At 44.1% G+C, this 140,502-nt stretch overlaps 2 protein-coding genes and 1 long non-coding RNA gene across 6 annotated transcripts; 2 read left to right on the forward strand and 1 right to left on the reverse strand.

Annotated features, from left to right (window-relative positions):
- Positions 1-2,308: 2,308 nt before the first annotated feature.
- CCDC9B (coiled-coil domain containing 9B) lies at positions 2,309-108,553 on the forward strand. 4 transcript variants are annotated; one of them, XM_067558000.1, is made up of 13 exons: positions 2,309-2,419; positions 21,419-21,532; positions 25,251-25,355; positions 26,707-26,868; positions 48,284-48,436; positions 64,999-65,073; positions 79,178-79,362; positions 82,735-82,796; positions 83,438-83,491; positions 84,539-84,644; positions 94,605-94,662; positions 94,992-95,800; positions 105,701-108,553. In XM_067558000.1, the coding sequence occupies exons 1-12, from the start codon at positions 2,399-2,401 to the stop codon at positions 95,796-95,798; spliced, it is 1,902 nt and encodes a 633-aa protein (XP_067414101.1). In that variant the 5' UTR covers positions 2,309-2,398; the 3' UTR covers positions 95,799-95,800; positions 105,701-108,553. The 4 variants fall into 4 exon arrangements, with proteins under 4 accessions (XP_067414101.1, XP_067414102.1, XP_067414100.1 ...); XM_067558001.1 differs by lacking the exon at positions 105,701-108,553 and adding an exon at positions 99,043-99,138; XM_067557999.1 differs by lacking the exon at positions 105,701-108,553 and adding an exon at positions 98,903-99,088.
- Positions 108,554-115,610: 7,057 nt separating this feature from the next.
- On the reverse strand, positions 115,611-117,422 carry INAFM2 (InaF motif containing 2). The gene has a single exon (XM_067558164.1). The coding sequence runs from the start codon at positions 117,022-117,024 to the stop codon at positions 116,599-116,601; it is 426 nt and encodes a 141-aa protein (XP_067414265.1). The 5' UTR covers positions 117,025-117,422; the 3' UTR covers positions 115,611-116,598.
- A 13,148-nt stretch (positions 117,423-130,570) lies between these two features.
- LOC137159697 (uncharacterized) lies at positions 130,571-132,218 on the forward strand. The gene is made up of 2 exons (XR_010921697.1): positions 130,571-130,681; positions 131,943-132,218. It is a non-coding gene; the product is annotated as an uncharacterized lncRNA (long non-coding RNA).
- The last annotated feature ends 8,284 nt before the right edge of the window (positions 132,219-140,502 follow it).

Here is a 140,502-nt window from a genome sequence, read left to right on the forward strand (position 1 = left end):
ACACCACCTCACTCAATCACTGCCCACCGACAGAAGATGAGCCAATCGGCAGTAAAGGGGGTTGGGCCCTTGTCCTCAGGCAGGGCAGGGCAAAAACAGGTCTCTTGACTCCAGGCCCTTAGGCAGGGACAGAGCCAAGCAATGGTCTATAGCCCCAAGGCAGGGTGGGGCAGGCAAACAATCCATAGCCCACGGCAGGGTTTTGAGCACCTCTGCAGTGTGGGGCTCAGGTAGGGGGGTGCTGCCATCCCAGAGGGGGGGCAGGGGGTGGGGATCCTTTGAGCTGAAAGGTTCCTATCAAAATGTCAGTAATCATTCAGGCAGTTCTTTGTGTAAACACAAGAGTTTGAGTTATCTTTAGTTTCTCTCCTTCAGCCATCTCAGTGTCTTCAGACAGATGGCTCACAGGGCACCCATGGCTTCCTGCCTCCTTTCTCCCAGCAGCGTCTTGTGCAACCCTAGCAGATCCTGCAGTTTGCTCTCCTGCTTCATGAGGCCTGATTTTACAGGCACCATCCTCTCTGCTGAGGACTGCAGGGGATTCCATTTATCATGCATATGGTTTGCTGCTGGGCACTATGAGGCAATCCTTCCCCCAAAGCACTGTCACTCTGCCAGCTCCACTCTGGTCTTCGCTCTGATCCAAGACAGTTATGACTCTGCACAGACTATGAGCCTCATCCAAGGCCCACTGAAATCAATGGGAGTTTTCCCATTGATTTCAGTGAGTTTTGGACCACACTCCAGGTGAGCATAAGACAATGACACACTCTCACCTAGTCATATCTGTGTCTTTGTGATGCAGTGAACCACTCCACAAAATGTGTGTGAGGAAGTTGTTGGAGAGGAATAGGATGTTAGTGCAGGGTCTCTCTATCAAGGACACAAGCACCTTTTGGCTGTAACATGTCAGGTGGACACCAAAATAATCCCTAACTATGTTTCTTTCTCCTGTCAGCCTGCAAGGACTTCAGCCAGGTCAAGATCATTCAGGGGGTGAAAGAGAGGACAGGCTGGCTACACCAAAGGAGAGGAGAGCAGAGCAGGACCAGGACAAGAAGCTGAAATAATATTTTCAGTGTAGGCACATGTGAATGGGGAGGGGAGATCTCCTAAGTATTGACACAAGGGTGTCTGTAATGGAAGAGCTGGGTCAGAGCACAAATGCACTGCATCCATCCACCTGCTTGTGCCAATATTAGAGTTGGGAAGCGGCATTTTCTATCATTATCACAATGCCTCTGAACTTTTCTCCCTGTCTCTCAGGGAGGTCACTTTGAGGATGTTAATAAACTAAAAGAACTATTCCCATCAAGGGAAAATGTGATCAGGAAAGATTCATGCCTTCCCTCCGCTCAATCTCTTCTATCGTCTTAGTAGTTTATCTTTAGAGGCGGTCAAATTATTCATTGCCAAGAGTATGCCTAGCAAATGTAGGCCTTTTTGCTGCTTGCAAATCATTTAGGAACCAATCCTGATTTCATGAAATGTATTAGTTATTTCTCACTATTCGCTGGATTGTTTGGATGAATAGTTTTCAACCTGTGGTTTGCTCGAGAATCATTCATTTTGGTTGTTTCCTATTCATTATTCATGCTGTATGCTTGGCCACGTACACCACATGGTAATGTCTCTGCTACCTGATTAGATGAATGAAACATTTTAAACAGGAAAATATCAAAAAGCAAATACAGAATAAGGTGCATCTGATACAAATCTTCAGGTGAAGGATCATTTATGCTATAACCGATGAAACAATCAGGCTCCAAGAACATTTTCATGAATTTTCATGAATGCCAGTCGTCCAAATAGCCATGTATACCAAATAACATGACCCCTGTGAACAGCCATGGAGCGAAGTCAGGCTGTTTGTTTGCAAATCTATTTTTCACTGTTCGTCACAGTTTACACTTTCCCACGTGGGGTTCTGGCATCGGTGAATTAAAAGAAGTCATGGGGGGAAGGGGAGTGTCTCTTTCAAAAAAGATAGTGAATTTGAGAGGAGGACACAAGCTCCCAAATACCCTGTCTGTGCTTGGACGGGGTGGCTGAACTTACTGACCCCCCGAGACCGCTCTCTCTGCTCTGCAGAAGCCTCTAAACCCACTAACCTGCCGCCGGGCAGAAGCTCTGAGCTCCCCACCCCGGGTATGCGGAGAATGGGGGGGCACAGGGGGCTCCGTGAGCCGCACTTTAACTGTAAAAGAGCCGCATGCAGCTCACGAGCCACGGTTTGGCCACCCCTGGATTAGGCAGCCAGTGTTCTTGGCTGGGAGCCCAGACGAGGCTTTTGTAATCAAAACATGATCTTGTATGCTGTGCAGCCAGTGCTGAGAAAGGCCGTCTGATGGCTCTCCTCTTTTAGCTCTGCTTTGGAATCCACCAGGCTTCAACGCTGATGTCCAAAATGCAGCGATCTGTGAGTGCTGCCTTTGTTGTTCCTGGGAGGGGAGTGGGGGATTCATTTCGCTTTTAAAAAAGCCAAGAAATGACTTGACACTCGCTTGCTTTTTGTTCTTGTTGTTGTTGTTGTTTTGGAGGGTTGTTTGTTGCCGGCAGCCCTGTCTCTAAAATGATCTGAGACGCGTGGGAGGGCGGGGAGTGGATAAGCTGGGATTCATGTGCTGATCACTGGGACAGTTTACAGTTGCTGGATTAGGATGATGTGCTTATCCAGAAGGGTGGGGCCACTGGAAGGAAAAAGCCATAAAGCCAGGTAATGCTGGACATTACTCATCCTGGTATTGGCAATTGGGGGGCTTTCAGCTACAGCTGTCAGGTCAGAGGCAGTGAATATTTCTTAGAGAGCTTGTACATTGGTTTGCATAGAGAAATGCTAGTTCAGGGGCCTGTACCTCTCTCCTTTTCCCTTCCCCCGCCTTCTCTCTCTCTCTCCCTCTGTCCCTCACTCCCTTCTGAGATCTCTCACTTCAGAAACAGCTGATTGTGAAAGTCCGCAGGGAACTGCTGCACACAGAAAGATGATTCCTGGGGAAAGAGGTGCTCTCAAGCACTGATGGGTTGCACAATGGGTGTGTGTGTTAGGCATGGGGGGACAGAACCAGACATTACCGTTCATTGAAACACATTGCCTCTTGCTTTCCTTGCCTCCTTTTGTTACATTTTAATTTTTAATAGAAAGAGGTCTTTCTTTACATTGCTCGATCCCTATCTCTGAGGCAGCAGGCTCTGCTTTCTGATTCATAGCACACTGCACATTTGTTCTGCCAAAGCCATTTATAACTGCCTGCTCTAGTCACTGGGACATACGGGTGCCTTGGTTCCCCGGAAGAGCTTTATTCCGGGTAGGGTGAAGTGTAGCCACTTTTCATCTTAAGTGGCAGCGCAGCTAGCATTCTTTCCAGCAGCTCAGGAATGGGCACATACCCTTGTTATTGACCAGATCAGAGCAGCAGCTAGTAGAGAAAATGCTGACCATGGTTGAACATACAGTCAGTGCTCCCCAGAGAATCAATGTCAGGGCTCAAAATGCTGCTCTGCGTTTCTGTGGACAAGTTGTTTTTGTTTTGTTGCTATGTTTTTCTGAGTAGGGCGGGAGTGGATTTCCATTTGCTTTCCCCAAGTACTTTGATGAAACTGATCACCCCTCCCCACCACCCAAAAATAGGCTGAATATCAGCAAAAGTTCTCTAGCAATGACATCTATCAGACTGGAATAATCTCCCTAGGGAAACGGTGGAAGCCCCATTGCTAGATTCATTTAAAATTGGACAAATAACTGACAAAATATACAATAGGGAACAATCTTGCACAAACGGGAGGAACTAGATGACCTAACAGGTCTTTTGCATTTCTGATTTGCCTTTAAAAAATCTGGGATTGTAATGGCTTTCCTGGAATGCATATCTGCCATTCTCCATTTGTGAATTTAAAAGTTCAAAGTGTATATTTCAAGGCACACAATACTTTGATCCAACCCTGAAAAAGGCAACTCCCCCACCACTCTCCAAACACATAACCTGCCAACCCAGCAAGCTCAGAACAGAGTCTTTTCAGGGCGACGCTGAATTCAGATTCAACCCGTCTTGCAAAATAGTCATAAAACATACCTTCCTAGGTACAAATTCTACTCACCTGCCACTGGATGATTGATGATAATGAAGAAAGAATATTTCACTCACCTGCAAATATTAAAAACAAAAAAACCATCCCATTAGGAGAATTTCACAAGACTGGCTTGAAAACTGTGAGCCTTTATGAAGGACTGTTACAGCACCATTGAAAAAGTATGACCCTGTTACTGATGGACTTCATGGTCAATCATGACATGAATGAAAATATATTGAAACAGAATGGGAGGGACATTTTAGCAAACCAGTTTAGCTATCTTTCCCCCCATTGGTTGCTGACTAGGTCCCCATTCACTCCACCTGTTCCTTGATCCCATCATATCTTACTGCCTAGGTCCTGAGCATGCAATGAGATCTATGCAGTCAGATCTCTGTGCCCACAGGGGACCCCATTAATGTCAATGAGGTTCTGCATGGGGTCAGGGATCTGCCTGCATGCAGGGGTGCGGGAACTATGGGTTTGGCAGCACCCTTATGGCTTGAAGCGGTTGCCATCATATATAGGGTTTACAGTTTCAGTCAATGGCTTTCAGCACCCCCCACTATAAAAACTGTTCCAACGCCACTGCCTGCATGGAGCTCATTGCAGTATCAGGGCCTAAGCATGATTCTGTCAGTACCAGGGTGGAAGACCCCCAAGGAACAGTTAGGTGCTGTAGGAAGTGGTACTGGTGACTCAGTAGTTGGCATCCTTCTCCAGACTGGTGTTATAAAAAACACAACTGTGGTCCTGGCCACCTCTAGTTACTAAAGATCCCATGGCACTTTTTAAAGAGCCGTGATATTAAATTCTGACCAAATTCTAGTTTGGTAATTATTATCACTTGTTATTTTGTATTGCCACAGAATGTAGGCTCCCTAGCGCTAGGTGCTGCACAAACACAAAACAAAAAGACCTGCACCAGGGAGCTTACAACCTAAACATCCTATTTGATCTAATCTATCTTGGTGCTTATATAGTGCCCTTCTCCTTGGTATCTGAATACCACTCCAAATTATGTGTACCTATGATTTAATTCTCTCTGCTTACCTAAGATTCTCCCTGCACTTTTACATGAGGATGGTGTTCCTCTTCACTTTTGTGATGCTTTGGAGGCTCACCTAGACCAGTAAGGGGTTGTGTCACTGCTTGCCCTGTAACCCTGGGTACTTCTGTGCTGTGCTGCTTTGGCTCAAAGCCCTGACACCAGCAGCCTGCTCCCAGTATGATGGCCTCACCCTGGTTCCTACCAGCCTGGTTACTCTGCCTCTCCAGTCCTGAGACTCCCCAAAATCAATTCCCCTGCAGTGTCCTGTCCCGCTCACTGGACCTCCACAGATGTTATCAAGTTCACTGCTCCTTGAAAGAGAAAGTACACAGTGGGCTGTTAGCTTAACTGGGGTCAACATGCCCTCCACTTCAATGCACAGCACTGAGCTGGTTTATAGTACAAGTAAAACAAGTTTATTAACAGAAGGACACAGGTTTAAGTGATATCAGGTAAAAGGAATAGGGACAGAAATGGTTACAAACAAAGAGAAGTTAAAATATGCTTCTAAGACTACAGTCCAACTTAACAAACTAGAGTCTTTGTTCAAAGTTGTTTTCTCACCACCATCATTCTTCCAGCATGGTGACCAGTCTTTAGCCGAGAGCCAACACAGAGCCCAAAGCACTCAATTTCTTTGTCTCCTCGGGTAAAGGATAACCCGAAGTCCTTTTCCAGTTCCATATATTTCATTGTCTTGGTGTCAAGAGCCAGGTGGGTCCTCTGGGGAATTCAATGTCCTGTCTCCTCTGGGGGGAGGAGGGGGATGATGCTATCTTGATCAAAGTGTCCCCTCCTGGTGCGTTCCCATGTAATGTTTCCTGCTGCAATTTTACAATGCAGATGAAGTCTTCCCCACTGCTTGCGAGTGGATTGCATTGTTTACTGCTGATGTAGCCCATTGGTCCATGGCTTCCAAGGTAGAGAGAGGGAATTCACAGCCCCATATCTCAGGGCATATCTACCCTATAAACTTTTGTTGACACGACTTATTCCAGCGTAAAGCTGCTGCAATTAGTGGTATCGCTTGTGTGCATGCATAATTGGTCCCTTGCATCAGCGCCGTGCGCACTCTTCAGGAGTGTTTGTTTTGGTGCACTATGGGTAGCTATCCCACTGTGCAACTTGCCACCATCCAGTGCACTGACTTTTGGGAAGTTTTGGCAATGCATGATGGGGCAGAAATGAGTCATGCAGAGGTGACTGGCACTGTGGGCTCAAGTTCCCATCATGCAACTTTCTTTACCTCATAACACAATCGCTGTCCCAGAATTTTCACACCTATTTTGAAAAATCCCATGAACTCGTGTGGGACTTGTTGCTGTCTGCCATCTCTGACAGAAACATGGAGCCTGCACCGCTCTGCACAACTGTCATGAGCGTTACACGCACAGAACACACAATCCTCTGGTATTTGCAGAGCCAGAAATGATGATTTCTCTGGATTTCCTGGAGGTCAGATTGCTGTGGAACATGGCGAGAATCAATTCAAGGTTGTTGTTGGCATTCACAGAGCAACTGCAGATGGTGGAGTGCCACTTTTGGGCCTGAGAAATGAGCACTGACTGCTGGGATCACATCGCAATGCTTGGCATGATGAGCAGTGGCTGCAGAACTTTAGAATGCTCAAGGCCACATTCCTGGATCTGTGTGCCAAGCTCACCCTAGCCCTCCAGCACAGGGACATCAAAATGAGAGCTGCACTGGCAGCGGAGAAGTGAGAGGCGATCGCACTGTGGAAACTTGCAACGCTGGATTGCTACAAGTCAGTGGGAAATCATTTTGGAGTTGGAAAAGCCACTGTAGGCGTCATTGTCATGCAAATGTGCAGGACCATTAATCATCTGCTACCCAGGACTGTGACGCTTGGCAATGTGCAGGACATCATGGCTGGATTTGCAGCAATGGGGTTCCTGAACTGTGAAGTGATAGATGGTACGCATATGCCTATTTTGGCAAGAGACCACCTTGTCACAGAGTACATCAAACAGAAAGGGCTATTTTTCTATGGTTATGCAAGCAGTGGGCTGGTCAGGGAAGGTGCATGATGCTCACATATTTAAGAACACAGACTGTTCAGAAAGCTACAAGCAGGGAATTTCTTTCCCAACTGGCAGATAATCATTGGTAATGTTGAAATGCCAGTAGTGATCCTGGAAGACCCAGCCTACTCCTTATTCCCCTGGCTCATGAAGCTGTACACCTCGACAGCACCAAGGAAGGATTCACCTATTGGCTCAGCAAATGCAGAATGACAGTTGAATGTGCAGTTGAATGATAGATTGAAGGGACACTGACACTGTCTACTCACAAGATTGGACCTCACTGAGAAAAATATCTCAATGGTTGTAGCTGCCTGGTATCCTGAATAATATCTGTGAGGGGGGATCTCGGATGGAGGCGGAGCAGCTGTCTGCTGCGTTTGAACAGCCAGATACAAGGGCTATCAGAAGAGCTCATTGTGGAGCTATATGGCTCAGGGAGGCTTTGAAAGAGCACTTTACCAGCTTGTACTGTTTTTTACTGTTACACTTTTACTTGCACTGTGCTCTGCCTGGCCCTGCAGTTGGAGGGCCTGTTAGGAATTGTGTGGTGCTTGCTGTACATCTATGAATATAACACTGCAGGAACATTGCAGGAACTAACTGAACATACCATCCTGAGTACTCTTCTTTTTCCTCCTTATCTGGCTCAGGTGTTCCATGGTTGTAGAGGGGGAAACCTCAAGGCCACAACGACAGCAGATGCAGATAAAACACACCAAGGCACCATTGTCAGTATAGTCACGATGGAAAGTGCAAGTTACAGTTCAGAACTCCTTCCTTTGTTCCCCTAAAGTTTCAAACACAACATACTCATTGAAACATCTGATTTGGCTCACCAGGGGTCAGAGAAATGAGGAAGGAATTACTTGGCTGCATGAAAATATGCTAGGGCAATGGCCCTGAATGCTGCACCATTTTCCACAGGTGGTGGTGATTTTAGTTGATGTCTCACTCCTGAGTTTAACAAAAGCACAGACAGCACAGCTACTGCTGCTGTCCTGAAACCAGTAGGGCCCAAATACTGCTAGCCTGTTTACAACAATGGTGACTGCCAAAATTATCACCGACTGGCAAGGGAAAGTGTCCTACCACAGAGGGAGAAATAAGGTAGCCTTCACTGGAAACCTTTGGCAGAGGATTGCAGAGTAGCTCCATGGAAGTTTCATCAAGATCCCACAGGAGGATTCAAGAGACATCCCTATGTACAAAAGCTGCTATGCATCCCATCTCTCTCTCCCCACCTAACTCTACAGGGCAATGACAAGCAGATAACAATTCTACCTCTCCTTGTTGTACTGCTACCTCTTCTAGTACGAATATGTTAATGAGAAGTCGATAGCTGTGTCCTGTTAAGTTGTGGGTGCCATCAATACATCATTGTAATGGGAAATAAATTTACATATTTACCCAAGGTTCCTTCCTTGGCATCGGGATCGCCCATACTCGACTGCCAGGACTGACTGGACTGCAGTGGAGTCTGAAACAACTTCTAGCTCACAGCATAGCTTGACCCTCCATTGCATGTCCCCCATCCTCCTCCTCCTCCTCGTCCACCTCCTTCTTGTCAATGCTGAGGCCTGTGACTCAGGCCTCACAGAGGTATCCATGGTGGTGTGCTGAATGGTGGTGGGGGTCTCTGCCAAGTATGGCATGCAGCTCTTTGTAAGAGCAGCAGGGCTGTGACTCAGCACTAGATCGACTTTTGGCCTCCCTGGCCTTCTGGTATGCCTGCCGCAGTTCTTTCACTTTCACACAGCACTGATGCTGATCTGTGTCATACCTCTTCTCCTGCAACCCCAGGCTATCTGCTCATAGATGTCCATGTTTCTATGGTACGTAGCTCTGAAGCATCTGGCATTGGCCACTGCCAGAAGACAGGATACTGGACTAGATGGACCATTGGTCTGACCCAGTATGGCCGTTCTTATGTTCTCATTTTGATTTCCATCAGCTTCACTGTTGAAACTGGGAGCATGTTAATGAATTTAGTGTCCTGCTCTCCTTCCCCTTACTTGCTAATAGTAGGTATCTATGCCTTACTCAGGGTGCCAGCTAACACCAATAATTGTCCTGGACAATATCTGATCTCTACCTGGTAGCCCTGGAGGTGCAGCAACATGTGCCTCAGTCAATTCTGGAGTACTAAGAAGTGGCTTTGGCATAGAATCATAGACGTGTAGGGCTGGAAGAGACCTTGAGACCCCCATGCTGAGTCAGGACCAAATATACCTAGTTCATCCCTGATGGGTGTTGGTCTCTAGGGGTTTGTGGTCTGACTACACTATTACTGGGTGGTAATTACTGGGAAAGAAAATTTATCATTCTTATGAAGCACTGTCCATATCCACTGGAGCTCACACATCTCTGACTGCTCTGATCTTGTTGGGATCTGCTTTCAGTCCCATTGCTGTGAGCAGATGTCCGAGGTATGTCACCTCACACTGTTTGAGTCACATTTTTTCAGGGTTGAGTTTTGTGTTCTTGTCCCTCTATTGCTGTAGAAAAATGTGTAGTTTTCTGTCAGGATCTTGTTCAGTTAGGAGGGTGGTGAAGAAATGGAATGGTTACCTAGGGAGGTGGTGAAATCTCCATCCTTGGAGGTTTTTAAGGCCTGGCTTGACAAAGCCCTGGCTGGGATGATTTAGTTGGGGTTAGTCCTGCTTTGAGCAGGAGGTTGGGCTAGATGACCTCCTGAGGTCCTTCCAATCCTAATATTATATGATTCTGTATCATTGCTCACTTCTCCACAAAGAGGATAACATCTGCGATTATTTGCACCCCAGACAATCCTTCCAGTGCCTGGGGAGTCATCTCTGGAACATGTCTGGGACTGGGATCTCACCCATCATCACATGCAGCCATCTGTAGCAACCAAATGCTGTTGCAAAGGCTGCCAGCATACTGGATTCTTTGTCCAAGCATATGTGCCAAAACATGTTCCTCACATCATGGACCATGATTCTGTGACAAAGATTCTGGCTTTGAAAAGTTCTAGCAAGATGTCATCAACTGTGGGCAGTGGATAGTGGCGTCTTTTCAATGCTTGGTTGAGTGGCTTTTGGTCTATGGAGATGTTTAATTTATCTGATTGCTTCTTTACCACAACCATGCTGCTTACCCAGGTGTACTGGGCTCTACAGGTGCTATGATACCATTGCTCTGCAGACTTTTGAACTCCTTGCACACTGGATTACGTAGTGCCACTGGAACTTTCTTTGTGCTAAGCACACAGGTTCCACTGTCGGGTCTGCTTCCAGTCCCCGATCATAGATTTAAGTGCTTCCAAGCAAGAGTGGAAGAGATATTAAAAGGTTAAAAACAAAACAAAAATAACCCAAATTTTAGTGTCTATAACTTAATTCCAGCAAGATATAGTTTGCCTAACCTAGTTTCTTACTCACACCAAGATGTCCACACTCTCCAGACTTTTTGAGTGGGAGGACCCATCTTTCATAGCTACAATGTGCTGGCTTCTTTGTTCCTCTAATTTTTCCAGCAGTTCCTTACATCTTCAAAATTTATCTTTGCCTTCAAAGTCAGGAAGCCCTCCTGGGGGCTCAGCTTTCTGTATCCAACAGGGAGCTGATGCCATGTTAATTTTGCAGTTTCCTGTGATTTACAGTGTAAATGATCTTCCTGAAATATCTGTTGCAAATAAATAGCCCATTGTCCCTGTCCCTGGTTACACCTGGCTTGATTTGGAACTGAGCCAAAGCAGTGTTTGCCTTCCTCCTTTGGCTGGAAAAAGCCTGTTTTGTCTCCTTTGTCCGCTCATAGACTCCAAACCATAATATCAGAGAGCATCCATAATTTCACATAAAGTATTGTTACACACATTTCACAGTGATATTAATGACCAGCATGTTATTAGTTTTCAAATGATATATTACATGACACCTTTCACATGAATATCATGACACCAGTGTGTGACGTGTATTGAGCTGGTCAGACCAGCTGAGATTCACTGCCACATTTTCCTACAGGCTTCATTATGAGCTCATTGTACATGATTAGCGTCTGCTTGCTCTTTGTAATGGGTGTGCTTTGAGTCCAATTCACGCTGAGGAATCACATTGCAGGAGGCCCTGCTAAGCAGCTGAACTCACACAGGCCGTTTCCCTGTTAACACTGTTGCTTGCAGGGAGGTTGGTGTTGTCCCTTGTTGATTTCCTTCTCCAAAGCCTGAAACTGATACGCTCTTGGACGCAAGGACAGAGTCAAGATGTCATCACTGTCTGATGTGTCATCCACCTCTCGTACAAGTCTGACTGAATCTTTCTGGGACCTTCCTCTGCTCGTGCACACATTGCTAAAATGGTTCGACTTGCCACATTCCTTGCCGTGCTGTCATAGTGTGGGGCGTGCGGCCTTTACCTGCTCCTGCCGTCTCCTACAGTAAATGCATCTCACTATGGGTATGGAACGCTGGCCACCTGCTCCCCTTTGCTGTTGTCTGACTGCATGTACTCCTGGGGGTGTTGTACCACCTAAGGCTTTTATCCTTTCTCTTGAAGCTTTCGCTGCATGCCCTATGTCTAAGCATCTGTCTAATGTGAGACTGCCTTCTTGAAGCAGCCACTCCCACAGGTGGTGATCCCAAGTGCCACGGACTATCCTGTCCTGAATTAGGAAGTCTGTTAAATTCCCAAAATTGCATGTAGCAGCCAGTGTCTATTCGGCAGTAACATAAGGGACCTTTCCCCTCCCCTTTGGATTGCTCTCTAGTGAAAAACTTGTGTTGCTCCCCAGTTTCATTCTGCTTTGGGGAGTGATACCCCGCCAGGGCTCCTAGGACTGGGCAGCTGTGAGGCTTGAGGCAGGGCTGAGTTTCAGAGTGCTGCAGACTTCTCTGCTTGGCTCCCCAATGAGGTCAAATAACACTTTTACTTTCCTGCTGTGTGGCCCTGCATGGCCAGGCCTGTGAACAGCTCAAACTCCTCCTTCCATCAGGTCCATTGCTAGGCTAGGTTTGTGTCTGCAAAACCCAGGGCTCCAGGGGGCTTCATACAGAGTTCTGTGGCTCATGCTGACAGGTGATGCACTGCAGAGAACTCACTGTTCAGATGCTGCCACCGTGTACCATTCCCAAAGAGCGCAGCTGAATGCAGGCTACATTGAACAAGTGCAGCTGTATTAAACCCGGAGCACTGCCCTGTCCATGTGGCTGAGTTGTTTCTAGCCTAATCCCCACATGTGGTTTCCCTGGTGTCCAGTTAATAACAGTCCATACAGGGAACATAGGCCCTCTGACTCCAGTTCCACTGATCATGATACACCCTGAAGGGTCTCTAGACAGCTTATTGCCCAGCAGGGGAACAGCCAAAGCCATTCTTGGCTTCCACCAGCCTCCCAGCAGGTGGAGGTGCAGGTGATCAGACAGCAAATGTGAAAAATCGGGACGGGGGTGGTAATAGGCACCTATATAAGACAAAGCCCCGAATATTGGGACTGTCCCTATAAAATCAGGACATCTGGTCACTCTAGTGTGCTCAGTGCACTCCCTGCTCAGACACGTAGCTTCTGAGTGCTCTGGGAGCTGCAGAGGAGACAGTAAGGAGTGAAGGGGGAGGTAGTACCCACCTTCCCACCTCTCTGCAGCAGTGGACCAGCACTTCACTCACCATTGCAATGCAGCCACCTCTAGAGTGGTACACAGCAGTGGTTTAACACCCCACAGAGACTATACAAGTTTTAAGATTGGAAGCTGTGCCCATAAGAGCACCTCAATGGCAGCGGGCAAGGGACTCCCTGGTATCTAGCAGTAAGTCTCAGGTGGAACCCCATACACTGCTGTCATGATAGTTACTGTAAAGGGGTCTTGTATTATATCATCAGAAAACTAGGAATTCACAGATCATTAATATTCTTGCATGATGTATGTATGGTTAACATGCAAATAGCTATACAGATATGCTGGAAATATGTGATTAAATCTTGTTTAAACCAGGTGTGTCAGGAAAAGTTGATAAACAGGTTTTTCTTAGATCCAATCTACACTACAAAGTTAGGTTGACGTAAGCCACTTTGTGTTGACCTATTCATACAGGTGTCTAACACTTAAATTTGTATGACACTGATCTAAACTCTCCATTACACCCACATACTAACATCACCTTCCCAAGCGACATTGAGCCATGGTCGATGTACTGAGGTCGACACAGCGCAAATATAGATACTGAGTTACCTATGTCGACCCTAACAGTCTCCAGCAGTTGTCCCCCAACGCCTGCTACTGATGGCTTGGAATATAATTGTGAACTCCACAGCCCAGGGGTCACAGAGCCTGGAAGCCCCCCCACCTTTTAAAGTCCTGTGAAATACCTTTTCCTGACTGTCCAGCTTGATGAGCACATCTAGCAGCTCTCCATTGTGGCGTGACTCTGCCCAGCTGACCATGCCAACCACATGCTCCAGATGCACTCTGGCATAGAGTAGACAGGGGATATTGGATGTTTCAGAGTGCTTCAGAGGGAATGAACAGAACAAGTAAATCATCAAGTGATCCATCCCCTGTTGTCCACTCCCAGCTTCTGGCAAACAGGCTAGGGACACTTCAAAGCATGGTTTTGCATCCCTGCTCATCCTGGCAAATAGCCATTGATAGACCTATCCTCCATGAACTTATTTAGTTCTTTTTTGAACTCTTGTGACAGGGTCCCCAGGGCTGCAACCTGAAAACTGTGAGAGCACCATGGTGCTTCATTCTCCAGCCTAGGCTGTCCCTCACAATGCCAAGTTGCTAGTGACAAGCAGCAAGCCCCTCCAGGCACTGTAATCACCTAGCCCAAAGGCATGCAGAGCACCACGCTCAGCTAGGTCGCATGAATGTTAACCTGGGTTGCCTCTCACGCTGTGATGCTGTCAGCAAGCTACACTTACACAGCCATCTACAGGCAGAGACACACCAAAATGAGTTATAGGAGTGCCTTGCCTAGCCACTCACAAACAAATAATAGAGAGGCACCAGCCAATTATTCCCCTCCTCCACAGTTTGTAAGAACTATCTCCAACATTATATTAATAAGCCCACTCCCCCCTCGTTGTGGGAAAGACATGCAACAGCTTTTGTACTGAGCTAAGATTTCTAGACACTTCAATTCGAGACCACACTGGTTGAGATAAAACATTAAACAAGTTTATTAACTACAGGAAAATAGATTTTAAGTTATTATAAGTGGCAAATGTAAAGAGATTAAAAGTAGTTACCAAATTAAATAAACATAAGATTGCAGTCTACGTTCCACACACTAATTGGATTTGAATCTAAAAACTAGCTCACCCTGAGAGATGGTGCAACCCAATCCTCAGTTCACAGGCAGAGTCTGCTTTCCCCACCTGGAACTCCCCACCCCTTTTTTTGTCTTTCAGCTGTTTCTTCAGGTGTTGAGTTGTGGGGGAGTGAAGACAAGCGGTAATGTCACACTCCCCCTTTTATCGTCTGTTTCAGCTTGCTAGAACAAGCAGGGCTCATGACCTGTGGGGTCGTTCTCATTGGCCGGTCAAGTCCCATTGCAAAGGTGCTTCCTGCAGTGAAAGCCTTCACTGTAAACCAAGGGGGTAGCCATAGCCCACCCACTTTGAAAGCAGGCCCACCCAATCAGATTTTAAGCACTTCATCCCACGTTTTTTATCAGCCTGTTTCGCTTGTGACACAAGGCTTGTGCCTACCCTTGTCAATCACAGGACCTGCCAAAAAATCAGTTCTGGCTACACCTGTGCTGTAAACAATCCCTGTTAGTGGAATCTATTCTTGAATGGGTCAGAGAGAGCCATCAACGCTGTCTGGCCACTCCATTGTTGTGCCTGAAAGGCTGTTTGTGGGAGTTTCCCACCTTGCAACATGTTCTAATAAGAGCATGTTCAACAATGTGTCATAACTTCACATACTATCGCAGCACATACAATCTGACAAGCTATTAACGTTCAGAAGATCAAGACTTTTAAAATAATACCAAACGAGCTATACCTTGTACAGAACATATCATAATTGCATGACATTGGTGAATATGGAGTTTCTGGGCTGTTGTTCCCAGACACAGAGTGTCACACAACCCTGTTATATAGTCTTGGCCTTCAACGTAAAAAAACATCCAACTACAGGCAGTCAAGAGAAAGTAGGGTGACCAGAAGACAAAAGCCAACTATCAATAGGAGCAAAAAGCATATTTTCAAATTAAAGATGAGCTGAGTTTGTAGGATGGAATCATATTTCAAGGACAGTGACCTGTTGTCCCCACATTACATAAGGACCTCATGCAAAAATACATGCCTCACACCTGGGCATTGACAGCTCCCTTAGATGAGCTTGAGAGTGTGTTTATTGACTGGGAACGAATACACAACTCCACTCCTTGCTAGAGGAGTGTAACACCTGCCGGTCACGTGATAACCAGCAGCAGAAAGAGACTGTTACCACATGAGCTGCTCCCATAACCTGGGAAACATGAAAGTGGACTTACTTACCTTAAATGAAAAGCAGTACTTATTACAGTGGATTACTGTTCAAAGTTTTGGGAGGTCAATGCCCTGTCTGATACAAGAAGCAAGTTAGTGGCTGATAAACTGAAGGTCCACTTTGTGAGATATGGCATATGACAATGGATTCCAATTTGCCTTGGAAGAATTCAAGAAATTTGCACACAAATGGGAGTTTGACCACCAGACCTCCTCCCCAGCATGCCCACAGAGTAATGGGAAGGTGGAATCAGCTGTGAAAGCTGCTATGAGACTCTTACATAAAGCTGCTTCTTTGGGTTCAGAAGCATTGTTGTTAGCATTTTTGGCACACAGGAATACCCCATCACAGGGGTGCCAAAACAGTCCAGAGCAGGCACTGATGGGATGAAGGACCAAAACCTTGCTACCAGTGAGGGGAGACCTGTTGCAGACAGAAGGCTGGAGACACTGCTGAGAGATGGCCAACAATCAGAGAAAGCAGGCAGTATGGCAGGTCAGGCAAGGACCTACCAGCCTTGGAGACAGGCAGTCATGTGAGGATCCAGCCATTAGGGAGACACCAGAGGGAGTGGACTAAAGGTATCATGAGGGATGTACTGGTGTCCAGGTCATACACAGTGACTGTGCAAGAAGAACAAGTAATCCAAAGGAGCAGGAGGCACTTACAAGCCAGCAGACACAACATCCAGAGGGAGCCCACAGAGACACAGAGATCATCGCAGAACGGAGAGACAGAGAACCATCAGGAGGCCAACATCACAGGCAAGGAGGAGACTCCACAGAGAGAGAGAGAGTTTGCAAGACTCTGAGACAGGTGACAGAGAGACAAAGATAGGTCACTCCTGGTGTGGTTGTCTGTTGAGGAGACCAAACTATCTCAGACTACGTAACCAGCTGTGTCTGTTGATGAGACTTCAACTCAACTATATGCTAACAACTGCTGGCCAAAGGGATACAGGGTGGGGATCTGGGCGTCAATTATTTCTTTTTAAATGTTATATTACAAGGTTTGTAAAATCAGGAAGATGTATCATGATCAGTGGAACTAGAGTCAGAGGGCCCATGTTCTTGGAGGGACTGTTATTGACAGTACACTAGTGGAAACAGGGATTGTGAGAAGTTGGGCTGAAAGCAATTCAGTCACATGGACAGAGCAGTGCTCAGGGTTTAATAAAGTTCCTCTTGTTCATCTTGACTTGCATTCAGCTTCAGTCTTTTCAAACGAAACACAAGGGAGCAGAACACGTTTTCCATTGACTCTGCCTGTGCCTACGCAGGGAAGTGCTCATCATTGGCCCCCTCCTAACACACAACTAAGAGCCCAGCTTTTGGGAGGAAGGAGGCAATGGCTGAGCCCAAGACCCACCTGTGGGACAGAGAGAAATGAGCTCTCTGTGTAAATAGGAGGGGCTATGGGATGAGCTTGGCTGAAGGATGAGAGCAGAGCGTCAATAGGCTGGGGTGAGGTGGGTGCTGAATGGTGGGTTCAGCTGACAGAATCTTGTTGCCTAGGATGGACTGAACGGTGGTGCAGAGGGTGGACTGATGGGCTCAGTGGGGCAAGGGATGGTCTGGAGGGCAGATAATTGACTAGAGAATCTCAGGGGAGAATGGCAGTGGTTGGAGAGAGCCGGGTTTGATTGAAGGACCTGGGGCGAGCAGTGAATTGAATGATTAGGGACAGTAGATGTATTGATTAGGTGGGGGCCCAATATGTGGATTGGGGGTACCAGTTGGCAGAGGATGGACTGCTCTTGGGAAAGACAGACTGATGGGCCTGAGGCAAAGCACAAAATACACAAAAACAGAAGGGAGGGCAGAAGATGGGATGGGAGTAGATCATAGACAGTGTTACCAATTTGCATGATTTTATCATGAGTCTTGTGATATTTGATTTTTTTCATAAAGCCCCATCTGTAGGAATCAAGAGATTCCAGGAGAATCTCAGCTTTCATTTAAAAAAAAATGTTTCTAGCCCTCCAGGTTGTGCAGAAAAGCTTGGACATATAACGTAAGCACACCCTATAGAAACTGGAAGGCAAAGAAAGAGAGCCCCAACATTATTATATTTTAAAAATCTCGTAATTTTTAGGCCATTTCATGATTTTTGGGACCTGATTCCAGATTTTTGAACTCTTGGGATTGTCAACACTGCATTGATTAGATGTTCTGGATGGCCAGACAGTGTATTTGGGATGGGGGAGAGGGAGCACAGGGTGGATTGAGGCAGAGAATTTCTTGGAGAAGTTTTGGACCTGTGAGAAAGAGGATGAATGGGGGACAGGAAATATATGGACTGTTGGAGTTGGGGGACAGAAAGAGAAAGAAATGAAGAGAGCAGACAAAAGAGATATGGGAGCTCTGGTAAGAAGAGTGGGAAAAGAGAAGAATATTAGGGAAGACTTGGGAAAGAAAGCAGGATATGGGGTCTGGTGGGGAATACAGAACATGGAGGACACACATGGGTCTGCGGTGAACAGAAGAAGGGAGCCAGGGATGAGAGGAAATCTAAGCTGAAAGGTGTGAGGAAAGAGAGCTGGGTGGAGGTGAGGTTGATAATAAGTGAGATTGAAAGGTAAAAGCAGGGGGAAGGAAAACTGATAAAGAAAAGGTTTAGCAACATAGGGTGGGGAAAGCCTGTTCTTAGGAAAAACAGAAAATAGAAGAGAGACCTAGAAGGAAAGAAAGTCAAATAGAGAAAGAACAAGAACTAAAGGAGACGCAATCAGTGTGAAACATTTACATTGTTCAACGGCAGGTCTGGTGACAAATTGTTATATAAAATCAAGCATTTGTGTGTCTGGTGCCTTTCTGTATGGGGCTTTGATAGGCCTGACTGCGGCTGGAAGGTGGGTGTGGGAGTATAGCATTCCTGATGTACATAGACAAGAGGATAACCTGGCCTCACTTAAAAACCAAATCAACCAGTGTTGACATTTAACAACAAAGTGTTAATGTCTGTGTGTATATGTACGTGAGGAGATTGACATGAGGGATTTTCGACCCCAGGCTGTTGCTGTATATTTGTTCCTGCTTTACTCACCTGGAATTGGCAAGCTATTTTAGAATTTTCAGTAAATACTGTAGGGGTCTCTGCTTTTGTCTTTTTGGGGCTAATCTTTGTCTAAAATTTTCTAAGGTATTAGAAACTGCACCTTCTATGTCACAAGTTGTCAAATATATTTGTATTTCCCTGTTACCTCCAGCTTTTATCTGTGTAGCTAAAGACCTGGCAAAGAGATTCTTGTTTACTGTTCATGTAGCTTTGGGATGCAAGGTGCCATAGAAATCTAAGAGACCACATAGAGGAGAACGTCGTTTTATATTTATATATGGCCTAGCGTACTCTGAGTCTCTCACAGCACTTTACACAGCCAATGTCAGTTAGAAACTGGCAGTCTGTGACTGTGTAGGAAGGACACATAGCAACCAATGCGCTCTCAACAGTTACTCAGACACAGCCATAGATATCAAAAAAGATTTAACGACCAACCTAAGCTTTACCTATTCCAGATCTGAATCCAACCCGTTTTTCTGTCTGAGATCAATTCAGTATGTTACAGCTTTCTCCTCCCCTCCACCTCCTCCCACTGCATCGCCTTTCCTGACTCCCTGTGTGGCCCCTAGCACCTTTCCTACAACTTTCCAACGTCATCTGGTTTTATCCCTCTTTGTAACCTGTTCCGGCAGGTTCTGGCTCCCTGTGACACCTCCTTTGATAGGTAAAATTCTGTCCAGACATTGAAATCAGTGGAGTTGGACAGAGTGTACATCAGGGCATCTACAAGATGCTACTGCAGGGCCCTGCAGCTATGGCAACTTCAGAATTGAGCCCAGTTACCCTTATATTCAAATCTTCTGTGTTTAGGAGGGCAGCAACCAGCTGGTGCATGCTCTACTGCACAACGGTGAGGGGTGAGAGGAGAGGCCATTTTTGCCAAGATAAATCCTGACTCTTACAAAAACTGTCACAGGACTGGCAATATTGATTTAGAACAGACAGGACCTGAGGTTTGAAGCTCTTTTTTTGAAAGACTCCCACACAATAAAGCGTAGAGAGTTCATCTGCTTGACTTCTGAAGGATACAGGGCTGAGTCAGCCTGGCTGAGAGATGAATCTGTGTTTCCAAGGGGCCTTGGTATTTCAAGCCTGAGACTGTTTCTGTGGCCATTGGTCCGATAGGTGCCACTAGTGTAATTCTATTCCTGTAGATATAAAGCAAACCAGCTTTATATTTGATCCCTGCTGTTTACTTTTTCTGCTGAGAGATTTTGTGAGGAGGTCCACATGCATCTAGCTTTTGGAGAGTCCCTCATGGAGACGTACATAGAAGTGACCCACAGAAAGCACTGTCCACACGGACGTAAATTAGTGTGATTCTCGCATTGCCAGAACTAACCCCAAATGCTCTAGTGTTAATGTAGGAGGTGCTGCACAGCCTGGTAATGACTGTTCTCGTTCTATAGGGCACTCTAAACTGAGGGCTAATAGTGAACCAGGCAGTGATTTGCATCTTATTGGCTGGGAAAACCAACCACATTGCGGCCTGTAGTTCTCAGGACCCTTTCCAGGACATAGGGAACGGAGAGGCTGTGACTACAGGAAGTAGGAGTTTATTTCTACACCTTCTCTTCAGTGAATATGTTAAATGTGAAACCTTCATCAGCTCCAGGCCTAAGGAATCGTGAATGTTGGTCTGTGCTACAACCTGGCTTTCTTTTATTATAGAACTGCAGGTGTGAAATGCTGCCCCTAAACTAACACTTGCTTATTGGGAGGTTGGTGACAGTTTCATTAAATGAATTTCTAACTCTATTGCACTTTTCTTATGCTATAAGTTATTTATTCGTGTTACCGGTGAGAGAATTCAGATAATGCATTTGAAGATTTATAAGGCAGTTCTACAGAATATGAGCAAAGGGCATCGAGTCCAGCCTTTAAAAAGTGTGTTGGTGCTAAAGCAGTAAAGTGGCAGCATTGTACTCAAGCTTGCAGTGCTCACAAACCCAACAGAGTCAACATGCTATGCCCACAAACCTAGTATTCACTCCCCTCCCCTTTGCCTCCCAGCCTTGTTATTTGGTTGTATGTGTGAGCAGAGCAGAACCATGAATTTGACATGATCTTTGAAGCATTCAGATACTGTGGTGATAAGCAATATAAAAAAAAAACCTTTTTAAAAGCAAATAAATATTAGCAATTTCATCTTGCTGCTTCACTCAAACACAGACTAGAGCAGTCTAGAAAAATGTGCCAATGTGCTGTACTGATGTGTACCCATAACACTCAAATTGGACTAGCTGTTGCTGACTCACGGAGTCAGCACTTTGTTCCGGCAGTTGCTGTCTTGTACTCCAGAATTTTAAAAATGTACATCTCTAAGCCCTGTGGTTGCCAAGATAACCATCAAAATGTGAACGAGATGGAAACTGATGCTGGGGAGCTTGCCTGAGAAAGATTGATACAATAATTCAGAGATCTGTGAACTACCCAATTCAGCTGAATAAGGTGTTAGCTCTGAAACCTAATGATGACGATTTAGATGTCAACATAGTTAACTACTTCATTGCTGATCAAAGCATATAAGAAAAGAGAGGGCCAATTCTGTTATGATGAATTCAGCCTACCGTGAGTAGCATCTCGTTTTGGTGTTCACGTAGACAGAGCTTGGTAAAGTACCACTCCTATTTTCTCCTAAGCGTGACTCCCGGCTTTTAGTTGTTACAAACAGAGTCAAGGAACGTGTACTATGGGTTGTAGGTGGATTCAGAAAAACTCCGGTTCTTGTATCATCAGGTTGCCACAGTGGATGATGCCATGCTGCGGAAAAAAGAGCAGAAAGATGTTGAACTGGATAAGAAAATCCTGGCTTTACGGAAAAAGAATGAAGCTCTCATACGAAGATACCAGGTAAATTTGCCCCACTGCCTGCCTGGATTTTATCTTCTTCAGTCCCATTTCAGAGCCACTAACAGTTGAAGAGCACCAATGTTTCTGTTGAATTTTGCCCATTTTCATAAAACCTGTTATTCTGTCAGGGGTTGGGAACTTAGCTAGATAAAATACATCACATAGGAAAGTGTTCAGGTTTTGCTCTTGGGTATGGCTGCTGAATGGCAATTGACTTCAGAGGGACTTGTACATGAGCATCCAATGGCCATGTGTTTAGGAAGCCAACATTTAGAAATATGCATGAGCTCATTGGATCAGATCCTCAGTTGACATGAATGAGCCTAGCTCCATTGACTGCAGAGGAGCTTTGCCAATGTATAGCAATTGAGGATCTGGCCTCTTATTGGAACTGGGTTTACATAACCAGCCAGACCTTTTGCCCCTCTACCTTAATCTCTCTCTCACCCTTCTCCCTCATATCTTTCTTGCCATTTCTTTCCTATCCTTCTCTGTCCCTTTCTGGCTTTACCCCTTCACACACCATGTCCACCTATATATAACTTGCTTTTGTCACTCCTTCCCACATGGGGCTTCTCCATGGCTTTCTAGTCTCCCTCCTTCTCCATTTATCTTGGCTTCTGCCCTTTTGCCCCCTATTTTTCCTGGTGCCCCAGTCTCATTGTCTTGTGTATCTAAGAGAGTCTAGACTCTTTTGAGTCCCCTACCACCAAAAACTAATCTTTTCCAATCTTCCCTGCCCTGGATCACAGGGGATCCCTAGCCCTTTCCATTGCTGCTGCCTGGGCCAATAGGCTAACTTCATATTTTGTTGCCTCCTTGAATTCTTGCTCTCCATTACCATGCCCTGCATTAGATGATCCAAGTATTCATGCAGAGCACTGACACATTAAGCAGAATTTCCAGGAGGCAAAATAGGAAAGATATGGCTTTGTCAAAGTTGGCTTTGTCAAAGAGTACAGCTGGGATAGGGTCTGTCTGTGTGTGCTGTCTCACGAACTGAGCTAGACCTTTAAAAATCAGCTCTGTCTGTGGTGCAGACAGCATCTGCTAATGTTACTGAGGACTGGTTGGGGTCCTGTGCTAGGCCATGTATTAAACATAGGCTTCAGTAGCCTGTTGGTTAATTCAGCCCTAGTCACCTAGGCAGGAGAAAGAACTTTCAAACACGTGTCTTATTTTTCTCTCTGAATAAGAACATAAGAACAGTCATACTGGATCAGACCAATGGCCCATCTAACCCAGTATCTTGTATTACAAAAGTGGTCCATACCAGGTGCTTCAGAGGGAATGAACAGAACAGATGATCATCAAGTCATCCATCCTGTCGCCCATTCCCAGCTTCTGGCAAACAGCAATCCCTGCCCATCCTGGCTAATAGCCATCGATGGTCTTATCCTCCATGAACTTATCTAATTCTTTTTTGAACCCCGTTATAGTCTTGGCCTTCTCAACATCCTCTGGCAAGGAGTTCCACAGGTTAACTGTGCTTTGTGCGAAGAAATACTTCCCTTTGTTTGTTTTAAACCTGCTGCCTATTAATTTCATTTGGTGCCCCCTAGCTTTTGTGTTACAAGAAGGAGTAAATAACACTTCCTTATTTACTTTCTCCACACCAGTCATAATTTTATAGACCTCTATCATATTGCCCCTTAGTCGCCTCTTTTGCAAGCTGAAAACTCTTTCCTCATATGGTAGCTTTTCCATATCCTAATCATTTTGGTTGCCCTTTTCTGTACCTTTTCCAATTCCAATATATCTTTTTTGAGATGGGTTGACCAGATCTGCCCACAGAATTCAAGATGTGGGCATACCGTGGATTTATATAGAGGCAATATATTTTCTGTCTTATTATCTATCCCTTTTCTAATGATTCCCAACTATCTACAATGATCCAAAATCTGTTTCTTGAGTGGTAACAGCTAATTTAGACCCCATTATTTTATATGTATGGTTGGGATTATGTTTTCAAATGTGCATTACCTTGCATTTATCAACACTGAATTTCATCTGCCATTTTGTTGCCCAGTCACCCAGTTTTGTGAGATCCCTTTGTAACTCTTCGCAGGCTGCTTTGGACTTAACTATCTTGAGTAGTTTTGTATCACCTGCAAATTTTGCCACCTCACTTTTTAACCCCCTTTTCCAGATCATTTATGAATATGTTGAACAGCACTGGTCCCAGTACAGATCCCTGGGGGACACCACTATTTACATATCTCCATTCTGAAAACTGACCATTTATTCCTAACCTTTGTTTCCTACCTTTTAACCAGTTACTGATCCAGGAGAGGACCTTCTCTCTTATCCCATGACAGCTCACTTTGCTTAAGAGCCTTTGGTAAGGGATCATATCAAAGGCTTTCTGAAAACCTAAGTACACTGTATCCACTGGATCAGCCTTGTCCACATGCTTGTTGACCATCTCAAAGAATTCTAGTAGATTGGTGAGGCATGATTTCCTTTTACAAAAACCACATTGACTCTTCCCCAACAGATCATGTTCATCTATGTGTCTGATAATTCTGTTCTTTACTATAGTTTCAACCAATTTGCCTGGTACTGAAGTTAGGCTTACCGGCCTGTAATTGCCTCTGGAGCCCTTTTTAAAAATTGGCATCACATTAGCTATCCTCCAGTCATGTGGTACAGAAGCTGATTTAAATTATAGGTTACAAACCACAGTTAATAGTTCTGCAATTTCACATTTGAGTTCATTCAGAATTCTTGAGTGGATACCATCTGGTCCTGGCTGACTTATTACTGTTTAATTGATCAATTTGTTCCAAAGCCTCCTCTAATGACACCTCAATCTGGGACAGCTCCTCAGATTTGTCACCTAAAAAGATTGGCTCAGGTTTGGGAATCTTCCTCACATCCTCAACTGTGAAGGCCAATGCAAAGAATTCATTTCCACAGGCCCAGGTCTCTTTCCCAGGCTATCTACCTTGTCCATGGGGTAAGCCCCTGCCAGGTCATTCCCCAACCCTGGAACTTTCCTCTCTGTTCCGGGGGAACGCTAGCTCTGCTCAACCTAGTGAACTAAAAATAGCAGTGTAGGCAGGGGGTAGTATGGGTGGCAGCTCGGGCCAGTTGCCTGAGTACAAAACTGCTTGGACCCTCTGGGTATGTGCCCTGGCAGCTAGCACAAACCACTGCCTGTGCTACCCCCTGCTACACTGCTGTTTTTAGTGATCTAACTCATCTGCCTACCTGAGCTGAGAAGCATGTTCACAGGTGCAGAGTAGATATGCCTGGAGAGGCAGGAAGCCTTGTATCCTATAGATCACATGCTTGTTCCTTGTTATGTACCCTGGGCCTACAGTTCCCAGCTCTAATGGGCTGATAACAAATGACTAGGGAACATACGCACTCAAGGAAAACATTCTGGTACAGCTTTCTCGGAGAACAAGCTGTGCTCAGAACGCATGGACGAGAGACACACAGCAAGTCAACTTTCTTTCCAAATGTTGAGTTGGGCCCATGTGTTCTCCAGTAGGAATGCAAATAGGATGATGGGCTATGCCTCTAAATCGCGTGAGGTCCTGGCGAGCACAGAAATCACCTGGCCTTTGCTTTTGTGGTTCATTATGATGGCTCTGGACCCCAATGTTGTACATGCAGAGCTCATGGTCCTTTCCTCTCACTGGCTGAGTGGGCTTGATTTGTCACAGGCCTTTGGAAGATCTGATGTTGGATGTGGACTTGACTGTTTCAGGAAATAGAAGAGGACAGAAAGCGAGCAGAGCAGGAGGGAATGGCTGTCACCTCGAGGAGACCCAAGCAGGATGGTCTGACTATTACTATCACCAAAGCCCATAATGTAAGTCTTGCTTCTCCTTTAGGACAAGTGAATGTCTCACTAAAGAAGTCCCTCGTTACTAACCTCAGAGCTCCTATCTCTGGAATAGGCAGCATGCACAACAGTCAAAGTATCAGGAATCAGAAACTAACCACTCCCCAAAAGACTTAAATGTTCTGAATAGATTCATGCAGAGAGGTACGTTAGCCGGCACACACAAACCTGTTCCCACAGATGCAAGTATATATACAAATATAAGCAAGCAGGTATGTGAGCATGTATATATCACACTCACACATGCACAAACTCCCAGACATGGATATAAACATGGTCGCAGATAAACATCCAAAATAGATATATACTGTAGGGTGAAAATCAGGAGTTCCAGATGTGCACCAAGGGGTAGATTTAACTGCAGAACACACACGTAAGAAGAAAATATCATAGGTCCAAACAGGGCATTTTCCCTCCTTTCTTTAAACAAGGGTCAGCCTTAAGAACAAACAGAACAAGTGGCCGTTAGGGATTCCCACATCCCATGCAAACTTTGTAACTCATGGGCTGAGTTATATATCTGTGGATCTAGAGAGGGCTTAAACAAATCACCAACAGACAGTCTGCCCATTCACCAGAAGCTGGATTAGAGAGGAGGTAATTCAAGGCCTGATGCACTCCTTCTAGCAGTTTAAGACCCAGTACATCACAAGGCAAGACCTCCTGGAAACTCTGTGTGCAGCTCTGTGTTAAAGTGAATACAATGACAGCAGAGCTAATGGAGTAAAAAGGCCAAACGTGCCCTTGTCTTTTTTCTCTGGTGTTGGATTGTTGTAGAATGTCTTCCCCTCTTTCCAGCAAAACACTGGCCCTTACTTTACTGTAGACTTGCACTGTTGCATACAGGAGATGAAAGATGTTATTAACCAGCCTGAACATTCTGCGGACTAGATTGTCCAGCCCTTATGATGGTGAGCATTTACTCACACCAATAGTCTGCTGGTGTCAACAATAAGTGGTCACCACCAGGATTTAGGGTTGCACAATCTAGCTGAAAGCATTAAACAGAAAATGATGACAGCTGTTTCCTAAACCTTTGACATTCTAGTCTGAAATGTCAGATTTGTAAGTGCAATGGGTTTTCCAGACCCACTCAGATTTGTCGATTTCACTGCTAAATCAGACAAAGTGCCTGTTGTTTCGCTCTTTGGAAGAATGTCATGGTATTGTAATGTGAGTGAAAAGCATTCTGTGGTGCAAAACCTGATTTTTCCATAGCTGCCCTCTCCCAACTGTTGAGGCAGAGGAGTTCCTAAAATGGAAACACACTGTCAACCCCAAAGGGCCTGTTTTCTAACCAGACGGATTGGATTTTCAGGAGAAAAGGGTGGTGAGTGAGAAATGGGAAAGCAGCTGCCTCACCAGCCCAGGGTTTGGAGTCGGCAGTGAGGAGGAAGATGAGGAGGAAGCAGATCATATGTTTACATTCAGGATGGGGAAGAGGATGCAGCTGGCTGTTACTATGGACAACAAAGCCAAGGTGGGTCTTTAAAATGATGCATCACTAGACACTTAACACATTGCTTTCTCTGTGTTAGAAGGGGTCCCTGTTCTCATTCTCTCAACTTGGTGCTTTGTTCAATGTCTTCCTGTTCCTTACTTAGCTGATGCTTGCAATTACTTCCTCGATGTGTGCATTGCTGCCAAGTCCAGGATTAACACAAGAGGACTTCCTTTTTAAATACCCTCCTGTGATCTGTGTGTGCATGATGACACTCTGGATTCCTGCTGCCAAAGGCATCCCATTTCCAAGCCTAGTAAAGCTGAATTAATTTCCGTATCTTTCCCCATCTTACACTCATTGCTTACTCTCAGAGATAAGATATCATCAGTAGTCAGTCACAGCTAAGAGAGACTTGAAAAACCTCTGGATGCTAACTTGAAGCTGAAGTTGGTGCCTTAAAGAGGGAAACTTTAAAAGTTTGCCAGACTTAGACTTTTGCTTCTAGGTCAGTGGCTTGAACTAGAAATGGATCTGAACTGAACCTCACACTTCAGGGAAGTTGCAATTTGAATGTGGATCTGAAATTCACAGCTTGGGACCAATTTCTAGTTAGAATCCAACCCAGGTTGGCAGAACCAGACACTGTTGCATTTGATGACTCTTTCTGGCCTATCCGAAATGAGTTTATTATTTATATGTATATTCTATTTATAAAATGCACTCACTGCATCCTCTAGGCATACACTCAAACCATAACAACATCAGCTGGCAATCTCAATCCAGTTCCCAATGGACAGCTGACCACATCACTAGCCACCATCACCATCACAAGTGGCACTAATTGGCACCCTGGCTAGCAGTCTCTGCAGATTGATCATTTGTTTCAGTTTTAGGTGTGGTCCCTCCAAATCATGGTTGAGACACATGAGGAGGGTTCCACCCTCCCAATCCTTTCTGTTCCTAGGTCTGTCAATTCAACACCTTCTCCTATCACTCAAATATATTTAAAAGCAAGAGAAACAATTTATATTAGAGTTGAATCACATTCGCCATTCATGTGTTTTTCATAGTATGTCTTCTCACCATTGCTAATTATTGAAGATATTTGTGTTTTAAAGAGAATTGGCCCCTTCCCAATCTACCGTCTCGTTGCTTGACCTTGCAGTGAATGCTTATTCTGTGTTACAGGTTGCCGCCAAGCCAGACACTATGGGTTTTCCTTTCCATGTCTGATTAACAGGCAGAAGTCACCATTCCTGAACTTTCTGTGCCCTCAGGAGGTCCAACAGCTGCCTCAAGCTGCATAGAATCAGTCCCTGTTCTCTGCCTCTGAACTAATCAGTCACAGCAGTGCCCCTTCTGCTGAGAAGAGTCAAAGACAGAGTTGCTAAATTCAATACATTTGCTATGGAAATGAAAAAGAAACACAGTATGTAAAATGAGGACACAAGTGCACCCTCTGTGATGAAACTATGCTGTGCTCTCCAGGCAGACAGCTGTGTCCAGTATATGAAAGTAGTACCACTTCTCATTCTGATATGGTACTAGACCTAATTCAGTTCCACAAAGATCTAAACACAAAGAGAAAACTAGATACCTGGATGTCCATTGCATACCATGCACTTGAAAGTGCAACAGCCACCCAGGGTCAAAGTTGACAAAGTGGGACCCTCTTCTTTTCCACAACTTCCTTCATATTATAGTGTTGCTAGTAGCACATTACAGTTAAGATTGAGATGGGGTTTCTCTACAAGCCCCTGATCATCAATCCCTCATAACTGTGTCAAACGCAGAGAACGAGTCATCTGGGTGTACTACTGACCACAAAGGTAGTGAACTTCTTTTCTTCAGATGAAAATGAGCTAAACCTCAATGAAGTGCTATAGATATACAATCACAAGGAAAGATATCAACTGATGGGCTGGTCACATCCTGCCTGCCACTGATTCCTTGCGGCCATCTCCATTCAAGACTTGTTTATGGACTGACATTGGACTCACAAAAAGTATTCTAGGCCAGAAATGTCACCTTCCAGTGAATGCTGAGTTCATTTTATCATGGTGGCTGAAAGAGGAGACCAATGAAGGTACACTGCTTTGGGACTCTGGAAGGGTAAACCTGATGGCAGATGCCAAATGTTCAGGATGATGGGACTTGCAAGGAAACTTTTTTACCCTACCCAAGTCAAATGGTCCTATGGTGAGAGAAGCGATCCTATCTCTGAGAGGAAATCCCCATGTCCTTCCTCAGATTTTACTAGTTTCTTACTCATGCAAACTCGCACAGAAATAAAACATTGGAGTGGTTACAGTTCCCACCGAAATCAGCAAGAGTCTGCCTGAGTAAAGACTGAATAAAAACAGAGCAAGGGCCTGAGGTTTTGGCCCTTTATTCTGGAATTAACTGGTTTATTTTGGTAGTTCTCAAAACAAAACTTCTGAGTGTTTATAGGATGATATAGATGGACAATACAGCTGCTCTAGCATACTGTGTATATCAGTGATCAAGATGCTTTCCAGGAATGAAGGTGATGCTAAGTCTAGTCATGTGGGCAGCACGAATGCTAGAATGGTGTTTCATGTCCCAGGGATACATATTGTTAAAGATGATAAGTTAAGAAGAACCAGAATTCTTCTGGGGAATTGGTCTCCTCATCAACAAGCGTGCCAGGTGACTGTAAGAAGATGGAGATTTCAATTCATCTGCTTGTTTGTATCAGTAGCCAACTTCCAGAGAAGTAAATTCATAACAGATGGACATTTCATATAGCCAAACCCTCCTCTGGGTAAAGAACAATTATAACAAAAATATGAAGCTGGGGGGGTCATCGTGGGGGCTCCCACCTGGCCCAGAAGAACTGGGTATACAAAACTAATCAGCTACTCCCAGACACAGAGCTCTGAAATTCCCTCTTCTTCCCCAAACACTGTGTCTGAGATTTCCACTGTGGAAAGTATTATGTCTTCAAGCTTGATCAGAGACGGATAGAAAAGGCAGAAGGCACCCAAAAAGTTCTCTCTTCACTTTTGAACGCACATGAAGTGTTTGTGTCCATGTGCAAAGACAAAAAAGAATCCCACCTATGTCTTCTGCTCTGACAGAAGTTATTTGCCAAGAAGTGCCTGATAAAGACCTGGCAGTTAGTAGTGTAAGGATACAGGCTGTGGTGCTTAGTTGCGTAAGGGGCTGATGTAGTCTGTGGGTCTGATCCTGTTGTCAATGAAGTCAGTGATTTTGCCATTGACTTCAGTGGGAACAAGAGTAAACCACCCGTAGGGACTCACTGAATAATAACTGGAATTGAGTTCTTTAAAAGCTGCCTTTTCCCCATGAGAACCTTTAGAACAAAGAGATGTTACGTTTTTCCAGTGAAGATTGGCATTTAATTCATTCAAGGTGGTGAGTGACATAGGATTTATTCCAGAGGGGTAGCCATGTTAGTTTGTTTTCAGCAAAACAATGAGAGTTCGGTGGCACCTTGAAGACTAACAAAGTGGGTTTCTGCCCACGAAAGCTTATGCCCAAAGACATTTGTTGGTCTTTAAGGTGCCACCAAACTCTCGTGGATTTATTATTAATAATAATGACATTTTTATTACACACCTAGTACATACGCCTGATTCACAGGTGATTGACACAGCCTTTACACTGACTCTGCTAGCATAAAAGAGTCCTAAAGCTGCCCTAATAGTCCCCAGGAAATGCCCTGCACAACGGAGGAGTCACTGGATGGCATAGGATTGACAACGCGAATGCTGTGCCAAGCTCCTGCAGAGTCCCTGTTGTGTAGGGGCATGCTAGAACAAGGGAGGGATGGCATTCCTGTGGTATTACTGCCTGACAGAATGGCCCGTCATGGTTAAGAGAAGCTGGGTGTAGGTTAGTGAAGCCCTGCTGCCTGTTCCAACCTGCATCAGGCAACCCAGTATGGTGGAGGTGCAGAGGTAACAAAATTTTGCCCAATTAGAACTTCCTGGTTCCTGCCCCAAGCTCTGATATAGAGATGAATTTGTTTCATGGTATCTGGGTTCACTGACATGGCTTAGATTAAAACCAAGAACATTTCCCAGGTATATGAAGCTAATACCCCACAACTCCCACTACACAAAGAGGAAGAAAACCTGGCCAGTAGCCTAAATGCAGGCAGAGTCACTACTCCTTTATGAGTTGGTTTGGAAAAGTTCTCCTGATTTTGTCCCTCTGATGCCCTTTGAATTCATTTCTCCGTTTGTTCACCCATCTCCACAAAGGAGATGGGGCTGCAATCACTATGCAATTGTAGAGCCATTAAACGTTACCTTAAAGGAACTGAATCATTTAGGAAATAAGATTCCTTTCAAAATCATTTTTCAGGAGCATAGGAAAGGATTCAGGCCCCTTATTTCATTCTTTCCAAATAGATTGCCAATTGTATTAAATATGATCCTCCCCTTCCAATGAAATCACATTCCACCACAACCAAAGCCCCTCGTGAGATGGAAGAAGAGATGCTTCTGCTCTGGGACTATGTAGTGTCTACATAGAAATCGCTACATCCATTATTATTCACTGAACATTACAAATGAAAGAGTTAATTATCTTCCAATGTCTCTTTTAGCTACATAGTTCTGCTTGTGGTCTTAGAGGTGGACTAATTACGTTTTCTTCACATGTGGCTCTCCCAAATAGGCTCTAACTCCTGGAGCCCAGAGCATGATCTACAGCATAAAATCTAAGTTCTCATCCTGGTCTCCCACATGTTCGTGTAAAGCAGTGTCCATTAGCCTGGATTGGTGTTGGAGGAAAATCAGTTCATTGTTTTAAGTGTTTCAGTGCCGTCACTGCAGAACCCTCATTTAGTTACATTCAATTTCATTATTAAAATAGGAATAGGAGGAGTGTGTGTGTAAATGAGGGAGCATGTGTAGTGGAGGAGGGGAAATCAATTTTGTAGAATCTTGGACTAAGTTGTATTTTATTTCAGATCAGCTTTGGACTTATCTACTACTGCTGTCCTATTAAGGCATTCACGGGACCTCTGAAGGCATAAGAAGCTGCTAGTTGGCAATTAGGCTCCTCTGCCTGGCAATCAAACGTGGACTGGAAAACCCTATTGTGTTTTGGTTGGTGGCACTGAGATATAAACCACAGTTATTAAATCACTTTATTTGTGATATCACCTTTCTTTCCATGGCAAATGCCAGGGTCAAGAAGAGGAGAAGCTGGGTTGCAAGGGAGAATATTTTCTTTCAAACGTAAATATCTAATGTAACTGAAAAGAGAGAGCACAAGGCTTAGCAAAGTGCATAAACTGGAGAGTGTTCGGTTTGTGTTTCTCCAAGCTTGCTTCACTTTGAAACTTCCTCCTGAACTGGCAGGTTTTTAACCTTACATTTTTGTTGACGTTAAAATACACAGGTTGCCGTGCAAATGTGTACATCACAAGTTACAATATAGCAGTTAATCAGTATACATGAGACAATCGCAGCTTCTCTGACTTCATCTAAATATCTAATATCAGAGCCTCTAATCACAAGTTGTCCGTTTTAGGTCAGTGGCACAGAGAAAGATGTGAAGCCAGGCAAAGGCATGTAGGGCCAATAGAAGAACTCTGCAAAGGCATAACCGGCATGTATTATTTGTTTGTTATTCCAGCTGGAGCTCCAGATGGTTTTCTTCTAGCTGTGACAACCTCTTTACTTTGCGACTCCATGCAGGGTCTGCTCCTGCAAGCTTTCCATGTGTGGGACTCCCACTGAAGTCAACGAGAATTCTGCACATGGAGGGCTTGCAGGTGTGAGGTCTTGGACCACAGACTTTCAAGAGCCTCAGTTATGGCTCGATACATGATACCCTGATTCCTGCTCATTTGTTTAGTGATTTGTCACTGCAGATGCTACATTTACAACAAAACCTGGTTCATCGCCCACTGACATCAACAGGAGCCTTTCCATTGACTTCAATGGGCTTTGGATCAGGCCCTGTTTCACCGACATTTGTGATATAGTGAAGGTGTTGCCAAAATTGGTGACTAACTCCTGTGAAGCTCAAAGCAGCTGGAGCGCAGCAGACCCCAACTGGCTCTCCACAGCCTACAGAGATTTACTGAGAGAGTTGAAGCTCTGCCAGGGCAATACTATATTTAAGCAGGAAAAGACAGCAGGGGGCGTGTCATGCCAGAGTGCATATCAGCTCCTGGGTGTGTTGGAGGGACAGAAACCCCTGGGAAGTGAAAACAACGAGAGTCCTGTAGCACCTTAAAGACTAACAAATTCCTGCAGGCATACGCTTTCGTGGGCTGCAACCCACTTCGTCAGATGCATCTGATGAAGTGGGTTGCAGCTCACGAAAGCTTATGCCCGCAGGAATTTGTTAGTGTTATAGGTGCTACATGACTCGTTGTTTTTGCTGCATACAGACTAACACGGCTACCCCTCTGGAACTTTTCACCCTGGGAAGTGATCACTCCAGGCACTCGAGATTAGAAACAAGAGATTAATGAAGTAACCAATATTGTTATGCGAGCAAAAAGAGTTAAAGAAAACATGTGTACATTAAATCAAGTGGCTGGAATGAGGATTTTGTGAATTAGTTTGCTGGAAAGGATCCAAGGAGGGAAAAATGTCCAGAAAATCCAGTCAGCTTTCCATAATCTCCACATTTGACTTCCCCCCCCCCCACCCAACTAGTCATTATCCTACGAAATAGATCTGACTCCTGTATTCTTCCTTAAGAAAAGCATCACTCCCCCTAATCCCAGATAATCTGTGCTGTGCTTAATTGCCTCACTTGTGCTCTATTCCTTCCTAATGGTACATTTAATTCTAATGACACATTATCTAGATGTGCTGTATCTGCTGAAAACCCAATAAACACTTTTAAGCACTAACCCCTAACCTGTTAGCTTTATTTAAATATTGGTTTCTCTTTGATTTTCAGGTTTCACTAGGTTTCTGCAGACAGCAGCTTTGCATAATTCCTCTCCCATAGCCTCTCGTCACCACTTCTGACCTTCCTAACTCTTTTGGTATTAAAGGGACTAGGTTAGAGTTTCCCAAATTTGTGCTGATCCATCTGGGCCCCCTTCTCCCCTTAGGGAGGGATTCTCTGTGGTGCAGAGAAGTTGCTCAATTGACAGGCCTGCAGGGCTCTGCTACATACCCAGGGAAAGTCAGCTTGCATTGACTTTACTGGGAGCAGGATCAGCACAACTATAATCCAGGCACCAGTAGCGCAAAGTTTTAAATTTACAGTTCTCTCCAACGCGTCTCATCCTTATTCTGGAAAGGACCACTTCTAATGGTGGGAGATTAATTAATTCTCCATGCCCATCCTTGGCCTCTTGCTGAGTGCCATTTGTGACGGTGTTATCTGTGTAACAGAAACTGGACTGAAACAATCACCTCATTTGCATAGACCTCCGAATGGCCCCAGGTATCAACTACTGACAGAGACTGGATTTGAGTTGTTGATGTAGAGGTTATAGATTAGTATCTCATTATTAGTACTCTGAGCCATGCAAAAGTACTTCCATTCCCCTGCCCCCTCAAACTGGCCTTATTTATAAAATGCCACCCAGAGTACTGAGCAGCTCACATGAGGGAGGGAACTCCAGCGCATTAATTAACCTCTTCAGCACAGCTCAGTGTACCAGATGTGTTTGTTTGGAATCAAGGGTGGCGAAGTGTACTTCCAGTGGTGTCCCTAGCGCTAGGTTAATCACCAGTGGGGCACAGATGTTCCATGGCAATGTTGATACTTGAGAGAATGCTGAGAACATCAGCATGACATCAGATTCAAGCAATATACAGTGGTTAGTAAAGCTGAGGTAGAACTTCTGAGTCACGCTAGAAATGGGAAAAGGATACTCAGCCACAGGTAGCATTTTAAAGATCCAATCCTGAAAAGTGTTGAGCAACCCACTAACTTCAGTAGACACCATGGGTACTCAGAGATATATTATGACCTTGCAGGATCTGGCCCTATAGGACAAATGGGCCCATTTTGAAAAAGAAATAGTCACTGCTGTAGTTCCCAGGAGCTCTTTACTGGTGTTGGGAGCAAGTTATCCTCCATTTCCATTACAATGGTGATAAAGAAGTGATCTAGTATTTTGGATGCAGTGTTCTTGACATGTAACCCATTCAGGTAGAGTGTTCTCATAGATTCAGACTATAAGGTCAGAAGGGAACATTATGATCATCTAGTTTGACCTCCTGCACAATGCAGGCCATAGAACTTCACCCACCCACTCCTGTAATAGACCCCTAACCTATGACTGAGTTATTGAAGTTCTCAAATAATGATTTAAAAACTTCAAGGTACAGAGAATCCACCAGCAAGTGAGCCATGCCCCATTCTGCAGAGGAAGGCGAAAAACCCCCAGGGCCTATCCCAATCTGCCTTGCGGGAAAATTCTTTCCCAACCCAAAAAATTTGACAATCAGTTAAATCCTGAGCATGTGGGCAAGACTCACCAGCCAGAACCCAAGAAAGAATTCTCTATAGTAAATCAGAACCCAGCCCATTTACCATCCCATCACAGGCCATTGGGCATATTTACCGCTAGTAGTCAAAGATCAGTCAATTGCCAAATTAGGCTGTCCCATCATACCATCCCTTCCATAAAAACGTATCAAGGTCAGTCTAGAAGCCAGCTAGGTTTCTTGCCCCACTGCTCCCCTTGGAAGGCTGTTCCAGAACTTCACTCCCCTGATGGTTAGAAACCTTCATCTAATTTCAAGTCTAAACTTCCTAATGGCCAGTTTATATCCATTAGTTCTTGTGTCCACATTGGTGATGAACTTAAATAACTCTCTCCTTCTCTGGTATTTATCCCTCTAATGTATTTATAGAGAGCAATCATATCTCCCCTCAACCTTCTTTTGGTTATGCTAAACAAGCCAAGCTCTTTGAGTCTCCTCTCAAAAGGCAGGTTTTCCATTCTGCAGATTATCCTAGTAGCCCTTTTCTGCACCTGTTCCTGTTTGAATTCATCTTTCTTAAAATGGGGGACCAGAACTGCACACAGTATTCCAGATGAGGTCCGATCAACATCTTGTATAATGGTACTAACACCTCTCTATCTCTACTTGAAATACTTCGCCTGATGCATACTAGGACCGCATTAGCTTTTTTCACAGACACAGTTCATAGTCATCCTGTGATAAACCAATACACCCAGGTCCTTCTCTTCCTCTGTCACTTCCAACTGATGCGTCACAGTTTATAGCAAAAGTTCTTGTTATTAGTCCCTAAGTGCATGACCTTGCATTTTCCACTATTAAATTTCATCTTATTTTTATTACTCCAGTTTACAAGGTCATCCACATCTTGTTGTATGAGATCCCGGTCTTTCTCTGTATTAGCAATACCACCCAATTTTGAATCATCCACAAACTTTATTAGCACACTCCCACTTTTTGTGCCAAGGTCAGTAATAAAATGGTTAAATAAGATTGGTCCCAAGACTGATCCCTGAGGAACTCCACTTGTAATCTCCCTCCAGTTTGACAGTTCACCTTTCAGTATGAGTCGTTGTAGTCTCCCCTTTAACCAGTTCCTTATCCACCTTCCAATTTTCATATTAATCCCCATCTTTTCCAATTCAACTAATAAGTCTCCATGTGGAACCATATCAAATGCTTACTAAAATCTAGGTAAATTAGATCCACTGCATTTCCTTTGTCTAAAAAATCTGTTATCTTCTCAAAAAAGATCAAGTTGGTCTGGCACAATCTACCTTTTGTAAAGCTTATACTGTTGTATTTTATCCCAATTACCTTTAACCTCGATGTCCTTAACTACTTTCTCTTTCAAAAATTTTTCCAACGCCTTGCATACTACTGAGGTCAAACTAACAGGCCTGTAATTACCCGGTTAGCTTTTTTTCCCTTTCTTAAAAATAGGAACTTTGTTAGCAATTCTCCAGTCATACAGTACAACCCCTGAGTTTACAGATTCATTAAAAATCCTTGCTAATGGGCTTGCAATTTCATGTGCCAGTACCTTTAATATCCTTGGATGGAGATTATCTGGGTCCCCCAATTTAGTCCCACTAAGCTGTTTGAGTGTGGCTTCTTCCTTGGATGCGGTAATTTCTACCTCCATATCCTCAATCCTATTAGCCGCCCTGCCACGATCCCTAAACTCTTCATTAGCCTCTCTAAGAACTGAGGCAATGTATCTGTTTGGATATTGGGCCATGCCTAGATTATCCTTAACCTCTACCTCATCCTCAGTGATTAGCAGTCCCACTTCATGGTTGATGATTGGGATGCAAGAGATGGATAAATGAAGGAGGTACTGATAAGTTTCTGCCTCCAGAAAAGCAGCTGGAGACCCAAAAAAGAAAAGAGAATTCAGAATAGTTTATAAAAGGGGAAAAATTGGGGAAATTAGGGAAGTAGGGGGACAGAAAGGAAAAGGGCAAAACCTTGCACTTCCTTTACTCTAAACAGAGCTGTCATTTGTGGTGGTGCAAGGGGGCAGTCCTCTAGCAGCTTTTCATAGGTCTATGTGCTCCATTACGTCTTCCGCTCCACCTTACCTCCAGCTTTGCAGGATATAATCACACAATGTTCTATATGCTGACACAACTTTGCCTCCTACCCCCCCAAATTTTTCTGAAATGTTGCCCCTCATTACAAAGCATGTGAGCCATATTTATCTCTAATTTAATTCCACTCACTTCAATGGTGTTATGCCACGGCTGCATCTGCTCCCTAATTAATGTATATGTGCCTCAAGATTATGATGAGCACATTTTTTTAAGCAGCAAAAACCAAATTAGAATATTAAGGCACTTTATAAAGGGAGCATCATGAGGCATATTGGGGCTTACTACGTAGGTTTTGGCTTGAAAAAATGTATTTTAGAAAATGTAATAAGAATGTAAAGCTAAGATTTTCAAAGCTACCAACAGAATTTGGAGTCCTATTTTCCAGTAATATTTATGAGAATTGGGCATCCAAATTCCTTAGGTGACTTAGAAAATCTCACTATACATGTGTTTATGACACCTTTTCCAGAAAAATCAAATATAGGGGTGTTTTTGGCTATACAAACACTGTCCTACAATAGTCTGAACCCAAAGATGATGGAGGTTGGATTTTCAAAATTGCCTGTGTGACTTAACTATTCTACTCAGTATTGCATTCTGGTGCAAGAACACAAGACAAGCTATTCAGAGGCTTAATTCTGCTCTTACCACATTCAGCTAACGGCGATGGAGTTACTTTTGATTTGCACTGGTGTAAGTGTGAGAAGAATCAGTCCCACTGACTATAAACTGGTAGGCTCACTTCACTCTACAATTGTAGAATCTAATTGCCCAATTTGAGTGATTACAATTTGAGTAAAATTCAGAAAATACTTAAATAGTGAAAAGTAAGCCAGATTTTAAAGATTTGTTTAGTTATAAAATCCAAGGAATAACAAGTATATATCACATTATAAGAACATGATTAGAATAGAAAAAAGGAACTAAACATAAATACATGGGTTTTTAGCTTGACAGTATCCTTTTAAAACATTCTGTTGATTACAATTCATAACATCCCATTCAAACATCCTGTGTTTTGGCTGACCAACAGAGTGGGTTAATGGAGTTTTATTGGTATTACTCATGACATGATCCAGTAAATGAGAGATGGGGTGCTAATCAAAGCCGAGGATCTAATAACCCCTAAACTTTGTAGATGTTTGACTCTCAAAGAGATATGGGGTCCTGGAGAATAGTCAGCTGAACATGAGTTCCCAGTGCAATGCTGTTGCCAAAAGGGCTAATGTTATCTGTGGATGCATAAAAAGAAGAAACCTCAAACATGAGTAGAGAGATTACTTTACCTCTGTAATGTGGTGCAGCCACTGCTGGAATACTGTGTCCAGTTCTGGTATTCACAATCCAAGAAGGATGTTGATAAATTAGAGAGTTCAGAGAAGAGCCACAAGAATAATGAAAGGATTGGAAAACGTGCTTTATAGTCATAGACTCAAGGAACTCAATCTATTTCACTTAACAAAGAGACAGATCAGAAGTGACTTGATTACAGTTTATAAATAGAGCCCTGCAAATCCGTGGATATCTGTGGACCATTTCTTCAGATCAGATCAGATCAGATGGCCACGGAGGTCGAGACCTCTGTGACTTCTGGGGCAGGGTTGGAACAGCTGCCAGCCAGGGGCGCAGTCGGAACAGGTGATCAGCTGTTACATGAGTGGGAGGGGCTGATCAATTGTTAGGCGGCGGGCAGGGCTCAACAGCTGATCAGCTACTAGGTGGGCTGGAGAGGCTGATCAGTTGTTAGGCGGTGGGCAAGGCTCAACAGCTGATCAACTGTTACGTGGGGGGAGCTCATTAGCTGTTTGGGATTGCAGGGGCTCAACTGCTGATGGGGGGCTGCTGGCTCTAAAACAGCTGATGGGCTGATGCGGTTAAATCTAAAAGAGGGAGGGCAGATTGCGGGTCGGGTAAGAGTTTATTCCAGCAGATGCAGATCCACATATTTGTATCAGCACAGGACTCTATTTATAAATACCTACCTTGGGAATAAATATTTGATAATTGGCTCTTCAGTCTAGCAGAGAAAGGTACAACACAATCCAATGGCTGAAAGTTGAAGATAGACAAATTAAGATTGGAAATAAGGCATACATTTTTAACTGTGAGGGTAATTAACCATTGGAATATTTTACCAAGGGTTGTGTTGGATTCTCCATTGCTGGCAATTTTAAAATCAAGGTTGCATGTTTTTCTAAAAGCTGTGCCGTAGGAATTATTTTGAGGGAAGTTCTTTAGCCTGTGTTGTACAGGAGGTCAGACTGGATGATCACAGTGGTCCCTTCTGACCTTGGGGTGTATGAATCTGGATCCCAATCTGCACTACCTGGTGGGTTGTTATTCTAAAAAAACCATGTGCCGCAGAGAACTGGCAAAATTATTAATCGCATGCACAGAGCTAGGTCTAGACCTCTGTTCCTTCTGCTCCAATAGCCAGGCTTCTCACCCTTTAACCAAAGGAGAATTTCCTTACTTTGCCCTTGTAATAGTTGTAGTCAGCCAAACCTCGGCCTGGGTTCAGCTATAGTCTCTTTGAATTTGTTACCCCTGGGTCACCTACAGGAACACCCACTGCTGGACAATCTGTCTGTTCCCAGCAGGAGGTCAGTTCACACTCAGGGTCCTCTGGTTACAGTTCACTTGCCTCCAGTCCCAGGCAGCACTTCCTAGGCCACTCCACAACTCATTGGATGCAAGGACCCTTCATCCATATCAGGCTGATAGTGTCAGTCTGCCCCAAACAAGAAGGGGGAGAAGGATGGGCTAGCAACTGCCTCAGACTGAGCTCTCCTTGCTGGCAGAGATCGCAAGTAGTCCCTGATGGTCTCCCTGCTCCTAGGAAGAAAACAAACCCCGTCCCTCCAGTTTATATGGAACAGTCTCAACCTTTTAAGCTCCCCTTCTCCAGGTGGAGCATGTTCTGCAGGTGCATTCAGCTGGCACTGCCTGAGTGCAGCAATGTTCGTTAGCTTATCAGTAAGATTGGAGGCATGCCCCACCACATAGCCCCTGTGGGCCAGCCACTAGAAGGCAACATTTCCCATACACTGAAAACCAATACATTGCACTATACCAGTCTTTCTCAACCTTTTTGATACCAGGGACCGGCTTCCTATACTGTGTCAGGGAGATCTCCGGGTCCGGGGCCGGTCCATGGACCAGTCATTGAGAAACATCGCACTATACAACTGATGGAATGCAAATCTTGGCTCTGACAACTGGAACTTTTGAGAAGTTTGGATCCAGATTCGAACTTTATGGCTCAGGCCCAACTCTGATAAACTAAAGTCGTTCCTGTCTGTGGAGCTCTGCCAAAGTATCAGAATGGCCATCAACCAGCCAGGACGCAGGACTTACTCATGCCTTTAACACAGCTTATATAGTTTGTGAGGATGGCGCCCTCTACAGCAAGCAATTTCCCTAGGCTCAATAGTTAAACTGACCATGGATATCTTACTGCAGTGGCATCCAAGACAGTTTGCACTGCTCATTAAAATGACTGCTTATTCTTTTGGCTGTCAAACTGGATTCTGAATTAATTCTAACCTCTCAGGAGAAAGATCTAGACATCACTGGGGGTGGCTCACTGAAGACATCCACTCATTTCACAGCGGCAGCCAAACTAGCACATCAAATGGTAAACCGTGTTGACAGGGGGATAGAGAACAATACTGAAACTATAAGAATGACATTCAACTGACTGATGGCAGATCCTCATCTTGTATACCATATTTGCTTTCAGTGAGCTTATCTCAAAAAGGACACAGCAGAAATGGGAAAAGTCCCAAAAAAGGCAACAAAAATTATTAGAGATTACAACTATGCAAATGTTTGCAATGAAACTTGAAACTAGAGCTGTGTCAGCACTAGGGAATTTTACAAAAAATTCCCACGTTTGTTAGCACAGGCTCTGTATGTTAGAGTCAATGGGAACCCTGGGCCCTGATTCTCTTCTCATTTATATCAGTGTCAAGCAAGAGTAACTCCTGTGAAGTTAATGGAGTTATGCAGAGTTAAACCAGTGTAATCAACAGGAGAATAAGCTCTGATAGCTTCCATTGTTTTTACCACATATACTCTAAGGCCAGAAGGGACCAATATTATCATCTAGTCTGACCTCCTGCACAATGTAGGCCACAGAACCTCACCCACCCACTCCTGTAATAAACCTCTAACCTATGACTGAGTTATTAAAGTCCTCAAATCATGGTAAAAGACTTTAAGGTACAGAGAATCCACCAGCAAGTGAGCCGTGCCCCATGCTACAGAGGAAGGCAAAAAATCCTCAGAGCCTTTGCCAATCTGCCCTGGGGGAAAATTCCTTCCAACCCCAAATATGGCAATCAGTTAAACCCTGAGCATGTGGGCAAGACTCACCAGCCAGAGACCCAAGAAAAATTCTCTGTAATAACTCAGAACCCACACCATCAAACATCCCATCACAGGCCATTGGCATATCTACCACTATATCAGTCAAATATCAGTCAATTGCCAAATTAGGCTGTCCCATCATACCATCCCCTCCATAAATTTATCAAGCTCAGTTTTGAAGCCAGCTAGGTTTCTTGCCCCATTGCTCCCCTTGGAAGGATGTTCCAGAGCTTCACTCCCCTGGTGGTTAGAAACCTTGACTTTAGCAAAGCTTCTGATACGGTCTCTCACAGTATTCTTATCAGCAAGTTAAAAAGTATGGATTGGATGAATGGACTATAAAATGGATCGACAACTGGCTACAGCGTAGGGCTCAATGAGTAGTGATCAATGGCTCCATGTCTAGCTGGCAGCCGGTCACAAGCGGAGTGCCCCAGGGGTCGGTCCTGGGGCCGGTTTTGTTCAATATCTTCATTAATGATCTGGAGGATGGGGTAGATTGCACCCTCAGCAAGTTTGCAGATGACACTAAGATGGGGGGAGTGGTAGATACCCTGGAAGGTAGGGATAGGATACAGAAGGATCTAAACAAACTGGAGGATTGGGCCAAAAGAAATCTGATGAGGATCAACAAGGACAAGTGCAGAGTCCTGCACTTAGGACGGAAGAATCCGATGCACAGCTACAGACTGGGGACCGACGAGATAGGCAGCAGTTCTGCAGAAAAGGACCTGGGGTAACAGTGGATAAGAAGCTAGTTATGAGCCAGCAGTGTTCCCTGGTTGCCAAGAAGGCTAATAGCAAATTGGGCTGCATTAGTAGGAGCATTGCCAGCAGATCGCGGGAAGTGATTATTCCCCTCTATTCGGCATTGGTGAGGCCGCATTTGGAGTATTATGTCCAGTTTTGGACCACCACTACAAAAAGGATGTAGAGAAGTTGGAGAGAGTCCAGCGGAGGGTAACAAAAATGATTAGGGGGCTGGAGCACAAGACTTATGAGGAGAGGCTGAGGAAACTAGGCTTGTTTAGCCTGCAGAAGAGAAGAATTAGGGGAGATTTGATAGCAGCCTTTAACTACCTGAAAGGGGGTTCCAGGGAGGATGGAGATAGGCTGTTCTCAGTGGTGGCAGATGACAGAACAAGGAGCAACTGTCTCAAGTTGCAGGGGGGGAGGTCTAGGTTGGACAATAGGAAAAAGCTTTTCACTAGGAGGGTGGTGAAGCACTATGGGTTACCTATGGAATGGGTTACCTAGGGAGGTGGTGGAATCTCCATCTTTAGAGGTTTTTAAACTGCGGCTTGACAAAACCCTCGCTGGGATTATTTAGCTGAGGTTAGTCCTGCTTTGAGCAGGGGGTTGGACTAGATGACCTCCTGAGGTCCCTTCCAACTCTATGATTCTATGATTCTAAACCTTCATCTAATTTCAAGTCTAAACTTCCTGATGGCCAGTTTATATCCATTAGTTCTTAGGTCCACATCGGGGCTGAACTTCAATAATTCCTCTCCCTCCCTGATATTTATCCCTCTGATGTATTTATAGAGAACAATCATATCTCCCCTCAACCTTCTTTTTGTTAGGCTAAACAAGCCAAGCTCTTTGAGTCTCCTCTCATAAGGCAGGTTTTCCCTTCCACGGATCATCCTAGTAGCCCTTTTCTGCACCTGTTCCAGTTTAAATTAATCTTTCTTAAACATGGGGGACCAGAACTGCACACAGTATTCCAGATGAGGTCTCACCAGCACCTTATATAACGGTACTAACACCTCCCTATCTCTACTGGAAATACCTCGTCTGATGCACCCTAGGATCACATTAGCTTTTTTCATGGCCACATCACATTGGCGGCTCATAGTCATCCTGTGATCAACCAATATGCCCACGTCCTTCTCCTCCACTATCACTTCCAACTGATGCATCCCCAGCTTATAGCAGAAATTCTTGTTATTGGTCCCTAAGTGCATGACCTTGCACTTTCCACTATTAAATTTCATTCTATTTTGATTACTCCAATTTACAAGGTCATCCAGATCTTCCGGTATGATATCCCGGTTCTTCTCTGTATTGGCAATACCTCCCAACTTTGTGTCATCTGCAAAATGTATTAGCACATTCCCACTTTTTGTGTCAAGGTCAGTAATAAAAAGGTTAAATAAGACTGACCCTGAGGAACTCCACTAGTAACCTCCCTCCAGTCTGACTGTTCACCTTTCAGTATGACCCATTGTAGTCTCCCCGTTATCCAGTTCCTTATCCACCTTTCAATTTTCATATTAATCCCCATCTTTTCCAATTTAACTAATAATTCTCCATGTGTAACTGTATCAAATGCCTTACTGAAATCTAGATAAATTAGATCCACTGCATTCCCTTTGTCTAATAATCTGTTATCTTCTCAAAAAAGGAGATCCGGTTGGTCTGACACAATCTACCTTTTGTAAAGCCATGTTGTATTTTATCCCAATTACCGTTAACCTCAATGTCCTTAACTACTTTCTCTTTCAAAATTTTTTCCAAGACTTTGCATACTGTTGAGGTCAAACTGCATACTTCACCTTGCATACTATTGAGGTCAAACTGTTGAGGTCAAACCTGGATCATTTTCTTTCCCTTTCTTAAAAATAGGAAATATGTTATCAATTCTCCAGTCATACAGTACAGCTCCTGAGTTTACAGATTCATCAAAAAACCTTGCTAATGGGCTTGCAATTTCATGTGCTAGTTCCTTTAATACTCTTGGATGGAGATTATCTGCCCCCCCTTCTCCATCCCAATTTAGTCCCATTAAGATGTTCGAGTTTGGCTTCTACCTCGGATATGGTAATTTCTACCTCCATATCCTCATTCCCATTAGCCACCCTACCACTATCCCCATGCTCATCATTAGCCTCATTAAAAACGGAGCTTGTTTAGATATTCAGCCATGCCTAGATTATCTTTAACCTCCTTAGTGGGCCCACTTCTTCTTTCTTGGTTTTCTTCCTATTTATATGGCTATAGAACCTTTTACTATTGATTTTAATTCCCTTTGCAAGGTCCAACTCTACTCGGCTTTTGTCCTTTCTCACTTTATCTCTACATGTTCTGACCTCCAAGAAGTAGTTTTCCTTGCTGATCCCTCCCATCTTCCACTCCTTGTATGCTTTCTGCTTTCTCTTAATCACCTGTCTGAGATGCTTACTCCTCCGGCTTAGTCTACAACTCTTTCCTATGAATTTTTTCCCCTTCCTTGGGATGCAGGCTTCAGATAGTTCCTGCAGCTTTGACTTGAATTAATTTCAAACCTCCTCCACCTTTAGATTCATGAGTTCTTCAGTCCAGTCCACTTCCCCAACTAATTCCCTTAATTTTTTAAATTCCCTTTAGAAGTCAAAGACTAGTCTCTAGTCACGGATCTATTTTTGTTTATCCTTCTATTTAGTTTGAACTGAATTAGGTCATGGTTGCTTGAACCAAAGTTGTCCACTACCAACCAGTTCTTCTTTGATGTCCTCACTGCTCACCAATACCAAATTTAAAATAGCATCCCCTGTTGTTGGTTTAGTAACTATTTGGTGAAGGAATCTATCAGCTATCACATCCAGGAAAATCTGGGCCCTATTATTACTACTAGCACTTGTTCTCCAGTCTATATCTGGGAAATTAAAGTCTCCCATAATCATACAGTTCCCAGGAGTATTTACTTCATTAAAAGCCTTAAAGAGGTCTCTATCCATGTCCAAATCAGATCCCGGGGCTCTGTAGCACACCCCAAGCACTATCCCAGGGGAAACTAGTAGTTTTCTTCCCCAATGTGATTTTTACCCAGACAGAGTCTGTCTTATCAATTACATCACTTCTAATTTCTTTACAGTCTACCTCATCATTGTTATACAACATTACTCCACCACCTTTGCCTTTTTTATATGTCTTTCCTAAACAGCACATACCCTTCAATACTTGTATACCAGTTGTGACTACTATTCCACCAGGTTTCTGTTATTCCTATAATATCTGGTTTCACTTCCTCTACCAGTAGCTCTAGTTCCTCCATTTTGTTACCCAGGCTTCTCGCATCGGTATACAAACATCTTAATTTTTGCTGTTTGGCTTCGCTCACATTCCTTACCTGATTTGGCACAGTCATTCTACTGCCAATATCGCCTATTGGACTGGTATCTACACTACCCTTCCTCTTAATGTCCATTCTGCTCTCTACTGCTGTGTCCTTTCTTACTTCATTTTCCTCCCTCTCAATGCTAAAATCAGGTGTGGAGATTACCTGGGCATCTCCCAACCATCTCCCCCAACTCCCTAGTTAAAAGCTCTCAATCAGTTGTGCCAGCCTCCATACAAGAAGTGCATTTCCCTCCCTACTCAGGTGAAGTCCAGCCCAAGAGAACAGTCCTCTGTCCATGAAAGCCCCCCTAGTGACCATACATCCCAAAGCCCTCCTGATGGCACCACTGCCAGAGCCATCTGTTGATGATCAGAATCTTGTCACACCTTTGTTGTCCTTCTCTAGGGACAGGCAGAATCCCACTGAAGATCACCTGAACCTCCATTTCCTTGGTTGGCATAGTCTCCTTTGATACGTTTCAGCGAGAATCTAGCTATATCATTTGTACCCACATAAAGGACAATCAATGGATTCTTTCCTGCTCCCATTACAATCCTCTTCAGCCTCATGGCCACATCCTGGATCTTAGCATCGGGCAGACAGCACACCCTTCTGTTCTCAGGATCAGCTCTGGTTACAGGCCTGTCTGTTCTTTTCAGGAGGGAGTCCCCAATCACGTAAACCTGCCTTTTCCTGGTGATGGTGTGATTCTCAAGCCTATCCCCTGTTCTTTCTGGCTGCAAGTCATCACGTCTACTATTCTCCTTTGCAATCCTCTGCAACAGTTCCAGTATCCTCTTGGGGCTCTTATTTGGTGGTATCTCCATTGACTTATCCACTCTTTGTATAGCACTAGGTGCTCTTCTCTTCTTCCTTGCCCTCCCACCTTCAGTAACCAGTAAACCCGCTGAAAGGCTTCCTTGAAACAGGTAAGCAAAGCTGGTCTGGCTGAAGGATCCTTGTCTACACTAGGACATGAGGACTAACATCAGCTCAGCTGAACCTCTGGCAGAACCTAGTATTAAGGCTACAGTGAAACATGTTTGGTTTCAGGTGTCATTATAAATTCAGTAAAAGCACTGCTGAGATTTGCAAACTTTTTGAACAAACTTGGGTGCAGTTATGGTTTACATACAAATCATATGAAATTTGCTTATAAAAAGAGCACCCTTTTTAATTGCAACTATATTTTGCTCTGAGATTTTGAGTTCATTCATCAAGTTCACTCAGGTGTGAGTGAAACCCTCCTGACTGAAATGGAAGAAAATGCACCACCCCTGGTAAAATGAAACAGCCATGTTCTGCACAGCACTGTTAGAGGTGGGTTAGCAGAGGCATCCAGATGGAGAGAATAAGATGACATGAAGAAACGTTTTCAAAAATGCCCAAGTGATTTAGGAGCCTAAGTCCCATTACTCAGGCTCCCAAGTCACTTTAAAGCTTTTGAAAATTTTACTCTGAAAATGATTAATTTGGAAAGAAGAAAAGTAAGAGCTATGACAGAGCAATCTATAAAATGTTGACTAGTATAAAGCCGACTTGTCAAATTCTCCCATTTACCTTTTCTTGTAAGACAAGAACAAAATGGCATACAATGAAACTGAAGGATAATACATCTTATAAAGTAACTGCTTTTGTACAAAAGATATATTTCTCCTGTTGAACTCACAGCTGAGGGATATTACCAAGCGCTGAACTGACTGTGAAGTTAATCATCAGAATGAAAACGAGATGTAAACAGATGCAGCAAAATGTTCCTGAATCAGCAGACAGCATGAAACAATAACTCTGAAAGGTGTGAACTGCCCCATGGCATCTGAAGTTCAGTGACAAGAGTTTAAATTCCAACATTGTCACATATTTCACTATTTGATCAGTAGTTCAACTGAGCTACTATTGATCAAATAATTCAAGAAAGGAGAAGGACAATCATGAAGATCATGGAGTCTCAGGTGACAAGGGTACGGTTTGTGCATGGACTTCGGGGAGTACCATTACTTTCCCCCCCATTTTAACCCTTGGATTTTAATGAGGCAAACAGCTTAGCAAGATTCAAAAAAGGATTAGGCTTGAATACAATTAGCAGCGTCCGAATATAACTCACTATAAGAAAACAACGATAAAAACTGTCAATCAATACTCAAGTTTTGGAGCAATGAAGACAGGAAGAAATATTCCTCATTTGCAAGTTGTACACAATAAACCAGGTGGATTTATGTGAATTTTACATTATCCTCTGAAGCTCCCAGTATTTTGCCACTTTCAGAGCCAGGATGCTGGACTGAACTGCATGGCCTATTGAGCTGTTCTGTTATGCCAGTTCCTAAATTCTCTGCTAGCCCCTCTGTGTCTACCAGGAGGGAGGGAGGGAAGGGGCGGGGCATATGTCTAATTCTTATGTTACTAAGCGTATGTTACTCTTGCTCTGTTGTTTCCAGGGGAAACGGATTGTCAGTGAGAAATGGAGTTCAGATGGCCTTGTGGGAGAAGGTGGAGTCCCAGACCTGAGCGAGGAAGAGGTGGACCACCTGGTAGCTTTCCGCAGAGGGAGACGGATGCAGATTGCTATCACCATGGACAACAAGGAAAAAGTGAGTGCATTCCAAGAGTCTGTATCATAAGGACCAGTACTCCACCAATACCATTGGGCTAGGGGAGCAGAAAGGGAAAGGTTCTATCAGTGAAAGCATTCTGGCAGCAGGTCAGTTGGAGATTGTGTTTATTGGTAGTGTGGGAGTTATCAGGGCTAAAGCTGTCTGGCTGTCATAGCTCAGAAGGAGACAAGGCTGTAGGGCCTGATCCACTTCCCTTGCTCTGTGATCGTAGCTCTAGCCATCTCCAGACTTGTTCAGTTTTGACCTCAGCAAATTCTTCAGCAAGCTCCCCCATAAGACGATTCATATGAGATTCCTTTGGGAACAAGGGGAGGGGCTGGCATTGTCATGTACTTGTCTTGCGTTTAAAGGAGAAAGAATACAAAAGTTACTATCCTCTAGAACCACAGGTCTGGTGGACACCTAAAACCAGCTTTCCACCCAGGGCCATGGAGTCAGAGATGGTCAAAGAGCCCTGTCCCAGGCACACAGACAGTACAGCTTAAACATTAATTGGGATGGGCAATATCCACTTCCAAAACAAACTGATGTGGCCCATGGTGCATATGTTGAACTTTTTAGATCTTGGAAACACTTATTGCAAATGCTTTTCCCACAAAAAAGATGCCTTTCAATACAAGGAAATCCACAGCCAAGCAAGAGTATGCTGCCGACACCCAGTCCTCAGGATCTCTAAAGATTACAAGAGAAAACATAAAGCTAAATAGCCAAAATAAGGATATACATAAAGGTCAAAGGACTTATGCAATTTCCCTCAGTGAGACTGCAGCCAAAGTGAGCTGCTAAATGCTTTATTCTTCTGTTTTTTCTCCCTCCCACTGAGTTTGACTAGAGATAAAGGACCCCATTATCTATTTCCCTATGGTTGCTTTACATTGAGTGTCATAAAGAAGCAGATAAGTCAGCAGACTGAGCTACCATTGTACACCCAGCAGCACAGGAGGTTTCCTTGGTATCATAAAGCTAGTGTAATAGTTCTACAACACAGCAGTGCCATGGAGGAATTGTCAGGGCATGCTTGTGAGAGAGGTGATGTGGTCTGTACCTCTGTGCAGTGTCTATTCTTGGCTTCTCAAACAGCTCTTGGAGTCATTGGAAGCCAGTGTATATATTAGAGCAGCCTTGAGGCTGCTCTATCTTATGCAACTCAGTTTGATAAAAGCCATTCCTCCCATTCCTGCACAAAGTGAATCTCCTCCAGATCTAATAATCAGAGCCTTAAAGTTTGAGAAAAGGGAGCTGCGTTCACAATGCCTTATCCCCTCTCCATTCCTACCAGCAAGCCACTCTTTATCATAGTTACAGCTAAACAGAGTACATTTAGAAAATGAATAGGGAATTTTTCTGGGCATGCTCAGTAGGGATCACTGCAGCTTTATAAAGGGAGCCTGCCTATCAAATTCTCTTCCTCCAAGAGGTAAATATATGCTTCAGCTCAGTTTATGGGCAGATTCAGTAGAAAGTCCAAAACAACCCGAAAGGCTTGGTTTTCCCTCCCCTCAAATAACTTTCTAATCACACTGTTCTGCCACCCTTTAAAGTACAACGTTCCCAATTAACTCAGCTAATTGGGCATACCAGGGAGAAGAGCCAACATTTCCCTGTCACCGCCTCCTATTCCCCATTTGCAAATGGCCACAGTGTATGCACTGGACTCCACCGAAATTTAATCCATATAATCCCCAACAATGCTTCTCTGCAAAAACTGAACTTGTGCTGTTACTTGGCTTGTGCTGTCCTCCTCCAACACCACAGTTCATATTTGATTTTTGAATTTGAAGCGCAGGGTTTGGGTAGGGAAGGAGAGAGAACCTGCACTTCTGCATTCTGGTGGACATGTGCAAACAAGGGGGGGCGTGAGACATGACCAAGTGGGTGCCATTGGCCACTCTGAGAAGAATTCCACAAAGTCATTTAATCACATTCACAGATTTGCTGTGCAGCAGAAAAGTGTCAAATACATAGGATGGATGCAGGAAAAATCAAGCTGGAGCTTATTATACAAGAGTCTAAATACCGTACCTAGTGTACAGAAGCAAGAGGGTTCCTCAGTAATCAGCATCTAAGGGTCTGAAAGGCAATGAAAAGGAAGAATTCAGAATGTTATATGACTTCACCATCTCCTTATTGGTGCATTAGTACAGCCAGGCTGAGTCCTGGAATATTGACACTGACATGAGCTCACTTTAACAACAGAGCCACCTCTATTTATTACTGGTAGGGAGCACAGAGGCATCTCCCCTCCTGCTGTTGGTACGAAGAGCTTCACTCCCTCCCCAGGCAGAGAGTTCTCAGAGCTACTTGCTGAGACAGGCTTCCTGCCACTGTACAAAGAGCCACTCACTGTAGGGGATGTCTGTGGATGTGCTAAGAAACACCCAGTCACCCAGCCAGCCAACAAACTGGGAGCTGCCATTCTGACCCTCAGAGGAGGCAGAGTAGAACTGAGAAGACAAATAATAGAAACAAATGGATATTACATTCCAAACCTTGAGCTCATTTTAGTTAAGTAGGTTTTTTAAAGTGTTTTTGTAGATTGACTAGTTGTTAAATTAGCCACAATACAAAAAAAGTGATAGAGCTTACTTTTGAACTTAGACTTTAAGGCTATATCTACACTACAGCACGGTATATACTATGGGCATGTGAATTGCTGTTCGCACCAAAGTTCTGTGCTGTAACTGACCTGTGTGGATGTAGCTAGCACACACTAAAAAGTACCTAGTTTGCACTAATGTACTCCTCAATAACATAAGAACAGCCATACTGGGTCAGACCAGTGGTCCATCTAGCCCAGTATCCTGTCTTCTGACAGTGGCCAGTGCCAAGTGCTTCAGAGGAAATGAACAGAACAGGTAATCAAGTGATCCAGCCCCTGTCACCCATTTCCAGCTTCTGGCAAACAGAGGCTAGGGACACTTCTGAGCATGGTTTTACATCCCTGCACACCCTGGCTGATGGGCCTACCTTCCATGAACTTCTTTTTTGAACCCTTGTTATAGTCTTGGCCTTTACAACGTCCTCTGGCAAAGAGTTCCACAGGTTGACTGTGTGTTGTGTGAAGAAATACCTCATTTTGTTTGTTTTAAATCTTCTTCCTATTAATTTCATTGAGTGACCCCTAGTTCTTGTGTTATGAGGAGTAAATAACACTTCCTTATTCACTTTCTCCACAACAGTCATGATTTTATAGACCTCTATACTATCCCCCCTTAGTCAGCTCTTTTCCAAGCTGAAAAGTCCCAGTCTTATTAATCTCTCCTCACATGGAAACAATTCCATGTTGCCCTTTTCTGTACCTTTTCCAGTTCCAATATATCTTTTTTGAGATGGAGCAACCAGTTCTGCACACAGTATTCAAGATGTGGGCAGACTATGGATTTATATAGAGGTAATATGATATTTCCTGTCTTACTATGTATCCCTTTCCTAATGATTCCCAACATTCTGTTAGCTTTTTTGACTGCGCCGTACACGAAGAATGGATGTTTACAGAAAACTAACCACAACAACTCCAAGATTTCTTTCTTGATGGGGTCTCAATTACCTGTTACCATTCATTTTATATGTATAATTGGGATTATGTTTTCAAATGTGCATTACCTTGGATTTTATCAACATTGAATTTCATCTGCCATTTTGTTGCCCAGTCACCCAATTTTGTAAGATCCCTTTGTAACTCTTCACAGTCAGCTTTGGACTTAACTATCTTGAGTAGTTTTGTATCATCTGCAAGTTTTGCCACCTCACTGTTTACCCCTTTTTCCAGATCAGCACTGGTCCCAGTACAGGCCCCTGGGGGACAACACAATTTCCTCTCTCCATTCTGAAAACTAAGCATTTATTCCTACCCTTTGTTTCCTATCTTTTAACCAGTTACTGATCCAGGAGAGCACCTTTTCTCCTAACCTATGACTGCTTACTTTGTTTAAGAGCCTTTGGTGAGGGACATTGTCAAAGGCTTTCTGAAAATCTAAGTACACTGTATCCACTGGATCAGCCTTGTCCACATGCTTGTTGACCCCCCTCAAAGAATTCTAGTAGATTGGTGAGGCATGATTTCCCTTTACAAAAACCATGTTGACTCTTCCCCCAACAATTCGTGTTCATTTGTGTGTCTGATAATTCTATTCTTTACTATAGTTTCAACTAATTTGCATGGTACTGAAGTTAAGCTTACTGTCCTGTAATTGCCAGGATCGCCTCTGGAGCCTTTTAAAAAAAATTGGCATCACATTAGCTATCCTCCAGTCATGTGGTACAGAAGCTGATTTAAATTATAGGTTACATACCAAAGTTAATAGTTCTGCAATTGCACATTTGCGTTCCTTCAGAACTCTTGGGTGAATACCATCCGGTCCTGTTGACTTATTACTGTTTAATTTATCAATTTGTTCCAAAACCTCCTCTAATGACACCTCAATCTGGGACAGTTCCTCATATTTGTCACTTAAAAAGAATGGCTCAAGTTTGGGAATCTCCTTCACATCCTCAGCCGTGAAGAGAGATGCAAAGAATTCATTTAGTTTCTCTGCAATGACTTTATCTTCCTTGAGTGCTCCTTTAGCATTTCGATCATCCAGTGTCCCCCCTAGTTGTTTAGCAGGCTTCCTGCTTCTGATGTACTTAAAACTTTTTTTGCTGTTGGTTTTTTTTTAAATCTTTGGCTACTTCTTTAAATTCTTTTCTGGTTTTCCTAATTATATTTTTACACTTCTCTTGCCAGAATTTATGCTTCTTTCTATTTTCCTGAATAGGATTTAACTTCCACTTTTTACAGGATGCCTTTTTGCCTCTAACTGCTTCTTTTTTTTGTTATTGTTTAGCCACGGTGGCACTTTTTTGGTACTCTTACTATGTTTTTTAATTTGGGGTATACATTGAAATGGAGCCTCTATTATGTCTTCAAACAGGACTATGTTAACGCAAACAAAGTACCTCTTAGTTCTCAGCAGCATTCCCACAAGGCAGGTATGGCACAGCACTTTGGGGCGCACAGCAATTCTCACCCCCGTAGTCCAAACTGAGGGGCCATTTAGACAAGCCCCAAGTATGAGATGAGAGACAACGAATGGCTACAGCAAACAAACAGAGGGTATGTCTGCACTGCACTTAAAAATCCACATGGGCTACATGGCCATTTCATTGCAGGGTAGACATTTCATTGCACTGTAGGATGTCTAACTCCACTGTAGATGTAACCAGAGGGAGCACAAGGTACTCCTGAGACAACAGCATGATAAGCAGAACTCACAGCACACAAGCAGCCTACAACCAGTGAGTCATCATGGGACTCAAATGCAACATAGTTAAAGTGTAGAGTGTTGATGGGACCTCCCCACGCTCAGTCAGTGGGATGTGCTTAGGTTCCCCACTATGCTACAGGTGTTAATCATAGAATATTAGAGTTGGAAGGGACCTCAAGAGATCAGAGAGTCCAACCCCCTGCTCAGAGCAGGACAAACTAGAGGTGGTGGGGATTGTAACCAGTTCCTAAGAATCGGTTAGAGATGCAGTGCAGATGGACCTAAAATAACAGCTGCTCCTCATCCCCCTTCAGTTCAGCTTGCACCCACTGCAACTAGAAACATTTTCTGAAATGATTGTGTCCGGCTACACTGTCAGTTCAGTCATTTCCTATACAGATTTGGGGTGGAGAATGGTCAGCAATGCATCCATTTACTAGTGCTGGCAGGACTCAGGAAAGCCAAAGACAGATAAGTCCATCTCTCCCACTCTGCCTCAGATCAACCTCCCTCCTGAGAGACACTGGCGGGCATCAGACTAATTAATAGTAAGAACATATGAATATATTCACTAATATGTTTTTGGTTTGACGATTTCAGAGCAGTTTACAGCAACAGGTATGTACATTGACCCATTTTACAGATGGTGAAACCGAGGCATAGAAAGGTTAAGTGAGTTGTCCAAAGCCACAGAAGAAGTCTGTGGTATAGTCAGAATCCAATGACTAGGCTGGGACTCAGGAGACTTGCCTTCGATTCCCTGCTCCACCCACCGACTTCCTGGGTGATCCCGGACAAGTTATTTTCTCTCTGTGTGCTAGTCTCCACCAGTAAGTTGGGGCTAATGGCACTCCCCTACCTCACGGGAGTGTTGTGATGATAAATACATCAAAGACTGTGGGGTGCTGAGATACTATAGGAACGGGGATGGTACAACTACCTCAGATACAGAGAAGAGAATCCTGATTGGCAGCCTCTGTTTCTAGCCATTAGAAACAGTTTCCTCCTGTAACACACAGCCCAGGCAGGAGGCATAGAGTTGGCTCTGTGCTTGAAGGGGCAGCTGCATTATTTGTGTTCGCCAGTGGAGATTAAAAGTAGCTCTGAGCCCAGCTCCAGCAGCCTCAGATTGACAGAGCCTTTGCAACATTCTGCTGATGCGGGGGGGGGAATTAACTCAAGCACAGCACAATTCAGCCCGCCTTTTCAGGAGGCACTGATTCAGCAGCAGCTCTTGCACTCTGTCCTCTTCCCAGCATGGTATCTGCCGGAAGAAAGCTTGTCTCTGTGCTGTCGACGCTGTGGTGCATGCCAGGAGTGGGGGCATGGGCGGGTTTTACACACTAAAATGGGCAGGCCTGTTCCTTTTTTGCCTGCACAGCTCGGGGTGTAGAATGGTTGACAGGACAGCAGGGAGCACAAAGAGACAATGAAATGGAGATTGTAAATCACGCTGGGAGAGTTGGTAAGCACGGCTGGCAGAGTCGCTTGGCTCTCACGGGCACAGCCTGCCTCTGCGTTTCCATAACACCGAGCCATTTGTCCTCGAGTTCTACCTCACAGCATGAAATAGATATTGGGATTGCTGAAGGGTTTTAAACAGTGTTTTTTTCTGCAAAGAGCCTTTGTTTTCGTTTGAGTCTGACAGAGCTTCCAACTTCCCCTACTCCTCACACAAGGGAGAATTGTTCATGTTAAAAAAGGGGGATGGCCCAAGCTAGAGGGAGGTAAAGAAGGAGGAGCCCCTGTCTATTTAGGGCCTAATCCTTCTCCTGCTGACGTCAATGCCAGGTTTGCACTGAGATTGTATCTGGAAGCTTCTGGCATTCCTAAGCTCACTTTGGGCACCATTTCTGTCCCTAGGTAATATTGCTCTAGCAAAGGTGGTAAAGAAATGTGTCACACTCAATTACTGAGATGAATCTTTCATATGAAACTCTCCATAAAAGACTTCTTAGCCAAAAGCCACACAATTTCTGATGTGGCAGGAATACTTGAACTGTCTGTGTGGAGCACACATTCAAAGAGAGGTTGTTTCACAGACACCTCTCCTCCCATCTAGGACCCTATAGACAACCTTCCACCCCATGGTAAGGCACATCATCTCTTCCAATCAGAATCACACGAACCCATCTCCTGTCCCATGTATAGCAAATGGACCCATCTCCTCATCACGAGTAATACCTGCCCGCTTCCCAGCAATCACACACACCTACCTCCTTGCCAAACTTTGAATCCCACTCACGAATGCACAACCTCTCTGTGGCTCCTCTGCAGGGGAGTTCTCCTGGAACACCAGAGCACCAGTGCATGTAGGTATTTGTAGCTGTCTGTAGTGCATTACCAACAGGGCTAAGATTCTATGATTATGTGATCTGTGCTTTTTGAAAAACATCACACACAACATCACCCTCTCCCGCCTATTCCCTTCCTCTCTCCTTTTTCTCCTTCGCACATGCTTCCCTGCTGCCTGGTCTTCCGATTCCCCTGAACCCAGCTGCCACAGCCCTGGTTTCTTGCTTCTGTGCTCTTGCCCACGCTGGCCTGTCAGAGGTGACAGTTAATCTTATTCCATATAAAACAGCAAACCATTCCTGGGAGAAGATGGATGCACAATAAATGGAACAGACTCATGCATTTACTATCATCTTTATACATTTATACATACACAATCTGTAGATTGGCAACCTTCACATTAAACTTACTTTATGGTGTCTGCAAAGCTAACATGACGAGTTCTTCTGACGCTTCTCAGTGTCATAATCCTGAAGATAAAGAGAGGACACAACAATAGGATTTACAGGCTCCTGGCACATCCTGCAGGACACTTTTGTCCTTAGTGCCCTTCTCTTTTGTTCCACTGGCAGCTTCTGGGGGTGGCTGGTACCACCACACTGGCTGCTGGCTCTACTGCTTGAGGACTAGACAGTTTCTTCTCCCCCTTCTTCTCCTATGCAGTAGTAGTCAGTAGTGAAGGCAGCTAAACTGGCTCTTCCCTTTCATTTCCAGCTGCTTCTGCAGACCTTCAGGCTCTTCATAGGAAGCTTCCTGCCCACATACCTCAACCTGCGAATGGACCACCCAAAGGGACAAGCGGGTAATTCTGTTCCCATTCCCATTCAGCCCAGGGCTCTTTACTGAGACTACCAGCAAGGGTGCTAATCCACACCAGCCGTGAGGATGGATTTTGTGGTGTGAACGCCTGTTCACCAGGAAGTGAACTGAGACACAGTTTCAATATACAGACAACTGAAAAGGTGGTGGTTACTGACAGCTGTTACCAGCCTCATCATTGGCAATTGATGACCTGTAAGCAAAAGGCCTTTCAATCTCTTCCATATCCTCTTGTCCTGAGCCATCCAATCTGTCCTGGCCACAATGCCCACATTCACTTAGCCCCAGCTACACATGCTCTCCTCGCTCACTCTCTTGCACACTCACAGATCAGTCCATTCCTTGCTCACTCTTTCACACCCATGCTCTCCCTCCTTCAGACAGATGCAGTGCTGTGTGGAGTGGCCTGGACTCCTTTCCTGTTGCCAAGAATGCCCTTTGGATGGCTCAACAGTTCTGACACTCAGTCACAAGATATCCAGACACTTGGCCCTTTTCTTCTCTCCAGCTGTGGTGTGGAAATTGCTTTCAGATCTCCATCCTGTCTTTTAGAAGCAAGTTTGCCTGCAGCCTGGTGACATTTTTCTGGATTGAGCAGCTTGACTAGAACCCTACCCAACCTACCACAGGGTGATAGCCTGCATTTTAAGAATCAATGGGAGTAAAGTGCTTACCTTGCCTCTCCTCACAGAAAGCTGGGGATGATTAGCCAACAATTGCTCAGGGCCACATGGAGCACAGCAGATATCTTCATCTCGTGTATGTTTTCCCTTAAACAAAGGCCAAACTTGGCCTTTCACTCAGAATCACGTTGTCTTTTAGAATGACAAAAGTCAAGTCTCCATGAGAGAGCCCCATATGATCGTGTCTCCTCCCTAATAGGCTGTAGTAGCCCTGCCTCTCAAAATGTCTACCTGGCTCTGCAGACAGTAGAGTTCTTAGAGACTTAAAGTTGCAGGATGCAGAAAGCAAAGGCATAACACTTACAAAGCTAACTCATCCACAGGCTCCAGCTCAGACCTGATGGCATAAACTTGAAAAACCACAGTCACAAACCTTTCACTCCCACTCGCTGTTGCCTTGACAGACCACAGGCTCTCCATCTTGGACTCCCCATGCTGCTGCTCTCAGACAGGTTGACATCCCCACACAACTCCTTGCCAGTCACTTTGCAGCCGGGGAACCCCCAAAGCCAAGCGGGCACTGATCTACTCTTCTCTCGTGGGTCAACTGCCTAAGAGACCACAGTTTAGAAAATGCATTGGGCTGGATCCCACCCTCGGGATCTGTGCATGGAATGGATGCTGCATGCAGTTCTCCCCCTGTAGGGCGACCAGATGTCTTGATTTTATAGGGGCAGTCCCAATATTTGGGGCTTTATCCTATATAAGCGCCTATTACCCCCCACCCTCTGTCCTGATTTTCCCCCACTTGCTATATGGTCATCCTAGCCCCCTCCCGTCATACACAAGGAGCAATCTTCTCCCTCAGACCTCACAGAATGCAATCTATGGTCAGGCTGTCAAGAACCCACATTTCCCACATTCTCATTACCTGCAGCCAGCAGAAACAACCGAGAAAAAGGAGAACCAGAAGCCATAAGCCATGTTGCTGCAGAGCACTCTCCGTCCCTCCAAGCTGGAGGACTGGGGAGCTGGAGAAGGGGACCAAGAATCCAGGCAGAAGCACAGGAACTCCATGCAGGCGGCCTTGTGCATCCAGCGTATGCCTGAGCTCAGTGTGGACCTCGCAGAGTTCCTGGCCTTTGTGCGGGTGTTGCCACAGTGGGATATGATCGGGCCTATTTGGGGGGAATGGATCCCTTTGTCCCTGGAAACTTGGAGAATCCAACTCTGCTTCACCCTTGTGCAGAGGCAAAACCAGGGGCATGTGCAGGAATAAAAAAATTCACTGCTTTTGGAGGGGCACGTTCTAGGCCACCCCACCTCCCTGCAGACCCAGGGCCAGAGGAGCCATCAGGTCCTGCCATGGTCCTGGGGCCAAAGGAGGTCATTCCCCACCGTGGCCCAGTGGCTGAAGGAGTTCTGTGCCCCTGCCACTTACTGGGGGTGAAGCAGGAGTGTGCCCCTGCTTGTTTCCCCTTGTGCACGTCTCTGGGAAGAACTGAAATCACACTTGGCTTCCACTCCCACACAAACTAATAAAATCAATTCCCCCAGCTTTTGTAGCAGCTAAAGAGTGGCCATGTTCTCCCCTCCCCTTGCTGTCTGTATCCATCACTTTCTGCTGGCTGCAGGATTCTAATTATTGTCAGCAGGGCCAAGAGTAATGTCTCACTGGCTATGTGTTTGATAGCCGTTTTCCTAAGAGACCACTCCAGATTGTGGCATTTTTCATGGCTATGTTTCAGGAGAATCATTTTATGCATTAGAGCTGTAACTGGGCACACCCGCACCACCAGAGCACACCAGCTAATCATTAGCATGTTACAAACCGCTTTGCAAACAGACCGATAGGTACGTGCCTTCTGGGTGTTTTGTATTGCCTTGTTATTAACACCATTTTCATAGATGATACATCACAAGTGAAGCCATTTCCAGTCTGGAGATGGACGAACTGCTCTCACCTGCTCAGCTATATGTGTTAGAATATATGTCACCCCTCCCCACACTAGAGAAACCCCTTGCCAAAAAAAGAAAATGTTCCATTTTACATGGTGGATGTGGTTTTCCAAAGTGCACAGCTTCCTTATAAGCTTCATAGTAGGTAGTCAGCTTTTTAACAAGATTTGGGGGGAAAATTCACCCAGTGTGCAGAGCTTTTTTGAAAATCTGGCCACAGTTGTGCACTTGAAAATCTGTCTCTGAGCTCCTTTGAAAATCTAGTCCCACATAATTTGGGTCTGCTGCTTTTCCTCACATGGACTAGTGCTTTCCTCTGCAGTTACTCCCATTGATTTTGGTGGGACTATCTGTGGGTTAAGGGTAGCCGAATCTGACCCTAAAGAGTTTAAGAAACCATACTAATTTATCTCCTCTGGTCAGGATCTGCAGATGGCATCTGCCTGAATAATTCATGTGATTTATTATTTTCATTTTGAAAATAAAAATCCAATGAGATAGTCTAGATCTCATGAGATGGTCTTAGTAGGGGTAAATAAGCCCAATGGCCTGTGGGTTCTGAGTTACTACAGAGAATTCTTTCTGGGTGTCTGGCTGGTGGGTCTTACCCACATGCTCAGGGTTTAACTGACTGTCATGTTTGAGAGTTGGGAAGGAATTTTCCCGCAGGGCAGATTGGCAGAGGCCCTGGGGTTTTTTGCCTTCCTCTGAAGCATAGGGCATGGGTCACTTGCTGGTGGATTCACTGTACCTTGAAGTCTTTAAATCATTATTTGAGGACTTCAATAACTCAGTCATAGGTTAGGGTCTATTACAGGAGTGGGTGGGTGAAGTTCTGTGGCCTGCATTGTGCAGGAGGTCAGATTAGATGATCATAATGGTCCCTTCTGACCTTATAGTCTATGAGTCTATGAGATCCTAGAATGAACTCATTTAATCTTGTCTACGTGTGGGGATCTTACCCAGTGTGGGATTTGCTTGTATTGTTTCAGTGGTAGCATTTGAAAACTAGACTTCTGAAATCATACTATCATGAAAGATCCCAGACAAATCTAGGGCTTGGTCCTTCAAAGAGATCTACATGGCCATTCTCTTCCTCCTGCAGGGAGTCCCACTGAAGTCAATTGGACTCTGTGCAGGAGTGAAGTCCATGCATGAAGATCTTTTGGCAGAACCAGGCTCCTAGAAAGGAGCAGACACATGGCCCTCTCTCCCCTCCCGTCCCCCAGAGAACAACATTTCTTCTAAAAGCCCACCCCCAGAACACCAACGCTGCAAACAACAGCTATGTAACAATTCCTACTTGGCTCATAGGCTTGAAAGGCAGCATGATCTGAGCAGAGGTCCGGGCTTGAGTGTATGGGTTCCTGACCCTGGTGCTCTGACTGTCTCATTGTTGGGTGTTAATTGCTCTGTGCCTCGGTTTCCCCAAGTGTAGAAGGGTGACAACATTATTTACCTCACACAGGCATTGTGTGGCACAGTGAGTTAAGGTTTGTACAGTGCTTTTAAAATACAGTGCTATGGCAGTGCCGAGTGTCATTAGCACACAGAAGATGCTGGCCAGAGTTTTTATTGCACCCAAGGGACGTGCAAATGCTCTCGCTGTGGCTGGACTTGCATGATCGTGTTTGGCGCTAAATCAAAGGGAGAGTCTTGGCAGAATGGGAAGCTTTCATGCTAGAGTGGTCAGACAGAGACTGTAATGGTGGTGGTGGCAGGTTAAATTCAGGCAGGCTGGGGACCTAAGCACAACCCATATGGGCCCCTCATCCTCCCCCCACCACAGTATTGTAGCCCTACCCCTGTACCAGGACCCCACCCCTCCTTGGGCTGGCAGCAGGTTTCGGTTAAGATGAACGGGGCAGTTCACCCCTCTTGGAGCCCTAGTTTCAAGCTGTCTGCAGACTCAGACAGGCATCAGTTATACTTGGGGACAATTTTAAGCTTCTCCTGGCATCCCTGATTGATAGACACATAATTTAAAAAACTTGGAAAGCTGAGATTCTGATCTCGTCCTGTGAATTTAGGAACTGGTGTGCTACTGCTAAGTATATATAAGCCTATTGTGCCTATGCTGTAACCTGGCCATAGGTGATAGATTCTGTGCGACACCTGAAACATAGACTGTAGATCATTGCTGTGTCCCCAGATGCTAAAGGCTTCTTGAATCAGAGCCCTGACACTGAATTAATTCTGAGCTTTATTGATCATGTCAGTGCTGGGTGAGTATTCACACAATACTCTAAATATCTAATGGCCTCTCCAACTGGAATGGCTTCTCTGGGTGCAGAGTCTTTTCCACAACAGCACAAGCAATACCTTCCTAATGTCATTTCTGAGCTTCCTTTTAAACTCTACCAGCCCAATTCCGATCCCACTTGCCCTGATTGTGCAGCGTTGCTCCAGTAATTGCAGCTAAGATGCTCAAGATGCTATGTGCTGTAGAAACTTGGTTAGATAGATTCACTGGAATGCCACTTGATTTTCACCAGCATAATGAGAGCAGAATCAGGCCCTATAGTTTCAGCATTTTATTTAATTCCTTATCACACTTTGCTTTGGTTCAATAATACCCTTTATGGCATTGAAGAGTTTTGATGCTTGGCTAAAAATCAAACTAAGCAACTCGCCCGAATAAGATCCTGTTTTCAGCTCAGCCCTGACGTCACAATGTTATCATTTCCATGAATGGCTGACCAAGCCCTTTGTGCGGAGAATTTGCTCTTTGTAGTTTTGTTTTCCTTTGAGGTGCAAAGCCTTGGGCCCACACATGGCTTTCCAATGATGCTCAGGTAGGAGGAGGGTGGGGGTGCAATTTTGGAAACGCCTTTCAGATGCCGTGCCACTTCCTGAGGGGGTTGTTGGTCTCCCAGCTGCAAAACAACAAATTGCTGGATCAACATGGAATTTGTGCAGTCAGCCCCTATGCGGCCATGTATGGTTACAAAACTGGGGGAGGCAGCAGTGATGAATGCTGTGTCATTTGGCAGCAAATGTGCTGAGGATCATGTGGTGCAGCTCAGCAACCAGTAGGCAGCAGAGGCAGCTCAAGTGGGGATACAGCAGCCCCTGTGGTCAGGGCACACACAGAGCAGGATGCTGCGGCTATATCACTGGCATCAGACCAGTGGGGTTTGCTGCAGTTTCTTCAGCTGGTGGCTCACCTGCTGGAGCTGCTTTTAGTTCTCTTTAGTTCTTGGCAGTCCGCCGGTCCAAACGCTGGTTGGTAAGAATGAGGCAATGATACCAGTATCCCATAGTTAGTGGGATTCTCCAGTGAGGGGATGCAGGGACCTTTCCCAGTTAGGCAGCAAGGGTCCCATTGCCAAGAACAGATACAGGTGAGGAGCCTTTACCTTCCTGAGCCAGAGGGATTCAGGGCTTGTCGACGGGGGAAGTTATTCCAGAATAAGATAGGGTGTGACTTTAAATCAGTAGAGCGATTCCGGAGTAGCTCTCCATGTAGACACTCTTGCTCTGGAATAGCTCTAGCACTTTACATTCACACCTTGCCTTATCCTGGAGTAATTCCGTGTGTAGACAAGCCCTAAGCCTGTCCCAGCTATTCACTTCATTGCTATTTGTAATAGTGTGTTCTGAGGAGGGGAAGAGTAGGGAGAACAGGAGAGGTGCGTGTATCTGAGAAGCACAGTCTCTTTCCTGCCCACCCTTCTCGTTTTATTTGAAAGGCACAAGAGAGTAACATTGAAAGAAGTTGACACAAGAGGGCGGATGGTTTTCACACTCCCTGTTGCTCTGGAACGTGGGTTCTAGCCTCCCTCTGCTGGATACTCTGCCTCCCTGAGCGCAACACACACAGCTGTACACACCCAATGATTCTGTGACTGCACCTGAGTCTCCCTCCTGCCCTCTCCCCATGCTGTACATCCTTGCTGCTGCCAGGAAGTATTAAGAAAGTCATGCAATTCCCTGTCCTCCTGACGCCCCACGAAATGTACTCTCTAAGTGATGCCAGTGTGATATGCTTCTCCTTCAGGATGTTTCCAGTCTCTGGTTGTCCATGGAGTAGGTTTCAGGAATAGCACTGGGTCTCACTACCAAGCTGGAGATGTAGAGAAGCTGGTGCTCCTAGGGGAGGTTACCAGCTGCTCCATCAGTCTCTGTTGCAAGTAACTATGCACCGAGTGACACTGCAGTTTGCCTCGGAGAAGGGCTCATTTCTGCCTTCCTAGCTAAAAATAAAGCACAAGTGCTGCAGTATGCAAGCAAGAGAGAAGGATGTATGGGGAAGGAAAGGAGGTGTCTAGAAGAAAGGGGTAGGGGAGCCTAAGCACCACACTGGGGCCAGAGGAGGCAAATGAAAACCAATGATCAAAGAGAACAGGGTGGGGGTGAAAGGGAACCACAAAAACAAAATGTCACACTGAAAGCAACCAGCAGGAACTGCATCCCCAGAAAGACCATCTGAGAGTCAGGAGACATGAATTCAATTCCAGTTCCGCTCCGCCACAGACTTCCTGGGTGCCCTTGGGCAAGTCACTTAAACTTGCTGTGCTTCAGCCCCCTGATTTCTATAAAATGGGGATGATAATGATCAGTGATCTCACAGGGAGACTGTGAATCTAGTCTTATTTACCTGTAAAGCACTTTGAAACCCTTGGATGGAAGGCCCTATCCTTGTGATCTATAATCACCCAAGACGGCAACAAAAGAGTAACAGACAGCAGAGACAATGCACTAGAGAATAGCACTCATTGTAGTAAAGCAATTTAACACTAAAGGGATCCCACAGGTAGAGCTGACTTCAGGTCCCTCATGGAAGAAGGGCTTAAATTTGGTGGAGTTTTCATAATTGAATAAGGGGTGCACGAGCTCCTATATCAATGTTCCTGGGGATCTCCTGTGATCTCTGCCAGCCCTGTCCATAGCTGACTGTACTTGTCAGAACATGGTATCAGGCTTGCAGTGGGCCAGAGAACTGCCTGTTTCATTTGCTTAATGCTTTGTCCATGGTTCAGGAAGATGGTGGGAGGGTAATTAATGCTTGTGTCCTAAGGCAATATCACCACTGCAGCAGTCTGGGGATCTGGTTACAATACAGTTCAAGGTAGTGTAGCTGGGACCTAATTGTGTCCCTAGAAGTGTTAGAGACCTGGACTGTCAAGACAGGATACAGGGACATGGTTCCATCCCGACTTTATCACAGTAACTTTTAACCAGATTGCAAATGGCTCCCTGAGTCCACTACAGTTGTACTGTAGACAGGGTGTTAGACCCAGATCCTCAAGGCTATTTAGGCACCTAACTGTCACTGAAATACCTTTGAGGATCTGTGCTTTGGTGCTGTAAGCTTCTCTAGAGCGGCTTTCCTCTTTTGGCAGCATGGCAGAGTAGAGAGATCAATAGGAATGTGTTCCCCTTTACTGCTGTCCTCCTTGTGTCTCGGTGCCCCTGCTTTCCCTTGCCAGTCAGTGCCGGTTTGACTCAGTGCATCAGGAGTCCACTTTGTCTCTTCCACTCATCTTTTGTCTCCTGAGAAATCCCTTCTGGTTTTGCACAGCTCAGAGGCGCTAATTCCTCACTCTGGAGTCCGTGCACAACTGTGAATGGGGTCTCCTCTGTATCCCTACAGGTGGATGAAAGGAGAACAGTGGAGAGGAGGCGATCAGACACCGACAAGGACTCAGAGAGTGAGCACAACAGAAAGGTGAGAGGGGCCCTCAGTGCTGATTGGTGTTCATGTGAAGGGGGTGGTGATGTAGTGGACATTAGGACCCTGATTGTCAGAGGGACTGACCCTCTACAGCTACCCTTGAAGTTAATGGGAGCTTTAACAACGAGAGTCCTGCCCCTCTGGAACTTTTCACAATGGGAGCTTTGAGTGCTCAGCCTATCCGGAAATCAGCCCTCAAGGTATTCTTGATAGTGCCTGTCTCACTGAAATAGTGACTGCTCGGGTTATCTGGTGTACAGAGTGCTACAGGAAGTCCTTTCCCTGACTGCCTCTTTCACCACCCAGGAACAGTCCCATCCCAAAGGAATGGATGAGCTTGTTCATAAAACTATAGACCTTAAAGATGGAAAAGATGTACTGAGTCACCTGGCCCATTCCCCCGGCTGACACAGCGTTGAGCCCCAGGGTATTAGCCAGAGCTTTGTCCCAGCTGGCTTTAAATGATATGATCTTGAGGAAAATGTGAACAACTGAAGAACTGACATGCCTTTTAACTGTAGGGGTCATTTGGGAGCATTAGTGCTGGAGCAGTTGTTAGGTTCTTTATGAGGGCCCAGAGGTTCCCCGTTCCTCTGGCCATCCGCTGTGCCCAGTTCTCTGTGGGGATGAGCAAAGTAGACATGCCTAGATTAACCAAAAGGCCCTGAAGCAATGAAGCACACAGCTTTAAGATGGCAGCCCCACTAGGGAATGGTTCCAGCATGACATAAGATGGATTTCTATAGAGAATCGCTGATGCATGCTGAAGTCCTTTTCCTTAGTGATATCCCAGACTACACATTTTTACTGCACCAGCCAGTTTGACCTCAGCTCTGACCTGAGATTCCTCGGAAGACAGCTGTACCTGGGAATAAAGCACCATTTCCTAATTTTTCTTCTGGTGGGTTGGAAGGGCCTTTTGCCACTTCTTCATTCCCGGATGCCCTCTTCTTCTCTCCCCATTCTTGTCTTTGTGATCACACTTACGCTTCTGGACACACACTGCTTCCAATTGTGTGAAATGGAAATCCAGGGTGGGTGGAAGCCCATCTCACTGCTGTTCAGTCGAAGGGCCAGCAGAGGGTACTCTAAGAGCAGCGTGACCCTAAACAGGTTCACCTGAACTTCATCTTTTCACTGAGCCAGGGGACAAAAGGCAGAGGTTGCTGTCTAAACCTAGGCTCCTAACGTGCCAGTGCTGCTGCCAGGATGTTTGCCCAGCCAGAGGACGAGTGCCATTGCATTAGCTCTTTTCTCTGTTGCTATCATTTGCTTGTGGGTTGAAAGGTCCAGGCTGCATTAGCTACCGTCCGTTGCTTTAGCAGGAGTTGGCCAGGGTTGCAGTAAATTAAAGTGTGTGCCTTCCCGCTGGCTGTTTAATACAAACCCAGGAGGAAGCACTGTCTCCCCTGAGCTAGCAGACACTCTTAATTAATGGAGCACAAATTGAATAGCCCCCGCCTCCAGGCGATTCATTAGGAGAGCACAGATGGGCTCCTTAGCATTAATCCCAGCTGCGCCCAGCAGAGTGGCGTAGGGCTGCCTGATTGGACTCCCTCTTGGTCCAGCAGACACAGCTGCGTCCAAGCTGAGCAGGGCCCCCGGTTGGGAAACAGCTCCTCACTCTCGCACTTGGCAGGCAGCAGACAGACATCTTCTCTTTATTTACCTGATGAACAGCACAGACACTCAGCGAGAAACGTCCCCGTCTGACAGCTGCAACTCCTCTGTCATTCCCTGGTTCCAAGTGGCTAGCAACTTCACTAGCGGATTCAGTGACAAGGTGGACTAGGGCTCTGGCCTTTCACCTCTGCACAGCTGGGGTCAAGCCTTATCTTAGATGGCCAATAAAAATCAATTTCCTAGATTTTGCCTAATCCTCACTTGCATGTGCCAGGCGGCAGGATTGACGGTCTCTGCTCAGGAAAGGGGTCAGGGTCAGAGCTCAGGGCTGAAGTGCATTGGTAGCTGAGGAAGCTCATGCAGTGCCTGCCTGTGCCTGTATGGCGCACACTGCTGCTACTCCCCTCTGCTTTCCTGAGCACTGAGCTGGCTCACCAGTCATATCCCACACCTCGAGATGCTCACTAAGTAGTGAGGGGAGGCGTTGGAAGCTGCAGGGGGTGTTTCAGAACCACCTTCTTCTCCATCTAAGAACAACAGGCCTTCCAGGACTACAGCATGGCTTTCCTTTGCCCAAAAAAGGAGGGCTGAGTATCTTTCCTCCCCTCCTGCTCCTGGACGGACTTGCTGGGTCCTTCAACTCCCTTTGGTAAAGAACTAATGAGCTGTTGCTCCCTCCCCCTCTCACGCCCACATTGGTGGGTCTCCCTGGCAACAGGTTTTTCAATCATTCTTTTCCTCCAGTCTATTTTGATCTGCAATAAAATGCCAGGGAGATTAATTCCCGTTTTGGAGAAGGGGGGAGGGAGGAGGTGGGCTTTGAAGGTGGGAAATGTGGAGTGGTGAATTATCCACCAATAATTAACATCCCAGGACTCGCTTTGTGCTAAACTATTCATTATACGACTCTACTTGATAGCAGGCTATGGTCAGATGGCTCTCACCTCCAGTACAAGACTGAAATTTGGTTGCTTATTCCCAGTTCCTTATGTGTGATACCAGCTCCTTATTCATGGTGCCCGGTTCCTTATTCAAAAGTCAAAACTATTAAAAATATATCAGCATAAGATTCAATTTTTAGAAATGTCATCAAATAAATGTGATAAAGAACTAAATTACTAAATATTTAATGATTTATTAATTAAATAATCAAATAAGGAGCTGGGATTTGAGTGGCTGTCCATGTCAAAGTAAGTCTTAGGTCACCCTAAATGACACATCTCCACAACATCAGATTGTTCTGAAGGAGCTGGGACGTGCCACTTGCCAATCCAAAGCTTTGTTTCCGCACAATATGCTGCCATCTGTTAGGCTCCATCCCACTTCCATATTGTACATAGAGTTTGAAGAAGGAAGGGGGTTTTCATAGACAGTACATGCATCTCGGGTCATCCCAAGTGCCATGTCCCTGGGACCATTATTTCATTATGAAGAGATGACGATATGCCATTCCCTTTCTGGTCTGATGAATATATTACCCCAGATTTTATTTTAGTTAACATAGAATATGCATGTACGAATCAAAGCAATATGCAATCAGCTGGTTGCAAATCCAACTGTAAAGTTTTCACAAAAATTATATAACAGTTACAAATGAAGATGTCTATAGGAACTTTGGTTTGTTAGATGAATTAAGAGGGAAAATGGCTAAATTTATCGACATTTGTTTAACTGTGTTACTGATATAAAAACATTTGTTTGCTCATTACACAACAAACATAAAATGAAGACAAGGCTTTAGCACAGTAAGCTTCCAAATAATCTTGTTTATTAACTGTATGCAAACATACAAGGCCTAACTTAATGCATACTGCTGCTCTGAGTGGTTTCTGATAGCTTCTAAAATATAGAAAACAGTGAACACCATCAGGGTGCTCACAAACAACTTAAAGGAATGCTACCCTATTCCTGTATACTACAATTAGCTGAACCAGTCTTCAGTGTTGCTATGGGACTTGTACAACAGCAATGTGGCTTGGTACGCATTAGTGGAACTTGGAAAACTATCTGTGGCTAGAATATCTGCACCTCCTTTTCTTTTTAATTCCCAAACTCCAACATAGAAATGTCACACTTCAGTTTGTCCAAGTTTGTGGAAACATATAAAATGTTTTGTTATAACAGCAACTTTGTTCCTATAATGGTAACACCTTTGTTAAAATAAACTCTACTGTTTATGCAAATAATATTGCTGACTTCTATTGAACTGATCGATATTTGAAACTTTATTTTAAATTTGAATATTATATTCGAATTACATGGAAAAGTACTATAGAGAAGGCACAGGAAGGATTTTTCTGTGGTAGGGACATTTCTTTTTTGGCCGAATAGTCAGTGAATTGTACTTGAGAAGACAAGAGTCATCATTTTGAGATGCATCTACCAAAATGCATCTTGTTTTCTTTCAATTTATTCACTATCACACACACAAAGCTCTGATGGAAATAGCCGTGTCAAATTTTTGAATATTTCTGCGATGAGACTTAACTGCAAATGTAAAAAAGTAAGATGTATGGTTCACCATTAATGAAATGATGTGTACTCAGTTGACATAGCACTTGTTCACTCTGACACTGTAAAATAAGTAAATAAGTTGCGATTTATGCTAATAAAAATACTTTAATTGACCAATTGGTGCTGCTGTTGTTAGTACTGATCACTGGTGACACCTATATTTAACCATTCCTATGGATTTGTATGTTGAGACCCTGTTTTGCATAGAAGGGAATTTTCTTCATCAATTTCTGCATAGAATTGCTGTATAATTTGGTGATGTCTGCCTCTCCTTAAGGAGGTTTTCATGGTCTATAATTCGGACACAACCAACCACTGCATAAAACATCTACATGGAGGTGGAAGCTTTGATAAAGATGCATGTGTAAAAGGGCCAGTAGCAGAGTTTCATAGATTCAGAGATTTTTCAGGTCAAAGGGGATCATTAGGTCACTTAGTCTCACCTTCTGTATATCACCATAAAATTTAATCTGGTTACCCTGGTATTGAGCCAAGTAACAATTTGTGTTGAACTTAAATGATATTTTCTGGAATGGCATCCACTCTTGATTTGGAAATACCAAAAGCTGGGGAATCCATCACTCCCTTTGATCATTTGTTCTAGTGGTTGATCACCCTCACGGTCAAAATTTTGTGCCTAATTTCTAATGTCAATTTGTCTGGCTTCAGCTTGCAGCCGTTGCTTCTTTTTTCTGCCTTTCTCTGCTAGATTAAAGAGCCCTTTAGTATCCAATATTTTGTCTACTTGAAGTTACTTAGACCTGGTCTACACTTACTGGCAAATTCAGCGGCAGTCGACGAGAATTATTTAAGCTATGTAGAGTAGCTTGCGTAACTTATGTCGACTTCCTAAATTCTCTTCTGCACACCGTCTCCATTACACTGCGCTGACGGAAAAGGCGTATCCATTGATGCAGCGCTATTCTTTTTTCGGAGGTGGTTTTATTAGATCAACTTCTGGATCAATTGAGCAGGGTCTTCACTTCTGTTCAAGCAAACCGGATAAATCGATCTGATGGTGGCGAATTTGCCGCCATCAGTGTAGACATAGCCTTATACACGGTAAGCAAGTCATGTCTCCACCTTTTTTTTGTCTTTTGATAAGCTAAATAGATTGAGTTCTTTCAGTGTAGGGCATTTTTTCCAGCTGTCAAGTCATTTTTGTGGCTCTTTTCTATGTCCTCTACCACTTTTCAACAACCTTTTAAGATATGGACGCCAGTCCTGGATGCAGTAGTCTGGTATTGATATCACCAAGGCTATAAACAGAAATAAAATCACCTCCTGCTCCTACTCATTATTTCCATTTATCCACTTAAGAAGGAAATATCAAATGCAAAAATACCAAATGTGGAAAAAGTGAGTAGGCAGCAGCACTACAGAAAATGATCTGAGGGTTACAGTGGATCACAAATTGAATATGAGTCAATGTGATGAAGTTGCAAAAAAGGCTAATATTCTGAGGTGTATTAACAGTAGTGTCGTCTGCAAGACCTAGGAGTTAATTGTTCTGCTCTACTCGGCGCTGGGGTTCTGTGTCCAATTTTGGGCGCCACTTTTTAAGATGTGGACAAATTGGAGAGAGTTCAGAGAAAAGCAACAAAAATGATATAAGTTTAGAACACCTGATCTATGAGGAAAGGTTTAAAAAAAATAGGCATGTTTAGTCTTGTGAAGACTAAGGGGGGCTCGATGACAGACTACAAATATGTTAAAGATTAAAACAAAGATGTGATCAATTGTCTCCCATGTCCACTGAAAGTAGTAGTAGTAATAGGCTTAAACATCAGCAAGGGAGGTTTAGGTTAGATAGTAGGAAAACCTCCTAACTATAAGAATATTTAAGCTCTGGAAGAGGCTACCAAGGGAGGTTGTGGAATCCCCATCATTGGAGGTTTTTAAGAGCATATTAGACAAACACTTGTCAGGGATGGTCTAGGTATACTTGGTCCTGCCTCAGCTCGGGGGGATGGAGAAGATGACCTCTCGAGGTCCCTCCCAGATCTACATTGCTATGATTCTATGATCCCTAAATCCTTGTCAGAGTCAGTGCTTTCCAGGACACAGTCCCACCTTCGGTAGGAATAGCTTGCATTTCTTGTTTCTAGATGTGTTCAAACATATTTTATTTGAATCCATGTTATTCTGAAGGACTGCTTTGTCTTCATCATTATTTACCACTCCTCCAATCTTTGTGTCCTACACAAATTTTATCAGCAGTGATTTTATATTTACTTCATGATTGTTGGTGAAAATGTTGAATAGCACTGGGCTTCGTATTGATCTCTGCAGACCCCTCTAGAAACATCCACGCTCAGTGATAACTCTCCACTGACAACTGCTTTTTTGAGACCTCTCACTTAGCTGTTTCTTAATCCATTTAATGTGTGTTTTATTGATATTTTCTAGTTCTAACTTTTAAAATCAGAATGTCACGTGGTGCTCTGTCAAACACGTTACAAAACTCAGTATTTTATATCTATTCTGTAGAAAGTCTTGTGCCGAGCTCATCCCACATCCCTACCTTCCAGTGGTACATTAAGCAGTGTGACTACACATCTGTCATATGTGTTTGTTCTCTCATCCTCTGCCCAGGGATAGAAGCATGTGTAGTGGAGTGTCTTGTTTTGGCAGGGTTTTAGATTGGGATTTTTATTATTTAAATATGCATATTGCTGTGTGTGTGTTAGAGAAGGCATAATCAAATAAATGAGCCTTGCACTTGGAACGGAAGGTAGTGAGGTTTGTGATTGTCCTTAGTTCCTGAGGGAGTTTATTCCACAGTATGGGACCAGCCCCCTGAAAGTTCTGTCTAATGTATAGGCACACTTTACCATTATAGTAGAGAGTTCCATTGTGCCTGCGGAGTGGAGTTGTTGGCCATGGTCATTGTTCCAGAACTTAAGAAATCTTTTCAAGATCCTGAGCTCAGGCCATTCCATGCCTTGAAGATAAGGATGTGACTTTGAACTCTAGTTGAAATTCTGTGGGAAGCCAGTGTAGAGAGCAGAGGAGAGGTGTGATGTATTTGTGGTAGCCAGTATTACTGAGCAGATGTGCTGTAGTGTTCTGTAGTAGATGGGGTTTCCTAAATGCTGATGGTTTCATGCCCAGGTGAATCACAGTGCTTTAGGCCAGCCAAGAGGTAGTGAAAGTGTGAATAACTGAGGCCAGGTTATTGTCCACAAGGATAGGACAGATTATCATAGCCAACCAGAGATGGCAGAAAGTATTACTCTTCACTGCTGCTCTGTGAGAGCTTAGTGTCAGCAAGGAATCCAAGAGTACTATTGTATTAATTTAACAGTAGTATATGGGCCCAAAGAGTCAAAGGTATTAACATGACCCTCTCACTATCCAACATTAAGCAGTTTTAAATGAGGTTGGCAGTTTGGTATACAGAGACCTCTGCTGGCTTAGTACCATGACAAACACACCAGTACACACTTTTCCTCCTTTTATAGAAGAAAAAGAAGGGAAAACAGTTAAAGCATTTGACAGTCTGTTAGATGGTATTAAAGATGGTAATAATTGTCCTTTTGAGAAGTTAATCAAAATGGGTTACAGCTGTCATTGTTTATGTAGCTGTTAAAGCCTGATCCCATTTCCTAGAAGATGGGACAAAATAAACAAAAAAGAGGAAAGAAAAGAACAGCAAAAATAAAATATATAGCTTCGGTCTCTGGTGTTAACTCTAGCTTGCAACCTTGCTGCTGGACAAATGCAAACATGGCATACAGTCTTATAAGTCATTCCAAAACCTGAAAAACTTGTACCAGCATTGGATTGTGTAGGGTATTGCTTTTATCTGCCTCTCTGGTCATGGACTTACAGCAGTGTTGCAAAATAAGCAGTCTTGGCCAACTAAGCCAGACTCTTACTAGGCAGAAGGAAAAAGGAGAAGAATAGGAAAGAAAAGAAATAAGGTAGAACACATGAGGGATAGAATCATAGAAGATTAGAGTTGGAAGGGACCTCAGGAGGTCCTCTAGTCCAACCCCCTGCTCCAAGCAGGACTAACCTCAGCTAAATAATCCCAGCCAGGGCTTTGTCAAGCTGCAGCTTAAAAACCTCTAAAGATGGAGATTCCACCACCTCCCTAGGTAACTAAGTCTCAGATCCCAGGTGGTGTTTGGGATTTAGCCAGAGCCCTTGGAGGTCTCAGCAAACTGGACGGTCTTCAACAACCTGGTTTCTCCACCTCCTGCATGAAGTCCATGTCTCACTTATGGACACAAAAACAACTTTGTACTGAAACAAATTTCAGGATCTATCAGATAGAAATATTACCTGTATTGCTATACAGGTGAGGAAGCTGCTGGCTCTTACTGACAAAATTGGAGTGGCTAGAGGCATTCCATCTGCCCTGTCAGTGCTGATTTATGTGTTTTCCACATGGGGGGGGGGGAACAACGGGGGAGAGAAGGGCTGGCTGAGCCAGCTCCGTGTGGGGGTGTGGGTGGGAGTAAGAGGGGCTGGGGTGACCAGCTTGGCCATCTCTGGGCAGGGGGAATATGCTCACCCTTGGGCTCTGGCTTCCAGCCTGGCCACGAGGCAGGGCCTCAGGGGGAAGAAAAGGAGCAGGGTGGAGGGCCCCAGCAGAGAGGAGGAGGAATAGGGGGCAGGGCCAGAGTTCTGGTGCTCATGAGGGGCCCCCAGGACACAGGCCCCATTGGTAATTCACCATTATTTGGTCCCCCCTAGAACATCAGCGCCTAATTGGAAATCCGGCCTTGTCTGGGAGATGGTAGTGGTGGCAGCCATGATGGTGAAGCTCAATCCTTCCCTTTCTTTCAGTCATAAAATGTCCCCCTTTGCTCTGCCATTGCTAACTTTCACCCCCAAATTCTCTTTTTGAGAACCCCAAAAGGGAGTAATGAATAGAATAACTTATCCCCTCATTATTTTGTCGACCAATTTAGCTCTAATTTCCAGCAAACAAAGCTTGGTTCATTGAATTCTGGTCCCTCACTTACTTTTTGTTTACTAGGCATGATTTTAACATGGTTCTTGAGTTATATTAGCAGGCTTTTTTGTATAGATTAATTCAGGCTGTCTCCCTTTTGCAGATTTTCCCATCAATATTTATTGTTATAGGTTATTGTGACATTCTATGAACTTTTGGTCACTTCTTACAATTGAATTTACAACTGGGTAAATTTGTAGGACCAATTATCGCAACATTAATCCTAAACTATGGATCTAATTCACTAATTATGGGTGTGTCTCCTTCAACCAAAGGAGATTGCACAGTGGCTACAAAGTCTTTACCTTTATCAATCAAATTTGTAATGTCAAAGAATGAAATCAGGCTTCTTCAGCAAGACCTGTTTTCCATAAAACCATGTTGACTAGAATTATATTCCTATTCTTTAATTATAATAGAATTATATCCCTATTATTTAATTCTGTACACCTAATCTGATATCAGCTTTTCCATATTTTTGCCTACCATTAAGGTCAGGCTAAGTGGCCTATAGTTACCAGTTAATACTGCTTGCACTTTCTGAATATTGGCATAACATTAGTACTCTTCCAGTCTTTTGGAATTTCTCTGGGATAAAGATATCTTTAGCCAGCTGTTTTAGGACTCTTAGGTGCAAGTTATTAGGGTCTTCTGATGGGCTGGACAGAAATTCATCAGCCTCATATGAATACATCATCTTGCTTCTTTCCAAATATAGAACAGAAATATTTACTGAACACTTTCTGCATAGTTATTAACAATTTTACCACCTCCATCTAGTAATGTGCCTATCTAGTCTGACCTCCTGCACATTGCAGGCCAGAGATCATCACCCACCTACTCCTGTAATAGATCCATAACCTCTGGCTGAGTTACTGAAGTCCTTAAATCATGATTTAAAGACTTTGAGTTACAGAGAATCCACCATTTACCCCACACCATTGCTGGGATTTGTTTAGTTTCTAAAATTCTTTAAAAGCTCCTTATTGTCCTGAGCCTGGCCAGCCATGGATTTTTCAAGACGTCTTTAGCGTCTTTTATCCATTTTCTACATTTCATAACTTCTAATTTACATTGATTGTTTTGTACATTGACTGCTGCATGAGACCTCCAACATGTCTCTCACACTTAACTCCTCAATAACAGCACCATTTTTGTCAACACACTAAACATCTATTTGTTCTCTGTTTTGATTCGGTGGCCTGTAACAGACCCTCAACAGATCACATCCTGGGCTTTGTTAGTTACCACATTGTTCCATATGTATTCAAGATCTTGTGGTTCGGAATTAATAACAGGGATCTTAGTTTTCCATGATAAACCCTCCAAAATTCTCTGATTAAACAAAAAAACCCATAAAAATTCACGTTTTTCTCTGATTAAAGTGCATCGCCGCACTTTAGTTTCCCTAGGCAAAATATATATACATACATATTTATATATATAGGTATCAGGTGAACATAATGTTTTACTGATACAGTGGAACCCCGTTTATCCGATCTAATTAGGACCGGGGCCAGATTGGATAATCAAAAATGTGGGTAATCTGGAGAGCTTCAGCCCTGGGCAGCAGGACTTGAGCTGTCAGCCCCAGTTCAGTTAATATGGAGAGCCGGATAATAGCGGCTCAGATAAATGGGTTCTACTGTATATGTTTTTATATTTTCACAAAATGTAACAACTAAAGATTCTCTGTAAAAACACAAATTCCGCATTTTTCCATGGCAAATGGATTTCTAGGATCCCTGATTATCAATAACTGTAGAACAGGCAACGGTGACTAATGTAGAGTGCCCTCCTCCCGACACACACATTCCTTTTACCCACTCTATTCCTCCTGAAGAGGTTATAATTAGTCATGTGCATTGTCCCACTAGGTTTCCGTATTGCTAATTGCATGTATTTTTTCTGATCAATGAAAAGTTCTAATTCCTCTTAGTTGTTAACCAGACTCCTAGCATTGGCATATAAGCAGTTGAAAAATGTCTTCTCTTCATATGTTTTGTCACATCGTTTCAATTAGTTCACGTTGAGTTTTGTACTGTATTTGCCTCCTTAGACCTCCCATTGTGTTGGTAGTTCAGTGCCCTTCTAGCTGCTCCAGTTAGTCTCCTACAGAGAAGGTTAGCCCCCTCCCTGTGAAACGCAGGCCATCCCGTTTGTACTACGCCCTCTCCCAATGGAATATGGCCCAATGGTCCACAAAACCTACACCTTCAGCCTCACACCAGCTGTGCAGCCAACAGTTCACTTCCGGTATTTTCTGCCTTCTCTTGCTCATTGGATTGGCAGGATCTCCAATGAGATCACTTGGACTTTCCTTTTCTTCCGCTCCCTTCCAAGGTGCCTGAAGTCTTCTCTAATTTGAGCAGTTCCATGTGATGCTGTGTCACTGGTTCCAATGTGTATCATCATCAGTGGAGACTTGCCAGACAACTTCATCATCTTGTCTAATCCTGTGGTTACATCTCATATCTTCACTCCAGGGAGACAGCACGCTGTCTTATTGTCCCCTGCTGAATATGTCCCCTCTTCTTAATATGGAGTCACCAATGATGATTGTTTGCATTCTTATGATGGTTGACAAACCTCACTTGGTTGCTGCTTATTTCATATCACAAAGACACCCATCAGGTATGTCCTTGCTAGCTGAGACAGGTTCTTCAGTAGTTGACTGGCTGAGCATCTGGAAATGCTTTGATATTTCTAGTGAAGTTCAGTGACTCTTGGCTCTCTTTTTCCTATTGGTTACAAATAACCCGTCCACATCTTTGGTTTCTACTCTCTCCAATTGCCTTATTGCTGATCCGTCCCCTTTTGGCATCTGACAATGGTTTCCAAATCTGGTTGTCCAAGAAGTCTATGCTGTCTCAGATGCTGCACAATATTGAAACCTATGCTTCCAGACAACGTAACTTCTCTTCCAGTACAGCCACTAGCCTGCATTTCATACCGCAGAAATTTATTCTGTCTTCTGGCAGAAAGTAAAACATAGCACATCCAAAAGGGATCACAGCACTTATTTTCTCATAAATCATATCTGCTATTTGGTGTAGAGCCAAACCTAAAAGAGGAATCACACTCCCTCTCTAAACTCATCCAGTATGCCATACCTGTTCACCTGGCAACTGAAATATACCAAGCCTCACTGCTCAGCTCCTGCCCTCGCAGACAGGGATGGAATAACCAATCAAATTTCAAAAACTGGTTCTGTTCACAGCCCCATGAATCACAGCAACGAGGCCCTCATTGAGAAACAAACAGATCCATCTCACCTGGCCAGTTCAGGGGCCCACAGCCCAGTCACACCACCTCACAGAGAACAACCAACCAACAGATGGAACAAATACAACCCGCACCAAATCCCTCTCCCTACAAGCCTAGGATACACAGCTTCACCCTCAAATTCCACTGTTCCTGTTACCCAGTTAAAGGGTGTGTATGTGTTTGAGGGGAGGGGAAGGAAGGCTGGTGACATGGGCTACAACTGTTTGCAGAGAAGACGTTCCAAGTAATGGAGTTCCAAGGTCTCAGCTACAACAGAACAGTTCAGTGGTTATAGGGTCATGTCACTGGGGTGACCTGAGACTTATTTTATCACATGCAGCCAGTCAAAACCCAGTTCCTTATTCAGTCACTATTTACAATATGAAAGTGGGGTGGGAGTGTAACAGGTGGCAGTATATTGCTCAAAAATGAAGCTTTGGGCCAGTCAGTAGCATGACCCAGTCCTTCAGAACAGTCTGATGGTTGCAGGGATGTGTCACTCAGGGTGACCCGAGACTTATTTCATCACATATAGCCACTCCAATCCCAGCTCCTTATTTGATTATTTAATTAATAAATAATTAAGGAATTAGTCATTTAATTTTTATCACATTCAAACACATCACCTTATTGTAAGATTCAATTTTTAGAAATTTAATCGATTTAAAAAATAATAATTTTGGCTTTCGAATAAGGGAACTATGAGTAAGGAGCTGGTATCACATAAAATAAAATAAAAAAGGAACTGGGAATAAGTAACCAACTTCAGCCTCCTCCTCCAGTAGCGTCTATTAAACTGTCACTGTGTTACACACATCTCCCTCTAATACATTCAACTTTGTTTTGCGCTGTCTCTTTGTTAAGATTTTAAATACTTGAACAGCAGCAGCACTCAGCTCTTACAAGATGAGAGAAAGCAATAAATCAAGAGGACATAAGTGGTGAAAGTAAACAATCCCCCACTCAAAGGATATTGTTCTGACTTATGCATGTGATGCTCATTATACGATGCACTCTGAACTAGGTGTCAGCGTCAGCCAGTCAATCTTGAGCTATAAAGCACTCACCAGTGATTGCAAAGTGACTCCCTTCCTACTCCCCGATGCTGGAGGGTGAGAGGATGGGGGGAGGAGGGGAAAGACTGTGCCTGTTACCTTGGACCAGTAAAGAGTTCCAGGGTCTTCTCGGGTTCTTATTCCCTCGCCTTCTGAAGTCACAAAAGAATTTATTTACTCAGAAATTGTTCTCTAAAGAAAGAACATTGGAGAGCTCTGTTCCAAGCACTTCTAGATCTAGCTAGATACACTAGACAACACTGGGCTGTTTTGGATGAGTGCCTTTTCCAGGAATAACAACGAGGGTATGATTTTTAAACACATTAAGCATGCAGTTGCAGAGACACAGTGTGTGAATAACTGCTCCCTGATTTATGCATCTAATTACTGGAACCAAATACAGAAATTGGATAAACTGAACATGGGAAATCAGGTAACGTTGGCCATTTGCACACACGAGCACAGTAGTGTGTTTTCAAAATGTTTACAAATCAAGCATATAACTAGACAGACAGAAAAGTCACACTTCAGAGCAGCTGTTACCAGTTTCGAAAGGCAAGTTGTTTACAATAATTCTAGTTGAATTCCCACTGGCCTAGTGCTGAAAACCTCACTGGACACACTTTCTGGTGGATGGTATTGTATTAATGAGCTGCTTATTTGTTTCCACTAGGAGGGAGGGAAACCTCTTCAGAAGAGTCCAGGAGACATGGGTTTCACCATGACTGGACGGGAACGCTCAGAATATGCGCGATGGAAGAAAGAACGCGATCAGATCGACCTCGAGAGGCTAGCGCGCCACAAGAATGCAAAGGGCGAATGGCGACGGGCTTGGGATATAGAAAAGTCAGAGCACATGTAGGTCATCTATAGCCCTGAAGGGCCTTTCATGCTACAGGCCCTATAACAGCCTAGGTTCTGGTAGTAGGTCTATATTCTGATGAGACATTGTGAGCTGGCAAATGGTGAGATATTAAATCCCTGCGGCTGATCACCATAGGTTCTGCACAGACCCTGAGAGCTGTAGAGGAGGTTGATTCACAGACCAAACTGATCCCATTGAGGTTGAGGTGTATGGGACTGATGGAGGCAGGAAGAGGATGGGGCTGTTCCAAAAGGGACAGTTTGACAAATCCACTTTGATATTTCAAAACATATCATCCAGTTGCTATGACCTCCTTTACATTCCTATAAAAAGCCAGCCCAGCTACATCATCCTTACCTTACAAACTAACCCCATTCAAGCATTCCAGTGTACACTGTGTCATGGTCAGGGCCATACTGGGTTAGATAGATGACTAGCACCATCTGCAGTACTGTGGGACGACTCTCATCATGCTATTGCAGAGTAATGAGGTAGTTTCCCTTCATTTACAATCTGCCTCTTTAGCAACCCTCGCCCAGCTGAAATGCACTGGCCAGTTGGCTTTTGGGAGTGGAACACACCGCACACACTGGCCCAAGTGCTTTAGAGTAGGGCTCGTTCCAGGCACTGGATTGAGGGTTCTTACATCATATACTATAGACAGAGGGGTTTGGCTGGTGCAGATTCATGTCATGCACTGTATAGAGGGCTCTTACAGGGCAGGCATGTGGGATGCTCTTTTGGTTAGCTGGAAGATCTGAGTTCTGTTCCCAGCTCTACTACAAACTTCCTATGTGATCTTGAGCAAGTTACTTAGATGACTGATTTTAGAGATGCATTGGGAGTTGTGGGTTTATACAGCTCTGAAAATATGGCTCTTAACCTTTCAGTACCTCAGTTTACCCATTTGTAAAACAGGGATAATACTCCATTTAGCTCACAGGGGTTTGGTGAGGCTCCATTTATTAACATTGATAAAGTATCTTGAGATCCTCAAACTTAAAGTGCTATGAAAGTGCATACACTTATTACTTATTACTTTATTTATTATACTGTATGTAGTAGGGGGAGGGCTTCTGGGGGTGGAATCGTGTGCATAGGGCAGAAAGCTTTTGGCAAGAAAGCTCCCACAGAGAAGTTATGACAGGTTTTTACCATTCACTACTTCAGCAGCTGCTCTATATATGCTGTAGAAAACCATGTGATTGGAGTCTTGGTGCAATACTTGCCTATATAAGATGGAGGTCTTTAAAATGAAACAATTAAAAACAAACCCCTCTATCTACCATAGACTTGTTTCCTCTGTCTCCCCACAAATGTGGTACTTCCACCCCAAAAATTACCCTGGCCTGAGGCCCAATTAATATTCAGCCTTGGCCAATAATAGGTTTTCTGTACATAAAGATGTCACAACTTTAACATTCAGTCTCACAGCTCTAAGGGGATAGAAATGGGTACTTTATATCACTTGAAAAGGGAGATTCCCAGCTTCCCAATGGGAGGCACCACCAAGAAGAGCCCAGGATAGTGACATTCCAAGTTTATTGTCAGAGACAGATACTGAACTAGATGGGCTACTGCGCTAATCTGGTATGACCAAATCCTATGCTCCTAGAGAAAAGCTATTTTAGGTCATTTAGCCCCCCCTTGAAACTTGCATAGTTGGACTCATGGTAACATGGACACCTGACTTTACAGGTGAAAAGAGACAAAAATAATCCTAATTAAAAAAATCTTAAAGTCTCCAAAACATTCCTAAAATAGTTTCCCGGGGATACCTGTGGCATATACAAAATAGAGGATGGTATGGTGTGGTATAAAAGCTTTAGAAGGTCTCCTTTGTGTTGAATAATGTGCTCAGTCCAAGCTCTTGCTGATAAAACTTCCATGTATTCCCATATATATGCAGATGTGAAAATATATATGACTTGTGACTATGGCTTCTCTAGGAGCTAATCTACACTTGAAACATGACAGCAGCACTTCAATGTAGCCACTCACTACAGTGACAGGAGAGGTTCTCCTGCCACCATAATTAATCCACCTTCCTGAGCAGGGTAGCTAGGTCAATGGAAGAATTGTTCTGTTAGCATAGCGCTGGCTACATGTGATGTTCCCCTCTGCAATCTGGACTGGTATATCACTGTATCATCCCAATCCCTCTCTCCTGGGGCCGTCTTGCACTTGACTCGCTCTGTGAACCCCCACTCCTGGGTCAGCCCATGCCCAGCCACCTGCAAACAAGTAGTCCCTGACCTAGTGAATGAGTGCTTCTGGCCAGTCACTCATGGGTTTATGCAATGGCGTGATCCCCAGCCATTATCCCTAGTCCCAGACACAACCCTAGGAACTGCTGTCTTACAGAGGTCAGTGTTGCCCACTGGACTCTGCAAGCTCATTGGTTAGTCAATTTATCAAAGAAATTGATATGCACCAGCTCTGTCACTCTAAATGAAGATTCTACATACACCCAAGTCACATGCACTGCTTTAGATAAAACAAGCAAATAAGTTTATTAAGTACAGAAAGATTTTAAGTGATTATAAGACAGAGGAATATAAATCAGATTTGATCAGGAAGAAATAAAAGCAAATCACATTCTAAACTAAGCTTAATACTTCCAATAGCTTCCCAAAGTTAGATAATGCTCACCACATAGTCAGCCTCCAACCAGGCTTCCTCCCCTCCCCGTGGGCAGTCTTGAGGTTGTCTTGTAGATGGCTTGCAAGAGAGACACCAAAATGTCTCCCCTTTTAACATGTTCCTGCACCCCTCTCTGGGGCCTTACCTCCCTCCTTCAGGGTCAGGTAACACAAGTATCAATGCATGGTTTTCTCCAAGTCCTGAGTCAATGAGCATCCCCTTATCGGATACTTAGGCCAGTCCATTGTTTCTGTATGCATGCCTCAGCGAGGCATGAATTACCTCTGCTTTTAGTGTTTGCCTGGATCTATTCAAGCCATGTGAGACACACATTTGGGAATATTACATAGCAGAGTTTCATAGCCACACCCACAACATTGCACGAAACATACTACTATAACAATAATGTTCAGCATGTCATGAGCATTCCAAAAACACCTTACATGGCATACTTTGCATTAGACAATACACAGTTACACCATAAGGGTGAATATGAATGATACACAAATCACATCAGGTTGCATGGGGTGCAGCGTGTCACACTACACCAGAGGTTAGGTCAGCTTTACTGTATCACTCAGGGGTGTGGATTCTTCACATCCCATAGCAACAGAGCTAGGTCGACGCAACTTTTGAATGCAACTTGCCTAGGTCTGATGGGCTGATGTTGCTTATTAACATGAGTAGTTTCATAGCTGACAATGCCCTGTTTTTACTTGCAGGTTTGAGGAGGACTTTACTAAGGATGGGGAGCCAGTTTTGGATAATCTCAGCAGTAAGAAAGGTGAGAAAGGGACACACAAGTCCTATTTTGACATTTGTTAACCATGAACATGTGGATCATTGGTCCAGGTCAGGTGTGAAAGATCCAGTCCTTGGGTTCTTTGCTTTCCATCAGATCTGTACAGAAGTGGCTGTAAAATCAGTACATAGGTCTTAGCACTCTCTGCTTTGCAGAGTGCTCAGTGGATCTGAATTGTGTGCATGGTGTAACCTTATAAACTAAACTTGTGTGCATAGTGTCACTACTCTGTGTTCCCCAGAGTGCAGCAGTGACTAATTCAGTAACTTGGGCCCAGTTTCTCAATGGGAGTTAAGCACCAAAATGCCTTTGGGGAGCTAGGCCTTGAACTCTATGCTCTTTATGATGTAATAGCGTATATAGAAGTTTAGAATTGGCTCCTTTCCCCAGGACTGGTTTCACAAGGAGTCATATTGGAGAGCTCTCCTGCAGCTCCTTATCTGTGCTCCCAGGGGCACATGCCAACTTCTTCATGAGGATAAATCCACTCCAGTTCCTGTTCTCAGGAGATGTACTGACGGAGTGAGGGTTTGCTGCTAGAACACATCACATGAACACCATGATCTCTGTCATGCTTTCATTATATAACCCCACTGCCTTTCGTGTATGCTGTGTGCTTTCAGGGGGAAGAAATACCAGGAAATTCCAGCACAAGTCCTTCCCTTCTGAAGGGAGAGGTGAGTAGAACCCAAGAATGGCCTTAAGTTAAACTATTGGTACTCGCCCCCATTACACAAAGCTGCGGCCCGAGGTCTCGCATACACTGATCAGTGAGGGAATTCTAGACAGGTGGCACTTGGGTCTGGTTTGATATTGTCTCAGTAGTGGACATGTTGGATATAAATAAGGAAACCTGAGATTTAAGTCCATAAGTATTTCAGGTTGCATTTGCCTAGTGGCTGCCCCCTTTAGCCAAGTTCCTTACTCCTCTCTATAATGGGACTGATACCTGCTGAAGGATCTTAGGAGGCAGTGTGGTAGCCAAGTGACACTGAACTGAAACAGAGATAATGGTTTCCCAGCGAGGCTGCCCCCTCTGGTTATGATCGGTATCACTTCTAGTCTCTTTCACTGTGGAGCACCCCAGTAGGCATGGCAGCAAAGAAGCACACTGGGGAGCAGTACTGCAGGGGTGACGAATAAGGGAGCTTATTGGGACTGGTGCAATGGCAGTGGTGGTCTGAGAGCACATCAGGAGCAGTGCAGCAGCCAGGGAGAGATATGGGGCAGATGTGCAGTCAGGGGATGTACTGGGAATGATGGAGCAGGATTCCAGCTAGAGACAGGCAGTGGGCATGGAGGCTAGGGAGCATATGGGAAGTGGTGCAGTGGGAGTGGCAACCAGTGAGTATATTGGGGTAGATTGGAGGTGGCAGCCAGAGAGCCGTGCTGGAGTTGGGGTCAGGGATGCATTGAAAGCAGTGCCAGGGGGATTGCAGTCAGGAGGAATTTTGCTTTGCAGCTTTATATTTTCCTCCCCTCCAACACAGCCCCTTTCTTTAGGAAATACAGCCACAAACTCTAGTGATAAAATGAGTCTGTCCCCCACCTGAATGGGCACAGAGCATAAAAGCACCACCACTGCTGTGACTTTCTTCTGTCCCTTAGCTCAGTGCCAGGTGGCAGAGCTGTAGGAAGAGAGGTGCTATGACAGAGCCAGTTTCCAGCACCGACCCACTGCTGGATATACCAGCCCCTCGCTCTTTGTGCTTCCTGTCTTTCAGGTGGAGGACAACACACTACGAACACAAGTGAGCCTGCTTCCAGAACACTACCAGTTGTGAGCAGTAGAGCCAGAGGAAAGGATAGACTGACTGGCAGAGCCAGAAGGTAGGAGGACAGTAAACAGGATATTATGGAAACCATTTTGTAACCACTGCTAGAAGTCCTGCTGTGCAGTGCTGGGGACTTTCAATTCACTCCTTGCTTCACCTGGAGTGAGGGAGCGGCTACTAGCCCTGGGCCAGGAATTACATCATTAGAATTAGAATCTCCATTTCTGTGACAGAGCCTGGTGGGATATCCAGTCAGAGACTCGGGGCTCCCTAGCCTAGGGTTGTGTGTCCCCCTCACAGACCAACTGCACTGTCATCATGGATGGGACACAAATAACTGACGGATCAGACAAACGAGTCTTGACAAACTGGGTGACACTGGCCCATTGCCAACCCGCTGCCCACTGGGCGTGCCCGCTCCTGTTTGCAGGCTTTGCTGGCCCAGGGAGCAGGCCTCCTGAGATTGTTGTAGCTAGCAATTACAATGACTGACACTTTGCAGAGACCTTCCCTCTAGCTCCCAAAGCGCTCAGCAACTCAGTATAATCATGTTGTAAGTAAAAATATGGAGAGGGATTCGCCCCTCAGCAGAGCTGCACTCCCTGTATGCCACTGTGGGGGGTGGAAAGGGACCATAAAAAGCCCTGACCAATCCAGGGCAGAATTCTTCAGCACAGGCACAGTGGGCTTTTCTACAAGGAGACTTAGCATGCAGCCAGCCAGGGTGTAAATCTACAGTGCATTAGCCTGCTTCATTAAACCAAGTCGCTGTGTGGACCTGCTACTATGCACTAATGGCTCCATAGTGCACTTTGACCTACAACTGTTTGTAACAACCCCTGTTAGTAAAAGCCCTGCACAAGTGTGTTCTAAGGATAGGGAGCCCAGATGTGGGAAGGGCATGCTGGGAAGAGACAGGGCCATACTCCGTAGCACTGTAGAGATTTCAGGTAGTGCTGTTACCCATTAGCACCTCACTGGGAGCTGCCCAAGCCCCAGAAATTCTTCAAATCCAAAAGGGCATGAAGGTGCTTAAAGCTATCTTAGCCTCCTACTCCCCCTGGGTTGTAAGTTTTGTCTTAAGCCTCTTAGAGGTACAGCACAAAATCGCACTTGTAACTGCAGAGTTAAGATCGCATTGAGATAAGCAGGACTAAAATTGCTGGGCCTTATTGGTCTAATTCCACTAACTTCAGTGAAACATCTGTTGATTACACAGGTGTAAGGGGAGAGAGTCCAGCCAGCCACTTTTAATGATTCAGTTTAGCTTCCAAAGTTGGCACACATCAAGGCAAACACCAGCTTTCCAGTGCTATACTATCGAATGGCTTAATAACAATTCTAATCTTAAAACTACAATGATATTGTGTACCAGCCAGCAAGAGAAGGCAAAGTTGATTATATACCCAAAACTTTTTAACACGCCAAGAACACAAACAAAATTTTACTATATGTTATTAGTGTATTTTTAAAAGAATCAGATCAGTTGTGCAACAAACACACAGCTACGCTGATGCATACATAGGAATGTTTTCTATGTACATCTCTGATATGTTACAGAATGCTGGTAAGCTGGTACCTTGCTACGTAGTATTAATTTCTTGATGTGTGCACTGAAGGTGATAGCATTGTTGAATTGAAATTGAGTGTGTTAGGGTAATCATGTGAGGTATGGTGGCATGGCATGATGGTAGTGGGACTGATGCTGTCTGGTATATGGCTGTTTTAACTTATGATTTCCTTGCTTTTTAGTTTCTGCATTGTAAGGAAATACACTTGAGCAACCTTAACTATAAGTTAATTAAGTTTTATGTTGGAAGTTTTATGTATAACAGAGAGATGGGTCCTATTATGTCTCCTCAGATCCAGTCAGCTAATCACACCTTAACTTAATTACAAAAGTTAATTGGATAAGAATAACATCAACAGCAAAAAATAATCAAGTTATCACAGTCTTTGTTTCTAAGCTACATTAAGCCCCACTTCATTGTGAGGTTCAAGCTCCAGTCAGCTTCAGTAGCAGCTGTTCCAAGAGGAAAGCTGCTGTGTAACTCTGCCACACAGACAGTTCCTGACCTCAAAAGGTGAAGTAACTACACAATGTCGCCCCAGTTCCTAATACTCCTCCAGCCCCCACAGGCCCAAACCAGATTTCCAGATGTGAACAACCTCAAACTTGAGTAAGTGTGGCTCCACATCTGAAGCATGTGATTTAAGGCAATCTGTAATATATGCACAGAAATTACTTCAATCAATGAAATGCACCCACCTCTGGGGTGGACTACACAACATTATAATAGGAAACAAAGGAGAATACTGTATCCATCTGAAACTGCAGGGGGAATTTAGAGAGGTCAAATGTACTTACCCAATTGACAAGGGCCCCTGCTGTAATGAAAATAAAGGTGCTATGGACTTATAACCACAAGTGTCAGGATCTTAGTTTTACATTTCATCTGAAAGACAGCACTTTCACAACACAGTGTCCCCAGCATTATACTGGAGAGTTGATTCAGTCCTGACTCAGAGGAACAACTACCACCTCCAGAACTACCATCATCGGTTCCTCCAGCACTTCAGCAGTTAAGTTAGTATCACTGTTCAGAACTGCACGCCAAGCTGAAGAACTCAGTGTCGAAGACACATTTTATAATAGACCACAATCTATTCCTTCAAAATAAACATACTAACAGTCCCCACCTCTGGAGAGTTTGTTGGGCAACTTGTTGTTCCAAGAACAGGCTGTATCTTACTAAGGGAGATGCACATAAATCCCCCAAGAGTGGCTACTCTAGGAAACTGAACAGAACAAACAAATTGTGTTTTCCATGGCGGGGCTGCGAGCTGAACTATTATAAAGATGATTTTCTTTCTTCTGTCTTCCTCTCGCCAACCTTCCCTTCTGAGTCTGCTAGTTTTCATGACTTTTTGGGAGGAGGACGTTGTAGGGAGAGGGTAATTTAAGGTTACTGAGCCTGCAGTAGCTGTGAATTCCCCTTCACCTGGGGCTCCCACCTTATTCTCTAGAATGATGTCCGCTAAGAGATGCTGGGGTGGGAATGGGTTTGGTGGTACTTGCTTAAGAATCACAAGCTGCCTCAAAGAATCACATAAAAGACCTCAGATAACTGCTCTAGGGCTCGTGTTCTGGATGCTTGGCTGGGATGGCTTAACTGCAGGTGCACTTTGACTTTTGAAACAGTCTAATTCTTCATGAATAAAATGCTGTTTGGTGACTGACAGGTGTATTGCTGCTGTTCTTAGGGGCCTGGAGATTAAACTGAGGGGCCCTATGGCTTACTAAACAACTTCATCCATAGGGAAGGGTGGTTTATTGTGCTCAAATCTAGATTTCACATCCTTGGCTATGCACCACTTTTCCCATGTAGAGCAGGCTAGGACATGCCTCTGGGCCGTTCTGGAAAAGGCAAATGCAGCCAAAATGATGGGAGCCATGAAAGAAATCCATCAGCAAGTGCTTTATCTGCCAAGAGTTGGCCGCTCTGATTCCGGTCAATGCTTTTTCTGTGCTCTCTCCCTGCCCCCAATCTGGGATATAAAGAGCTGGTTTAGGAAGAACGACGACGTTAGAAAAACCTAACAACATTAGGCCTCATCCCCTCCAAATGTTTAATCTTTAATAAAGCTTAATTCTGGTTGGTTCGCAGGCAGTGAGCTAAGTAGTTGATGTATTCTTGGCCTATAGATATTTTAGCTATAAAATTAGGTTCTGTATAATTAGTTTTGTGTGCAATTATCATTAAAATGCTATGAACTAAAAAAAAAAGTACAAGTTCTTGAGCTGCTTATTGGAATTAACAAGGCGAGTTTGTTTCTCTTCGAGGTAAGGCAGCCTGACAAAAGCACATTATACAATGCGCTTTGCTGGCTGGAACGTAGCAATTGCCAGACTGCAGTAGGCACAGGTGGGATAATCTGCCCCTCACCCCACGGTAGATCTCCTCTTGATCTCTGAGAGTTGGAGGAGATTGGCTTTAACCCTGAAGCATGCGGTTTGAAAGTCAAGGTGCTGGTTAATAAACAAAGCTTTAAGTGGTTCCTGGACCATTTATTTTAGCGATAGTGTCTTTTCTTTGCCATACAATCAGGACTGTGCTCAGAAGGAATGCTTTGGCTATCTGTCACAAGGATGAAGTTCATGGAAGCAAGAGTGTTCCCAGAGTCAGGTCCTTATCTCTGGAATCTTATCCTGATGCATATACATCTGAGCCTGAAATTGGCTAGTTTTAGAGTGAGCTGCACAACTTTCTTTGTTCAGGCTTCCCACCAAGCAGACCTGAGAACCTCCTCACACCGTCGTTGGTTTTTTGCCTCTTCTGATGTTCCCAAGGAAGCTGGGTCAGTTTTTGCAGTGGGCATGCTCCCCGCTTTGGGGCCATGCTGTGTGGTACCATTCTTAATTATGTAAAGTTGTACCAGATGACAGGCACCTTATAAAGACTTGTAAAAATATAACAACGTTTAACTTGCTCTGCAGAGCCCCACTAGTGAGCAGGGGTCCAATCAACTTAGAGCCTTTGTGCTTTGATCATCTCCTATGATGGTCTGGCTGTGTTTTTGAGAAGTCCACTACTGCTGCTTTGGTCTTAAGGGAATAATTATTCCTGCTATGCCTGATGTGGTCAATGGTGGGTAATGCCTGCCCACTGCAGGGCCTTCCTTTCACTGCAGACCATGCCCTCTGAGCATGGAAACAGCAGTTTTTCGTTCCTGAGCACTGGGCAGCACTTTAACCAGCTTGCATGTTCACACAGACTCTGCTCAATCAGTGGCAGAGTCAAAACAAGTCTGTTCTGTGGGAAGGCTTTAAAGCAAAAGGATCTTCTCAGTGGAGACAATATTCCCCCAAACTCTTCTTTGTTTCTCAGACCCACGCTCCTTTTTGAGCCTCCTAGCTAACCAGTTTATGCAGCAGAGTTTTCAGAACCCTCTGGTGAAGGATTCAAAGTATGTGCTTCAAAGAGTATAATCAACCAGTCATCATTATTTCTCTTTTGTATTATCGTAGAAAGTAGGAGCCCTAATCATGGGCCAGGACACCATTGTGGTTGGTGCTGTACAGACACAAAACAATGGCAGCCCCTGTCCGATAAAGCTTCGTAGCCTCTCACAGCTTGTTCCTTTTCTCACAACAATTTAGAGGAAGTACGTTCTTCTGTACATTTCTCTGACTCAGGTGCAGTGGTTTAATGGCATTCTAGTGCATCTCAGTGAGGAACAATGCATTTAGGGCTCCCATAGGTATAGCAGGATCTCACTGAAGGCATTTGGATCCTACATGATATTATCCCCCACAATTTTTTTTCTTTTTTCTCATTTTTACTGTCCCATTGCAGCTGTTCCCTTACCCCGCCCCCAATCTCTTTATTTTCACTTACTGCTCCAGTAAATCTGGACTTCAGACCTTGCTTATCAACTACAAGGTAGAGAAAATGTGGTTTGTTTTAAGCTAAAAAATGGGACCACTGTAACGGATAGCAGGCACATGTGGAGTAGATACCAATTCCCTACCCTTCAGCTGAGAATGTTAAAGGAGATGTGGAATCAAAGGATTTCTCTGTTGAAACACAACCACATCCCCCACAACCTCAGCTAGCTCCACTGGCTTTCTAGTCACATCAGACTTGTTCTCCTTGTTTTTAGCTCTTCATCCTACCTTATGGATCTTGTCTAACTCCAATCCCCTCTTCATTGCTCCCGTTGCTCTCTGTTCACCTCACAGTGGCCTGTTCTCTGTACCTCCAGACACTCATGGCTGTCTTGCTGTAAGAGCTTTCTCCTCAGCATTGCCTCTCCTCAGGACCAGCCAGCTGTTCCTGAATGTCTCCATCTTATTTCAAAGCACAGCTGAAAAATGCCTTTTTTACCCTTGACTATTCCTCTCCATTTATCTTTTCTGCTGCTATTATTCAGTCTAGTCAAAGTCTAGTCTCTATTATGCCCAAAGAGTCCCAATGGAACCACTAGGGTGCTATGAGTGCAACTAAGAGCAGAGTTAGCCCTGGTAACTTATCCTGTTCTGTGAAGTGTTGGTGGCTACAGCTAGCATGAAAAAAGAAAATGAATATATAATGCCTTAAATGCTCCAAATGCTGTACAAACAGTACCGAATCTGCATAAACATCCCTTGGAGGCAGCTAAGGAGCTGTTATCCCTGTTTGATAGATCAGGAAACTGAGGCAGAGAGATTAGAGACCAAAGTTTTCAAGAGTGACCTCCAGTTTTTGGTGGCCATCTTTAGAATTTAAAGCCAGACACTGTGGGTTCACCTCTGACAATCTGGGCACAGGTGTTCAAAGATGGCCACCACAAACTAGGTCACATTTGGAAAATTTGATCTTTAAACTCACTGCCGCAGTTTCCCCATTTATAAGATAGGGATAACAGCTACTTACTCGGCTGCCTCCAAATTAGAGGTGATTTTACAAAAATGTGTGCCTTAAGAACTTATCTGAGGTCAAGCCAGTATTACAGTCCAGGATTTAGCGTTCCCTGGCCTGTGTGCTAGGTACCAGATCATACTGTCTCTCACTGTTGTATTGGATGATTCCAATTTGCAATCAAGTATTTCAAGGATGGTTGTAACACTAATGAAAAATTGGATGTATCTATGTTTCCCACTTAGTTCCATTAGGGTCTGATTCAAGACCAGCTAATGCACCAGATTTAGTGCTTTTAAGTGCATTGCCACATTACCATCTGTGTGCTGTGACATTTAATCTCAGCAAAATCCACATTAGGACAGTGACTCAATACCTGCCAAAAAGCCACCCTTTATGGTTGCCCCATGATCATTTTAGAAACATTTCACTACTGTTATGACAAAAAGGTGCCACGCATAGTAAACAATGTAATGCAGGAGAGAAATGTAGTCAGTGAATGCTTACATCCAGCCAGAGGCATGGTTCACATAACAGACACAAATTTTCTTTGTCATTGTTTTTAATAATGTGGTTTCTCTAAGAGGGATATTAAATTAGCAATTTAGGCTCAAACTTCTCAGAGTACTTAGTCCTGGGCCTCATTTACATTAAGGCCATTTTATACTCCTCTAGTACTTTAAGAGTGCCTTAAAGTGGAAATAAATAGAATTGACTTCCACTTTAAAGTCCCTTCATGCTGCCAGAGTAGTGTAATGTGGCTTTAGTGTAGCTGAGTGTCAGGGTCTTGAGCACAATTTGCTCACACAATTATCATGACTGCACACACAGTCACTGTAATTGTACATGTGCACTTTTGGAAGTTTGAAACTCGGCATGTCTTCAAAAAATGCCTTTTAAAGAGTTTTTATATTTTGGCCCAAATTTATCATGAGACCAAGCAGCTAGGGCTTCCATTGACTCCAATAGAGGTATACCAGGGATGAATGAAAACAGTGTGCCTACTTCCCCTCTTTTTTCTAAAGGGGGGGTGTTGGGGAGAACGGCAGAAGAACTGGCATTTCTATTACAAATTGAAACTAAACTAACAAATAATTCCAGTAATAACTACTAACTTCTATAATTATCGAAAGCCTAGACTGTCCAAATACCAAGCTGTGCTGCTGTCTATCAGAAATCCCTAGAAAATAAAAGTGAGGTCCACATGGTAGGTCTTCTAGTCCATCCCTAACTGATGCAAGATTTTTATTCTATAAATTCCATCTGATATATGCTGTAGGGCTTCATCCAGTCTAGTCTGAAATGATTCATTAAGGGGGTATGTACTCGCTCTCTTGAAATACAGAATTAGACTTTTCACCAACAAACTAAATGGTACTATTTTTGAAATCTAGAGACCAGTCAATGTCACTTATTTCATAAGCATATCTCCTTATTCGTTGGCCTCTCCCTGAGTAATCTGGGCCTTCACCTTCGCTGGCAGAGCTCTGAAACATGTGGGTCTTATCAGTGTTAGTAAAGTTAAGCTGAGATAGTGGCAGACATTGAAAGAAACAACTGGTACCAGTGATTAGTCTAATGGTAGATGTACGTACTAGGAACAGGATCATGTGATTTCATTAGATTAGAATGTTAACTAACAGCTGATTAAGATTTAGTGGCCTCAGAAGAGCTCCCTCATGTCAGGAGAAGTGCTTTATAAGTGTCATCAACATACAAGTAAGTACTGGAGCAGGTCAGATGAATTTGAGCATATTTAGAAGAGAAATTGCTACAAGGGCTAGTGAGTTCAGAAGATGGATGGTTCCCCAGCCCCCAATCAATATTTCACAATCGCATCATTCACCAGCATCTGTTTTATCGAGATGCTTTCCCACAGGGATCTGTACCATAACCTGTCTGCATCCTTGCCAGAGGATCAGTCACATTTTCCTTTCCTATTAAATAGTTGTATTCAAGGGGATGGTCTAGTAGCCTGGAGCAGAGATCTGAGCTTCATCATGTGTCTCCATGGTGCCCTCTTGTGGCCCTACTTGGCACTACTCACTCTGTCATGGGGTCTCGGTTGCCTCCTCTCACAAATCCAATGTAATGGTGCTTTTGCTCTTTAAGACACACGAGTTCCAGCCCTTCTGAGGTATTAAAGTCCAAAAATAAAGGAATGCTACAAACTCAAAACAAGGTCATCCAATGCATCTTCAAGCAAGACCCCACCTGCCTACTCAGGGCTTGTCTTCCTGGGCCAGGTCATCCCACCCCCCCAGGAGGCTTGTCCAGGTAGCAAGCTGTCTCCAACTCCTGGCTGAAACCAGGTTTCCCTGACTGAGGGAGAAGCAGAGCTCTATTCTCCCTCCTGGCTATCTCCAAGCTCCACTCCTGACATCTGCTGTACATGTAGCATGGTGGGGTAAATTTGGTCTAAAGACCCTCTCCTTGCCAAAGTGCGGCCTGTATGCCCCATCACACCAATCCAGATTAGAGATTTGAACCTTTGCTGCTGAAAGAGTAGCAGCACATTGGGGGTAAGGAAACTTTACTTCCATTACAGAGCAGGTGTCATAGGATGATGCAGTGCCTCCTGGGAGGACTGGGATCACACCTGATGGAGTATCTACAGTCTTATCAAGAAGGAGAGATTGGCTGGGTGGTGGGCAGGAATATTAGCAGCACAATAAAATCTAAGACAGTGGTTCTTAACCTTTCCAAACTACTGTACCCCTGAAGCCTGAGTCCCACCCCCACGGGGCTGAGGCATGTAACTTAGTTTCATGGCGCCCCTGTGGCTCCAGGCAATTGCCTTTCTTGCCACCCCCAATACCAGCTCTGCACTTGCGACCCCTCTAAACCCCCAAGTTAAGAAACACTGATCTAAGACCTAAAGGTTCTTGGATCTGTATCTAAGCCTGCCAAAGCACGAATACAGCAAGCAGTGTTTGGGAGGGGGAAGACAGACAGACAGTAAGCGTGTGTGGGGGGAGCAGGGGGAAGTCTATGAAAGAAAGAAGGGGAGGAATGTCCTCTTTCTCTGGCAATTAAAAAACAAAAAAACAAAACCAATCTTTTTAGTGTGCGAGCACTATATTGAAGAGCTGCCTGGTCATGTATCACGTGTTTTACCTGGGATCAGGAATTAGCAAGACAAAAGACCAAATAAGTCCCATAGTTAGTAGGCCCACCTCTACAGTTTCCTTGGAAGCATAGTCTTGTGAGTCAGTTTTTTCCTGTGCCTGTGCTATGAATCTAGAGCTGATCCATGAAACAGAAGGAAGTCTGCATCTCAGCCTCCTAGAAAGGTGCTGAAAACACCTCCTGTACTGCCTCAGCAAAGGTAACCAGGAAGCACAATAAAGTTGTACTTTTGGCATTTAATTTAATAAATGAATTCACTGGATGAGTAGCTATTGCTCTGCCTTGCTATATTGGAGAGCTAAGTTTGTTCAGCTTCCAGTCTGTGTGTCTTATTCCTTGACTCAGGAGTATTTTGCATTACCCAGCATCTCATCCCTTTGACCACTGAGAGACAGGAATCCCTACAGAGTCTATGCCTCAGGATGGAAGGAGTACGGTATCATCTGAAGAGCTCACAACCCAAGTTCTGCATTTTATTTTGACAGATGGGATGCAAAAGAAGGTGAGGACATGCCCTTTCTAAAGGATGACCCTGATAACCAGGTGAGTTTAAAGAAAATTTGCTCCATTCTTGCAGTTAGTCCTGAATAAAAACTTGCAGTCTCAGGTAAGTTGGGATCTATTGGTTAGAGCACAGAATTGTGAGACAGAAGACCTGGGATGTATATCTGACTCAGTAACAGACCCGCCTTTTAACCTAGGGCAAGTTCTTAAAACTTTTCTATGGTTCAGTTTCCCCCTCTGAAAATCAGGATAATACTTACTCGGCTTTGGGAAACACTTATGTCTTCAGAAGAGATGTAAGATATAATTGAATACTGATATTTTAATAAACTGAACTAAATGGTTGTTAATCTCTTTTCTTGTTCCAGAGATCCGCTAGTGCTGACAAGCTGAAGAGCAAAGTTCCAGCTGGCAGGGAGGTGATGGAACAGAATTGCACTACAGATCAGGAAGAGAACATGGAGCAGCAAAGGGCCCCAGATCATGGTTTCTTCTCATCACAAGGGCAGAGAGGTGGGAAGGTTCTGACTGCACAAGACAATAAGAGGGAGAAACAGAAGGCAGGGAAGTGCCTCAGCAGGGAAGGGGCTGTGTCCACTGTGGGTGACTCAGAGCCAGAATCCAAGCTAAATCAGGAAGAAAATCTGGAAGCTAACATTGGGAAGCCTAGCACTGCTTTCAATCTCTCTGAGCAGGGCAGCTGTATGAACAGCAGCACTTCCCAAATCACTACAAACATCATGCAAGCTGCTGGCCCTGGCAGTAAGGAGAGCACATCCACACCCCTGGGAAATGGCTTAGGGGAAAATGCCCTGTCAGAAAGAGAGGCCAGTGAGGACTCTTCAGAAAGCCTCAGCGGAAAGCTGGAAGAGGCAGCATGTGGTAGATGTGATGGAGCCAAAGGGCTGTCACTGAGTAGAGTGGAGGAGGTGACCCAGAACACTGGTCCTGAGGAGCAAAAAGTCACAATGAAAGGAGGTGAGATACCCACATACCTTAAACATAGAGGGGATCCCGCATCCCCAAGGAAAGATGTCTCAGACGAGATTGGGGTGTCTCAGCAGGATGGGGCAAAAGCACAGAGCAGGAAAGGAGACCAACCTGAGAAGTGCAATTACAAGAACAATGGGGAAAGTCAGAACTCGAGGAGAATGCACTGGATTCCAAGAGATTGAAGGTGAGTGCATGGTTCATAGCCCACTCTGAGGTATTTTAATCATGCCAGGTGCACTTAATTGAGTGCAGACGTGAGACAGGTCCACAGCTCAGCTTTCTTTGGGTCAGCAGGACAATTTACTAGTTGTCCAAATGTGCTCATGAATTTTAACTGTGAGCAGACAGTAACTGCACCCATCTTGTCCCATCCCCATGGTTCCAAATTATATGAATCAACTGTGAAAAATCTATATCTACACACCACAATTATCTGCCCCCTGGGATACAGTAAAGAGAGAAATCTTAGAAGGCTTCCACACAGCTGTTCTCTACTGGTGACCTGTAGTACTCAACAACTTTGAAACTGGACACTTGTTTCAGGGAACAGATAGCCTCTGAAATTCCAGGAAGAAGTGGCAACCTGTTGCACGGACTTTTCCTTCTGACTGTGCAGTGATCACAGCTAGAATAATTAGTGGCTCATTGAGTGACATTCCAAGGACATCTTTATTCGTATTATAGGCCCCTTTCATGAGCCATAGTTTGATTCAAGGTTAAGATGTTCACCTGGGATGTGGGATACCCCCACTTCAAGACCTCCCTCTCCCTCATGAGAAGAGATTCAAACAGGGATCAGCCACCTCTGGAATGAGTGCTCTAACCACGAGGCTATACAGTCCGTCTAACTCTCTCTCTGGCCCAATTAGTATTTAATTATTCAAAGACTTGATTATTGGGGCAGAGAAAGTTAGAATGTCTGGACCGCTTAGTGGTTAGAGCACTCATCCAAGAGGTGGCCAATCCCTGATCAAATCCCTTCTACTCAGCAGGCAGAGGCGAGACTTGAACTGGGGAGGGGGGTCCTCTGATATCCCGAGTGAGTACCCTAGCCATTCGCCTAAAGGTTAGAAGGGAGGTCTTCTTCCCCTTCCCCCTCCCCCTGGTGTTTTGTGTGGAGTCGGGCAGCCTCTGAGAGCAGGCCTTCTGGGCTGGGCGCCATATGTGATTTATGCAGCTGAATGCCTATCTTTCCCCTGCTCTGAGACTTAGGAGGGAGCTAGGCCCCTAGGCGTCTAGATTGAGGCAGCAGTGCTCATGGCGCATGTGCTCAGAGGCAGCAACATAGATGCCTAGGGAACTTTTACTGCAAAAATGAGGCACTGAGCGAGTAGGTGCCTACAGGGTTAGGTGGCACCCGAGCAGGAGTTTTGCAGATCGCAGTAGTGCCTAAAAACAGGCTGTAGGCATCTAAGTACCTTTATCGATCCCATCCCAGAGTCTAGCCTCTGACTCCAAAAGGCTTTGGATCAGGTCCCAAGGCAGCAGCAAGTCAAAAGAGCCAGATGGTACTCTTCCAAAGAGTCTTGAAGGAACTTAAGAACGAAGCGTCTGAGCTGCTAAAAAAACTCTCTCATTAAAATCAAATACTATACCAAAGGACTGGAGGGTAGCAAGCACTATGGCTATTTTTAAATAAGGCACTGGGCAGATGATCCTGGGAATTACACAGTAATTGTCATTTAATTATTAATTCCAGTTCTTGTGTCCACGATTCAAGAAGGATGCCAATAAATTGGAGAGAGCCGAGAGAAGGGCCCCGAGAATGATCCAAGGATTGGAAAACATGCCTCATAGTCATAGATTCAAGGAGCTCAATCTAGTTAGCTTAATAAAGAGAAGGTTAAGGGGTGAATTGGTCAGTCTATGAGTACCTACATGGGGAGCAAATATTTGATAATGGTCTAGCAGACAGAGGTATAACAAGATCCAATGGCTGGAAGTTGAAGCTAGATAAATTCAGATTGGAAATAAGGTTGGGTTTTTTTTTGTTTTTTTTGTTTTTTACAGTGAGGGTAATTCTTCTATGGAAGAATTTACCAAGGATCATGGTGGATTCTCCATCCTTGGCAATTTTTATGTCAAGATTGGATTTTTTTTTGTTAAAATATATGCTCTAGTTCAAAATTATTTTAGTTCTGCAGTCTGTTATACATGAGGTCAGACTAGATGATCACAATGGTCCCTTCTGGCCTTGGAATCCATTAATCCATCTGAAAGGCAAATTGGTCGAAACAATAATTTAAAATAGACTTAGAAAACACCTAGATGTACATGACATGAGAGAAAGACAAATTAGCATGGCTTCTGTAAAACAGAATTGTGCCTCTCTAATCTGCTAGGATTCTCTAAGCATGATAACAATATAGTGGATTAAGGAGAACCAGCTGATGTAGTTTAGACTTTCAGAAATCTTTCAAAGTCCCAGACAAGAGGTTATTAAGGAAACTAAGTTATCATGATGTGAGAGAAAATATAGTCATGGAATAGACACTGGGGGGAAAGTATCTATTTTCTTCAAGGCAAATTATTAGCAGTAGATTCAGAAAGGCACTTAAATACATTCTTGATGCCTTCCCTATTCAGCAAAGTACTTAAGCACATGCTTAAAGTTAAGTACATCCTTAAGTCTCATTGAAGTCAATGAGAAGTCATTGGGACTTAAGCAAATATTTAACCACATACTTACATGCTTTGCTGAACTGGGACATAAGAAATATTGTTCCATGTACATAATATGTTTATGATTTGGAAAAGGACAAATGTAGTGATGTGGCAATATTTGTATATGACAAAGTTATTTCGGTTATTCAAGAATTAGGAAGACTAAGTAATTTCTGAGGGGCATAATAAAGATAGGAGACTGGGAAGCACAATTGCAGGGGACATTCAGTGTTGACAAATTCAAGGTAAAGCAAATTTGAAGTACTTCTACACATTGCTAGGTTCCAGCCTAACTGTAACCACTCAGGAAAAAGGCCCAAGGGTCATTGCACATAGCGCTATAAAAATCTTTCCTCAATGTAGTCAGAAAAGCAAGCAAAACATATGGCTGATAAAGAGTGTGATAGAAAATATATTGCCATTGTACAAATCAGAGGTATGTTTTTAATCAAGAATACTAAACCTGCTTCCTCTGAATCAGAGCCACCTGTCACATATAGAAACCATTTGTCATTGAATTGACTTCATAAATCTAATTAATTGCCAGATTGGAAGGGTGAGCTTGGATACACAAAGAAGAGAAATCAGGTGTCAAATTGCAGTCTCTCTCTTTCTCTCCCAGGCTTGCCATTTCTACTAGTGGGACTTGAACATCAGTGAGACCACAAAGGGTTCACCTTACATAACTATTTATGTTTTGGAAGGCCAATTTGTGTAATGGCTTGTTGAGGTGTCATAGCATGCAGTTTTCTCCTCCCACAGGCTGACTCCACCAAGGTCCGTTCATCTAGTCACTGGCTAATGTGTGAGTGGGACATTGCACATTTCCTTATAGGATCCAGAAAATTTCTCAGCCTGAGAAATCAATAAAGCCTTAGTTTGATGCGTTTGTTTGTCCTGTTGCCTAGGAGTTTAATCTTTCATCTCTTTTGTTTCTTTAAACACAATATTTCAACCAAGTTCCAGTCGATGCTTTAGATGCACCTGGCATTGACCACTGTCGGAAGACAGGATACTGGGCTAGATGGACCATTGGTCTGACCCAGTATGGCCGTTCTTATGTTCTCTGTGCCTTTTACTGCTGAATGATACAGAACAAGCTGACTTCCTACATGCTTGAATTCTGATCGGATAGATCTCACCAGTTCTGTGGACAGCCAGCATGTGGTTTTTAAATAGGCTTTTCCTGTGCTCTGTAGAGGAGGGAGTAGCAGGTGTGGACACTGTGTGCTGCTGCAAGAGGCAGGAAGAACTGGGCTGGTTTTCCTGATGGGGAATTAAACCCCTTGCTTGGTGTCTGACAGGTCTAGTTCCACCTCCTCAACTGCAGAGTACAGGGAATGTCCAATACTAGGAATGAAGAGCTTGGATAGTGGAGAGAACAAGGACACTTTCAAAAGGCAACAGATGAAATCCTGGCTCCACTGAAGTCTATAGCAAACCTACCACAGGGGACCAGGATTTCACCCTCCAGCCATGTCACTATCTGTGCTTCCCCCTTCTGGGGTTTAGTACCGTAATCCAACTGTCCAGCCACTTCCCCAGTGACAAATGGGTAGAACCCAGGCCCGCCCACTACTCCAGGTCCCAGCCCAGGGATCCTGTCAATGGCAGCCACGTGCTGCATCTCCTTAACTTCCCTTACAACTGCTATGCTTCCCTTGGGCCCCCCAGCACCTGCTTTGCCGTCACCTCAGGGCCTTCAGGCACTGCTCTGTCTAAGGTACTGGCAGTCCTTCCTCTTGCTAGTACAATCTTATCTCTTTGAGCTCCAGGCAGCTACTGACCCTGCTCTGCCCTGTGGCTTTTCTTTTAGGGGCATGCTGGGCCTGGATTGTCTGTTCCTCACAGCCTCTCTCCTACTGGCCATTTCCCCACACAGCCTCCCTAGGCCTCTATTAACCCCTTACATGCCAATGTGGGGCGGACACCCCATCACACGCAGGGAGATGGGGTGTTTTTCACCCTATGGTATAACAACAGCAACAGAGTGAGTACTTTTTAACACAAAAGATTTTATTCCTATAATGGGCTAAATGGGCTGCAGTTATACAAGGGACTGCCTCCTTGGAAAGACACTGAACAGTCTCGGTGACCCCAAGGTGACCCAGCAAGAAGCTTCTGCTATGTTCTGCATCAGTGTTTAGCACCAGAAATCGCAGGTGCTGGCACTAGGGAGTTTAGTCAGAAGGTTTATTTGATAATGCACCCAGTTTCACACATGGGTTTGAATATTGTGCTGAGGAGGTCTGGATTTCAAGCATAAGGCAATAATGGAAAAGGAATGTGCTAATAGAAAAACTGCATCAGAAGTTTTGAGTGCCACAATACACAGGATACCAAAGGGATATGAGTGGGGGGAAATCCCAGCATATAGAGGAGGAGGAGAGCAGTAGTGAAGTGGGAAGTAACCAGTGTCACAGGGAAGACAGCATGCGGTATGATCTGCATTGAAGAGGGCAATCTGCATAGGGTGTAATGCCATAATTCTCTAAACTGCTATACCGGAGGCTGAAATTCTTTTTGTTAACCCCAATCTCTCACCCTCTGACTGGGAACATTGCAGAGGTATTGTGCTCAGAAGTGGAGGAGGTAGGTCCTGCCTAGAGCTGGTCAGAAATTTTTCGATGGAATATCTTTTCCGTCAGAAAAAGCTGATTCATCAAAAGTAAAACATTTTTGCATAATTTCATTTAGGAAAAAAACTGGAATGCAGCATTCCAATAAGGTCAAAATGGAACGGTTCAACCTTTTCAGACTGGAACATTTTGATTTTCTGCTTTGCATTTCAATGTTCTTTAACATAATCCGATACAAAGTTTTTAAAAAGTCAGAATCAGAACATAGTATTTTGATTGTATTGAAATGAAACCTTCCAGTTGGCCCCAAATGAATTCTTCGTCAGAATTTCATTTCACAGGAAATTTTGAAATGTTCTGTCTTTGTTCCATTTTTTAATGGAAAAAATTTTGAACACGCGGAATTTCCAGCAAAATGGAAAATCTGGTTCCTGTCCAGTACTAGTCCTGTCAGCTCTCAGTGACCCCTTCCACTGATAAGGGAATGACATTGATTATCTCTGAAAGAACCCCCCCAACAACCAGCCCCATTGAGCAGAAGGATGGTGGCTGTGACATGGAGCTTAGGCCAAAGGAAGAGTGCAGAGTCGGCATAAATGATATCATACATGATCTAAAGCTCCAAGGAGGATTCCCTGAAGGATAAACTTCTTTTCCAAGAACTCTGTGCCATTGAATGGATGCCCCGTTCCACCCACCATCCCTTAGACCATAGCAGTGTGAGTGACACTACATACTCTGGATGGGGCTTCCATCTGTCCCTTAACCTGCCCTTTGTTGGAGTGGTGTTAGCTTTAACACCCACATACAAGTAAGTCCTCATAGCATAAGCTATCCGTACATCCCCACAGAACACCAGCTCCATGAGGCACACATCTTCAAACACAAAGCTAGCCATGTGGATCACACAACTCCCACTGTTAATGTCTGTTTACTTGCTGTGCACAGTACAAAAAAACCACCCACCTTCAAACCATACCTCTGGCCCAGTTGGAGAGGCTGTGCAGAGTGCCCAAAGGGGCTTTCAGTTCCTTGCTTTAAGGAACAAGAAATAAATATTTCCCCAAAGTGAAGGCCTGGAATCCCCTGAAAAGTCCTGGAGAAATAAATGATGCAAAAAACCCCTATGGAACTTTCCTTCAATTCTCTTGAGAACATTAATGGCAGCATCTTAGAGTAAATGCAGCTGGGGGTGAGTTTACAAAGCAGCAACAAGGATCTGACCTCGCAGCTCTCACTGGCATAAACAGGAGCTGTGCAGCCAAAGCCCTGTATACTGCAGAATTGAAAAGGAGGTCACTTTTCTGATGCAAACCAGCGCTAAAGGTTACAGGATCAAGCAATGTATGCAGAAACTGACACTTCTTCTAATTCAGAGAATTAGTATCAGGGAGAAGGCTTCAGTCTTCTCCGGACCCGTAGGAACTAAAGGAGACCAACTGTCATCATCACTCAGAGATGTGATAAGTTGGGGGCATATATAACTGGCTTGAGTAATGCCCATTTCAGACCTCTCCTGGGCTTTGTAGCCCTCACCAACTACCCATGTTCCAGACAACCTGCATGAGGCTCTCCTCCCTGCCTTCTTTAATGCTGACTTCAGGCTGCGCCCTGATAATACCACCTAAATCTTGAATTCACCTGCACTAACATGCAATGCATTATGGGGTACTACAAATCCCAGAAACATATCCGAGTGTCCTGCACAGCAGAGTGGAAGAATTTAGTACTCCAGCAGAATTAGGACATGCAGCAATCAAATACAGAGCTGGACGAGCCACTTAAGGGAAGGTTTTCAAAAGTGCCTAAGAGATTTAGGAGCACTGGTCTTTCAGTGGGACTTGTGCTCCTACATATCTTAGGCACTTTTGAAAATCTGCCCCTATTGTTTCTTTAGCATATCATGATGACTTATGAAGGCAAAGTATAGAGAAGAAACATCTAGTAGCTACTACATTAATAGTGACAGACAAAGAAAGTCAGAGGGTTACATTCAGAGGCAATGCATAAGGATATGTAAACTGGACTGCCTTACCTCATCTTAGACGTCCTTAGATCTACTTACAGATGTATGATGGTGTCTAAGTGTGATTTAGATGCCAAGGAGCCAGAAGGTATAAAAAGCCACTATCATACATTAACGTACACATTCTTCTGACTCCCTGGTTCATAAGTTACACTAACTTAGACTCCTTTACCTGTTGTTGAAGTGGGTAAAAGTATGTCTAAGGAAATCTGAGAGTAAGGGTGTCGACCTTACAATTCTTAGACATTACTTCTGAGTTTTACTGTTTAATGTTTCATAAGACCCATCAGCTGAGTGGTTCACTGCCAGAACAGAATTTTCACCTAGGGATTCAGGAACCTTATGGGTCCAACTATCGCTGAGGTTGGATCAATAAAATAAGTCCTCCACCTGATCAAAGAAACGATAAGCCCTGATCTCAGCCCAAAGGAGGCAATGAGCTAATGGTGACGAGGGTGATATCACCATACACCATCTATTTTCAGACCTAGCCCAAAAGCAGTCAGCTACCCTTGTGTGCTTAGCCAGAAACTACCTGTGATAGCTTTAGAATTTTTATCATAGTCAACCATGAGGTCCTGAGCACATCTCTTATCGGCATGGCTGTCAAAGTTGCCCTCCACCAAAAGCCTCTGTGACTCTTAACACCAAACGAAACTCAATTGGGTTGGAAATTCTCAGGCGCACCGGAGCTATACGCTGCCATTAATCCAAATATAATCCGATACCAAGACTCACATGAGGCTGATACACACAAATTTGTCAAATTTGGCATCTCTGACACTTGAGTTCCTAGAAAAAAGAGACAGCTCACAGCCACGTCTCCTTCCTGAGCCTCTGCTCATGCCAAAGAGAGTCCCAGTCAGGATTATGTTGTGCCAATACAGAATCTGCTTCATCTACCAGCCAGGTGCTGGGTTATGCAAGCAAGGTAAGATGCATTGTACTATAATACCTAACTCTTATATAGCACTTTTTATCTCTAGATCTCAAAGCACTTTACAAAGGAGAAACTGAGTGATTCTAATCACTGCTTCACTTCACCCTAATCACTGTCAAATTACAAAGAGGAATAAATAACTTTAAAAAAGTCAGAGTTTTAGTTAAAAAAAAAAAAAAGAAGTAATTAGGAACATAGCCATTTTGAAAGGCTGATGGAAGAGAGAATTCAGATCCTATTTGAAAGCACTGAAAATCAAGGGCTTTCCAAATGGATGGTTTCTGTTTGTCTTTTTTTAATTGGCTAATTGGATACAACCATCTGTTACATTGCTAAACATTGTAAAAAAGAAAGAAAGAGAGAGCTAGAACTTACAGTATCTCAAACACAACTCTGAAAATCTCTGATTTCCAACCTTTCTGATAGGCTTCAAGTTCTCCACCTATATGCTTGGCCCCCTGCTGGGAAGCACACTGCTGTATCATTTAAAGTAGCATTTTCACTGTGAGCTAGAAAAAGAGACACCAACCTGACTCATTGACTGTAGCTACAGAAACAGAGTCAGCTGTTTCCAAGAACTGTTTTGAAAATTCCTGTTAAATTTAGTAACTGTTTATTTCAGTATCTAAAGTATTACAGATCACTGATGTGTAGCCTCTTATCAAATGTCTGTGACTATGTTCTTAAATGCTTCTCAGTGCCTTTCCTTTTTTTGTCCTTCTTTCATGGTACTTCATGGTTGCCTGTTTCCTTTTATATCCCTCGTTCTGTCACCCCCACTCTTTCTTGTTGAAATCTGTGTCAGCAGAATGCAGATCCATGGATTTAAACACAGATGCCTGAAAATGCTAATTCAGTAACTCTGATGTGCACCGGAGCAGCCAGCAAAGGAAAGGAAAACTGTTTTTCCTTTTTAAAATCAATGTATCTAGGTCTGGAAGCTGCTACAGGGCAAAGGGTTCAGCACATGGGAAATGCCATTCTCTATCCAGCTGATATACCCCTGTTCACATACACTCGTTGCGTCAACACCAAGCCACGTGAACCCCTGGGATCAAATTTATTATTATTTACTATTTATATTATAGTAGTGCCCAGAGGCTCCAATCCCCATTGTACGAGGTGCTGTATAAATACATACAAAGACATAGTCCCTGCATTGAAGATTAGCAGCTCTTGCTGTTCAAGACAAAAAGAGTAGAATATTCTTATCTGGAAGAGAGGAGGATTCAGTCTCTATGTTTTATCTAGACATTTACACCACACTTATCCCCATGGTATCTGAGCCCTGTCTGCTGCTCCCATTAGCTCTAGAACTAAGCGTCTGGGTAGATTATGCTTAGGCTTGGCAGAATTAGATATTTCTGTACGTATCATTTTGACACAAAATACTGATGTTTATTTTTAAGCATCTTTTCTATTTTTATCTATTTAAATTTTCACAGTTGTTGGAAATTATGCAGGGGCCAGACAACTGTTTAATGATTGTACACACAGATTCAAAAAGCTAAAACTTTATAACCATTAAAACACAAATTGTCAACATCAAATGTCAAAATACACAAAGTAAATATCCTTAAATCAAACTCTAATAAATTCTCAAACAGCATTTTTCATACTTTGCCTATTTGTAAATTTCCATTATCATCAATGGAAATATTTTTTCATTTGTTTGTGTGGGTGTAGGGTGAAAATTGACATTTACTGACATTTACCAATAAACTCAAATCCTGCCCAGCCTAATTATTCTGGAATCCTGTGGACATTCCTATCTGTGCAGGAAGATCAAGTTAGAACTCAGTAGACATTTTAATTTGCTGCTCAGCAGTTCCCTGCAGGCTGATAATTCTAGCATTTTTTGTTTTGATTTTCCAGAACACAGTGCTAAGGGGTGGTTTATGAGAAAGGAAGATAAGCACAATCTTCTCCTTACTCCTAAGAGCTTGTATGAAATCAACTTTGGGCACCAGGCTGTCACCTTTCAACATTCACCACAAACTAGATCTCACTGGTCAGTAGCCATTCACCTCCATGAAACTGACTGTTTACAATTGTGGCATCACCTCTCAGTACCTGTCTCTATGCCAGACGACAGAGAAACCTACAAACCAAGCCGCCAGAGGGGAGAGAAGAAAAAACACTGTCACTTTTATGTTGTGTTTAATTTGTTTTTCTTACATTGTGAGTGTGTGGCAAGCCATGACTTATATACTGTATGCACTTTATTTTATTTAATAACTAATTCTATTTAAAATTGAGGTTTGGTTTTCAGCTCCCCCCTCCTGCTTAAGGGCTGACAGAATATTGCACCCTCCAGGAAAGCATGATAGAAGTGTTGAAGGGTTATGGGGAGCGCTTATCTTGTAGCTTTGCAGTTAATGGACAATGGACAAATTAGAAGGTATTAGGGATAGGGTAGCTGTCTCTTTATAAGGAAGGGTGACAGAGGAGATGGGTTTTATGGGGGGGGGGAGGGGTGTTAAAGTGTAATTTTGTAGGTGGTTGAAAAGTTAGAGGGTGTTGGGCAAGGCAGATTATACTAGAGCCTCAAAGTGGCTGAAGAGTCTGCAGGGAAGCAAGGATATACTGTCGTCTTGTAGACAATGGGGCATTGAGCAGATAGAGTGTTAAGGAGTTACAAAGTGGCTCATGAATAATTTTGAAAGGCTCAGAATGTCATTGGTGCCACTCTGTCATTAAGGAGGTCCCCATTGCCTCCTTTTGGATTTAGCAAGCACAAGTGGCAGACAGCATATGAACTCTGTGGAGACTGGGCTTTTCCTTAACATGATGCTGGATTGAATGGCTACGAGTGTGGCTTGAAGGATCCTGACAAAGTGCCAGGTCTGCTTCTTAAAATCCATGAGCAATGGGCACATACTGGGTCAAGTGAGCTAATGGCTCCTACAATCTCATGCACCAGACAGGGTTAGGAGGAGTGTTCAAATGTGGTAATTCTCTATTTCTACCCAGCCCACCCAAAACTTGCTGGAACATGTGAGGACATTTGTGGAAAGACTTCTGGGCCATTTAGGGTTGAAGGTCCAGGCTTCCTCTGAGATCCTTTCACTTTCCTAACCTTGCCCTCTGCTCTCTTAACTTTCCAAAGACTTCTGCTTGCATCAGAAGGTAGTGACTCCCTAGGAATCTGCCACAGTAGGTTCTTTTGTTTCAGAAAAGACACCTTTCATAAGGAAGAGTTGATTCATTCTCTACTACTATAAATCAGAATAGCTTCATTAATTTAAATAGAAACATGCTAATTTACATCAAGGACCTGGCCCAAAAAGGTCATCCAATTAAAGAAAATATGGGAAGAGGGCTTGAGGAATAACACTATCTTTTCAGGCTGATTGCTGTAAGAGAAAGGGGACTGTCCTCATTTTCAAACCTGGCCCTGAGACTTGAAGCTGTTTCATCCTCTCCCTAGAAGTGAGCTGTGAATCTGTGTGGGGATGTGTGCACATGGGCATGCAGATTTATTTGGCTTCACTGCAAGAAGTGTTGCTAATGAAAATGGCAGACTGCTTTACTGATAAGGTTGGAATGAGTGCACTGGAATATGGTTTTAATAAACTAATATTTGCAGAGAGATGTTCTGGTTTTCCCAGTAATTCAGAGCCAATGCCCCTGCTGGCTTTCACTCAAGAGGACAGAGTTAGGCAATCTCTTATATGTGCCAAATTTGTGATAGTTCACTGGCCCACCCTGAAGCTGTTAGCAAGAGACAGAGCAGAAGATAGCATGCTATGATCATGTTTTATTAGAAACTATGTTCCCACTATCAAGAGCTAAAATTACAGATGAAGCAGGTTTATAAAACTGCTTCAATTCCTGGCAGTCCTTCTAGCTCATTAAAGGCTGAATTTCCATATCCCATACCATACTGGGCCAGGGAAGCAGCTGGATCAGGGCACCCGTAATAGATTACAAACTCATTTATATCTAGCACCCTGATCTCCATGCTAACCAGATTGGAATTTGAAAGTCATTACCAGCATTTAGTATTATGGTTTGATAGCCTATGTAAAAAGGAGATGGTAATCTCAGTCCAATTGCCTGAGGGTCCACAGTCAAAATATTCCGTCATTCTTAATTGTTGTTCCTCCAAGTCAGACTTAAGGCACCACTGCTGGGATAGTGTGCAAAAGGGTTTGCAGCCACAGGCCTTTGACTGCAGTTCTATGGCTTAACAGCTGAGGTCAGTTTCTAGTGGGGTACACATCCCCCCTTTTGCTAGGCTAAAGTCAACATCAGGAAAAACCAGTGATTAATTCTACCTCTTCCTACCAAGCTCCAATAGTTTATCATCTAGTGAGTAGTGCTTAAGAAGGAAAATAGTAATGGACTTCATGGAAGGAACTTTACAGCTGGTCCCTGCTATTAATGTTAAGTTTCCTTAATTAAGGACAGGCTGTTCATTCTGTTTGAAAACAGTTCATTCCAATTCTTGGGGGAACCCCATGTATACTTTATTACTTCCATATAAGGCTTATATGGTAGAAGATTGAAGTGAATCTAAAAAAATTGAAGTGGAGGGATTATATTTTGTTAAATAAATGTTGGAAGGAGGAAAAGACTAAGAGGTCCACATTGTTAACATTTTTTTCCTCTTGTTGGGGGCTGGAAAGGTCCCTGAAAGGGAATAGTACCCTGTGGCATCTTTACCAAGAGCATCAGCAGATCTGGATAAGAATTTTAGTTCTTGTCCTCCCCCTGGCTGTCCAGAAACAGAACGGGCCTTTACAACAATGAAGTCCTTAAGCAAGTTTATTAAGGACATACATTTGGCACACGGCTAGCTAACGTCTCAGTCATTAGTCTTCCCAGACCAAACCTACTCTCAGGGGGAATGTTAAGACCATCCCATTTAAGAAGACTCATCAACTTCATTGTGAATCACTTAAGAGTTCTATCTCATACCTTGCCTGTTAGGTCAAGGCTCTATTTAAAAGCAAAACTTACATATTACTTTAAGGAAATATACAAGCCGCCCACTCCTTTGAGCTCTAATTTGGTTAAACTGGCCAATGGGAAGTTGGTAGTGATCACAGTCTAATACCCACTTAGTAAACCAAGGCTGGATCCATTCCACGCTGATGACAAAGCCCATTCATGTCTGTTTGCAATAAAAGCAACAAATATAATGGAAGCCTCTGGAGGACAGTCAGTCACTCAAAGTCATCTGCTTAGGGAAGTATTTGTGTTTCCTCTCAACACTGGCTGACAGCTCTATCATTCTTTCACATTGTACTTTGGTACTTCCAGTTAGAGGGAAAGCAGCAGGAACTCTCAGCTGGAGTACAGTCTTGCTACAAGGAGAACAGCTTGTTCCTGGATAGTTACTTCCACAGTTTGTAAGATTTAGCACCAGCTGAACCAATGCAGTTAAAACTAGAGCTGAAAATGATTTCACAGGCTTCAATAGACTGAGGTCTTGCTTCAGAAATCTGCTGACAAAACTAGGGGTGGCGATGGTGAAATAGCCCCTGGAGAAAAAGACACCCGTTCACCCACAGCTCATGCAGTCACACTAAACCCCTTTAGGTCAGTTAGCACAGGGGAAGGAAATGAGAATGCTCGGAACCCCATCTGTAATGAAGTGAATACCTATTTCAGAGGGATACAATACCACACACATATGCTGAGTATTATTTAAAATGGAAAGTATTTCACAGTAAAGATGCATTACTGATTTTCTACACCAGTTCTCTGCCCTGGACAAATCAGCTGCAATTGGTTGATAATCCTGAACCTAGAATGCCCTTCGATGAAAAACATTTTTATATTTAAAGTACAAAATGTAAGAGCTCACAGTGTTTTATTAGTTGTACTCTGTGGGAAGCGATGTACAGCTAATTACAGGCACAGAGCTAGCACTGAGTATGGAAATACTGTACTGTTTAAAAAAGCTGCCAATAATGTTCCTTAACAGACACTGCATAACAGTGATGGAGTTAAACAAGTCACCTGTGGAGATATCTCTCGTCATGATGTTACTGCACACAAACCCATTATTGACTTCAAATAAGGATTTCTACAGCCATTTCAGTAGGTTACTGTGACAAGCACATGGGGTTAGATTCACAAGAGGACTTAGGTGCTTGACACTTGAGGCACCTAAATCCCAGAATCAGGCCCCATTGGGATTCAGACCCCACCACCACCATCACCACACGTACTCCACTGCTCCCAATTACAGTAGATGCTTAACTCACCTGCAGGATCCAATCCACTAAACACGCCCTGACCTCACTCACTGAATCTGTCCCCTATAGGCGAGGAGCAGCAGCCACCACAACCCGTAACTTTTAGCCCAGTGGTGAGGGAACTCACCAGGGATGCAGAAGACACCCAATTCAAGTCCCCCAACCCCTTGAGGGGGAGAAGAGATTTGAACCAGGGTCTGCCACCTCAGGTGAGTGCTCTAGCCACCTGGTTATGGGATATTCTGATGTGGGACACCCTCCACCTCTGCTGTTGAGGCACATACGCGCCTCTGAATTTCACCAAGTGACCATGCTGATTATCTCAGTGTATCCATTTCTTTCCCTGGAAGAGAACCATGAGGGTAGTAACAGCTCTTTCAGAATTCTCTCATGCAGTAGAAAAGGATCAAAGGTTAGTCAACAAAACATACTACATTCAGAATTAAGGGCTAAAGCAATGTGGCCTGATGTTGTCACTAAAAAGAAAGTGTTACTATGGTCTGGAAGAGCAAGTTAGAGGCAACTTTGTATTAGTTTATTCTCTCTCAGCAGTCACCATTATAAATGCATCTGTCAGCACCAAGCTAGACTTGGTATAAAAAAGATCTGTTCTCTGTTCCATACAATAAAACATTCTTTGATCAAAACAAAGTTGGCAGTTAGACTCTTAAAACAAGAGGAAGACTAAAGTAAAGCTTGAATCTCTATAGCTGCGAAGTACTGCAGAGCCAGTAACTAACAGCAGCAGAGTCAGATGGCTATGCTGTAGCCATGGTAGTGCACGAAATGGACTTCAATCTTGAATGGTCCCATGCAAGTCTTTGTCCTTCAGCAAGAATCACTATAGGAGGAGTTAGGCTTCCTAAATCCCTCAAAATTTCATCTTCCAACCTCATTATAATCAGCCTCATGCTCTACTTCCTTCAACCTCAGCTCTACATACCTTCTTCTGCACATTGGACATGACCCTCAACACTGCAGTCATCTTGTTCTCAACTCGTGCAAGACTACAATTCACTGGGATAATCTAAATATCTCCTAGTTTGTGACAAAAATCAAGCCAATATGTTAATACGCTGTAATTTTTTTTTTTTTTTTTTTTTTTTTTTTTATAAAAACAAAACTGTTTAGTTTCCTCTCCTGAGCTGTTTTTAACAGCCATGTTATGCTCCATATAATGTGATTATTGCTACCAGGTTGTGTCAGTAACCAACACTTGTGTTTACTCAGTAAATTAAGAGTCACAACAGGATTGGTCAGGAGCAGATGCACCAGTCCCATTCTTATAACAACATTTTGAAAAGGGAAATTGCAAGGTAAAGAGCTGTTTGGAAAGATTCTTGTTAGCAATGCCACATTTGATTATTAAAACAAAGCATTTTAAGATTTAACTTGCAGAATGAGTGAAATGTTTACTCTGACATTCAGTTTGGGCAATGAAGATAAGATGCTTACTTTCACTCTCAGGTTTGCATGCACTAGAATTTAAACAGAAAGCTGGCCTTAACCTTCAGGGCAGAGCTCTTGCTCTGCTGTAATACCACTTCAATGTCTGGGTTGGAAATCATGCACAGAAATGTCTGCTTAAAGAAACAGATCCCACTGGAATTGCTAAAAAATTTTCAAGGAGCTATTTCTCAGGAATTTAGGATATGTAATATTTTTCCCCTATGATGTAAACAAGTCTGAGGCCAAATCTCTTCTGAGAGCATTCCTTTAACCAGCATGGTTATGTCTAATTTGCACAAGTGATTTCCATCACCCCCCTGTAGTGGCTGGGAAGAGAAAGGTTGAAATGCATTATAATGGGCCAGAGGCAGTGCTGTGAAGATTATCATTTGTCAATATAGCATGGATTTTTTTTTTAAATCTGTCAAATTGAACAAGCTAGTGCACATGCTATGTAGTTAAGGAATTAAAATGCATGGCTCTAGACAGAGATGACTCAGCTTTAGCCCAAAGACAGCACAGCATGGCTGTAAATCCAGAGATTCATGACCCATTATCAATTCAGCTATAAAACCTTGTGCAGTCAGCCCATTTTCTAAGAAATCCATAACATTTTGGATGAAAGTGCTGGCTTGCATATAGAAACCAATTAAGACAAGTCATTTCAGTTATTTTAAGTATTCTTAAAGCGTACCTAGTCAGAAAAATACCTTATTTCTTAAACTCTGAGATCAAAAGCTGTAAGAGCACAGAAAAGCTTATGAACTTGCTCATTCCTGCTTAATTGCAATGTCCCAAAGGAAGGAACCATTGCGCCCTGGGTACCATCAGATAACTTCAGACAGGAGTAAGGAATCCAGGTATCAGATTGAGAAGTTTTTTCAAACATCTATATGGCTTTTTAAAGAGCCAAATGAATACATTAAAGCTACTAAACCTGCCCTGGCAATCATGACCAGTCTCTTGGAAATCCTCTATGACAAGGATGAATCAAAGCAGCTGCTCTGGAAGCTTTAAACGCCACATTTTCTTTTTGTACATTTGGTAGCGTAGCACTACAGTTAATGGAATGCTCCAATAACCATTTGTAACAGCTTCAGAAATAAATGTCTCTGCTTCACCTCAGTCTTATTCCATCAGCAAGCAGAACAGCAATGGAACAAAAAACACCAAGAAAAAAACCCTCTTTACACAAAAACAAATCGCAGTCACACTTCTTGCAAGGATGCTGAAGATGGTTTTGCCGCCCTATTTATTACTATAGCAACTCAACCATATTCAGCACCAGTTCAGGAGCTGAATTGTCAACAATGGGTCAGTTTCCTAGAGCAGATGGGGATCAAGGTATCAAATTATTACTGTATTATACTCTAAACACTTTCACTTAAATGTCTCTGAACAGATGAAGAGCTTTAAGTTGTCAATACTGTGTAGAGGGCCTCTCTCCACAGTAACAGGATAGGTTGGAAAGTGGCCATGTAGCCCATTTAATTCAAATTCCCCTTCCATTTGCTTTAGTGAACAGTGCTCTATTAATCTTCAGAGAGCAATTGTTTTTAAACAGGAAAATAATAAGTGTATGTATCTGCAAAATATATTCCTTGTTTCACTTGAGACCGCCATTCCAATTTCAGATCAGAGCAGCACCCAGACAATCCTTATACTGAAGTTCTGCTCCACATAGATGTCCATCTAGTCCTTGTTTTTTGCCTCTGGAGTTTTAAATTAAAAACCAATTCCCTAACACCAGCCTTTCCCAATTGGCCCGCTTTTAGTGCCAAATCTAAGGAACAGTCTAAACTCTACTGGCACCAAGGAATGAGTCTGTTTCTTCTCTTCCATCCCCATCCCCTGAGAGTACTGAAGACAAATCCCAGCTCAAACTAACACACAGGCAGCATTTCAAATCATCTTTATTCTCCCACCCCACAGAGAGCAGTAATTTCTAACACAGGCCACCTCTGTTTAGTGAGAACTATAACTAGGAAGAATTACAAACATCTCCCTCACCAGGATTTGGACCGTACACATCTGGGGTTGCTTGCTGAAAATGGACGTCCAGTTATGGGCTGAGGGGTCAAGAAAATAAAAATAGCCAAACTGTGGAGTCAATGCAAACTGAAATAAAAGCCGCACATTACAATGGTTTCTCTTGGGTGTGGGTGAAAAGAGCTACTGCCAGGGTCTCTGCCACCCCATACAAAACTAGAAATAACTCTTCTTTATTAGTTTAATTGTCCATTCACAGGTCAGGGATATTGTGATAGCATAGCTCTGCAGATTACAGGGTTCAGATACACATCAACTATAGGCAAGTTTAGCCTCTGTGCCTCACCTCCTCCCCTCAAAAAACTATTAAATTCCCCCATTTCTGTCAAGTACCATTCACCAGCTTTCCCACCTCATCCCAGTCCACAGAGGTAAGTTCACACAATGCCCTTTCAGACCCATTTTCAACAGCCCTGCATGGATCACAAGGAAAGTCAATCTCCTTTACTATGTTAATTAAGTACCTTTGCTCTATGCCTTATCTTCTCTCAGGTTCCAAAAAAAGTTTGATAAGATTAAAAGCCAGTCCACAGCATACAAGTTTAGGCAGAAATCTCGATGTATTTTTGTTCAGTTTAACATTTAAAAAAAAAATATATATATATGGGACTTCTGAATACAGATATAGCGAACAAGACTGACTTGTATAGACAAGATCAGAGAATGTTTATATCTTTAAACTTAGCTGCTCAAGTTTGAGCTCCAGTGGCTTCACAAGGGCTTAGTGACCCAACATTTGACATTTAAATGGTTTTGCCATGTTCTTTTGTTTGCAAGGTGACAAGTTAACAGTTCAGAACACTACAAAAATGTCATACAATCGCTTGTATGTTTTTGGATTGCTCATGAGCAGATTTAAACTTACAACTTGTTAATAGACTAGGAATCATTAAGGTTAAGTTCTTTTTGGTATTTGCTCAACCTAGGCATTTTATAGTTTTTTAAATGGCCCAACAGAGTTACTAACACGCCAAGAAAGGTCTAAAGAAAGTTGGCTCAAGATGCTTTGTCCATCACAGGTTACTTAGTCACCAGATTACATCAATCAACTTTGAAAGTTCTGCTATTTCATGCTACCTTGGTCATGAGATGAAGCTGAACTGCAATTGCTGGCCTGTAAGCATGGCTAGTTTCAAACAGGCAAGAGAACAGGCCCTGGGGCTTCTACTGATACAGCACACCATTTCAGCTGCCCGATGTAGCACCGCTTAGGCCTTGTCTACACTACCACTTCCGGAGGCAAAACTTTTGTTGCTCAGGGGTGTGAAAAAACACTCCCTCAAGCAACATAAGTTTTACTTGCATAAGCAAAAGCGTGGACAGCACTTTGTTGGTGGAAGGATGCGCTCCCACTGACATAGCAACTGCCACTCATTTAGGTGCTTTCATTATGTTGGCAGGCGAGCTCTCTCCTGTGGACATAACGCAGCCACACAAGCACTTTTACAGCAGCACAGCTGTACCGATACAGTTATGCCACTGTAAGCTTTAAGTGTAGACCAACCCTTAGTGTCCACCAGGTTCTCAAATGGAAACTCATCCCTTGTCACTGTATACAGAAAGTTAAGCACCCAAAACGGTGGAGATTTCACCCAAAGTGGCACATATATATGGTTATCATTTATGTTCCTCCCAATCCCCCCCAAAAACAAAATGCCATACCAGAGAGACTTTCATATGCAAAAAATACTTTAATATAGTAAACAAGTCAATTTACCTTTCACATGTTTTTAAATAAATTTGTTCATTAGTAAACAAAGCTATTTTTCCAAACCATGGAACACAGTCTCTAAATTCTCACTTGATCCTTTAAGTGGTGAAAAATGTGGACACAGGTAACAGAGTGGCATAAAGAGAAGAACAGAGTATCAACAAAGAGTCAAAGGAAAAAGCTGACCCTGGTGATAGGGAAAAATTAAGCCACAGAATTCTCTTGAAAGAAAGACTGAAAATACTAGCTAAGAGTCTATTGGTATAAGTGTTCTCTTCCCATGCCTACCACTCAAGTTTGCCTTTAGGATTCAAGTTCCATAAACCATGCTTAAATTAAGGAAAAATTTGCCTTAAAAAAAAAAAAAAAAAAAAAACAAGCTAGTATACTTCGATTGAAAACCCCATTTAACACAAATGCGGACACTGCTGAATACTTCATTGTTTTTACCAGGTCAAAAGTAGATTTAGACATCTTCACTTGTGACTACATTTATGTTAAATGGGGTTTTCAATCGAAGTATCCTAGCTCGACTGAAAAAAAGCACCTTGTTCCCTAATCTAAGCAAGGCTCTACTGAAGCATACAAGGAGACCCAAAACCATAGATCTGAAAGTGCTACTCAGAAGACGACAGCTCTCTGGAATCACTCTTGGTGAGTACAGCAAATAAAAGATAATACGCTGTATTCTTTCCCTTTCCCAATCGAGAAATCGAACACATGGACTTGTCTTTACTAAGCAAAACCTAATAAAGCTGGGGATCGCATGCACTCTTCTGATAGGGTCTGTATGGCTTTAGGCACCCTTAGTCACCAGGATCACTGCAACTTTCAAAGTTAGCTTCCTGCTATAGCCCTTTAAAACCAGTCAGCGTGTGCTCATTGTGTTTACATAGCATATATATATATATATATACACATCTCACCTCTATGGAGTTATCGTCTGAGTGTATATATCTACAAGTACATACATATGGATACAAACGAAATGCCTCGGGGTCCATTTCAGCTAGGCTGACATACCTGAGCTCCACTCTCTGCGGCTTCCCAGTACCGTTTACACCATATTAAAACTAATAATTACAATTCGCCCTGCCCGAGTCCAGCGCAGCCCGACGGCCGGCAAACAGCAAACAGCTGCTGGCTGCGTGTCCTCAAGGAGCAGATCCCGGCGGGAGGGGCGATGGTCCCCCGAGCCCCCAGGACGCAGGCGAACGAAGCCGAGTCAGGGTCTGTGGAGACCGGGAGCTGGCAGAAGGCGCCGCCTGGCCTCCGGCTGGGTGGGGATCCACGCTGGTGGGGTCTCCTGCGCTGCGCTGCGCCGCGTCCCGGGCTCGGCCCCCGCTGCTCCCCGATCAGTGGCTCGGATGCACCCGGTGCAGCACGGTGGGGTCGGAGGCTGCGCTTGGCTCGTGGCTCCCCGGCGGTGGCGGTGGCGCTGGCGAGATGGTCGCGCGCTCAGTCCCGGCCGCCCCCGGACCGGAGTCCGGCCGCGCAGGCGGCTCCGTGGGGGGCCCCGGCGTGGTCCGGGCGGCGGCGGCGGCGGCTGGGGTGCTGGGCCCCGGCGGCGGGCGCGCGACGCCGCCCCGCACCGGCTGCCAGATGAGGCTGTAGTAGACGGCGAGCACGATGGCGGCCAGCGAGACGGAGAGCACGTAGGCCAGCACGGTGGCCAGGCGCACCCACTTCTTGTTGGTCTTGGCCGCCATCCGCGCCTTCTTGTCCCCGGTGTAGGTGGCGGGCTTGCCCCGCTCCGCCGCCGGCGGCTCCTTCTCCTTCATGGGGGCCCGGCCCTTGGCCCGCTGCTCCACCGCCCCCTCCGTGGTGGGGGCTCCGCGCCGAGCCGGCCCCGCTCAGGACATGCCGGGGGCCCCGCCGCGGGGGAGGGGCTGCCGGCCCCGCGCGTGCTGCTGCCGCCGCCGCCCGGGATGTGGGGCTCGCCGGCTGCGACCCAAGCGACCGCCGGAGCAGGAGGCGCCGCCACGGCCAAGGTCCCCGCGGCTAGCGCTGTCCCGGGGCCCGGCGCGCGCTCCGTCTGTGTCTCTCGCGGCAGCACCGCTGGCCGCTTCGCAGCACCGACTGACTGCGCGCGGGGAGGGGGGGGGCGCAACTGGGCAGAGGGAGGCTCTTAAAGGGGCAACAGAGAGGCGCAGTGTGTCCTTAAAAGGGCAACACTCGTCCCCCCTTCGTCTCAGCCGCTTGCGGGCCCGGCCCTTTGCAAGGCGCCGAGTAGGGCAGGCCGCTGGCTCGGCCCCGCCCGTCCCGTCCCCGAATCCCACCAATGGGCACTGACCTGTCAGAAGCACCACGTGCCAAGCTCAGCTGCTGCGGCGGGCCTCGCACACCCCTGGCGGCGCCTGCTGGCCCCAGCCCATACCCACCCACGTGGCCGTGTGTGCTCCGCGTCTGCGCGGGGGCTGGTGTTTGAACGGATTTAAATCAACTTGCAGGCAGCACGTGCCGGGCTCATCAGCTGGTGTCAGCTAAACAGTCTGGCGCAGAGAGCGTGAATGCACGCAGGGCCGGATTTACACCTTCCGCCCCCCTAGGCACAGCATCTGCAGCACTCCCTGCCTATAGCTGACCTTCCTTTTGTGGAGGCAGAGGGGCTGGCAAGGCCAGCTCTGGCGGTGGGGTGGGGATGGCGAGGGAGTGAGGCCACTGACTCAGCGCCTTTGCCAACCTTGCATTTTAGTTTTTACTGACATGAAGATCTGAAGTTAAATTTTTTTACTGATGCAGTAAACTTTTTACTGAGCTCACTAAAAATACTGTAAACAGAACAATAACGTCACAAAAGTGTGTACTGCCTCGCAATGTTCTGTGCACAGGAATATGGACTCATGCAATTGTTTTAGCTGCAGTTAATTGATCAAGCGGGTTCTTTGGGCGGGTGCAATAGTAGAAAACAGGAAATAGATAAAGTCATGATTGGTGTAGCTTGATGATACAAGAAGTGATTCTGAACAACGACAATCAATGTCAAAATACAACATGTTTTATTTCTACCCACTTTTATAGACATTTTCATTTATTTATGGATGGACAGAATTAAAATTGTACATGTTTTTAATTGACTGTAAATTTATGGATGGTTGGCAACCCTGCACATTGCAGTACACAGCATGGCAATATAAGGACCAGGCCTGTACCCAGATGCTTGCAGCATCTGCTCCCTTGCCACCTCTGTTAGCCTCAGGAGACTAATGTCACCTAGGGGAGACAATGAAAGTTTTAATTACAAGTGCTTCTACTGCAAACAATAGAACATGAGATCCCCCACCCATGGCAATTTTTGGGTCTCTCAACTCTGGTTTCCCTAACATGTCAGTAGTTCGGTTGCCAGGGATCAGCATTGGCTTCAGAATCTGCTAGTCCAGGGCCACTACTATCAGCAGCGTAAGGGGTGTGTGGGTGGGCGCTTTTTGTGTTTTCTTGTGGCTGCAAACTCCTCCCCCATTCCCGCCTTGAGCTGCCTTGGACAAAGAGCGCAATTTGGGAGGCTTAGTGCTGGTCCCTGGTCTCAAAGCAACGTCTGTGTTGCTGGGGGAGATGGACATTGTGCCGTTGCGAGTGGCCCACAAGTTGCAGCACAAGTCCCGTCACCCCTGCCATGGGCCATACTCACTATGGCTGGAACAGCAAAGCAGTTCATTGAATAGCTAGGGATTCTGATTATGTTCTGGCTTGCACTTGAATGTAATAAGGGGAGTGATTTTTAAACAGCAACCTTGCACTAGACCCAGGGTATGCACTGACAGTGGCTGCCTTGTGCTTTGCAGGCCTTACAGTGGAAAGCTTGGCCTTCAGCACATCCTCCACACCGGCAGAGAGGCTTTCACAGATTAGAAGGTGGAAAAAGAGAATGCGTGATGACTATTCACCAAGATAATGAACATCTCTGGGACAGCTGACACAGAGCTAAGAGCCTGGAGGATTTAATTGTCTGAAAAGCTGGTTATGGATATGGAAAGAAGGAGAGCAGCCCAGGAGCATGAGTGGGCCACGCAGGATGAGATGCTGCTGATTATGAAGAACCAGTCAGACATGGTGAGGTGTCTGGTTGAGCTTCAAGAAAAGCAGCTTGAGGCTAGAGTCCCTCTGCAGCCCCTGCAGAACAGCCTGCATGCATTCTTTATGTTTGTGCAATAAAAGTCAACGTTTCACAAATGAAATACTCTTTATTTATTCCAATCATTGGAGTTTTGGGGGAAATGGGAGGTACAGGGAAAGTGATGCAACAGAGGGGATGGGATGGGAAGGCACAATGTAGATAAGTGGCACACATTACTGTGGCTCATTACTGAAACTGGTTTGCAAAGCCTTCTGGAGATGCAGAGCTTCTGGCTGGGCTCTTTTTACTGCCCTGGTATCTGGCTGCTCAAAATTAGCTGCCAATCTATCTGCCTCCACGCCCCACTACTGTGGAAGCTTTTCTCCCTTTGCCTCTCAGATATTATGGAGCACACAGCAGGCAGCAATAACAATGGAGATTTTGCTTTCACTGAGGCCTAATCTAATAAGCAAACTGTGCCAGCAGCCCTTTAAACATCCAAAGGCGCATTCCACCACCATTCTGCAATTGCTAAGCCTCTTGTTGAACTGCTCCTTACTGCTTTCCAGGTGACTGGTGTTTGGTTTCATGAGCCATGGGAGCAAGGGTAGGCTGGGTCTCCAAGGATCACTATTGGCATTTCAACATCATCAATGGTTATTTTATAATTTGGAAAGTCATTGATTGCAGCTTTCTGAACAGACCTAACGTTGCGTGCATCATGCACCTTTCCTGACCATCTCATGTTGATGTCGGTGAAATGCCCCCTGTGATCCATCAGCACTTGCAACACCATTGAAAAGTATCCCTTTTGGTTCATGTACTCTTTGCCATGGTGTTCTGGTGCCAATATAGGGATATGTGTGCCATCTATTGCCGCACGCAGTTAGGGAACTCCATCACAGCGAAACCATCCGCTATGTCCTGCACGTTGCCCAGAGTCACTACCCTTCTTAGCAGAAATGGATTAATGGCCCTGCATACTTGGATCACAATAGCTCCCGCAGTGAATTTACCAACTCTGAACTCCACACTGACTGGTAGCAGTCTGGTGTTCCTTCCACAGAGTGATAATCATTCGCTTCTCCACTGTCAGAGCAGGTCTCATTTTAGTGTTGCTGTGCTTCAGGGCTGGTGAACACTGCATGAAGTTCCTGGAATGTGGCCTTCCGCATTTGAAAGTTCTGCAGCCACTGCTCGTCATCCCATAGCTTCATAACGAAGCATTCTTACCAATCAGTGCTTGTTTTCTGGGACCAGAAACGGTGCTTCACTGTGTTCAGCTGCTGCGCGACTGCCAGCAGCAACTGGGAATTGTTTCATTCTATGGCTTGCAGCAGGGCTGCTTGAATGACATTGTAATGTTCCACGCAGCAGCTGCTGCCTTGACTCTGGAAATACTGCGGGATAAGGCATGAGGTGTTTGTAATGCTCACAACAAGAGTGCACGGCTGAGCGGGGTCCATTCTTCTCGGGCTATGACGTATGCATGCCTAAGCCAGGCTTTTGAATAAAGGCGCGAAAAAGTATGGGTTGTTTGCTGTTGATATCAGGGGAAGGAGGGAGGTAGGGAAGGAGGAAACTGCATCATGGGAGGCTGAATCCATGTTCCCTTTCCCCCTTGTAACAATGTTTTGGTCCCATGAGGCTTTGCAAGCCCTTCCCAAAACTCTCTGTGGCTAATTACTCTGTGGGATAGCTACCCACTCTGCACTGCTTTCAATGCATCAGTGCAAGCGCTGCTAGGGAGGAAGTACTCCATCAACACGAGTGTGGTGTGGACACAGCTGATTGACTTAATTACTGCGGTGGCTAGATGTTGACGTAAATTAAGTCCACTTAACTTTGTAATGTAGACATGCCCTCAGTTGCATAAGGTCCTCCAAAGACAGCTGAGACCTTAGATAACTTTAAGCAAGATGCCTCAAAGTACAGATTTGCCTAGTCTCAAGAGCTTTCATTTGGGGGGATTTTCTCAGTCAATTAAGAGTGACTCCCCCTGAAATCTCACCTCCTTCAGATGTGTTGCAGCTGTAGGTGCAATGGCTACTGATATTGCAAATATGAAAGTGATGAAAATGACGTGGAATGGTATAGAGCAATGGTTCTCAACATTTTTTCATTTGTGGACCCCTAAAATATTTCAAATGGAGATGGGGATCCTTTGGAAATCTTAGACATAGTCTGTGAACCTCCAGGGGTCTGCGGACTACAGGTTGAAAACCACTGTTCTATGGTAATGACAACCTTTCACGGACCCCTTAGACATAGTCTGTGGACCCCCAGGGGTCTGTGGCCCACAGGTTGAGAAATACTGCTATAGAGGGAACTAGAGAAATGAGTGCTGCCCTGACAGGCCATGAAGAAATTAGCACCCATGTGAAAAATAATGTAAGAGAATTAAGGTTAAAAAATATTTAATTTTTTTAACTGAAAAGGGTTGAGACTTTTGAAAACTCATTCTTAAAACTATGGGTTTTTTTCAAAATTCTTGACAAAAATCGACTTGTTTTGACCTAAAATCTCAGCTAATAATTTGCATGCTGATTTGCATAGCAAACCACTCCTACTCTAACTCTTCCTTCCATGGTTATAAATCCGAGACAGGCGACTGAGCAAGGAAACACATTTTAAAGGCAGAAAAAAACCTTCCAGTGTCCAAGAGATAAAAAGAGTCTTCTGAAAATGGCAATGAAACACCAGAGCTGAGCTGGACAGAGGCATTCTGTAGACTCTTCTTAAAAGGGCAATGTTAATTCATTTAGGAGGCATCTGAAGCTGTCAGCAGGTTCAGATCCTGGTGCAGCTGCCTAACCAGCCTGGCTATTGGCAGCAATATTCTCTCTCACTTTCCCAAAAGCAGAATATTTTAAGGGGTATCTACACAGATGTGGGAGTTCTGGACCCTGATCCTTCAATCTATGCAGCAGAAATAACAATGATCTGAGAGAGTCAAAGGGTGACTTCTAGCCCAGGCAAGTGACATCATAGTAGGAGAAGTGTTCCCCTTTTTGTTAATCAGAAATAACTTTTGTCTCTGAGCCACCAGTGTCTCAGTTCAAGACTCAACTGTAGTAATATGTAGCATGGATGTATGAGTGCAAATACTGGATGGCAGATTCCATTGCGGTTCAGCACCAGACCCTCAGCTTTGGCCCCCAGCTAGCAAGGACAACAAAAAATTCATCCTCTAAATTGGGGCAGAGAGCTCACGATTAGTCCAGTCCAACCCAAATGTGCACTTGAAACAGACAATATAAAGCCATATTTTATACTGTAGCTGCTTTTTTATTTTATTTTATTTTTGCATTACTAGTAACAGCATTTTAGAAACTGGGAAATGAAATATTTGTTTGTTTCTATTTGGCAAACAATGAGCATTTTTATTGTGTTCTGAAAGGAGCAAAAATTAACAGACCTGTTCTTGTTTAATGTAGACAACTTCCTAAACTTCAACTTCTGACACGCTTCAAAATATTTTTTCTTATAACTCCAGCATCACCCCCAATATCAATATATATCTGTGGAAAATGTGTGTTAATGTCTGTTTCATCGTCATACAAGCTCCTGTTCTATTCTGTCCTATCCTGTTCTGGTTTTTATACTACACCTGTCACTGTGGTAACTGAGCACTTTGCCCTAACTCAAGCCAGGTTCCAGGGACCTGAATAATGATAAGATCTCATTTTCAATAGTAAACCTTTCATGAACTGGAGAAATAAGTTGTTGTTTTAGAAATTCTGTAACACACAATGTTTTTCCTGTTTCATAGACTTTGAGTTTAAGCAGGTGGAAGCAATTTCCCAATTCCAACAAAATTAATTTTAATTGACCCTAATTCTCACAAAAGCAGAGTTTTGATAAATTCTTCCTGGCTGGTTTCTCTTAATGCTGAATGATAAACTCATCCCTGTCTCTTCTTTTTTTATTCAGCTGCTCTGTGGCTTTCAGTACTGTCAATTGCTCTGTCTTTCTTTAGCACCTCAAGCAAAAAAAATCAGTGACACCAGCACACTCTTCTGCTTTGAATATATCTCTTTGACTCCTCATTCTGAAAGCAGGCTTTATAATTTCTCAACAGTCTCTCTGTTACAGAGTGTTTCCAGGCTCTGTCTTTGACCCTCTTCTCTACCCATCTCCTACCATTGAGACATTTTATTGCTATGTTCAGTCTTGGACATCACTTCTATACAGGTGACACCCACATTTATATCTCCCTCAGCTTACTCACTGATCCCTCTATCTCCCATCTATCTCCCCTTGGTGAGTCAGCTCTTGGCTACACCGTAACTTCCTACCATTGAATGTGACAAAGGCTAAGGTCCTTCCAGGAAAAAAGGCTTCTTGATCCCCCATCAGTCTCAGTTTAATTCATAACTTCCTTTTGAGTTTGTATATCTAGGAATTAGTCTGCCCCAAACCCTTAACTTTTTTGTCACCCTCTTCTTACATTGCTGTAATTCAGATTACCATCATCTTGCCTCTTGTGAAATCCTTGTTTGTGTCCAAATGACTTCCTATCTTGGTTATTGTAATTCATAAAGCTCTTTCTTACACCCTGCTCTCTGAATTTCGGGGTATAAAGAATGACAAAACTAGTCTACTCACTCCCTGCAGGAGGGGGAACCATCTCATCCCTAACCTTTCATTTCTCCAATAGATTCCTCTCCGAAATTGTCTTCATCTTCAAAACTCTCCACAGATGCATTCCCTCCTCCTTTATTATTATTGATTTTGTATTTTGGGGGTGCTTAGAGGCTACCAGTGAAGGATTATGGCCCCATCATGCTAGGCACTACCCATCAGGGCTCAAGTCCTGAGGGCAGGTTCAGGAACACCATCCCAGCACTTACTTTGGGAGCTGGAACAGCATTCCAGTACTATCAATTAGTGATTCTGGCACTGCTTCTTTTTAGGACCTGAGCACTGCTAGGTGCACATATAACAAAAAGCAGTCCCTGCTGCCATGATTTTACAATCTGCATATAAGAGACACATCATAAGTGTGTCATCGTATAAGTGGACACATCAAACAATGGGAGCAAAAGGTAACAGTGAGTTGGTTATGATTAGTGTAATAAACAGCAATCACAGCTACCTAATATAATCCTACTTCCTTGACATCAAATCCACCTACTTCTCAGCAGCCCATTCCACACCTCCTCTCTTGGTTTCTGTACCGTTGCTCCTCTGACTCTTCACAGTTGATGGCTACTCCTTCCCTGCGGTTATCCCATCTACCTGGAACAATCTTCCCATGCTTCCTCCCCTGAACCACTGAGTCAATTCATTTTTAAAAAAATCTCATCTTAAACCATTCCTTTTCCTTTCAGTTTTGGATTGACTTCATGTGACGCATTTTAAGAGACCGTGTATTACAGATGCTCTGCAGAAACACAATCGACTACAATGCCAAAAGGGATTTTAGAAACAATCACAACGAAGTGTTAACTGAAAGAAAATAGCTCCACCACACTGTTGAGAGGAATTAGATGTTATTGAAGATTGCCGTACCCCCTGTGGCAAGACCTGTGCTGCCTCTGTGCTGGATATGACAAGAGCTCAGTTAATTACGTAAGTTGTTGACGTCTGCACTAGTCAGAGATAAGCTTTTCTTTTCACCACCAGCAAACCAGTGTGGTTTTCTCTTAATATCCCTTTGTTAGCCTTCAGCCAGCTAGCTGGAGGGGTGTTCCCTGTATTCCTGATCTATTTAGTTCCCTGTTAATAACAACTTTTAAAGCAACACACTCAGACAAATGAGAACCAGGAAGCCAGATCTACCTTAATGATACTTTCTTTTTATCCCTGGCATTTTAGAAAAAGGCTCAAATTGTGCATTGAATAGTCACACATAGCTCGAGGGAAGATCTGCAGGGGTGGAGAGAAAGCAGAGGTATTTTGTAGCCAATGAACATGTCAGGCTCTAAGACAGAACATAGCTTTTGGGTTGCCACTGTCACACACTGTGATGGAGGCAGTGCAACCTAGTGGTCAGAGAGGGAGTCAGGCATAGTGGTCAGAGCAGAGCTGGCTGGTGGAACTGGAGCCAGGAGACAAGCCAATGGCTGGAATTTCAGAGAAAGGTAGAGCTAGGGCTGGAGCAGGAACAGGTGTGGGTTGGAGCAAGAACCGGTACAGGAAGCTGGTCTGGCACACCTGCGATAAAATGCATAGAGCAGCCACTGTGCTGCTGTTGCTACAAGGCTTACATGGTGATCTGCTGGCTCTTCTGTCCACTCTGGGAGCACAGTCACTTAGTGAGAACTTATTGGGCCCAGCCAAGCTATTGATTTGCCAGGCAACGGTGCCCACAGGCAGCTGAGTTCCTGACAGCCACCTGCTACTTTCTGAGTGTCCTCAATGCCCAGTGAAGACATTAGGAGTTGAGGGTGCTCAGCACCTCACAGCATTGGACCTTCTATAAATAAGAATGGTTGGGACCCTTGGAATCCTTTGGCCTTTATGGCTATCTCTAGCCATCTGTTTATTTTTAACAGAGAGCTACACATTTCCTTTGAGACCATACTGTTCATTAGCTACTGGTTGCTGAGCTCCCCTCTTTCTTCGACTTCTCCTTCCTTTAGAGCCTCATTCAATCAGATGGGTCCTACTAATTGCCTTGCCTCTAGGATGAGTTTTAATTCCTGGCTGCTGATATTGACCCACTGTGATGCAACCTCAAACCTGCATCTTAGAATCCTCTTGCTTAGACCTGGCTGTTCTCTATTGTCCTGGGATGTTTTAGTCTGCTTTTTTAAGTGCCACATAAGAATGTAGTCGGCAGATTGACTCAAACCATTGACCTATCAAGTTCTGAGCCTGGCAATGGATGAGTCTGGCCCTTCAGAAGCAGATGCGTGCAGCCACCTTCCTAGTCCTCCTCCACATATGCCTAGCTCTCGTCACATATGCCATGCATCTCTCTAATTGTGCAATGTTGAATACAGGAAGAAAATTCTTTGTGACCCCTGCAGGTGATCAGCTTCCACCCCAAGCTATGAGTTTTGATTACCCTTATTATCGTAGCTTGTGTAGTTGCAAATGTGAGTCACTATTTAAAATTATACAATCCTTTTTTAAATCTAGCCACAGTTTTGTCTCAATGCCCTCCTGCCAGGGTGTGACTTCTACAGTCTGATTATAGACTCTGTAAAGAATCATTAATTTTTATTGGTTACATTTGTGCTGCCTTTAAATTTCACGCTCTCCCCTTGTTCTTGTATTATGGGACAGGATTAAAAAAAAAGAAAAGATTTTCACTATGTGCTTCCTAATCTTAACCAAATCTAGCCCATCTCTTTAAATTAATCCCCTTTCTAGGTGGAAAACCTTGAGTAAAGGCTTGCTTGCTTAGCCTTGAGCTTTTTGTCCTATCGACCCAGGATCTCTAGGCCCTTCATAGCAGAGATAGGATTTCTGGAACTCTGCCCACTCTCTTTTATTCTGAAGCATTCCTCATTTCACTCTCTGATTCCCTCCTCCCACTCCTGTCCTGGAGATAAAGCCTGCGCTCTTCCTCCCCAGCCTTTTCTCCTATTCATTACAGGGACATTTTCACACATACTCTGGTATCCCTCGTGGCTCATATGGGAAGGCCCTGTCTCTCTTTCTCCCAAGTGTCCCATGTCAACTTAACTGAAGGATGGCTGGCGTTTATTTAATCCTCTTCATTTCTGATTAAGCTGCCATGACAGCAGTTTGCACAATATAGGGAAGATTCTCTACTGCTTTACATTTGGTGCAATCCCATTGTCTTCACTGAGGTTATATGGGGGAAAGCCGGTGCAGAATATGGCACTAAGTGCATGAGAAGATGTGTTTTTCCAAGGGCAGTATCCTCTGCTGGAGACAGCTTTCTGTTGCTCAGGGCACTGATGCCTCAGCAGCCTCCTGCCCGTGTCATTATGGTACATCAGAACAGTTTTTTATTTACACCTGGCAGAAGATCCACAGAATGAGAGTGTATTCTACTGCAGTATGATCTTGGACAGAGAATGTGTAGAGGGAAAACACCCTTGGGGGTCCAGAGGGAGGTGGGATACAGTGACAGCTACTCTATGCTGTGAGGCATTATTCAGATGAATTTGTTCTGAAGGGGTTTTTAAAATGTTTTTGAAATTCATACAAATGGAAGAAGGTGAGGGTGAGTCCAGGCTCTATAGTGACTGAAAACGGTCTAGCTGGGTTTATATAAGGCAGAGTTCACAACAGCTTGGGGTACTGAGGAGACTTTTCAGATCAGAAAGGGATATCAGAGATTGCTTGGCTGTGCCGTTCAGCAGCCAGTGGGGAAAGGCGTTTCGCCAAATGCAGTAGTGAAAAACTCGCCCTAATCTCAGGAGGTTCCAGTCCTTTCAGCTGTATGCTTCACACATCAATATATTTAAAAGAAAGTTGCACCCACCTTGCTAAGTGCCGTGTTCTGAACAGTCACATAGTTGAATGCAAAGTATTTCTCACGGTGTGAATCTGAGAGTTGCATTCATAGTCAACTGTGACACCGCATTGCAGGGACCTGGTGTCAGAAATCAGAAAGCAGTTACTTCAAGACAAGTTTCATGAGCAGGAAACAAAAAGAACATTATTGTTTAACATCCAAAGGCACTCTGAATTCAATTTCAGCTGGACTTATATTTATTTAGCTGAAGTTGAGTCCTTACCAAATTTAGCTACATCAATATAAATGAGGTTTACATTGAATTCAGAGTGCCCACACAGGGTTTTGCCCCAGTATAACAAAATTGGTTTAAAATAGAACCTTTCGTTAAAATGGTGCAATGCGGAATGTAAACAAGGCCACACAGCAGTAAAATCGCTATTGAAACAGAGTATAGACAAATAGACAAATTTTCAAAAGTGGCCACTGACCGAGTTTTTCCATTTCTGAGCACCCAAATCAGTTGCCATCTTAAAAAATGTTGGCCTCACGTTTGATACCGATTCACATTAACACTGATCAGGTCCCTGTTCGGCACTGTGGTGTAGAGATGAATAAACTACCTCAGACAAAATACTCCTTTGAAACTTCCAAGGCTCCAGCTTAGCTGAACCTTTTTATTTATTTATTACAGTTTTCCTCTGTTTTTGATTTTCATACTCCTCAGCGCTTGTTGGTTCTCTATGTGACCGGAAATGGAGGCTGCCGAAAGCCCAGGAGAAAAGTCAAGAAATCCCTGATCACCTGCTATTTCCAGCCTTACCAGGAGCAGGAAGCAAAGAACATCTCAAGAGAAAGCCCATTCCCACTGTGTTGTCCCTCACAGCAGAGAAGAGACAGGGCTTGGTTGTAATGAATATACAAGGGATTTTTTATTAAGGCTACTACAAATTCCTGGCTACACTACTCTAAAAAAATTCCTTCCATATCAAAGATGTTCAGATAAGTATCCAGTATGTTGGGTGTTGATCTAAACCAAACCAGACTTCTGAACTGCTTGAGGTGTGTAGCCATCAGTAATATCGTGACCACCAGCAGAGGGTTCCTAAATTTAAATTATATTTATAGTTGGTGACCTGTCTTCTCCCTTGGTGAACTTTTCCTGCATTGAGCAAAAGCCCCACCTCAAGCATGAAGAGTACAAGAGTATCACAATTATTATTGATGTTGCTCGAGCACTCAGGAGCCCTACTCATGGGCTAGGACCCTGTTGTGCTAGGTGCTTCACAAACACAGATCAAAAACAGGAAGAGGCTAGAGGGACCAGGAGACATGCAGAACCTTGGAGGAAGTATCTGGCTGTCCTTTCGACAGAGGGAGCATCTGAGTGTTATTAATTTGGTAAGTTTTTACTGTACCGCATAGGGAACCAGCACAGAAACTCCAGTCACCAATACTTGGGTTGGATGGAGAGGCAGGTCCTATACCCAGTGAGATGGATATAATCTCCATTAATCCCACAGCATGTATCACCTAACAGTACAGCTGAAACACATGACAGTGTGGTTTAGGAAAACACCTCACTTTTCAATCACTGTCCATCACCATGAATGCCGGAGAACTTTCTAATAAAGGATCAGGCAAGCCTCCCTGTACTTCAGCAGCAATCCCTTTGCACTTTGCTGCTTTCCTCAAACCCTGTGTTTAGCTAAGAAACCCAAAGGAAGTGACTGCAGTCATGTGCAATACTGAGCTGTTGTTTTGGGGAACGTTATTCTTTTCCAAGAACCAATGATAGTAATTTTCTTGTGTGCTGTTTGTTCCATTTGGTGATGTCATGCAATAAAAAAACTAATCTCTTTCCAATATCTAATTTTGTCATCAGGAAAGAAGTAAGATTATTTTAAACATACTATGGTAATTAGGACCAATTAAGTTTGGAAGAACTGAATAAAACAAATAAACAAGAAAAGAAGAAGGTTTTCTGGGGAAACAAGGCAGAACACTTAACTGAAGAGACTCAATGACAAGAGATTGTAGCCACCCCACATGAACACATAGGTGGTTCAGGCAATAGCACTGATGTTTCAGGAGAGTGAATTCTTCCTGTAGAACTCTTCTAAAATAGCAGCTCAGCAGCATTGGGAAAGGAAGTGGGCTGCTCTCTTTGGGATCAGATATAAAACAAAGTCCTGACCACATGTGGTTATTAAAGATTCTGCATAGCTTTGTACAAAAATAAGACCACATCCCCTGGGTCCTGGTAGAATTCCATTCTGGTAATAATGTTCTGTGGGCCAAATCCTCTACTGGTGTAAAGGGTCTTGCTCTGTTGATTTACACTAGTTGAGGATTTGGCTCTACCTATTAAATTTCCTCTGCAGTTTCAGTTAGAAAACCTATTCATGACTTCCTGACCTACACATTATCTTATTGTTGTTTTGCAAGACACCAACTGCATCTCAGGCCGAAGGTGATAGATGATGTGATCTGGAATGTAATTTGCTTTGAGATAAAAAGAGCTAATATTACTATAAGGAGGAGAAATGCTGCGAAATGACAAGAACTTCTGGCCCTCATTCTGGCCCCTTGCCTCTGCTACTCAGGCAAGTCTCCTCACCAGTAAATCCCCCTGACATATCAGGGGTTCTTTTGCCAATGTAGGTTTGTCAGAACAGTCCTGTGCTGCTCACCTGCACAGCCTCTGGAATAGGGTTGTTCATAGGTGTATGAGGATGTGATGGGGCATCTGCCCTACACTAGCACTGAAGGGGTTAAAAGCAGCCCTAGGAAGCTGCATGGGAAGCAGTCAATAGGAGGAATAGCCAATCAGGGCCCAGAAGGGCCCTATAAAAGGAGCTGCAGAGTCTAGTAGTTACTACTTAGAGCTCAAGAAGGGAAGGCTGTATTTCTCACAGGTTGAGACACCTGCAAGCTACCTAAGATAGAGCTAATGCTGGCAGGGACTGGGAGAGCCAGAGGAGCCTCTGGCTGGCTGCTGAGAGTAAGTAGTGGTAGGCTCTGAGGATGGGTGAAGAAGGTGCTAGGCTGGGAGGGAAGTGGCCCAAGGAAAGGCATTGGAGGTGCAGTGGGAGGCTGCAATCCCCAGGGTCCCTGTGCTGGGACCCAGAATAGTGGGTGGGCCTGTGTCCCTCCCCCCCACTTGCCACTGGGGAAGTGGCAGCACAACATACTCCATGTGCCACTGAGGAAGTGGCTGGACTACTGAGGAGCCAAACTTCCTCTGGAAGGCAGGAATGTGGATTGTGACAGGGCCAGAGGTTCTGAGCCATGAAGAGGGTGCAGCATGAATGGCTGCAAGGGGCTATAGGTGAACAGTGGGGAGAGAGATGGTGTGCAGAGTGTGGGTGTTGGCCTAGAGCTGATCCCTAGATGACTGGAGACACCAGTCTGGCAAACACATTACAGAGGGGCAGGTGAGAGCAAGGCTGAAGTGCACTGAGCTCCAGCTATTATGTGTAGGTAGAATGACCCATAGGCGGCCATTCAAGGCTGCTGTAATTTACAACAGCCCAACTGTTCTTAGTTGCATGGGAGAGAGGGGTGGGTAGGGTCCATAATCTGGAGGGCACAAAGAAGATATAAAGCTACTTTTGCCACCCCCTCAACCCCTAGCTGGGCTGTGCCTCTGAAGTGACACTGCTGTGGAGGTGCAGCTCAGAACTGGAGTTGCTCTCTCTCAAATGAGATTTGTGGGAGTTTAGTGCTTCTGAAAATCAGCCCTGTTCTACTTAAATATGGATTTGGAAGCCTAACTCTAGACATCAAAGTTTGAAAACTTTGAGATAAGGAATAGGAATATTTTAAGATAAGGTTGGCTCAAAATCTCGAGGCAGCTACTGGTAACTCTTGCATACAAGATGCTGCCACTGCACCAGTGTGTCAGACACTGAACAGAGACAAAGATGGCTGGAGCAACTGTTACTGACCAATGGCAAAAAACAAAACACAGGGCACAGTGCCCCTCATGGGCACATTCCTCACTCCAGCACCTTGATGACAGAACTCAGGAAAGGGATTTGGAATGTTGGTGTCACTGTCTGTGCATTGGTGACTTCCAGGTGTGATTATCGCCACACGCCTCAGCTGTGAATGAAAGCATTGGCCTTTTTTAAAAAAAAAAAAAAAAAGTCCAGTTGGTTCAGAAAGCAGTCACTGCAGCTCAGCAACATGGCCCAAAGCTCATCATGCCTGTGTTACGCTATCCGCACTAGCTCCCTGCTGATTATCAAGTTGGGTTCCAGGTATTGGACCTGATCTTCAAAGTCATCTATGAGATTGCACCTGAGATTGCGTTAATTCCCATGACATGAGAGCTGCTCCAAATCGCTGTGGACCAGTGGCACACTCACTCAACTCATGAGGACAGAGAGATCTGCTTTGGAACTTAGTTCTGGAAGAGATTAAAATGACCATGAGCCTCAGCTCCCTCCAAGCAGAATGTAAAACCCACTTCCCCACTCTCACCTTCTCATAAAAAAGAAGACTCCCACTGACTTAGAGGGGGAGAGAGAGACAAAGATCCAGTGGGTAGAAATTTTGGCTCTAATATAACTTTCAGATACCAAGAGGTTGAGCATGGTAGAAATCATCTTATTTATTTACAGTTGCATCTAGAGGCTCCAACTGAGGTTGGGGCACTGAACACACACAGGAAGGGACAATCCCTGTCTCTGAGAGTTTACAATCTAAATAGACAAGATAAACAAAAGGGGGGTGGAGAAACAGAGGCACAGATAGGTGAAATAACTTGGCAAGGTCAAGCAGTAGGTCAGTGACAGAAGTGGACAGAGAACCTGGGTAGGATGACCAAATGTCCTGATTTTATAGGGACAATCTAGTATTTGGGGCTTTATCTCATATAGGCAGCTATTCCCCCCCCCATCCTGATTTTTCACACTTGCTAAACCAGGTCTCCTGATTTCCAGTCTCGCACTCTATTCACTAGGTAAATACACAGAAAGATTAGATAGGTTAGTCAAAACTGTTTCCCATTCTTGCTGCTTGGTTACCTGCAGGATATTGAGGGTAGTTCTGTGTTGTCTCATCCAATGTTTCTAACCTGGAACTGCCTCTTTTCACCCAGTTTTGCTCACTTTTCATCCTCCTATACATACATGTCCCTGAGTCTTTCATGTCTCTGTTATTGGTAATTCCCCTTCCTTACTCTTCTTAACCACTCACTCTCCTCTGGCTCTTTTTTCCCTCACAATACAAGTATGCTATAGTCTCTGCAATCTTAAGAAAATCAACATTGACCCTACTTGCCTCTCCAACTACCATCTTTTCTCCCTTTCATCTCTAAACCCTTGGACACACTGATTACAGTTGCTTTATGGAGTTCCTATCTTTCAGTTCCATCCTAGACCCTGCTCTTGCCAAAGGCTCTAGTGACCTCTTCCTAAGTAAAGCTCAACCAGTACTTCATCCTCATCTTACTTGGCCTGTCAGCTGCCTTTGACATCATCAACCATGCTATTCTTCTTGAATCTCCTCCTCCCTTGGCTTTAACAACTCTGTCCTCCCCCTCTCCTGGTTCTCCTTCTACTTCTCTAATTTTTTTTTCAGCATGTCCTTCAGAGGATCCTCCTCATCCTGCCTCCAGCTGTCTGTGGAAGTTCCTCAGGGCTCTCTTTGGTTCCCTTCTCTTCTCCCTCAACACCTTAGCTCTGGGTAATCTCATCCACAAAAACAAAGTCAACTATCATCTCTTTGCTGACAACTGACAGATCTATCTCTCTTCTCCAAAGTTGTCTCCTTCAATACTAAGATTTTGGTCTGTCTCTCTGACATTTGTGGATGTCTACCTGTGATGTTCCCCCTCCGCCCCCTGCAATCTGGACTGGTGTGTAGCTGTGTCACCCCAATTCATCACTCCTGGGTCCTGACTTACCCTGCTTTGCTGTGTAAACCACCCATTCCTGGGTCAGCCCACGCCCAGCCTCCTGCGAGTAATTGGTTCCTGACCTAGTGAAGGAGTGCTTTTGGCCAGCCACTCATGGGGTAGATCCCCAGCAAACACCCCCAGTCCCAGATGCAACCCCGGGAACTGCTGTCTTGCAGGGTTTAGTGCTGTACACTGCACCCTCCAAGCTCATTTACTTTTGTCTGCCAATTAATCAAAGAAATTGATATACACCAGCTGTCATTCTGAGGTCTCTACACACACTCAATCCACATGCACTGTTTTGGATAAAACAAATAAATGTATTGATTACAGCAGGATTTTAAGTAAATTTAAGTCAGATAATATAAATCAAGATTAATAATGAGTCAAGGAGTTAATCACAATTAACTAAAAGACAACTCGTATCCTAAACTAAGTTTAATATTTCAGTCTTTTACCATCTATGTCGTTAGCTTACCACACAGGCTGGTTGCGATGCATCTTGCAACCAGGCTCCCCCCCTTCCCCAATGGGTAGTTGCCAGTCTTTGATGTTGCTTGGAAGACAGATTCCAGGGGAGAGCCCTGAGACAACGATGCCTCTGTTTTTAACAAGTTTCATCGACACCCCTTGGGGTCAGGTGATCATCCATGTCTCGCAATAGGCGTGATTTTTCCTTCTAGAGCCAAAGTGCTCAAAGGTGCTTAGGCCAGTCCACTGTTCCTGTATACATGCTTTTGTTGGGTGTGGAGCCACAGCTTTATGTTTGTCTGCATCTATCGAAGCCATGTGAGATACACGTTTGGGGATATGGCATAGCAGAGTTTCATATCTGCACATATGTATGACACTGCAGGAAACATGCTACCATGACAATAATGTTCAGTATGTCATGAGCATTCCAAAAACACCTTACATGACATACTTTGCATTAGACAATACACAGTTACACTATTAGGGTGAACATGGATGATACACAAATCACACTATAAGGATGTCAACTCAAACTCAACATAGCTAAAACAGAGTTCTTAATCTTCACCTCTAAGCCCTTGTCACTACTTGCTTTCTCAAACCCAGAAGATAACAGCATCATCTTTCCAGGCACTCAGGCCCATAATCCAGGTAGGTGCAGGGTGAATAGATTTAAATCAGTGATTTAAATCATCAATTTTAATAATTATGTAAATCAGCAAACAGGAAACCTTAATTTAAATAATAAATTTTAACTGTTTTTATGTGTATTTTTTAGTTATTCCTAAAGGTAGGTTGAGTCTCATTAGTTGGTAATCATTAAAACATATTAATTTGCAACTAAAGATAGCCTATGCACCTAAATTTGATGCTTCTTTTGGCTAACCAGGCAGATTCACTATTTCTATACACACTTATCTAAGCAATTATTATATAACTGACTTACATTTATTCCGTTTTAATTTTTACATTTTTATTGTTAGAAAATGAATGATACATTTCTTATTTACTAGATGATTATTAATTCTTTACTTCTGATTTGTGTCATGCTCTATTTGGATGGAAATTCAAATTCAATTAAAAATGCACAAAATACATTTAAAAATGTTTTTTATTAGTTAAATAAAAATCTGAAATGTGCTGGAGACATATGAAAAGAAGTTTATCAATAAATTTTTAAAAACATGTTTTGCATTTAAAACTAACTAATTTATTAAACAAAGGAAGTATTAGCCATAGTTAACGAATTGATTAGTAGATGTTATCCTCTCACTCAGTTTCATTCATTAATTGGAAGAAGAAAACAAGCTTTTCTGCATTTTCAGCTCCCATTAGTTTCTTAAATTTGAATCAGTTAGTAACTGATCTGGGAAAGGTCTATGGCCTGTGTCATACAGGAGGTCAGACTAAATGATCACAAAGTCCCATCTGACCTGGGAATCTATGAATAAACTGAAATGAAGAAAATATTCTCTGTGCCTGCAGAAGCTTCTGCTGTTAAAAGCTGGCTCCAAATGCTTCTCCCATGACTTCTACCAGTTCAGGGTTTGGCTTTCTTTAAAAGTTGGCAGCAAACATGTACTGCTTAGTATTTTTTAAATTATTTTAATAGATTATAGTAAGTTTAGGCCTGTACATAGGTTGTCATAATTTCAAATTTAATTTTAAATATTTAATTTAAATGTATTTAATACATGTATTTAATTTAAATTTAAAAAGCCAATTTTTTTATTTAAAAGAAAAATCATTAATTTGCATCCACCCTGCCAGGGTGTCGTCATCAACTCAGATCTCTCTAGGTCTTCATATCCAGGCTGTGTCTAAATCTTGCAAATTCTTTCTGTATAACAGCTCTAAAATATGGGTTTTCCTATCCATCCACACAGCTAAAACTCTCATCCAAGTGCTCATCTTGATTACAACAACATCTTACTATCTGGCCTTGACAAATGCAACCTTGCCCTGCTCAGATCCAAGCGGAATGCTGCTACAAAGATCAATTTCCTAGCCCATTGCTGTGACCATATCACCCCATCCTCATCCCTCCACTGGTTCCCCTTCCTTTATCACATCAAACATAAACTGCTTGTCTTCACTTTCAAGGCCCTTCATGCTCCATCACCACCCTACCGATTATCTCTCATTCACTATCAAGATGTCAACTACCACCTCGAATTGTTGCATAATGCCATCCTCCATTGCCCACTTGTTAAATTTTCAAACAAATGCCTTCTTGCTTTCTCCCATGTTGCACCTCATTCTTCTGAGGAACTCCCCATAAACATTTGCAAAACTTAACTCTTCATCTTCCTTCAAAACCCTCCTTAAAACTCCGCTCTGCCATGATGCTGATAAGAAATTAACAGGCTGCTGCTGTGCTGAGACCACTGCTAGTTATTCTGACCAATTGTGTCTGATTGTTTCCTTGTGCTGCATCTGTCTGTAGCCGTCTTTCTCTTGTCTTACGTTTAGATTGTAGGCTCCTTGGGGCATTGACGATCTTTTAGTTCTGTGTTTGTACAGCACCCAGTACAATGGATCTGGTCCATGACTAGGGGTCCTAGGTGCTACGGTAATACAAATAGCAATAATAGTAGCCAGGTCTGGCATTTTTTGTGCATATTTAGTAAACCCGGTGATTTGAGAATCGACTGTGCCCCTGTGGTTTCTTGACATGGCTTTTGTTGTGTAAAAAGCAAAACACACAAGACTCCTTACAGCATATGGCTTTTTTGAGCATTCATGATGTCCTGCCTCTCTGTGCACATGTGATAGCAATCAGCTTGGCCAAAAACACAGGGCACTGAACCAGGGACCTCCAGAGCTCAATTCCTCAGTTAAGTCTTTATGCTTTGAACTGAAAAGCCATGCTGTCAAGCAGAGCACTGTAAAAGACCCATGTCATCTGTGCATCAGACATGGAGGGAGACACATAATACATGCTAACCAGTGGATTACACAGAGATCAGTAGCCTCCCTTTACAGCGGAGGCGAGGAACAGTGTATCTACTTGTTTGTTTGTTTGCACGTTTTTGTATGGCACAGTTTTCTTTAAGGGGATGATAGAATCCCTTGAACTCAGGAAAGGAAAACAAGGGTTTGAGGGGTTGGGCACACAGCTTGGGTTAGGAATGAATTCATCACTCCAGTTTGATGCTAATTATAAAGGCAATGTATGTAATTCCCCAGTAAATCCACTAGAGGTCAATATTTTATATCACAAAACATAATTCTAAAGGGACAATTCTGATCATGATTTGTTATTGACGTCAGTGGAGTTTTGCCTGCTTTCACCAGGGCTGAATTTGGTTCTGTATAGCCACATAGCCTCCTGGAGTATGTGCGCTGTTCAGTCAGTAGTTTAAAAGAGAGCATGGCTTAAAACCATTACCTTCATACCTTGACATGCAAAGTCCCTAAAGGTTAGGTATTGTCCACTTTGTGCATAATATCCATATACATGGCAAGGCAGAGATTGATCATCAGGGGTAGGACTGACACAAAGATGAGGTTGATGACAGGGACCGGGAAAGTTTTAGAGACATGGGCTCTTACAAGTGAGGGACAGGCGTGAAGATAATGACACCGACAGAGAAACAAAGGCCTGGGTATTGAAATCATATGGGTAAAGGATGGGCACAGACAGGAAGAGGGCTCTTGCAGTGGAATGACTGAGATGGGCATGAAAACACTCTAAAATTGTCCTTTAAAATAGTTTAGTTCATAGCAGACTTGGTGGATTCAGACATTTTGTGTTTCAGTCCTTTATAAATATTGAGCCTCACAGATCTCTACAACCGAGCAGCCATTCCTCCAAGACCAGGCAAGAAAGGGGAAACATTCCCAGAAATCCTCTAGGAGATGAAGGGGGGTTGTTCTCCATTGAGAACAGCTCACAAGGGTGAAACTCACTGCTGGGCAGAGTGCCAAAGAACCTCAGTGGAATTGTGACGTGCTGCATAGGGTCATGCTAGGACACTACATGGAGTCAGGGAATTTCACTATGAAAGAGCAAAAACTAGTAGGGCATAAGCAATTCGGATAAAATAAGAACACTGCCCCTCCACCCCCCCACCCCCCAGAAATTTCCCCCAAACTCAAACCAACCCCTGCTCGCCACTAGAAGACTGTTGATTTTTCTTTCTTTCTTTCTCTTTCTTTCTTTCTTTCTTTTCATTGTCATTTTCCTCAGCCTCTGCACTTCCTTCTTCTGCTATGACAGGGAAGTGACAAAGCATCTTGTGAGAGCCTGCTCCTATACAAGCAGTGGACTGCAAGAGGTTTGGAATGGCTGAGCAACTGAACACATGGGTGTACTAGGGAAAGCTACTCATTTGTCTGTGGGGATCTATTGTGTCCCTCCCACTTCGTGTGCAGCACAGTGTTAACATTAATGATTCTAAATCTCTTCATTTACTTCAGGCGCTTCACACTGAGGATTCCCTGCCGGCTCTGTTCCAACTCCTGCTTCTAGTCCTATCTTGTTTACTGCTCCCTTTCTTCTGTCTGTGAACTCACTCTTCCTCTGGGGATTTATGTTTTTTGTTTCCTCGTGTTTCTTTTTTCTCAGGCCAGGGCTACGCTTAAATTTAGACTGACCTATATCAGTTGCTCAGGGGGTGTGAAAAATTATACACCCCTGAGTGACATATCTGTGCTGACCTAACCCCTGGTGTAGACGCAGCTGTGTCAATGGAAGCATTCTTCCATCAACCTAGCTACACCTGCTCAGGGAGGTGGAATTATTAAAGTGATGGGAAAACCCCTTTCATCACTGTAGTGTGCGTCTACACTGTGGGGTGACTGTAGCCTTTGTAGTGTAGACAAGTCCTCAGTCTGCTGTTCCTCACTCATGCTGAACTTGTTCCAAATCAATGCCGCCCTGCACTGAAAAGATTTTTTAAATGTTCCCTCTTCCTTTCTTTCACCTTTCCTATAACATCTCCTCCTTAGCCTAGTTCTCTCCTCCCTCTCTCCCTGTCTGGCTTCCAATAACAGAGACACCAGGGCACCCACTCAAAGTCAGGACCTTCTACCTGCCAGTACAGACCTCCCTCCAGCACTAGCTGGTACTACTCCCAGTCAGGGATCTCTACTTAATGAGACAAGGCACAGCCTGGTGGGAGCTGAGCATGTCAGTCTCCTAGTACAACCCCCTCAGGAGCCAGCCCAGAAAGCCAGAGATCAAGCCTTAAGATTTGAGTCTCTTATTTGGCTTTTTATTTTGCAACCACAGGAGGTCCCACCCTACACTATCATTCTCTGTGAATCATAACCGAGGAAAGGAAGGGAGGGATAAATTATGCTCAAAGGACTACGGTTGAGCTGTTGAAACAGGCCTTTGCTTTAGTTTGCCACTGATCCATCAGCCATGTTTTCACACAGGGGGAAGGAAGCCTCCACGTACAGCAGGGAGTATGAAACTAAAGATAAGATTTGGGTTTTGCAAGAGGAAATGAGGCTAGAGTTTCTGGCCATCTTTACACAGATGGGGATTTTAGCAGAATGCAGGTTGAACGGCAGAAACGTACACATCCTCTTAGGAGTTTACAACTCAGTCACTATTCTTATTCAGCCAGGAAAACTGAAACTATGTAACAGCAAGCTAAGCAATAGCAGGACGTTCTTGCATTATGTTGGGGCAGTCATAGCACAATGAAAGCGAGGAGATGCCTGGGGCAGGGTCTTTGGGAGGATGGAAATATCTGGCTGGCAGCACAGGACATAGATGTTGCCAGAAATATGAATGGGATGAAAAATTGTGGCTGGTCTTTTGCACCCAGATGGCCCCCAGCTGCAAGCCTCCGGCTTTTCACTGCATGTAGGTGAAAAAGCTAATCTCAACTTTCCTTTTTTTTAAAAAAAATATGAATCAGCTCTTCAAGCCTTTCCCCTTTCCCTTAACACTCCTCCCAGAGCACCTAGAGCAGCTGGGGGGAGTCCCAGGGAATTCTACCTCCTGCCAAACCCTCCATCACAACGCACTGTGCTCCAGAAACTCTGATTAGATCAAATGCCCCTGAGGGGGCCATTACTGCCAGCATAAGACAGAGCAGCTCTGAGACTGCTCTGACTGATGCAGGTGATCAGGTGAGAGCAAGGAAGGCTTTAAGCCATCATTGCATCCCTCCCACTGCTCCTGCCCAGAGCATAGCTCACCTGGACCTATAGATCTGGTCCTGTGTTTCTTGTGTCTTGTAAAGTTAGCTTTGAAAATGTAACCCAATCACTAGTGTTGAATGTTTGTTACTGTGATTTGCCCTAAAAGTCCCACATTGTTGATAATGTCCCTTATACTCATCCCCTTCTGGCTTTTGGGATCTGTGCAGCCACTGGTGCCTTGATTTGAGAGAGGATGACACTGCACTGGTAAAGGAAGTGCTGCCTAAACTGCCATCAGTGGGGCCAGGAACATCACAAGCTGCTTTCCAGAGGGCTGCCTG

The sequence above is a fragment of the Emydura macquarii genome, unplaced genomic scaffold (genome assembly GCF_026122565.2).
Source record: "Emydura macquarii macquarii isolate MOO-44397 ecotype Brisbane River unplaced genomic scaffold, CSIRO-AGI_Emac_v2 contig_1876, whole genome shotgun sequence".
NCBI lineage: Eukaryota > Metazoa > Chordata > Testudines > Chelidae > Emydura > Emydura macquarii.

Bases quoted from the DNA above. Each gene is read 5' to 3' on its own strand.
- CCDC9B (XM_067558000.1), top strand. From the start codon at position 2,399: ATGTCCAAAATGCAGCGATCT. The intron at 65,074-79,177 runs GTGAGAGGGGCC...TGTTTCCACTAG, and splicing joins AGAGTGAGCACAACAGAAAG to GAGGGAGGGAAACCTCTTCA. The intron at 84,645-94,604 runs GTAGGAGGACAG...TTATTTTGACAG, and splicing joins CTGACTGGCAGAGCCAGAAG to ATGGGATGCAAAAGAAGGTG.
- INAFM2 (XM_067558164.1), bottom strand. From the start codon at position 117,024: ATGAAGGAGAAGGAGCCGCCGGCGGCGGAGCGGGGCAAGCCCGCCACC.